Raw genomic sequence first — 128,120 nt, 5'->3', positions numbered from 1 at the left:
GCCGAGCTGCTGGACCTCATCAGCATTTGGGGAGAGGAGGCTGTCCACCCCCAGCTGCGCTCCAGCCGTAGGAATTATACCTACAGAGAGATTGCACGATGCATGACAGAAAGGAGCCATCACCAGGACACACTGCAGTGCAGGGTCAAAGTGAAGGAGCTGCGGAGCGCCTGCCACAAGGCGCGGGAGGCAAACCGCCGCTCAGATACCGTGCCCACGAGCTGCCAGTTCTACAAAGAGCTGGACGCGATACTCAGCAGCGACCCCACCTCCACCGCAAAGGCCACTATGGATACTTCGTTGGCTCCTGTGCCAGTCGAGAGTGGACCAAGCCAGGAGGAGGAAATCTTGGACGAGGCTGTGGAGGGGGACCCAGAGGCAGAGGACAACTCGGAGGTCAGAGATGCATGCAGCCAGGAGCTCTTCTCTACCCCAGAGGAGGCTAGCCAGTCACAGCTGTTGGAGCTTGGCGACGTGCAGACAGGAGAGGAGGCCCCTGGTAAGTGGATCTGATTTTGGGAATCGCTGAAGCAAGTTGTTGGAGGCAGAAGGGTTGCAGAAAGCAGGCTTGCGTCTGTACGATGTGCGTACCACCACATGCCTCGTCTGAGCAGCGGAACAGGGTGTTGATTGACTCCCTCACTTCATGGGAATCTGCCTCAGAGATTTCCACGAAACTCTCATGGAGATACTGGGCAATCCACTGCCACAGGTTCTTCGGCAGAGCTGCTTTGTTTCTTGCCCCATTAAGGGCCACTTTCCCGCGCTACTCTGCCATCCCTGGGGGAACACCACTGCTGCACACAGGTGAGCCGCATAAGGGCCAGGGCAAAAGCTGCAGTCTTGGAGAAGACCCTCCCTGGACTCCCCGCTCACCCTCAGCAGCGAGAGATCTTCCATAATGAACACAGCCTGTGGAAAGTGTGGGGACAGTAATGATTATTAAGCCTCCTCAAGAGCCACGTGCCCAGAGTACAGTACGGCCCTGGAACACTGATTTCCCGTGCCTCTGCGGTTACTCACCATGTTGGGGGTCTTGTGGCTCCTGTGTGCTTGCCTGGGATCAGCCAGTTAGTGACAGGTGTGTGAATAGTGGCTGTTTTTTAAATCACTGAATCAGTGGTCTGTGCCTTGTAAACAATACTGCTTCTGTAAAATGTTGCATTTTGGCTTCACAGATGTGACCTTGGGAGCCCAGCCTCCCTCTTTGTTACCGCCGTCTGAACGGCCACACACAATTATAAAACAGCCATGAAGAACTAAGGAGGACTTTCTGTGTGATGTCATGGTGCACTCCGCAGCCGAAAAACAAGAATGGAAGGAGTGGCAGGGCAGCGAGAAGAAGGACCGAAAGGAGAATGCGGTGCGCCAGAATTAAGCCACGGAGCGGCTCTTAAAGGTTATGGAGCGCCAAGCAGACATGCTCCAGGCACTACGAGCACTGCAAACCGAACAGCTCCATGCCCACCCTCCCCTGCAGCCACTGTCGCAAAGCGCTGTCCCGTGCGCCCCCCAGACACCGCCAACACACTCTTATCAACCTCCTGGCTCCAGTCCGTACCCGCTGCATTCCACTCCCGCCCCGTCGCAGTCCAACCCTGCAGATGCCCAGTACCCACTGCACTCAACACCCGTCCCTCTGCAGCTTAGCCCTGCTGAAGTACAGTGCTCGCTGCACTGTACTCCCAAGGAGAAGGCTGGATTATGATACCTGGACATACGCAAAATCTTTAACCACCCTGGGACCCCACCTCCTCCTGGGACCCTTCCTTCCCTCGTCCCCCACAGTGCTGATGTGTTTTTTTGTTTGTCTCTCTCCTCCAGTTGTTGTTTTTTAATTAAAGAATTGTTTTGGTTTGAAAGCCATCTTTATTCCATTCACTGAAAGCAAACAGAGGCCTGCAAAGCAATAGGCAATTTTCTTAAACCTTCATAGTGCATCGTCTGCACCAAGCACAATCTCCTCCTAGCATTACAAGCGCTGCATTCCCGAGCATAGCAACATAGATTAGTAGCTTTCAGCTTCACATTGCTGCCTCAAGGCATCTCTGAACCTTCCACAAATCTCTTTATTCTGTCATGAGTAAGTACAGGATGTTGTCAGTAGATATGGCTGCTAAATGAACTTTCAGAGGTGATTAGAAGTGACCGGAAAGTTTCAAGTGAAGCAAGTATAGACTGGCTTGAAGCTGAAGTTGAGACTATGTTGTTAATGGATGCCCAAACTCAAAATCTTTTCCACTTGAGGTCATAGCACTTGCAAGTCAATTGTGTCCTGGAATTTATCAAGACATATTCCAGCAAACAGGACCCGAGAGCTCAGCAACCTGCCCTGAGTTCTAGGATGTTGATTGTAGCTTCTTCTCCAAATAGTTCCAATTATGGTGAATAGCTAAATTGCTGAAAGGGGCTCCCCATTCCAAGTTGGAAGAACCAGAGGTGCTAGTTGCTGAGGGTGGAGCCGGGGATACCCCTTTCAGAGCGTTACGTGCCGTGTTTGCCCTGAGAGGTACAGGAGCACATCTCTTGGAAGAGTCAATTTTGAGAAGATGTTGTCTGAACTTGGGAGATAATGTTTTGCTAACTAATGCTCAGAGCTTAAACTAAACGTATCATACCGTTTTGAACACCTTTCCCAGGAAACTGGAGAAGGGCAAAAGCGGCCTCTGACACGCTAGATTTTTCACAGCTAGGAGAAGTCCGTTTGCTGCTACTGGTTTCAGAGAAGGAAGGGGAGAGGCAGGGAATCAGAGTGACCACTGGGCTGAGCTTTCTGAGCACAGGCTGGCAAGCAAGGAGCAGGGCTCTCAGAAGCAAGAGGAGTTGGGAGCGCACAGGTCTCTGGTGCTCCTTAGAGAGTGATAGAGACACAGCGGAAAAGCCCTAGAAAAAAGCCAGGGGAGGTGGAGGAGAATTAATTAACTGATTAGGAGCAGTGTTAATTGATTTGTGGGGAACAGAAGGATTCATTGACTGGGTGGGGGAAAGTACCGATTAACTTAGGAAAATTAGGTGAATAGTAGAAAAATTTATTCATGAGCACATTGGCTGAATCAGATCCAGCGCTTGATGAGATCCAGCCATGTTTATTTCCTTTTTTGTTGTTGTTCTCTTTACTATGAACTTTTAGGTGACTGGGTTTTGTTTACAGAAGTGTTTGGGGAAGCGCTTTTATGAGTGTGATGATGGTGAACAGAGCAAGGTGTCTGTGGTTTGGCCAAATGCTGAGGCGAGGAGTATCAGCAATTGCCCTATGGGATAAAAGTTCTACATATAGCACATGGCCATTGACATGGTGTGTGGTCAAACGCACACAACAACACGTCCAGCAAGAAAAAGTCGTCAAAAATGGACCTCCAAAGAGATTAGGTTAGGTTTCAGTGCTAAGATAATTTTCCTTACGAACAAGAGAAAAGGCAAGAGCTTTTAATGCATATATGATTCTAAATGAGAAAGGAAAACAGGCCTACTCATGCTACTAACCATAATTCTTCCAAAAACAAGTTGGCACCTGCGTGGTACCTGGGCTCTCTCTCCAGCTGGCTACATTGTTAAAAGGTGTTTGCAGAGATATCAGTTTGCATGATATCACAGAGAACCACAAGCAAAATAACACTTTATCACAGGACTCACTGGAATCAGTGCTTTCCAAACACGGCCACAAGGTACCAAGTGCACTATCATCAGCTGGAAGTTAATAATTAAAAACATGTGGACAACTGTCAAGCAATTTCTATGCTAACTTACATTAACCTATTCACAGAATGCACTGTACACTGAGTCATACACACACCACCGATAACACTACAAACAGTCCGCGAGTACCATAATGATAATCACATAGAGCCGTATTCTGAAATCTTTACCCAGTTTTTACTCAGACACACTTTCACTGTACTGCATGAGAGCTTGCCTGAGTAAGGACTGAGTAAAACGTGGGAAATGATTTCAAGAGCTGTCCCCCAGTGAGCATGGCTAAGGTAAGTACTGGTGTTGTTTAAGGGACAAACCGAACTCCCTGGAACCAGTTCCATCAGATACGAATTCCTGACTGCAATATACACTGCAGTGAATTGAAGATTGCACAGCTAATTCCATGTCAAGAAATCCTCAAATTCACATTTGTCCACCCGGAAGTAAAGCAGTCACACAAGAAAGTTTGGAGTGGAAGAGGAAAAAGGAGTACTTGACGGGTATGCTGTGGTTCGTAAATGTCCGTTTATCTCCGGATTCAAATGTAATTTAATGAATACATTAGTCTGGTAAGTTTCAATGTTCTCTTTAGTAGATCGTTTTTCATATCACAAAATCATCACAGCTGTGGCTGTCTGCTCAGGACAATCCCTTAACTTCATTAGCTGGAATGTTGGGGGTCAGAATTGATATGCATTGGCAAAACTGTCTGAGAGAAGCTTGCCCAATGTTGTGAGACTCACTTTCACGAAGCATAAATGCTCAGCGACCTCTCAAATATGGAGAAATAAGTTAGCTGTTAAGTCAGGCAAGTTAATCCATATTTTACTTGCCCAACGGAGTGCAACGGACTAAGTGAAGCTACAACAATCGAAACATATCTGTGAGTGGTGCCTTTTGGATTAGACATGCATCCTGCCCCAAGCAAATATTTAACCTACATCTGTAAAACCTCTGGGCAGAGCACTACAAAATCCTGGCTAAAATTTAACTCCCTCCTTTCCCCTCCACATAAGCAACCTGATGCGAAAATAAATAAATAAATCACTAATCCAGAAATGCAGATAGGAGCAGAACTAACATCTCCTATGAACCTAGACTCTCCTTGTTGAAACCCCCCCTAGCAGAAAACTCAACTGTAATGAGACTGTGTCTCTAGAGACCATTTCATTACAGCCTAGCTCATTATTACAGTTCTACTGCGGCACAGGGACCTTAACCTGTGAGAAGATTTCTGGAAGCAGCCAAGATACGATTTGCCAAATCCTATATAAATTGATTAATAAAATCATAATAAATACGCCGCATTTCCACAGTATCTTTTAGCCAAGGATATCAAAGCTCATTACAAAGATTAAGCTTCTTTTGAGGCATTTGTACATTTTAAAATGCACAAACTGAACAGATTAAACCCAGAGGCCCAAATCCTGAGATATGGCCAACTTGCATTCAGCACAGCTCAAGACTTGGAGGGGAGCGTTATAAAAGCAACCTAACCACTGTTGCATACCCGTATCCAGATGGCCAATAGATCAAAGTCCGGTGCAGTCCACAGCATTAATCAGCATAGCTTTAGGACTCCGGTAGTTTATGATGGCTGCTCATGGCTCCAAGGGAGCATTCCAGCAGATGGGGATCACTGGAATGTAGAGATGCTTGGATCAGACCCCTTTTCCATCACCATGCCCCTGCACCAACAACCAGTATCAAGGGTAGCATGGAGCTGCTATTACTGCAGCTCTACGCCACTCGAGGATTCTCCTAGACGTGAGGAACCTTCAACGGGCCAGTTAAGTTAGTTGGCTTTCGGGCCGCTTTGTACCACCAGAGTGACAATGCAGCCATAACATAACAGAGGATCTGACTCAGAGACTGCTCATTTGTAATGTACCATGTAGGAGTCTAGACCATCACAACCCCAATGCAATCAGTGGTGAATGCCTCCGTTTCCTACCATGAATCTGTCACTGTTATGCACAAAAACCACTAAGCTCCCAAAACAGTCTTAGAAAAAGCAAGCCTCTGTACTTTAATTTCTGTAAGTGATGCATTAGCCCATCCTGGGCCAATGGAGTTGCATAGGTACCCATACTGAATTCCCCCTCTATCCAATCGAGGCAATTGACACACAAAGAACCCGCAAACAAAACAAAATAACCACATACCATGGATAGTATTTAACAAACTTTTTCATTTTTGTTTAGTATGAAACAGACTTACAGCCAAGGAGAGGGGAGAGTCACACCCACACTCCACCTATAGAATATCATAGAATATTATCAGGGTTGGAAGGGACCTCAGGAGGTCATCTAGTCCAACCCCCTGCTCAAAGCAGGACCAGTCCCCAATTTTTGCACCAGATCCCTAAATGGCCCCCTCAAGGATTGAGCTCACAACCCTGGGTTTAGCAGGCCAGTGCTCAAACCACTGAGCTATTCCTCCCCCATGTCATTTTTACAGTGGTATTTGAAACAACATTTGTTATACAGAATCTAACCCCACAGATAGACAAGAACCATAGCGCAAAGCTGTTTTCATGCAAAAGCTGTACCACTCAGACCATTGTCTCTGCTTCTGTTAAGTGACCTACCTTTTACTTTTGTCATATTTTTCAAACTCCCGTTTCAAACAGGATCTCTTGAATATTACCAGTGATTAGTCTTAATGCTGCATATTTGTGACCTGTACAATGTCCATTTCCTCTCACCCCTGCTAAATAAAGTGTCAGACATGCCTGTACAGCATAGTGCCAGCTTCATGCTGTTTCTGATGGCTGCCTGGGAACCACGAAACCAGATATTGCCCCGAGGAAGAATACACAGTTCATCCAATAGGTCATTAATGTTTCATGGAATTAACCAGTGAGGGATTCTGCTTATAAAGCACTCCTAGAAAAAAGGTTAACAGTGAGAGCAAGCTATATCGGGCAAGTGTAAGCCTGTCCCATGATACCGTGGTGATATATTCTAATTCTGTCTTGAAAGGACCCTGCCCTCTGAGGGGGCAGTTTGATCACCAGGTTAATTCAATTCAAGACATTTTCACCAATAGACACCAGCCTGAGACCACTCTTTCCTGAACAGCAAATTCATGCAGTCTCCTCTCTACTAGTCATGGACAATTATCCTTAAGTCTTTCAGAGATGTGCTGGAAAGCACTTTCAGGGATGGACAGCTGCAGTTTTCAGCGTCTGACAATGTGTTCCTGACACCAACAGTGAATCAGGTCTCTCAAGTGCCTTAGCTACAGATGTGTGCTCTACTGTATATCTAGATGTACTAAAAGAGTTAATGGATGGATTTTTTGTTTTGTTTTGGAAGTGATATAAAATGATACGAGGAGGAGACTCCCCAAGGCACACTTCATTAGTACATTCAAAAGGTACTGCTAAGCTATAGGAATGTTCAAAAGATTATGTTTTGTCACAAATCTGTTTAAATACAATACTGGGTTTTTCCCTGCACCTTTTCACTCCTCATCTGTTGTAACAGACTTGCATGAAGACAGTCGTGTTCAGTTTATTTTCAAGGACTCCTCTGCTCCTGCTGCTTATTCCTCACCTGAAGTCAGAATCCCATTTGTGACACTGCAATTAGTTGATCCCCTCATCAGCTAAGATAAACAATGGTCATGATGTACGAAGAGAGGATTATGACTTCAATAGAGGAATATGCAGAAGCAATAAATTACCCTCAAAACTAAATCCTGCTTTCAGGAATATTACTATTGATTATTTTTACAACACTCAAAAGTGTGCTAGTCTTTATTGAACAAATACAAAGAGATGGTCCCTGCCCTGCAATGTTTATTATCAGATTTTAGATGTGATACAATGAGTTGGGGTGACAAACAGAGGAGGGGGGTAAGGGAGGACACAGGTTACAGCAATCAGATCATGCGGTTACTCAGTTTTAGACACTTGCACATCTTGATAGCTCCCTTAAATGTACTGAGCCAGATCTTCAGCTTGTGTAAGCTGGTGCAGCTTCATTAGCTTCAGGGAAGCCATGCTGACTTTGCACTAGCTATGGATCATCCATAAAGTTGTAGGGGGTTGGGTTTTTTGGTTTTGCTTTGGTGAATTAACTCCTAAATCTCAGTAGCAGTAAAAATGCAAGGAAAGAAAAACTGATCCTATAGGGAGTATAAATACAATTTTCTCTTGATAAAATATCATTTAACATTTTTACTAAGGTGTCAGTTGATTGTAAGTACATTCCAAAAGTTATTTCACTGCATGAAGTGATTCAGTCCTTTTAGTATCCAGAATATTAGATCCAGAAGACAAAAAGCTACTATTCCAGTCATCCTAGTTACCTATGTCAGATTACATCCAGTTAATGTCGTTTTGTTGTGTATGTCTAATCAGAAGGCAGCCCACCACCCGAAGCTGAGCATCACAAGTCTGAATCACTTGACTGCATGCAATGGAATATGGAGTCAGTAAATTACACTGCAGATGTTGAGTCATGGCTGGCAAAATATGGGAGGGGTGAGAGAACTAAAATGGGGAGAAAATTAACTTGATACCATAAAACACCCACAGTTCAATTTGGGAAATGTTACAGCCAGCAATTAAGTGATAATTTTGAGAAAGATACAGACACATCAGTGCAAAGTCGCTAGGTGGCACATGGCTCTTTCTGCTATGAGGGTATAGATTCTGATTTACGTTGGTGTACCCAAAATGAGAGTCTCTTGGGGTAAAAAAAAAACCCTGTATAATGAAACACATTCAGCTCTTTCTTGTAGGACCAGATCCTCTTTAAATCTGGGAACATGGAATTTGGTTACTATTATGAATTGTAAGCAAGAAAACATCTAAGGTTTATTTTATATGTATCCAAGAACAGAACTAACGTAGCATCATTTTAGGGTTTACACGTAATTCCTCCAGTGCATTTAAGGGAGACCGATATTTCCTAGGTTAATGAAACAGGTATAGCCATACAAAGAAAAATGCGACAGAAGGTAATGCATAAAACTGGTTCACTTACGTCACACTTTACAAGTACAAATTCAAAGTCACACAGTCAAAACACAGTAGGTGAATAATTATAGTATGCACGTGCGTAATAAGAACTAGGATATTTCCCAACAAAATTAATTAGCATTCCTGTTGAACTGCTTTGGTTGCTGGATATTGGTCTGCCTGCAGAACCCTGAGAGGTCAGTGAGTTACATTGCTATTTGCTTCAGTGGCATTAGTACCTGCTGCCACCATTAGGGGTCATGGTAGTCAACAACAAGGAACCAGAGTAGCAGCCGTGTTAGTCTGTATTCGCAAAAAGAACAGGAGGACTTGTGGCACCTTAGAGACTAACACATTTATTTGAGCGTAAGCTTTCGTGAGCTACAGCTCACTTCCTCGGACGCATTTCCACTGAATGCATCCGATGAAGTGAGCTGTAGCTCATGAAAGCTTATGCTCAAATAAGTGTGTTAGTCTCTCAGGTGCCACAAGTCCTCCTGTTCTTTTTAACAGCAAGGAAGTTTTGCTCAGAACATTTTCTACCAGTTATAACAATTTAGTGTCTCCTGATGAGAGTTTACAAGCATCAGGTAGTTACTACCCGCTGCTTGTTTCTGCTAATCAGCAGTGTAAACAAGCTGTTACAGTACAGCATCATTCTTCAGCTTTTATGTCTAAAGTTCCCAAGTCTAACCTGTTAATGAGACAGAAACACACTATACTAACACATATCATGCACTACTGCCACATAGAGGGTATGTCGCTACATCTGGCCATGCGTTTTAATGCTAGGCAATTGAAATGCCTCAAAATAATAGGTATAAAAGAAGAAACCTTGAGGATTATTTTTAAAAGGGCTCTTCTCTAGAAACTGCAAACAGGCTTATTTTGATTTACACATTTTTGGTGCAGTTTGTTAAAAATTAACTGCAGTTATTCCAATGATATTACTCCCTATGGTAAGGCTCAGATTATGACCCAACCTACATGGCTGTGCAGGGGCATAAGAGAGAGTAAACCCCACCCTTGCACAGCCTCCCCAGGATCTAGACACACAGAGATAAGCACTTTATAACAGCTACTTCCCCCGGGAGCAAGGAGGTAGGGAGTGGGCCGAGCATTGACTTCACTTCTCCAGTGTGCAGGCCAGCTGAGCAGCTGCAGGGATGCTGTTCTATCTGTTACTGGGACATGCTTCCTTTCCTGTGCCTCCTCTTGGAATGGCGCAAGCTATATGCAGCCCCCTTTCACAGGGCATACTTATACATGGACAATCTATCCTTAAGTAATTGCGCTCTGTTTACTTGAATGCTAGTTCTGATTCCCACATGAATGGAGTGCTACTCTTTACAGGTGAAAGAATAGCCACAAATCCATTGCAAATTCCCCCAAGGTTAAATTAATAAAATGTACTTAATTTTGAGTTAGTTGTTCGTGGAGTCAATTGGGACCACTGTCTCACCTTCCTTTTTCTTGTTATAATACAATGAAATATACAAACAGTTGTACCCAATTAATATGCATAAAATGTATTTTACTTTATCTTAACTACAGTTCAGTAAATGGATTTCAAGAAGGCAGACTTTAGCAAACTCAGGGAGTTGGTAGGTAAGAGCCATGGCAAGCAAGTCTAAGCAAGTCTAAGAGGAAAAAACAGTTTGAGAGAGTTGGCAGTTTTTCAGAGACATTATTAAGGGCATAAGAGTAAACTATCCCACTGCATAGGAAAGACGGGAAGTCTGGCCAGAGACCACCCTGGCTTAACCAGGAGAGCTTCAGTGAGCTGACACTAAAAAAAAAAAAAAAGAAGTCCTGCAAAAAGTGGAAACTGTCAAATTACAAAGGATGAATATAAACATAAGCATGTAGGGACATAATTAGAAAGGCCAAGGCGTGTAATGAGATTAAACTAGCTAGAGACAAAAAAGTGAACAAGAAAAAATTCTACAAATATATTAGAAGCAAGAGGAAGACCAAGGACAGGGTAGGCCCATTAATCAATTGTGGGGGGGGGGGAGGAAACAATAACAGAAAAATTAGAAATGGGGGAATGCTAAATGCCTTTTTTGTTTCCGTTTTCAGCAAGAAGGTTAGTAGCGATCGGACATCTAACATAGTGAATGCCAGTGAAAGTGAGGTAGCATCTAAGGCTAAAATAGGCAAAGAACAAGTTAAAAGTTACTTAGACAAGTTAGATGTCCTCAAGTCATCAGGGCCGGATGGTACAGTATTTCAGGAGCTGACTGAGGTGATAGCTGAGCTATTAGCGATTATCCTTGAAAACTCATGGAAGACAGGAGGACTGGAAGAGAGCAAATATAGTGCCATTCTATAAAAAGGGGAATCAGGACAACCCGGGGAATTACAGACCAGTCATCTTAACTTCTGTATCCGGAAAGATAATGGAGCAAATCAAGCAATCAATTTGCAAACACCTAGAACACAATAATTTGTCAAGAACAGATAATGTCAAACCAACCTAATAACTTTTTTTGACAGGGTAACAAGCCTTGTAGATAGGGGGGGAAGTGGTAGACGTGGTATATCTTGACTTTTGTAAGGCTTTTGATACTGTCTCTCATGACCTTCTCATAAATGGAAATACAATCTAGGCGGAGCTACTATAAAGTTGGTGCATAACTAGTTCCCAGAGAGTAGTTATCAGTGGTTCACAGTCAAGCTGGATCTAGAGGGTCCTTCAGGGATCGGTTTTGGGTCCAGTTCTGTTCAATATCTTCATCAATGATTTATAACAGGAATTCTCAGGACAAATTTTTTGGTAGCCTCAGAGTGCGGCCACCAACTCACACTCTTTCCTAAAATACTTAATTAGCTTTTAGAAAAACAAATAAATATGCACATACACACGTCCAAATCATTGTAATTTATTTATTGCTAACTAGTAAGTCTGTTGTGAAAAGTGATATTAAAATACAAATATCACTTTTCACAGCAGACTTACTCAGCCCTGCCAAGCCTGGGGACAAATTAAGCCCTGGATGAGGGAGTAGGGGAGGCAGGGGGGGCTAGAGCCTGAAGCCCCACCACCGGAGCCAAGGGCCTGCCACTGTGCAGCTGGAACCTGGGATTGGAGCCCAAAGCCCCACAGCCAGAGCCTGCCAGCCCATCACCCCAGGCCTGAAGCCCAAAGCCTGAGCCCCACTGCCCCTGGGAAGGTGGGGAACTCACCAGCTGCTGCTCCTCCAGCATTGTACCCCAGGTGTCTCCAGAGGGGGGGCAGGGCCCAGTCCCTGCTGGCAGCTCCAGCAACCAACACCAAGGTGGAGCATCCAGGAGCAACGGGGTAGGGAGGGGGCTGTGGCCGCAAGAAAAGCCCGTGGTGGCCGCATGCGGCCACAGTGGCTGCGTTTGAGAAACGCTGATTTAGATAATGCCATAGAGAGTACACTTATAAAGTTTGCAGACAATACCAAGCTGGGAGGGGTTGCAAGTGCTTTGGAAAATAGGATTAAAATTCAAAATGATCTGGACAAACTGGAGAAATGGTCTGAAGTAAATAGGATGAAATTCAATAAGGACAAATGCAAAGTACTCCACTTAGGAAGGAACAATCAGTTGCACACATTCAAAATGGGAAATGACTGCCTAGGAAGGATTACTGCAGAAGGGGATCTGGGGGTCAGAGTGGATCACAAGCTAAATATGAACCAACAGTGTAATGCTGTTGCAAACAAGCAAACATCCTTCTGGATGTATTATCAGAAGTGTCATAAGCAAGACAAGAGAAGTAATTCTTCCGCTCTACTCCACGCTGATAAGGCCTCAGTTAGAGTATTGTGTCCAGTTCTGGGTGCCACATTTCAGGAAAGATGTGGACAAATTGGAGAAGGTCCAGAGGAGAGCAACAAAAATGATTAAATGTCTAAAAAACATGACCTCTGAGGAAAGATTGAAAAAAATGGGTGTATTTAGTCTGGAGAAGAGAAGACTGAGAGGGGACATGATAACAGTTTTCAAGTATATAAAAGGTTGTTACAAGGAGGATGGAGTAAAAATGTTCTCCTTAACTCTGAGGCTAGGACAGGAAGCAATGGGCTTAAATTGCAGCAAGGGAGGTTTAGGTTGGACATTTAGGAAAAACTTCCTAATTGTTCCAGTGCTTAATTACCCTGACAAATTGCCTAGGGAGGTTGTGGAATCTCCATCATTGGAGATTTTTAAGAACAGGTTAGACAAACTCCTGTCAGGGATGGTCTGGTTATTACTTAGTCCTGACTTGAGCACAGAGCAATGGACTAGAAGACCTATTCTACTGAAGTCCCTTCCAGTCCTACGCTTTGATGATTCTATACCATTAAATACATATGTAATTTTTATTGTTTTTTTCAAATACTGTCTATGAAAAAGTAATGTACTATAAAAATTAGAGTTTTCATGTACGAATTTCACAGTCAACAGGTCACTTTGTCTCCTCAAAGTATAATCATATTGCCAATTCAAAACTAGCTAGCTTTAATTACTCCATATTTTGGGGTTAGGCCCCTCATTAAAAGCCACAGATGGGGACTTCAGGGGGAACATCTCTACAAGGATTCCCTCACAGAGATTCCCCCCAAATTGTCCCATCACAGGTTATGGTTTGACCCTACAAGGAAAAAGGGTGCAGGCCAGCCCATAAGCCTGGTGGATCCTTGGGAGATATCAGCACCATTTTCACAAGGTCTTGTGTCTCACACTTGTTCTGGGCTCCAGCAGTTCTGGCACTAATTACCCTTTCTCATAACGTCCACAAGGCTGGATCGGGGTGGGGGATGATCTGCATCCTCTCTAAACCCGACCCCCTGGCCTGCTCGGTCTCCACACCCTTTTCAAGCAAAGTTCTTAGACCACACAAAGAAAGCATGTTGTGGAGTCCCCCTTCAGTAGAAGAGGGGAGTGTGACAGGGCACCACTCACCACACTGGCACCTCCTGCTGGCCATTTTGGGGATTAGCTTCACAGGTTGTTAAAGCCTCTCCCAAGTGTGTCTCAGCCATCATCACATCTGCTCTCACATCCATGTAACTCCACGGACTGCAGCGCCCTCTTCATGACACAGCCCTCTGTCCATGTCACAGTCTGTGCTCCCTTCTTCCAGGGGCCCTGCAGACAACTGTCCAGGCACTTCCCACAGTGGGAACTGGGGGGAGAAGCCCGGGCCTGCCCACTGCTCAAGGTCCCAGCCCAGGGGTCCTCTGAACTGCAGTCACTTACTGCGTTCCTTTACCTCTACTATCACTGCATTTCCCTGGGCCACTTCACCCTACTCAGTCTCTGCAGCCCGTCTCCTTCTCCTCTCCTCAGGTTCCTGCCTGCACTGCTCTGTCCAACGTGTGACAGGTTTGCAGCCTACTGCAAACACAAGCTTCCCTCCTTGAGCTCCAGACAGCTACTGACTGTGCTCTGCCCCGCGGCTCTTCTTATATGTGCCTACTGGGCCCTGAATGGCTGATCCTCACAGCCCCTCTCCTATTGGCTGCTTCCTGCACAGCCTCCCTAGGGCTCTATTAACCCCCTTCATGCCAGGGTGGGGCGAACGCCCCATCACAGGGAGATCCACACCTGGAAGACGCTTGTGCATGAAGATTTGCAGAGGCATGTCCTCGCCCTTTGTGTGGAAGAAGGAAAAAAACAAGATAAATGGAAGCTCCACTACAGAAAATCACACAATCTAAAAACAAAAAGATATGGCTTTTGACTTGCAGGCAGGCCTAGCACTGCAAAGGTGTTATATCTTGTAGTGGTCTTTAAGGTGTAAAAAGGAAGGCCTGGTTCTCTCCACCTGTGTGACCTCTTTGGCTTCCATGGTGTTATTCCTGATTTACATTGGTGTAAGAGAGAGGAGAATCAGGCCCCATATTTAACCATTGGATTTACCATTTTCAGCCTCCATACCAGGCTTTAAAGAGAATGTAGTGATGTAACAGTGGGCAGTGAGATTTTACCAAAGGGCACTTTTACAGAGGATGCACAATGACTATTAAACAAACCCCTTAACTGATGGGTTGCTGCCTGATACCAGCGCTGCATTCCCCATTACGTGCAAGATCTTAATTTTTGTTTTAAAATAGGCACTGCCCCACTCATACATCCTTCACTTCTTGTTTCAGAGATTTTGTAGAAAAGAGAAGCATAAGAAAGGTGCATTATGTATGTGTTCCTTTAAGCAATCAGTCAAAATTTTACTGGCAAAACAGGGTGCTATTAATGAAAAATGTCTCATTTGGCTAATGCAATACTGCAGGCCCCTCCCTACAATCAGTTACTTTAGCAGAAGAATGTAGTGAACAGGTTTGGCTACAAATTCCCCTATAATGTAACTTGCATTCTTACCGTATGTAAACCCATTCGCAAGAGAGAAATCTAAACAGACAATGAAGCAGAATAATACAGTCAAGGTTTTAGTTTGCTTTTAAAATATCAGTCTTCCATTTGTGATGGTTAAGATTTTTATAATGCGACTATATATAAAACCTTGTTTTTTGTCTAAGAAAAATGAAAACAACGGCATTACAAAAATAAGTCTTTAAAATACGGATTGCTTGGCATACTCAGTGGTCCCCAAACTTTTCAGGTTGTGCCCCACCTTACCCCTGTCTGCGCCCCCCCGGGAGCCAGGGCTGGGAGCAGGGTCATGGCTCCCAGGGGGGAGGGAGGACGCAGACAGGGGTAGGGGGCTGAGGTTGGAGCTGGGAGTGGGGCCATGGCCAGGAACGGAGCTATGGCCGGGCCACGGTTGGGGGCTGAGGCTGGGCGTGGGGCCAGATGTGGGGCTGGAAGCCGGGGTCACAGCTGGGGGTGGGGCCAGAGCAGAGCTGGGGGTGGAGTGGGGCTGGGTAGTGATCCCTCCCCACCCCCGGTGGGGACTGCCTCAGGCCCCGCCTTGTCCCCTGAACGTTCCTCCGAGGAGGGCGTGCCCTACAGTTTGTGGACCTCTGCTCTAGCTCCTGAAGAGGGCACTGAGCAGCCTGGATGGTACAGGTGGCAGAACCAGGAATAAGAGGCTAGGGAACTAAAATCTCCTAGTCTAATAATTTTCTGCCTACATGCCCCCTTAAATGCCTTGCTTTTGAGGCACTCCTCCCAAACGGAAAATGTTTTGCTGCCAATTGATTAATTATCCACCTTGGACAGCGCTCTTTAGGACACCTGGAGGAAACCCCCTGGAAATTATATAGCCCTCCTCGTTTCCGTTAGCCCTAATAACAGAAACAACATTTCTGGTCTTTGTGAAGCCAGCGTAGACCCAACAGATACTATTGGGTTTCCATCACAGATAACTGATATGTTCTCAAACCTTGCTTAAGCTGATTCTGTCCTGCACAATGCCATTGTGCCCCGTGTCCATGTGTCCGTTTTTGCCGAGTGTCGTTGCTTCTCACCTGTAAGCAAGCCGAGGCCGGCTCTGATGCTGAGCTGTTCCTCCGAATAGAATTTCCGTGCCTGGTGCTAGCAGGACTGCAGAACCATCTTCCTTTGGAGCTGGGATCAGTCCCATGCTTACCACGGCCAGGAGCAATCTCTCTAGCCTGAGTCTTTTTACCTTCCTCCCTCCCTTTTATTCTTCCTTTGACCAGACTGTGCACAGAAAGCCCTACCACAGAGCATAGTGCATACATGGCAGGAAAGGACTTGCCAGGTCACTCAGAAGAGCTTTGTAGAGCAGAACTTTTCAGCCGACTGCAGCAGAGCAAGACTGGGAATTAGTAATGGTCCAAGCGGTGGCATTGATCATCACACGACCCCTGTTTGGTTGCATGTAATGCCCACCGGAGTTATGTAAGAAAGGCAGGACTCAGAGAGCAAGCTGGAGTCATGGGGCTGCTGCTTTCTTAGTAACACCAGGGATACTTTAATAGAACTCACACTGGAAAGTTTCTTGGAGGGGCTCCTGAGAGTCCGGAGATGGATACTGAGAGCTTTAGCTGCATCCCTTCCACAGAAGATGTTGAGCACACTCACCAGGGCACCGTGCTGTGTAGCATGGGCAGCACGTGGGCCCCAGCGTGGTTGATCTTCAGAGGAAACTGGAAATCTTTCCCCCCCAGATCATACATTTCTTTTGTCCACACACCAGAGCTGATGAATTAAATCCCCCAGTGAATGCTCATTTTCTTGCTTTCCCCGATGACTAAAGCACTCAGCAGACTCGCTCTCTGACAATTGCCCCTAGTAGGGCTCATGCCTTGGCGGCAGTGTTTGCAGGATCTCTTCATTCAGCAGTACGTGTCTGGGTCCCCCAATTGCAACAGCTTTCTCCTTTCCCTGGATTTAGAGACACCATTCAGAGCTGAGCCAGTCTTGAAGCATTAGTTCCACAGTGTGGGAAGTGTACTCTGCAAACAGAAATAATGTCTTCACTCCTCCCTGGAGGAGATCAGGATAGTCCTCGGGAAGAACCTCTGCTCAGTAGTGAATTAACCGCCAGGAGCTGAAGATTGCTTTGTGCCAGACTTCTCAGCTAATCTGAACAAGTAATGGCTCTGATCCATCCGTGAAAAGGGGTTGACGAAGCAACCCACCGCCTCTCATCCCCATCTGTCTGTGTATTAAGAAAATGAAAGCAGATTAAAAGTCCATCCCCATGAATGCCATTGGTGCAAGTTAAATTGCTGACCTAGTCTATTTATTAACATCTACAAACAGATTCAGCTTCCTCCCACCTTAGACAAACAAATTTATATTGGTTGGATTATTTTTATTGGAGAGGTTGCTCTTTATCTTGGTAATGACTACATGATTACTGTTATTTGAAAATCTCCATTGATAATGATTATTTCAGTAATATGTTTTCTCACCAGTTCAAAGTTTAGTGCCAGGCAGTTCCTTTCCTTTGGTAATGCACACCCATACATCACATGAACAGAGAGTCACCTGGAGACAAGTTTACGTTTACACAGGTGACTGTCCTGGGAGGTGCAACTGAGTGGAAAAATACAGTAGGAAAAATTTTCAGTTCTAGTTACACCATTGTAAATCTCGAGTAACTTGATGGACTTCAAAGAACCTGACTGTTTAAGCAGCAACACAAAGCTATCCCATCTCCTTCAAGGAAGGGAAATTGTGATGTATGCTACTCTTCCCAGTATGACTGATTACCTTTCAAATTCAAGCTGAAAGACACTTCACAGAAGCCAGTCTGTAAGTATAAAGGTGCTTAGTTTTGAAAAATAAACACCGATCAAACAAAAAGACTTTTCTGCAAGTTACTTGCCAAAATATACAGATCATATAACGTTAATTTACAAACAAACAAACAAACAAACAACCACACTGCTCTTGCCCTCCAAAAAACCCCAGAAAACCACAAAAAGATTATTAGTGTCCAGGAAAACACTTTACAAATAAGTCTATGAATGCTAAACAAAAATGACATCGTTACCATGTCAAAGTTACAACTTTAAATGCCAAAAAAATCTGGAAGTGCATAAGTTTACTAGGTGAAACACATTCCTACTTAACACATTCCTATTACATATTAACCTATGCATGTATCACCTAATAAGTAAAATTTCATGACTAGGTAAGGTTTTAAAATCCAGACCTTAGTATGTAGTGGTAGTGTAGTGGCAATGTGGGTGATTTAATGTTACTTGAGAACCTCTTCCCTTCTGGATTGCCTAACTTTAGTGTTTAAGTCCCTGAAACTTTAAAGACTTGTGCAAATGAATAACTTTATATGTGTGAATAGCCCTATTGGGTTTGTAGGATCAGGGCGTAAATTTGAAACCTTAGTATTGCTTAATGTGTATTTTTGCATTCTGTTTTCCATTTTTGTCGTTTTTTAAGGGGAGACTAACACTATGTCTGCATTACAACTTGGAATCTAGTTTGTAACCAGCTAGTGGCATGGGTAGCTCTAACTATCGTTCCATCCAATGGCACTATGCCAGCTTATACCAGCTGAGGATTTGGCTCATAGTTTGTGTCCCACACCATGTAATTAAAACTAATTTAGTAAGCATGATAGATAGCAGTTTTTCACGCTTGCATTATCCTGGTCTGTAACATTTGTCTTCCTGTAAACACTTGGTAGTGCAGTACAGACAGGACCCCTATCTTTGCCTGTGTAACTCGCTTAGATTGTCTTCATTCCTAGATATTTGTAAGGTAGGGCATCCCAGAGTGCATTGCCCCATAAGCTATTGAAGCTGCTCTGTGTGTAAATCCTCCAGGACTTCATCTCCCCAGTAGCTGTACTTACAGAAACACAGTTGGTCAATGTTGTAGATTCGGATGTGCAAACATGGTTGTGATGGTACAAATTCCATGGTGTGGAAACAAATGAACAATGTTACTTCATAAATGTGTAACCCTTCTGCCAGGCCGAGTTGATAGCAGCAAGGGCCGGGTTCATTACATAGGGGTTTCCTCTCAACAACGCAATGCAAAACCGGCTCGAGCCCCCACCCAGTGACCTGGGAAAATCTTACACACACCCCTGAGTGCCTCAAAGAGGCAATACTTCCCCTCTCGCAAGCACAGAGTCTCGGTGTAGCAGAAAATCTTTAACAACATGAGGTAAACGACATCAGCATTAAAGTGGGAAAACACCACAACTAGGGTGCATAAACCAAACCATGAGCAAAGACCCACCCCAGCAAACTGGGCCGAGCCCTTTCCCTTTGGTTCTTGAGTCCAGCAACCCAAAATCACCCAAAGTCCCAAAAGTCCAACAACCCAAAAGTCTCTGTCCCTGGTCAGTGCAGCCCCAGAGTTCACAGGTTTATCTGCAGAGTCTTTCCTCCCAGCCTGGGTGAAAATGGGGGTGTTAAGGGGCACCTTACGTGGTCCAAGACCGACTGCCCCACCTCTCCGTGGAGTTCTGTTGCAGCCTTCACCACGAGCCACTCCACCAGCCGCTCCGCTCCACCAGCCATCCCATGAGCCGCTCCAGCCGTCCCGCAAACTGCTTCGCTCCACCAGCCGCTCTGCTCCGCCAGTCGTCCCACAAACTGCTCTGCTCTGCCAGCTACTCAGCAATATATCTTCAGGCCTCCGCACTACTTCACACAGCACTCAGTGATTTCAGCTCTTAGTAATTTTAGCTCTTTAGTGAGTTCAGCTTGTAGTAGGGGAACCTCAGTGCTGGTGCCCCATTGGCCCCGAGTGAATTCAGCTCAGCAGCCTGTAACTAGACTCCTAATAGAACCAATATTAGCTCTGATATTCCACAGCGGAGAGAGGAGGAGATGCAACTGGTGTTTCAGGCCCTCAAAAGTGACCCACGCCACCAGGTACAAATTCCTGTCTCCAGCATCTCTCAATTCACTGGGCCCTGGAACCCATGTCCCCTGTCCAGCGAGTGCCACCCAGCCGACGGCGAGTCCCTCTGTCATAAAACAGTTCCACTGTCCTTGATTCACATAATCAGGGTAACAACACTTTATTCTTCCTGCCCCAATAACAGAGAAACTGGGGATCCCACAGCAGCCCAAGTGACCATTTGGGCTGCTGTGGGCTCATGCTAGGCGGGGTGCTTAAATTTAATATCAGTGAGGCTGTTCATGTACTTAAAATTAAGGCAGAGCTTAAGTACTTTGCTAGATCAGGGACAGAGTCCAGAATCAGACCATAGAACATCATTTTTCAGGATCAAAGGTAGGCCAGGGTTGCGAAGGAGACAATTGTAATCACGTTAGTCCCGCTTTCTTAAAATTACACTGCCAGATAATTGGTGCTTGGCAATTGCAGATCCTAGCTAGAACCCCAGGACGCATCCCTGTTGGGCTGCATGCCCTTACAGCACAGTGTTGCTGGTCTTGCAATAATTTTTCTTACAGTCCCACTTCATGTAGTCATGTGAATATGTGAGAGTTGTAGCTTTTATTGTTAGAAAGGTAAGTTTCTAGTCCGCGTGGCTTCAGAGAGAACCCGGAAAGAGTGAACCATGAAGGCTCAGAAACCAGAAGAAAAATGAAAAGACTCAAAATGTATTGTTTTTAGAAAACCTTGTGATGGTTAAACCAATCTTCTGATTTTGGAGGATCAGACCTGATTTTTGAACACTTGGGGCTGGCAATGCTGACCGCACTATTCCAATCCCCTTACGATCAGCCATAGTTCAGCTCTGCGGATGCTCAGCCCCATCATTTCATTATAAATAGATACAAATGAGAATTCAGGGCCAATTCTTCAGCTGAGGTTAAAGGAGCACAACACCAACTGTTTGCTGCTTAATTTCTCCTTCCCTTCTACTGGCAAAGTTTCTATAACATTCTTAGACACTGGAGAGATTTATTCCGTAACAGGACAGTTTTGTCTACATCCTCACCTAGAAGCAAAATGTTTAGGCCACAGGGGAATGGATAAAGAATGGTTAATATAATAGATTTCCACTTCTAGGCCTCCCATTGAAATCCTAGCCAGGCTGGTGGTGATCAAAATTTACCATCTGAAAATTGTTTGCTATAGGTGGTAAAATATATATAAAAAGTAGAGATGTAGCCAAAGCTCAGATGTAGATGGAGTTCATGGAGTTCCAATACATATTTGGCTCTGAATCTAAATTTCCCCAAAGTACAGGGCTGGGGATGTTCGGATTCAGTGCCCTATTTCAGCACATCACAGGAATAAGTGTGAGCTGGCAAGTCTGTATCTAGATCCAAACTTTTTAAAGAAAGGAGGAGGCAGGGTGCAGATTCTGCATTCTGTACAAACACATCCCCAATACAAAATATTTTTAGCTCACCTATCAGAGGATACATTTAAAGACTAACAAAAAGAACTAGCAAAAAGAAAAGGAGTACTTGTGGCACCTTAGAGACTAACAAATTTATTAGAGCATAAGCTTTCTTTTGCGTAGAGACTGTCAGGTTTGGCCACTGTACAGAGGACAAAGAAAATAACAGAACGCCACTAGCTGTCACCTTCAGCCCCCAACTAAAACCTCTCCAGCACATCATCAAAGATCTACAACCTATCCTGAAAAATGATCCCTCACTCTCACAGATCTTGGGAGACAGACCAGTCCTCGCTTACAGACAGCCCCCCAACCTGAAGCAAATACTCTCCAGCAACCACACACCACACAACAAAAACACTAACCCAGGAACCTATCCTTGCAACAAAGCCCAATGCCAAATCTGTCCACATATTTATTCAAGTGACACCATCATAGGACCTAATCACATTAGCCACGCCATCAGGGGCTCGTTCACCTGCACATCTACCAATGTGATATATGCCATCATGTGCCAGCAATGCCCCTCTGCCATGTACATTGGCCAAACCGGACAGTCTCTATGCAAAAGAATAAATGGACACAAATCTGACATCAGGAATCATAACATTCAAAAACCGGTAGGAGAACACTTCGACCTCTCTGCCACTCAGTAAAAGATTTAAGGGTGGCAATTTTGCAACAGAAAAGCTTCAAAAACAGACTCCAGTGAGAAATTGCTGAGCTTGAATTAACATGCAAACTAAATACCATTAACTTGGGTTTGAATAGAAACTGGGAGTGGCGGGGTCAGTACACATATTGAATCTATTTCCCCATGTTAAGTATCTTCACACCCTCTTGTCAACTGTCTAAATGACCATCTTGATTATCACTACAAAAGTTTTTTTTCTCCTGCTGATAATAGCTCATCTTAATTAATTAGCCTCTTACAGTTTGTATGGCAACTTCCACCTTCTCCGTATGTGTATATATATCTTCTTACTATATGTTCCATTCTATGCATCCAATGAAGTGGGCTGTAGCCCACGAAAGCTTATGCTCTAACAAATTTGTTAGTCTCTAAGGTGCCACAAGTCCTCCTGTTCTTTTTGCGGATACAGACTAACATGGCTGCTACTCTGAAGCCTGAAAAAAATAACTAGATATTTAGAATATGGGAGAATTCCCCCCATTGAATTATTGTGAATTGAGAAAAAAGGAATAGTGGATTTACAATATGCTGTAATTTTCAAAACCATGAAGTTCACACTTCTTCTAAAAATTCTCAAATTAAATACACACAATACAAAGAATACATGGGAAAAGTGGTCTGTAGACTGTTCACAGAATTAGTAGCATGTCCTGAGTATTAAGAACTCCAGTCTCCAGGATTAAGGTATTTAATTTCATCCCAAGGTTTATAATTAAATGCCATTTAGGCAGGCTTTCTGCATGTCATGCACTTTCTTTCTAGACCTGAGACTCTAATCCACAAGCCTGCTATTTTGCCTTTACTTTCATTGTAGTCTTACATGCAATTAAACAGAAATAGTTTTAAATTTCAAAAAAACTGTACTTTAAATATAAACAGCAAGACAAAACCTGCCCACTTTTCTAACCACAGGCTGCACCTTAATGTATATCTAACACATGGTTAAACTGTTCTTTTTGTAACTTGCCTTTTTTCTATCTGGGAAATGTTTTTCATCAGATTTTAAATAACAAATTAAACTAAAAACAATTTTAAATGAAAAAATGTTATTGAACAGAAAAACCTCTAACTGTTAACATTTTTAAAGACGTCGGTTAAAAACTATGGATCTCATGTTGTATGCTTGTTTGAATTTTACATTTTAAATTCTACAAGAAATAAACATGTGTTATTGATATTTGTGAGAGTGTATGACTTACAAGGCTTTCATGACATTGCACTGCATATTCTGATTAAAAGGTGGCATCAACCGTTAACTTATACAATAGTAAACGAATGAGTTATAATACGTATACTGTAATCATAGTACAGCTACACAAATCAGGTCCTTCAGCTTCATACGCTCAATTATCTAAGCCTGCACTATATTATTCCTCTTATAAAATGTTTGTTTGACTTGAAAGAGGGTAAAGTGGTTAATGAAACCTGATTTGGGCATTTACATTATATTGTACTGGGGGGAGGGATAGCTCAGTGGTTTGAGCATTGGCCTGCTAACTACAGGATTGTGAGTTCAATCCTTGGGGGGCGCCATTTGGGATCTGGGGTAAAAATTGGGGACTGGTCCTGCTTTGAGCAGGGGATTGGACTAGATGACCTCCTGAGGTCCTTTCCAACCCTGAGATTCTATGATTCTACATACATAGCTCAGAGCCATTGTTCTCCATTCAAAATCAGATTATCTTTTTCGCTATCCCATTTAAAAATTAAGTTTAATTCACAATTGTTATTGTTGCTATCCTTTTTTCTTGAAAAAAGAAAAGGAGTACTTGTGGCACCTTAGAGACTAACCAATTTATTTGAGCATAAGCTTTCGTGAGCTACAGCTCACTTCATCGGATGCATAAAGTGGAAAGTACAGTGAGGAGATTTTATATACACACAGACCATGAAAAAATATACATTGTAAGGAGAGTGATCACTTAAGATGAGCTATTACCAGCAGGAGAGTGGGGTGGGGGAGAGAAAACCTTTTGAAGTGATAATCAAGGTGGGCCATTTCCAGCACATTTCCAGGAGTTAACAAGAACGTCTGAGGAACAGTGGTGGGGGGGGGGGGAGGAATTGGACACAAATCAGATGTCAAGAATTATAACATTCATAAACCAGTCGGAGAACACTTCAATCTCTCTGGTCACTCGATTTCTGATCTCAAAGTGACTATCCTTCAACAAAAAAAACTTCGAAAACAGACTCCAACGAGAGACTGCTGAATTGGAATTAATTTGCAAATTGGATACAATTAACTTAGGCTTGAATAGAGACTGGGAGTGGTTGAGTCATTATACTAAGTGAAACTATTTCCCCCTGTTTATTCCTTCCCCTCCACCCCCCACTGTTCCTCAGACGTTCTTGTTAACTCCTGGAAATGATTGAGTTTTTGTAGTGACCCATCCACTCCCAGTCTTTATTCAGGCCTAATTTGATGGTGTCCAGTTTGCAAATTAATTCCAGTTCTGCGGTTTCTCATTGGAGTCTGTTTTTGAAGTCTTTTTGTTGAAGAATGGCCACTTTTAAGTCTGTTATTGAGTGACCAGGGAGACACAAAGGCACTGGGTATCATAAACACACACAACATCATAAGCAGAGACAATCATCTTTACATGTTCATTTTAACCATCAGCTTTAGCAAAAATAGAAGCAGAAACATGAAACTAGTTGCTTAGTCTCATAGAGACATTCAGACTGTACACTGGAGCTCTGCCAGAAGTGGAAATACAATGGCAGGAAAGAGATGAGAGAAATTTTGGCAGCTATCAGGCAAAATAAAAAAGTTCTCATAGCTTTTAATCTTCTTGCAATTGGTATGGCTGTCCCAAACCATTCCGCCCTGGTCATTTTTGTTTATATCCTCTTGGTATGCATTAATAATATTATTAAGCTCCTCCCCTTAATGGCAGATTGAGCACAAACTTCTTGTTCTGTATTTTCACCCTGACCCTCTGTGTCAGAGAGCTAATTTTTCTTCTCAGCTCCTGTTGGTGTGATAACATCTTTTGAAAGTTCCCATTTAAAATGCATAGAAATCAGCTCCCATGAGCTGTGAGTCAATGGGGAGCAGCCTCTCCTCCTTTCCCTTGGAAGCTTTGGGGCTGTGAGGAAACACAGGGTCAAGCCAGGGTCAGGAAAGGGGACTGAACTGTGTCTGACAGGATTTCCCCTCTTCCCTCCTCAGCGCCTTTCCTTCTGTGGGGGTAGGGGTTGGACATCTAATAGCCTGAAGGAGGGTTGACCTAAAAACTCCCCAGAGGCTGTTAGTTCTGCTAGCCACGCTCACCAGTGCCCCATGCCGGGGATTACAGAAAAAGGGGGGAGGGTTAGGAGAAGCCCGCTTGCCCTGTGAAGGCGGGAAGGGGCGAGGACTTTGTTTTGGTGCCTTATTGGCTGCCCACCTAATAACGGTCGAGGCGCGAGCTACTGGGGGACAAGCCCGCCAAAAACAGTCTGAGCACGAGCTCCCCTCAGCTGTGGAATACCGGACGGCTGCCCTGCCGAGCGTAGCCTAGCTTCTGTATAATGCAGAGCTGGCCAGGCTGAAGGCACTTAAAAAAAGGGAGCGACCGCACAGTTCCTAAAATGTGACATTCCCATTGAAACACGCCTTATGTATTCCATATGATTTTATTAATAAAATCAGTCCCCCACCAAGGAAGGTGCTTGTACAATATTGCCTCAAATTTCATCCTCAGTTTGGCAGCAGGCAGCTCGCTAACTCCCTCCATGTCAATGCTGGCTGTGTGACTTCTTCAAGTGATTTAGGACCCTTTCCCCCCCAGATTAGACATTTTGACACCATTCCAGATTACCTATCATGTTGATTTCCCCCACGTCCCTAAACAGCGTTATGGTAGGTTAGTGGCATTCTGGACTTGCACGGGTGGCTTGGCTTTGCATTCCCTGCCTTTCACCAGTTCAGCTGAGGCGATACCCCTTTCATGTCCACTTCCTTAAAGATTAAAATAATTTAGGTTTTTAAGGCATAGCAGCTCCATTGGCCAATTATTGGGAGTGGACCACATCCACCCTGATTGAATTGGCCCTGTCACCATTGGTTCTCTACTTGTAAGGTAACTCCCTTCTCTTCATGTGTCAGTATATTTATGCTTGTATCTGTAATCTTCACTCCATGCATCTGAAGAAGTGGGGTTTTTTTACCCACAAAAGCATATGCCCAAATAAATTTGTTAGTCTTTAAGGTGCCACCGGACTGCTCGTTGTTTTTACTAAGAAAGCAACACATGAAAACAGCCGTGCTGTGTTTTCCAGATGGAAGATTGAAAAAAAACATAGGAGCCTGATTAATAGGCAAGGATAGTAAAGACAAAAGGGAGAATGAATCCCTAATAACTGGCACAGGTGCTGAAATGGTAGAACGCATCTGCTGGAAACCGGAGGATCGGTTAGGGATCCTCCCCATCCACAAATGCTAGATTTCAATGCTTTTAAAGTGACATTAAAGAATAAGGAAATATAAAAAACAGGAGTGGGGATAGAATTAAACACTGGCCTGAGCCAACACGTTTACCTTGAACTCAGTGGGACTACTGAGCATGTTGACTTTCTTTTTAAAACCTATTGTTATACAGGAAATTTGAAGCGCTAAGAGGAATAAAAGCATGCAGTTAAAAACTAGAAGCAGGGAGATGCTATGGGGAAATTGAGCCAAGATTTCACTCAGGGACCTTTTCAGGCTGTTAGCCTCTGATAACAGTGAGTTCAAAAATTAACAGTGGCTGCTATTAAAAATTTGGTGACATTTGAAAGGCACTCTGAAACTTTTACAAAAATCAACCAACAACAAGTAAAAATAAGAATTCTGGGTGTATTGTCTAGCTAGTTGGCTTTGTGGTAAATTTTACCACTGAACTTCTTGATTTGCACAGAGAAGGTGAGTCTGTCCAGGTGCTCACATGGAATATGGCAAAAAGACTCATAGTTCTATGACAAATTTGTAACATTAGCTTGGGGTTGTTCACGTTGTATATTTAAGTCTGAGAAAGTTGTCCTAAATGCTTGCACATAAAATTTGTCTTGTTGACATATAGCAAATTAATAGACAAAGCTAAACTAAGCAGGAATTTTTAACACATTCTCTGTTCCTGAAATGAAGCCACACATGATGAACAATAATCTAAAAGTTTAATGAAAATGCTTTGGAATATGAAAGCCACTGCAGCAGAAGGCATATTATTCATTTAAACTACCCTTACAAACCATATCAAAATATACCCAGGAATCAAAACCACATTTTCACCTACAATTTTTGCACAGATTTTTTTACTTTTTAAATGTTTATATAGTGAAAAAATACTATACACTACCCACCAAAATGTAGGAAACTAAATAATGTGCAAATCTTCATGGGATAAGAAATATTCAGGGAAGTTTCAATACTCTTATCAAAACTCAAGCTTTTACCTTGCAGTGTTAAGAGCAGTGGTGACTTCAGCTTTACTTGTAACATATCTGAGTTCCTTAAACGTGCTGCAGTCTGTAAGAATACTTAAGAGAAATCAAGATGCTGCTAATCAGCATTGACATGTATTTCTGCCCCCAGAGAAGCCCACATAGCTTCTCCGACAATCATTCTTGGGAGGGAGAAAACTTGTATGCATGATAGTAAATTGTGAAGAAGGTGTAAGGTAAAGGTCAGTAATTTCATATCCAAACTTTCCCTGTAAAAGAAGATCTTACAAGTGATAAATGTACAGTGTACACATGCATGTAATTCTTACAGTGGTATCCTACTCATTTAGCAGCATGGCCTTGCCATACATAAGCTTGTGAGGTCTGCACTACTAATTAGCGCATGAGTATTTGTTGAATGAGTGAACTTATATTTTAATACATTTTGGGACTGCCCCATGTAGCAAACACCTTATTTCTTCTTTACGCAAAGAAGAAGAGAAATGTTTCGTGCAACCCAAATGAAATTTCTTGGTTCAGACACTAAACCAAAAGATCAATCACAGTACTTTCTATTGGCTGAGCACTGAACCAAAGAGATGACAAGCACAGTATTACAATAACAAGCATTGTGCAAAGCAGTAGCCTGCTTCCTTAGAGGCAGAGGGTCTGAGATCCAACAAAGGAATTGCAAAGATGATGTTAAAAATGTTGATAAGCCTATGAAACCAAGCTATGTTCATATGGTGACACACACACACACCCCATTGAAAGAAATTACACGCTTGTTTGCGTATCTCGGAATTTGGAACTCGGGAGAAGTCCTGTCTTTCAGGCTATCAGTTATGCTAATTTTCTTTGCTGTTCTTTAGAACCACATCGGTTTTTCCATCATTTCCGCGTCTTACACAGCATCGCCTATGACAACTTTGCAACCAATGGACAGGAATCTTGGCTTTTCTTCTGTTTGTTTTTAGTAAATTACGAGTCACATTTAGGGGCGAAAACAACTGCAACCTTCAGAAGGGGCTGCACTGATATCTGATAAAAACAGACACTAACCCTTCAGAACTGTAAAAAGCCAGTATTCGTTACTGCAGGGCTCCTTCACTGTAAGGCTGGATTTGGAGGCAAGAGGGTTGGCCGGGTATTTAGTGGGAATGTTTATAAAGGAGTTCAATAAATGTTGGACTTCCAAAGTGCAGAAGCTTTGTACAGTTCTAGGCCCTATGGCAAAGATCCTTATCAACAGCGGTCTTGTGGTCTAAGTACCCAAGAAAGACAGAGAATATCAAGTTGGCTTAGTGAGCGACGCTACTAGCCATCGCACAGAAATCGGTAGCCAGTAAAAGCTTCTATAGGATGCAGTTGTCTGGCTGAAACTCATGGCAGTGGCTTTCTAAGAAGGACAGGGGGTTGTTTGCTTTTCATTTCTTTTCTTCCTTTTCTGAAACCTCCACAGAAAGAATCTGTTCGTTGCTTTGTGGGGCAGGACTCAAGCGAATAGAGACTGAATTATCTGAAGATTTTGAGATGATATCCTCCTCATCAGTGTGGTCACTTGATTTGCAGGGTGCTTTAAATGAATGATGGCGAACTGGTAATTTCAGCAGAACTGGAGTGGATTTGGGCTCCTGGAACACAAATAAAACAAAGTAAAAGTGATGAGGCCCTAGCCCATGATTGGGATCCTTAGGCACTACCACAGTATTAGTAATATGAATTAATATGTCTGGCAGAGAGAGAGAAAGGAGAATTTCAAGCCATTTTACTGAGTCCGAACTCATTATCAAGATTTCATCTCACTATGATGTTTTTCCTTTTGGTATGGGAAGGTGAATTATATGCGCAAGAAACAGCTAGAGATCAAAGACTCACAGACTTTAAGGCCAGAAGGGACCATCGTGATCATCTAGTCTGACCTCCTGCACATTGCAAGCCACAGAACCTCACTCCTGTAATGGACCCATAACCTCTGGCTGAGTTACTGAAATCCTCAAATCAAGACTTAAAGACTTCAAGTTACAGAGAATCCACCATCTTCTCTAGTTCAGACCAGCAAGTGACCCAGGCCCCATGCTGCAGACAGAGGAAGGCGAAAAACCTCAAGGGTCTCTGTCAATCTGACCTGGGGGAAAATTCCTTCCCAACCCCAAATATGGTGACCAGTTAGACTCTGACTTTGTTGGTGAGACCCACCAGTCTGACACCTAGGAAAGAATTCACTGTAGTGACTCAGAGCTCTGCCCATCTAGTGTCCTACCTCCGGCCACTGCAGATATTTGCTACCAGCAGTCACAGATGGGCCACACGGTATTGTAGGCAATCGCATCCTACCATCCCCACCATAAAACTTATCAAGCTCAGTCGTGAAACCATTTAGGTTTTCTGTCCCCTCTTCTCACTTTGGGGGCCTTCTTCTAGAATGTCACTCCTCAGCCGGTTGGAAACCTTTGTCCAATTTCAAGCCTAAACTCGTTGATGGACAGTTTATATCCATTTCTTCATGTGCTAACATTGGCACTTAACTTTAAGAACTCCTCTCCCTATCGGGTGTTTCTCTCTCTGACAGAGTGATCATATCTCCCCTCAGCCTTTGTTTGGTTAGGCTAAACGAGCCAAGCTCCTTAAATGTCCTCTTGTAAGGTAGCTTTTCCATTCCTCTGATCATCCTAGTAGCCCTTCTCTACACCTGTTCCAGTTTGAATTCATCCTTCTTAAACATGGGAGACCAGAATTGCGCACAATACTCCAGGGAGGTCTCATCTGTGCCTTGTATAATGGTAATAACACTTTCCCTATCTTCACTGGAAATGCCTTGCCTGATGCATCCCTGGGATTGCATTAGCCTTTTTCATGGTCACATCACGTTGGTTGCTCCTAGTCATCCTATGATTGACCAATACACCCAGGTCTCTCTTCTCCTCTGATGCTTACAACTGATATGTCCCCAATTTACAGCAAAAAAAAAATCTTGTTGTTAATCCCTAAATGCATGACCTTGCACTTTGCACTATTAAATTTCATCCCATTTCTGTTACAAAATAATCTGCATGACCTTGAAAATTGGAGTATGATATTCTGGTCCTCCTCCATATTGGCAATACCTCCCAACTTCGTGTTGTCTTCAAATTATGTTAGCACATTCCCACTTTTTGTACAAGGTCATAATGAAAATATGAAATAAGATTGGTCCCAAGACTGATCCCTGAGGAACTCCACTAGTAACCTCCCTCCAGCTTGACAGTTCCCCTTTAACCAGTTCCTTACCCACCTTTCAATCCTCATATTAACCCTCATCTTCTCCAATTTAACTAATAATTTCCCCATGTGGAACTGTATCAAATGCCTTATGGAAATCCAGATAGATGAGCTCTACTTCATTTCATTTGTCTAAACAAAACAGTTCTCAAAGAAAAAGATCAGGGTGACCTGGCACCTTATGATAACCCTTGTTGTATTTTATCCCAATTACCATTTACCTGTATGTCCATAACGGCTTTTTTTTTCTTCTTCAAAATCTGTTCCAAGACCTTGCATAGAATTGAGGTCAAACTAACAGGCCTGTACTTTCCTGGATCACTTTTTTTCCTTTCTTAACAATAAGTACTATATTAGCAATTTTCCAGCCATAGGGTATGAATTCCGAATTTACAGATTAATTAAAAATCCTTGATATTGGGCTTGCAATTTTGTGTGCCCGTTCCTGTAATATTCTTGGATGGAGGTTATCTGGATCCCCCGATTTGGTCGCATTAAGCTGTTTGGCTTTGACCTTCACCTCAGATGTGGTCATTTCTACTTCCATATCCTTGTTCCCATGAGCCACCCTGCCACTACCCCTAAGCTCCTCATTATCCTTATTAAAAATTAAGGCAAAGTATTCGTTTAGGTGTTGGGCCATGCTTAGATTATCTTTCACCTCCACCCCGTCCTCAGTGCTTAGCTATATAAATAAAAACAAAACAAGGAAAGAAGTGGGACAGCTAAGAAACATTTTACTATTGGTTTTTTAAGTTCCTTTGCAAGGTCTAAATTGGCTTGGCTTTTGGCAGTTCTCACTTTTCCCCTACACTTTCTGACCTCCAAGATGTAGCTTTCCTTGCTGATCCATCCCATCTTCCATTCCTTGTAGGCTTTCTACTTTCTCTTAATAACCTGTTTGAAGAGCATCTTCATCCAGTTTGGTCTGCCTTCCCTAGGAATTTTTCCCCCTTGCTTGGGATGCAGGCTTCAGAGAGCTTCTGTAACTCTGACAAAGTAATTCCAAGCCTCCACCACATTCAGATCCTTGAGTTCTTCAGTCCAGTCCACTTCCCTAACTACTCCCCTTAATTTTTTAAAGTTTAACCTTTTGAAATCAAAGACCTTAGTTGCAGATCTATTTTTGTTTATTCTTCCATTTTTAAATGGAATTAGCTCATGATCACTCGAACCAAGACTGTCCTGTACAACCAGTTCTTCTGAGGTTTTCGCTACTTACCAATACTAAACCTAAAATGGCCTCACCTCTTGTTGGTTTGGTGACTATTTGGTGAAAAAATCTGTCAGCTATCACATCCAGGAATATCTGGGCCCTACTATTACTCGTAGCCCTTGTCCTCCAATCTATATCTGGAAAATTAAAGTCTCCTATAATCACTCAACTCCCAGTAGTATTTATTTCATTAGAAATATTTTAAAAGTCTCTATATCCCAATCAGACCCTAGGAGTCTCTAGCAGACCCCAAGCACTATCTCAGTCGCACCTCTGATCACTTTGGGGAAGAAAGCTATTTTGACCCAAACAGATTCCATTTGATCTATACCATGATTTGTAATTTCTTTACATTCTGCCTTGCCATTGATATACAATGCTACTTCAACACCTTTACTTTTATTTCTGTCCTTCCTGAACACCACATACCCTCAATACCTGTACTCCAGCCATGACTACTATTCCACCAGGTTTCCATTATCCCTAGGATATCTCTCGTCACTTCCTGCACCAGTAGTTCTAGTTCCTCCATTTTGTTACCCGGGCTTCTTGCCTTGATCTACAGGCATCTTAATTGTTTCTGCTTGGCTTTGCCCAGATTCCTCGTCTGATTAGGTACAGTCATTCTACTGGCAGTATCGCCAACCTGACTGTTGATGCCAAAATCAATGACACTTTCTCCTACCCTGTTGTTCCTTTCTCCACTGCTGTATCCTCTCTTACTTGATTTTCCTCCTGCTCAATATTAGAATGAGGCTTGGAGATTACATGAGCATCTCTCAAACATTGCCCCCAAATTCCTACTTTAAAGCTCTTTTAATCTGTTGCCAACCTCCATCCCAGATGTCTATTTCCCTCCCTACTCAGGTGGAGTTCATCCCATGAGAACAGTCCTCTGTCCATGAATGCCTCCCAGTGGTCAAACATCCCAAAGCCCTCCTTATCGCACCACTGCTTGACTCATCTGTTGATCATCGTCACCTTGTCTCACCTTCACTCTCCTCCTCTAGGGACAGGCAGAATCCCACTGAAGATAACCTGAGCCTCCATTTCTTTAAGCGTCTTCCCCAGCCTGGAATACCCTCCCCATTCATGCATTCTAATGAGACTCTAGAGGTATCATTTGTTCCCACATGAAGGACAATCAGTGGATTCTTTCCTTCTCCCATTAAGATCATCTTCAGCTTCAGATCCACATCCTGTATCTTAGCTCCCAGCAGACAGCACACCTTCCTGTTCTCTGGATCACCTTTGATGACAGGCCTGTCTGTTCTTCTTAGTAGGGAGTCTGCAGTCATGTAGACCTGCAACTTCCTGGTGTTGGTGCAATTCTCCAGCCTTCCTCTTTCACTTCTTTCTGGCTGCAAATCCTGTTGTCTTTTGTTCTCATTTGCGGTCTTCTATCAGACATCCTCTATTCTCTCGAGGCTTCGAACTCTGGCTATGTCCCATGGACTTTTCCCCTCTTCCTGTAGGACTAGCTGCTCTTCTCTTCTTCCTTGCCCTCCCACCAGGGTCGTCCCTAGCTATTCTGGGGCCCTACGCAGCCCCCCCATGAGGGGGGGAGGCCTCTGCAGGGGGGAAGCAGGCCCCAGGCCTCCGGGAGCGGGGGGGGGGGGAAGCAGGGGAAGCAGGCTTGGGGGGCAGGGGAGAACCACCCCCCAGCACTCACCGGCAGCACGGCTGGGGCCGGGTCGCTGCACTTCCCACCGCCGGTGACTGCAGGCCCGGCCCTGCTGCAGAGTCAGGGGTGTGGGGGTGTGGCTAGGGGCAGGGGCCCTGGGGAAGAGTCAGAGCAGGGCTGGAGCAGCACGCAGCTGTGCAGGGCACCAGGAAATTTGGTGCCCCAAATTTCCTGGTGCCCTACGCAGCTGCATACTTTGCGTATGGGTAAGGACGGCCCTGCCTCCCGCCCTCTGTTATGGCCCACTGCACCCCTTTATTGTCCAACTCAGCAAACCTGTTTCTCAGCTCTATTTCTCCTTTGCTAGCCCGTCTTTTCCTCTGCCTTGTTCTTATAGTCATATGCTTACACCAGCCACTTCCTCACCCACCATCTACCCTCCCAGTTCTCCAGTCCAGCTTGCATCTGCAAGTCTCGAGATTTCCCTTCAGCCTCCCCTCACCTTCCCCCCCGCCCCACCCAATCATCCATTCAAACCCCCTTCAAAACTCAGCCATAGTTTCCACCTGCATCTCCAAACCCTGGATCTTCTCTTTCATCAGATCTGGCCGGCAGCACTTTAAACAAAACACCTGTCAGGTACCCTATCCAGGCTAATGTACCTCTCGCAGGTTCCACCTCATTATAGTGCAAGTTAAGTGTGAAAGCTTTCTTTATACGGTTTAGTCATTGTACTTCAATTCTAATCTGAAATATCCCCAGGATTTATCCTAGTTTATCATGGTACTAGTTTTGAAACAATGTGTAACAGTCTAGTGGGTAAGTTGCCAGCTGGATCTCTCTCTCTAAAAGCATAGGCCTCTCCAGCTTACATCAATTAGCTGGAAGCAGCAGCAGTCTCAGAAACCTCTTTATGCGGACCAGCTACTGGAGAAGGACAAAGACCTACCTGTGTTAATGGGGGTTATGAATGGAATGCCTTAATTACAGAATTCATTCTCCATTACTATCCGGAATGTGTCGTGTATGTCAGCATCTATATTCTCTGCCGCTTTTAACTATTCTTTAATTATTGTTACAGCATTTAATTGTATGAAGCCTTCTTATTCTTTTACGAAGGACACTAGAAAGACATTGCATTGTTCTATGTGTCTTTCTAGATACATATACGGCCCTCTTTACCATAGTACCTTAACACTACTACTAAGCAAAGACTTTCAGTTAGGATACTGTCCGTATAATATAGTGGTTATAATACACAGGTATATCTAATTAATAAAATCACAGTCCTTTAGTATATTCATATTAAGGCTTTTACTTTCTTAAATTCAGCAAATCATATGCAGATAGAACCACTATTGAATCCTGGAGCATGACTTCTGCTACAGTTGTACATCTACAAAGTTGGACTGATAAGATTTCCCTGTGGATGCTGGATGTCTGACTGTGTACTTGTCTGTCACTTTAACATAATATGGATTGGCTCTATGAATGTTACACAGTAGAGTGATTGTGTGATGTGGATGTATGTCCACTGCAGACTAGAATGAGACCTAAATTTTTCACATTATTAGGATCTCCCCAAATGAAAAGCTAATGTGTTCTCCTACTACATTAGCCCACTGGATTACAATGCCTTCCTGCCAGGGTTTCCTCAATCCATCTAGGACCACTGTTCCATTTATTCCATATTGCTCTCAAACTTAGTCTGACTTCATGTGAAATGAGTTGATTATCTCAGCTGATTTCCTGACGGACACATTTCTGTCCATGATTGCCACCAGTTGGTACCCTTGTAGATAGTCCCAGCAGAAAAATGAAAAAGAATGAACGTGTAGATTGTGATTAGCCAGTGGTTCATTGTTGTTCAGCTGAAATATAGACTCTGTGCTGTTTCTTGTTAAGTCTCCATCAACAGTGTTGCAAGATGATAGTTTCATTGTGAATGAAAGAACAAAAACTCCAATCCTTTGTTCTTACCTGCATAGCTTGCATTGCTTTCAGCTCTTTCAATTTCCATCTGATATGGGCAAGCTTTCCTTTGCCTCCCATCTTTCCTGCAGCTACCAGGGCAGCTTGAAAGAGTTTAGGTGTCCCAGGTCTTGGAGGAATGATAAGCGTATCTTTTGGCATGCCTTTTTCTTCTTTGGGTTTATTGTTATTTTTCAGCATTTTCCTAGAATAAGAAAGAGACTAATTTTGTCCAGAGATATGCAATATTGGATTAATTTTCTAACACAGACAGTTCAAGTTTTGCAGCAGTTAAAGGCACTCTCAAAACATTAGACTTGGTTGCAGAGTAGAGCTGGGAAAATTATGAGAAAAAAAATCCCTGTGAATATGAAATTCAACAAAGACAAATGTGCGGTGCTACATTTAGGGAAGAAAAACCAAATGCACAAATACAGAATGGGGGGGATAAGTGGCTTGGCAGCAGCACTGCTGAGAAGGATCTGGGAGCTGTGGTGGATCACAACCTCAACATGAGTCAGCAAGGTGATGCTGTTGCAAAAAATAATTAATAATAATAAATTTTTTTTAAAAAATGCAATTTTGGGTTGCATTAACAGAGACATAGCATGCAAGTCACGGGAGGGGATAATACTGCTCTACTCAGCGCTGGTTAGGCCTCAGCTGGAGTACTGTGTCCAATTTTGGTCACCAATGTATAGAAAGGATGTAGAGAAACTAGAAAGGATCCACAGGTGAGCAACAAAGATAATGAAAGGGATGGAATGCAAGCCATATGAGCTAAGGCGGAAGGAACTGGGTGTGTTTAGTTTGAAAAAGAGGAGATTAAGGGGGGATATGACAGTGGTCTTCAAAAACTTGAAAAGCTGCCATAAAAAAAAATGGAAAAAATTGTTCTCTCGTCATAGAAGGCAGGACAAAAGACTTCAAACTGCAGCATGGCAGATTTAGTTTATATCTCAGGAAAAACTTCCTAACTGTAAGAACAGTAGGACAATGGAACAAACTGCCTAGGGAAGTCCTGGAATCTCCTCCACTGGAGGCTTTCAAAAGGAGGTTGGATAGCCATCTGTCTTGGATGGAAAAGGAGTACTTGTGGCACCTTAGAGACTAACCAATTTATTTGAGCATAAGCTTTCGTGAGCTACAGCTCACTTCATTGGATGCATACTGTGGAAAGTATAGAAGACCTTTTTATACACACAAAGCATGAAAAAATGGGTGTTTACCACTACAAAAGGTTTTCTCTCTCCCCACCCCACTCTCCTGCTGGTAATAGCTTATCTAAAGTGATCACTCTCCTTACAATGTGTATGATAATCAAGGTGGGCCATTTCCAGCACAAATCCAGGGTTTAACAAGAACGTCTGGGGGGGGGGGGTAGGAAAAAACAAGGGGAAATAGGTTACCTTGCATAATGACTTAGCCACTTAGCCTAAGGTTTGAATAGAGACTGGGAGTGGCTAAGTCATTGTGCAAGGTAACCTATTTCCCCTTGTTTTTTCCTACCCCCCCCCCCCCAGACGTTCTGGTTAAACCCTGGATTTGTGCTGGAAATGGCCCACCTTGATTATCATACACATTGTAAGGAGAGTGATCACTTTAGATAAGCTATTACCAGCAGGAGAGTGGGGTGGGGGGAGAGAAAACCTTTTGTAGTGGTAAACACCCATTTTTTCATGCTTTTTGTGTATAAAAAGATCTTCTATACTTTCCACAGTATGCATCCGATGAAGTGAGCTGTAGCTCACGAAAGCTTATGCTCAAATAAATTGGTTAGTCTCTAAGGTGCCACAAGTACTCCTTTTCTTTTTGCGAATACAGACTAACACGGCTGTTACTCTGAAACCTGTCTTGGATGGGTTAGACACAACAAATCCTGCATCCTGGCAGGGGGTGAGACTAGATGATCCTGGCGGTCCCTTCTAACCCTGTGGTTCTATGAGTCTGCTTTGGTTGTGTTTGTTCCCATGTTGCATTCACAGTTCCTGTGTACATTCGAGTGATAAAGTTTTAGTGGTACAAATGTGTGCAGAAAACAAATTTAGTCGCATGCATCATTCTCTGCAGAAGCCAATTTTAAACATGCATACACAAATTTCAGAGCCATATTATAGCTACGTTAGCATGTACATATGTCCACGTCATTTGCACTTTGCCCACCTTCCCATGTCCCTTGGTCTACTTCTAACATTCTAGCATGCCAGCTAGGTAGTAGTAGAATTCCAGACCTCTGTGCTGCTGAGTTGAATAGAATGAAAATTAATTAATGAGATTAAATTACTAGAGGGGAAAATTTAGGCTGAATATCAAGGAATAATTTTTCCTCAGGATGTGGTAGCAGCCCCATTGCTTAACACGTTTAAACTTAGACCATACAAAACACCAGTAAACAGGGAACAATTCTGCAATGTCAGAGGAATAAACTAGATGCCCTAATTAGTCTTTTCCGTTCCTGAAGTGTAAATGATATCCTGACACACCTAGGATGAAAAACAGCAATAAATTAGGAAAGGAAATTAATAGCACTCTCCTCAGATGGGAGTTTTAGTAGTCAGAATGTAATTACTTAAGACTCAATTGTGACACCATCCCCAAGGAAGGATAGTTACACTGCTGCACGAGTGGAACAGGAACCAGTCTGGGATTCTGAGAGTCCCAGGCTAGCACCCCGCTCTTGCTCCAAGAGGAGGTGGGAATAATCTGCTTCACCTCTATATCAGTTCAGTTTACTGGCCTTGACACATTGGCTCAGCTGCACTGGCTGGTGCATGAGTGGGGCGAGCCAAGGCTCTGCTCACTCCCCAGTATCATAAATGTGAAACAGGAAGTAGTCACTGTTCACCCTCTGTGTTGCTACTTGTGATTTGGGGTTTATATGTAGGGGAGCAAAGTGATTCCTAAAGTTCCTGCCTGCGAATTCAGCCAGTGTTGCAGTTTGGCCCTTAAATTAAGTTTTCTTGTAAAAAGCACCATGGAAGTTTTAAAATGACCCCAAATTATTAGTACCTCAGTTTAACATCCCATCTGCAAAACACCAATTCCAACAGCACCGCCATTAGCTCAATGCTAACTCAAAGGGAAGAGCACCATCTGCTGAAACATCAACAATTCCCACAGCACCTACGGTTTTCATCTCTCTCCAAGTCCCGATCAGGTTCAAGTCTGCTTCGTTTATGAGAACTGATGTAACTGAGGCCCAAAAAGATGTATGTATGTACAGTCTGGTGCGCTTAGCACTGAAAATTTTCCCTTAACACTTTGGGTGTAATTTCTCCAGTGTGCAGCCCCAAAGATCACCTGTTCTTTCAGACTTTGAAAATTGTACTATATCTGCATGTTTATGAGAAATGACATTTTAGCAACATCCTGTCACTCACCTCGCCTTCTTACGCAGCAGCTTCTGAGATTCTGGATAATGCACCAAAATTTCATTCAAGTCCTTCTTCTCCAAGATGAAAAGGTTAGTAAATCCATGAGCCACAACATTTGCTGTGCGACGATTTCCACCTCCCACTGCCAACAAGCTAATTAAAATACCAAGAGATGTTAAAACTATTGTATGTTGGGCCAATACAGTTTTTAATCGTTTAAAATCTGAGCTTTCACACGGTTTGATAGCAGAGTTTGTTGCAGGAGATGTGTCGCCACTGTACTTGGAGCTCAACTTTTGCCAACTGTGACATTTTACACATCTAACATTTTAAGTGTTTTGGTGATACATTGGTATGACAGGTTTCAGAGTAGCAGCCGTGTTAGTCTGTATCCGCAAAAAGAACAGGAGGACTCGTGGCACCTTAGAGACTAACAAATTTATTAGAGCATAAGCTTTCGTGGGCTACAGCCCACTTCATCGGATGCATAGAATGGAACATATAGTAAGAAGAAATATATACACATACGGAGAAGGTGGAAGTCGCCATACAAACTGTGAAAGGCTAATTAATTAAGATGAGCTATTATCAGCAGGAGAAAAAAAACTTTTGTAGTGATAATCAAGATGGCCCATTTAGACAGTTGACAAGAAGGTGTGAAGATACTTAACATGGGGAAATAGATTCAATATGTGTAATGACCCAGCCACTCCCAGTTTCTATTCAAACCCAAGTTAATGGGATCTAGTTTGCATATTAATTCAAGCTCAGCAGTTTCTCACTGGAGTCTATTTTTGAAGCTTTTCCGTTGCAAAATTGCCACCCTTATGTCTTTTACTGAGTGGCCAGAGAGGTTGAAGTGTTCTCCTACCGGTTTTTGAATGTTATGATTCCTGATGTCAGATTTGTGTCCATTTATTCTTTTGCGTAGAGACTGTTCAGTTTGGCCAATGTACATGGCAGAGGGGCATTGCTGGCACATGATGGCATATCTCACATTGGTAGATGTGCAGGTGAACGAGCCCCTGATGGCATTGCTAATGTGATTAGGTCCTATGATGGTGTCACTTGAATAAATATGTGGACAGAGTTGGCATCAGGCTTTGTTAAAAGGACAGGTTCCTGGGTTAGTGTTTTTGTTGTGTGGTTGCTGGTGAGTATTTGCTTCAGGTTGGGGGGCTGTCTGTAAGCGAGGACTGATCTGTCTCCCAAGATCTGTGAGAGTGAGGGATCATTTTTCAGGATAGGTTGTAAATCTTTGATGATGCGTTGGAGAGGTTTTAGTTGGGGGCTGAAGGTGATGGCTAGTGGTGTTCTGTTATTTTCTTTGTTGGGCCTGTCCTGTAGTAGGTAACTTCTGGGTACTCTTCTGGCTCTGTCAATCTGTTTTTTCACTTCAGCACGTTGGTAGTGTAGTTTTAAGAATGCTTGATAGAGATCGTGCAGGTGTTTGTCTCTGTCTGAGGGATTGGAGCAAATGCGGTTGTATCTTAGAGCTTGGCTGTAGACAATGGATCGTGTGGTGTGTCCTGGATGGAAGCTGGAGGCATGTAGGTAAGTATAGCAGTAAGTAGGTTTCCAGTATAGGGTGCTGTTTATGTGACCATCACTTATTAGGACAGTAGTGTCCAGGAAATGGACCGCTTGTGTGGTCTAAATGGGCCATCTTGATTGTCACTACAAAAGTTTTTTTCTCCTGCAGATAATCGCTCATCTTAACTAATTAGCCTCTCGCAGTTTGTATGGTAACTTCCACCTTCTCTGTATGTATATATATTTCTTCTTACTAGATGTTCCTATATGCTGTAGCCCACGAAAGCTTATGCTCTAATAAATTTGTTAGTCTCCAAGGTGCCACAAGTACTCCTGTTCTTTTTATGGGTATGAAAATCACTACATAAAAATGATTTTATTGTAGTTATTTTATAATATTGTTCTTTAAAACTAGTTTTATAGACAGAAAAGTACCCACTACTAGTGTGTTACAAATCACTATGGCACTCTGGGCTGCTCTGTACAAGCGTTGGATATCAACAATAGTAGTGACCGTAGTTTACATACTACCGTAGAAACCACCTTTATGTAGGATAACCAGGTCAGCATTTTAGTTCCACCCTTCTTTATTACCACTGCAGAGTATGTAGATCATGGCCAGTAGGGATGTATAGATTTTTTTAAACTATAACATTTTGTTTTCATATTTGTATCTCAAGCTCTTGTTTCTGCTTTGGGGTCGGAGGACCTGAACAGCCAGCCTAACTCATTGTTATCAAGAAGAGAACATATTTACAATGAGCTATTTTCACCATGCTTTGATTTCACCCATTCTCACTCACATGGATTCCCTACCTAAAGCCATATCAGCACAGGACAAATGGCCTAGAACAAGAAGCTTGCAATGATTTCTTTTCACTCTGCTGGTATTGGAAAGGGGTGATCCAAGGTGGAATAATCAGTTTTCTCCATTTATCTTCTACTTTTTTGAAAATCAACAATACAGTTTATTGAGTAATTTGTTTTTATGCAGGGGGCCCCTCAATATCCTTGTTGCAGGCTTGTGGTATCCCCATTTTTATCTATTTCCAATCATATTGTGGTCAGCCATCTTTTCAGCCGATAAGCACTGCAGAGGACTCTTGTCAATGCTGTTTAATCAGCCAGGATGGTTGTTGATGACCAATATATGAGTCTTTTTCCCTATTTCTCTTCCCCGAGAGAGTTGCCTTTGCAACTGTCACTAGACAACCAGGTCAGTTCATACTGTGTAGACTCACATAGAATGGAGTCTGGGAGACAATGACAGTTCGAAAGTTTAAAATTAAAAAGTGGAATTTGTGTTAACAGATCTCGGTGTTAAATTGTGACCCCTTTTAATTATAGCAGCAAATAGGTCCTAGCAATGGATCCTCCTTTCCAGATCTTATTTCCAAATTTTAGTTTTCTCCACCTCTGACTTATTTCCCCAACTTCCTTCTAATCTTAGTCTTGGTCTTTATTCTCCCAATTCCCCATCGATCCTCTCTCTGACCTTATTTCTCCAAACACAGATCCAGCTTTCAGAGTCACAAGCACAGTTTTGCCATCAGGTCCTCCAAGCACCTGCACCTGTCCAGCTTGTATAATGTACATCTCTCGGCCAATTTCCCCCTGAAACAAAGATTAGAACAACTTCTGGGGTGTGCGCTGGTTATCCTGCTGGAACCCAGAAAGAGGGGAAGAAAGCGTATGGAAAAATGTACAGAGACCCTGATCCAAGTTAAACTATTCAATTACTTCATGAATGTTGTTTTATTCTGTCTCAAATCTTTTCATAGCTTTCCACTTGCTGGTCATAAATGCAGGAGGTTCCAAAACAGGAATAGGGTTTATCTTTTTAAAAAACAAAATTCTCCTCAACGCTTTTTTCCCCCCCTAAATATTTCCTTTTGTTGTTGTTTTACCCTGCTTATTCTCAATTGTTATTGTTTAATGAGCATGCACAGCTGCTTCCCCCCCCCCCCCCGTATTTTTTTCCAATTAGTGTTAATGCTGTGCACCTTGAAATCAGCAGAGGTCACTCTTTGCACAATGTGATCAGTATCACCAACACTAAGTGACACAGAGCACATCTTTGCTTTGAATCTCCCTTGCACAACTTAATCAGTTCCTGGTGTGTTAGCCAAGCCTGGCTCTTCTCATTGTTTCAGGTAGCTTTCAGGAAGAGCAGTACGGCAGGTAAAACACAGGAGTGGCCAAAAGAGTCTATACTGTTCTGGGAACCGTTGTGGCTCCCGACATAACCTAGAATAGTGGTTCTCAGACTTTTGTACTGGTGACCCCTTTCACATAGCAAGCCTCTGAGTGTGACACCCCTAATAAATTAAAAACACTTAATATATTTAACACCATTATAAATGCTGGAGGCAAAGCGGGGTTTTGGGGTTGTGGGGGGAAGGAGGCTGACAGCTCGCAACCCCGCATGTAATAACCTTGCAACCCCCGAGGGGTCCCAACCCCCAGTTTGAGAACCCCTGACCTAGAGGCTGCCTTACGTTACAGCAGCCTTGTACAACTGCCTATGGGCTGCTCTACAGCTCAGAATAGCTGGAACACTTTGTACTCTATCCACTCTCACTCTTGTCCACAACACAACTCTTGCTCCGATCCACACGCTCAGTATATACCTACTCAAGAGGCTGCACAGGAGGGTAGTGTGAAGCCGCATAAGCCAGCCCTATGCTACTTCTGCACCAGGGGGAATTCCCCAGGAGGCCTTTCTGACCTCTTCCTGACTCTGTGTGGCTGTAGTGTCAACCACAATATGACACCAAGCTAACCAAGAGATGGTACATCTCCTTGCTAAATGCACTGGCCAACAAAATCCATGTCATTCCACCAATGAGCTTCCATTTCTGGCCTTGCCTCTTCCCCACCCGCATATAGCATCACTTTATTCCAAGTCTCTAAAGAGAATTTATGTAAAGAAAATGCTTGTTACCTTCTTACACACATAATCATTAGGTAAGTAAACAACAGATCGGAGCCTCTTCAACATGTCGAAAATCATCTGCCTGTCACAGCCCTGAACCCAAAAGAGGAAGTGGAATTACTTAATTTGTAGGAGCCTTTCAGGCGTCAGGTAATGTCCAATCGGAGAAGTAGACAGTACCTGAAAGAGCGCCACCTTGCTGACTATGTCGTAGTTGACATCAATAGCAATATCCAGCCTCATCTTGTCTGGCAGCTGCCCCATCAGCTCGGATTCGTCTGTTAAAAGGGGAAACAAAATAAAGAACTGGCTACTTACAGAAATGTACCTAGCTTCCCAATATGGAGCTCAGTAACAAGTCAGTGCAGATCGTGCTTTTCCACAACAGGATGCGTTAGCAGGAACGGCAGGTTTTTCCTACACAGGCGGTTGTGATTTGGCCAACAATCTCAATTCAGCTAACTTCATCTATAGAGGGGGGAGTTACAATCTTGGAATGCGCTGTTGTGATCATGCTAGTTCACTAACAGGCTAGGAATTGGAATCCTGGTACTAGTGTAGTGGACTGTGTAGAAGTATGGGTAAAACAAGGAAGAAATAGAGAAATCAGTGAAATGAGAAAGAAAAAAAAAATCCCACAAAATCCTTAGGCTTAGTGCCCCAATGCTGTGCTGTCCCCGGTGTTGCAAAATGACTGCAGTGACTTTCCAAAACTCAGCAGTGCCCCTTTGGGTTTAATTGGAAAAAAATCTCAGTGCAATTAACTGTGGAGGAGGGAGATTAGACAGAGTGCGGCCATCAACTCTTACTGGTGGCCGCTACGACACTTCTTCCTAAAATATTTAGCTTTAGGGAAAAAAAACAAATAAACATGCACATATACATGTCCAAAGCATAGTAATTTATTCGTGTAGGGTTTTTCCAGATTCAGTAATAAACAGAATGGACAGTTGTGTCTATTCTTTATTGGACCTAAAAAGAAATCACAAATAAGGACAAAAATAAGGTACTTCGCATGTTCTTGTCTTTTGTTTTTGTTTCTTTTGTTTTGGGGGTGTTGTTTTTTGTTTTTTTTTAAGACTTGTTAGCAAGTAAGTCTGCTTCTGTGAAGAGTGACATTTGTATGTTTGTTAATATCACGTTTCACAGGGGCAGACTTGCTACCTAGCAGGGAGGCAGTGAAAAGTGATATTAGCAAACATACAAATATCACTTTTCAAAGCAGACTTACTCAGGCCTGGCAAGCCAGGGGGCCTGGCAAGCCAGGGGACCAAGCAAGCCTTGGTCGGATGGGGAGGTGGGTAGGGAGGCAGCAGGGGCCAAGGGTGATAGGGTGGATGGGTGAGGGACTGGGGGATGGAGCCTGCCAGGCCCTGTGGCTGTGGGGTTGAGCCCGTGGTTGGAACCTGCCACCACACAGCCAGAGCCCATGTCCAGGGCTTGCCACTGCATGGCCGGAGCCTGCCTCCCCAACGCTAAAGCCAGAAGTCTGAGCTCCACCACCCCCAGGAAGGTGGGGAACTCACAACAGCTGTCTGCTCCTGCAGCATTTGTGCTTCCAGAGGGGGGCATGGCCCAACCCCTCTGGGCAGCCCCAAGGGAGGGGGTGCTTAGCTCCCCTCCCAATCACTGCCCAGGAGGCAGTGGCCACAAGAGAAGCCCTTGGTGGCCACATGCATTTGAGAAATGCTGCTCTAGACCATCTGTGCAATTGACACGGATAAGCAGTTCACAAAATGTTGTAAGCTGCCAGCTTACATTGCTGTTCATAATGTTCATAGGCCAAGGTAAAAATATCAGAGAGACATGAACTTAAAGTCTTAATGAAGACAGTAACCCTAAATACAGCTAATTCTTACCTAACATGCCTTGTGAATGCCAAGTGTATTCATACCAGGTTTTGACCCGATTCTGAACGGATTTGGGGATTTTGTAGAAATTCATGTATTTAATGGTACTGTCCATGCAACTCCGATAATAAGTTTGTCCTGCAGTAGCCGCACCAACTACATCTCTCATCTGAGTTGGAGGAGGGAAGAGAACAAAATTAAAGGAAATAACTATAAGTAATGATGAATAAACTAAGTATCCAAAAGACTATTAACAACGAGCTTCTTAGACTGAACATACACCATGTATCATGACAGTGGATTTTTAGCATCTGCGTCCTCGGACTTATAAAACTATGGGCATGCAGCAGGTCAGGAGCCTCTCTATATTAGAGAAACAAACCTTAAAATAATGTAAGAATGAACACTGATGCTACTGGAATTTTTCAATGTATGAAGATGGAAAGCCCAGGGGGTGCTTTCTGGGAAACAAACATGCTTTCAGAGAGGTGACCTTAAGAACAACAAGCACTGTGAACCTGCATCATACCGAAGGGAAGATAGGTTGATTATTCACTTACTTGGCCGATCATGACAGAGAAAGCAAAGACCCCTGTGAAGTAGTTCAGAAGCTGGAAGAGTATCTCAAACAGAGTTTGAGGGTCAGGCAGTCCTCCAATAGTAATTAGCGTCTTGACAGCCCAGTAATAGCAGCGGATATAACTATACAGGGAAAAAAAATGAACAACTTTTCAACCAGTTCCTGTCGCCGGAAAAGTTAGCACCTGCTTGATACCATTAGAACTGCCCGGGCACAGTCAGCAGGAGACCTCTTGGAAACTATAGCGAGAACAATTATGTGGTGAAAAGGGAAAAACTACGGGGGTGAAAGCCTCTCCTCTCCCTCAAATGAAAATGTGCCCGGAAAACCTACAGAGACAAAGAAGTTTAGGGGACAGCTGGAAAACATGGGGGCACTAGAGCTTCTTGGAGAAAAAGTCTCCAGAACTTTTTTTTTAATGGCAAAATATATTTTTCCCCCTAGTCTAGTTCCTCATAGTGGCGGGACCATTTTGGTGGAAACATAACATGATAATAATCATCATCATTCAGACTGAGGCAGACACATGGCATGTAAAATGTCAACCTCAATGGTTAAAGTTTACCAAAGTTATAAGCAATGGAGTTATAATGGGAAGAGTCAGGCAACTTTAATAACAGGCAGCACTACCAGCCCTGCCTATATAAATCAAATAGCGATGATATTGTACTGGAAATGTTTGGCTTTTGACGAAAAGGTGGACTCGTATGTCAAAAGTGTGGTGTTAATTCAGCCTTGGCTGCATCCTGACTGTCTCTCTATCGCTCCTATTCTGCTGCATTGGCCTATTCCAAAACAGAGGGCACGCATACTAAGTACCTGTTTCCCTCCCCGTTATAGACCCATATGGTAGAACCCAGTCCCTGGTACGATGATGCCCAGTAATACAGGCATGAGTTCACGTGTAAGCTGAAGAGTAAATAGGCTGTGGTCCTTATCACTCTGCAAAGAAAAGCAACAATGAAAGAGGAAAGATTACAAGGTACCCGATAATGAAAAACACCTTCAAATCCCCCATCATTAAAAGTGAAAAATAATTAATAGAAACACAGGGCAAGCACTGATATTTATAGTCCTATTAGAAAGAGAAAAAGGAGTGCTTCGGAACATTTGACTCTAATTATTCCAAAGGATTCCCCACCAGTCACACGGTAAAACTCTTTAAAAATGTAGGGGAAAGTAATATTTTTACCGGCTGCTTTACACGGTTTATCCCCACTACTTCTGCTCCCAGTTGCTTTGGGAGCAAAGGGATCATTTCAAATAATGTTGATAGCATTTATCACATGGAGCTGCAACTTGGAAGAGGTTAATGACTAAAGGCTATCATTAGCCTAGATCATTTTTCTACAGTCATCTTTCATATTATGGATCTGCGACATATCCTGGAAGCAGTGCCATGTGCTACAATGCAAAAGAGAAGAGTTAAAAATGACTGAAAATGAGTCTCTTGCTTCTTGGCTAGGGAGAGCTGAAAAAGTAACATGCTTTGGGATGCGGACGCCCTAAGGTGAGGTTTGATTCCGATGTTATCAACACTTTTAGTGTTGTCAGCCTCCCAGGAGACATTTCCAGTCTCAGGAGAAGTCACTGCAATTGTGGCAGTCAATAACGAGGAGGAAGAATTTTCTCTATGTAGAATGTTCCCCATATGTGATTAAATCATAATCAAAGAGGAACTATGTTTGGATGGAAATTGCTGCATCTCCACCAAATGGCACCTCTTCCCCCTCCAATAAAAGAAAAGTCCCAAAAAGATCTTCCTCCAAAAATAAAAATGTATCAGGGGTTTTTCCTCACCTGTAGACATAAGCCTTGCTCAGGATAGCTTCAAGCCGGTCATTAAACTCAAAGAAGGCCATGTACTGTTAAAGAGAATGATACAATGTGCATTAGCGTCCCATCAATCACAGCTGGTAACTAGTTTTCAATAGGGCTTGAATGAGAATCCTTTAATTCAGTGGCTCTCAACCTTTCCAGATTACTGTACCCCCGTCACGGTGCAGGACTCACCCCTGCGGCACCTCCTGCTGGTCTCTCAGGGAATTAGCTCTTCCAGCCTCCAGAGCGCCCTCTGCAGGCCGGTGTCCCGCTTGCCCCCATGTCCCTCCCAGACCCCCGTGCCCCTTTTACCCAGAGTGCTGCCCCCTAGCAGTACCCCCACAGTCTCTGGGTCTCCCCTCCCCAGGGAACCCCCACCCACTATCCCCACCTCACCTCAGTCTTTGGCTACTGCCAGTCACCATTGAGCCCCCACACACTGAGGCAGACTGCAGTGTATAAGCAGTGATGAGGTGCCAAAATCTTAACAACGGGTTCCCTCCTCGCCCCACGAGGGGGTCGTTGCCCACCCCCGCCCCCCGGGACTCCTGCCCCATCCACCCCCCTCCCCTATCCCCTGACTGCCCCCAGAACTGGGCAGGAGGGTCTCGTGGGCCACCATAGTGGGTGCCCACCCCACCCCTAAGAGACAGAGGCACCTGCCGGGGGGGCGAGGTGTGGAGACCCGGAGGTGCTTACCTGGGGCAGCTCCCAGGAAGCATCCGGCAGGTCCCTCTGGCTCCTAGGGACGGGGGAGCAGGGGGAGCGGCTGCTCCCCCCATTGATCACATCAAAAGTGGCGCCTTAGATGCTGACTCCCTGGGTGCTCCGGGGCTGGGGCACCCACGGGGAAAATTTGGTGGGTGCAGAGCACCCACCGGCAGCTCCCTGCCCCACGCCTGGCCCCAGCTCACCTCCACTCTACCTCCACCCCTGAACCCACCGCCCTGCTCTGCTTCTCCGCCCCCCCCCCCCCCCCAGCTTCCCCTGAATCAGCTGTTCGTCAGGAAGCCAGGAGGACTGAGAAGCAGACAGCGGCTTCCCGCTCAGGCCGAGGGTCGCGGAGGTGAGCTGGGGCAGGGAGCGGTTCCCCTGTGCCCCCCCCCGGGTTACCTGCTGTGGCACGGGTGGGCCCTCCCCCCCTGCCCGAGCTCCCCTCCGCGGGCCTGAGCGGGAAGCCGCCGCTTGCTTCTCAGCCTGCCCCAGCTTCCAGCGCAAACAGCTGGTTCGCGGGAAGCCTGGGGTGGGGGGCGGAGAAGCAGAGTGGGGCGGTGCGTTCAGGGGAGGAGGCGGAGCGGAGGTGAGATGAGCTGGGGCCGGGGAGCTGCCGGTGCGTGCTCTGCACCCACCAAATTTTCCCCTTGGGTGCTCCAGGGCTGGAGCACCGGTGGAGTCGGCGCCTAAGGTGCCACTTTTGGCCGGTTAAATTTAGAAGCCCTTTTAGAAGCGGTTCTCCCTCGCGGAACAGCCGGCTCTAAAAGGGCTTCTGAATGCAACAACCGGTTCTAGCGAACCGGCTCCAGCTCACCACTGTGTATAAGCCACTCATCACAGGCAAGGGGGGTTTAGACCTGCTGCCTCCGCCTACCCATGGGCTGCCCCCTGCAGCCCCAGTACCCTTTTTGGCCTTCCACTAGGCCTGCAGCCTGGGGCTTTTCCAATCTGGAGCCTCCCAGCCCCTCTGGCCTTCCCCAGCCCTGCTTCACCTTAGGTAGCCAGGTACTCGCCCCAGCAGCCAGGCCCTTCTCCCTCTAAAGGCAGAGAGAGAGTCTGTGCCTGGCCCACGGGCCTCTTATACGGGCCAGCTGAGTCCTGACTGGTGCGTGGCCACAGCTGAGCCTGCTTCCCCCCAGTCAGCCCGGGAACTGCTGGCTCCCAGCCACAGCCCTCTCCTGGGCTGTTTTAAGCCCTTTAAGGCCGGAGCAGGTGACCACCCCACTACAGCAGTCTGATCTGTCTTGCCTACCCCCAAGTTTCACCTCACTTAAAAACTACTTGCTTACAAAATATAATAATACAAAAGTGTCACAGCCCCACGAATACTGAAAAATTGCAAAGTTTCTTATTTTTACTATATAATTATAAAATAAATCAATTGGAATATAACTATTGTACTTACATTTCAGTGTGTAGTATAGAGAGCAGTATAAACAATTCACTGTCTGTATGAAATTTTAGTTTGTACTGACTTCGCTAGTCCTTTTATTGTAGCCTGTTGTAAAACTAGGCAAGTGTCTAGATGAGTTGATGTACCTCCTGGAAGACCTCTGTGTATCCCCAGGGCTACGCTTACCCCTGGTTGAGAACCACTTCTTTAACTGAGAAGAACTATGTTTCACCTCCAGGCGCCCTCCAAAAAATCTCATTTCCCTTTCAATTGTACTCCTACAGTAGTTCTGTATCAAAAACTACAGAAGGTGGGAGATGAGAGATTCCGATGCTTCTTTTAATTATCACTGATCTTTTTTATTTTATTCAGTACTTTACAATTTTAAGTATGTTTTAGGGCTGGGGTAAGGCGCTGGATTGACAGCCCTGGAGACTCAAATCTTCCATGAACCTTTCAAATCTTGGCCTTTCTCCTAATCCCAGTTCATTAGGGACCATCCTGAGACTAGTGACTCATTTCACATATGCCACAAAATAGGTGGTAATGACTTTCACTTGCTACTAACGTGGCTTAGATTTGAACTAGGGACTCCATAGCCCACTGAGCTATCTAATCTTCTAGCTGAAAGTAGCTTTCATATGTCCTCAAATTTTTGAAACATTATTGTTCTTTCCTTTAAAACCTTAATTGCTTCAAAATCTCTCACAGGAGAGTTGTTCCCTGCTTACCTCAGATCCCATTACAGCAATGTGGAAAATTTATAATCATATGATATGGAACTCACTCCTGTTGTCATTGGAATCAATGGCAAAACTTCCATTATCTTCAATAGACACAGGATCAGACCCTTAGTATGTGCTCTTACAGTCCCCTCCCCCAAATAAAAGAAATTATGATGCTCCTAATGACAACTAAAATGTATGGCAACTTTTAGTAATTCCTTCAAAAGGACAAACCTCTTCCCCTCCCTGCCCCCATGCAATTATACTGTCATCTACAATTAATCTACTTCTGCAGACAGCAAGAGTGCATCAAAAACAGTACAAGATTCTGCCACATTAACTAAAAATGCAGTCACCTCCCCCCTTGTTTTTGTACCCTCCTGACTTACCTTAAAACAGCGAGGCAACCGCAAGAGAGAATTTACGCCAACTTTGAAGTAAAAGAAATCCAGGGGAAGAAGGCAGAACACGTCCATCTAAAACTCACATGTGAGATCACAACAGAAAACACGGTGGTGAATTGAAATCATCATGGGGCTCTTTTGCTTCTATCAGTACTCAGGAAAGGGTGTTCGGGACCCAACTCTGGCTTCATTTACTAGGAAGCAACTTCCATTGAAATCAATACGGGGATCCAGGGGTGCAGCAGGGTAAGTCAATGGAAATAAAACTCATGTTCTGCACAAATTAGGCACGAACTTCCATAAATTTGTACACATAACAACCGGGGCGCTGGCAAAGCCAACATTGCAACAGGATCTCCACCACCCTTAAATGTGTGCAGCCTGCTGTCTTGCCCACCTCCAACTAGCTCTCCACTTCCTAGCCCTCTCTGAGGAGGCTACTGCTGCCTTTGGCACTGACACATCAAAGTGCGATCCCCAGTTATATATGGCTAGCCCTTGTCCAGACACACACCCAGGGTACAAGGAAAGGCTCCTAGCCTCCTTTCCATTCCTTTCATACCCAGACAGGGCCATCCTAAACCTGGCCTACATCTGTCAAGATAACTATCACACAGATTTTAAAAATTATTCCGGTCCTAATATGCAGAGGTGTGACTAATAACATGAGGATATGGATTTCAAAATATGATTGTAATGTGTCCTTTAAATAATAATACATATGTGTAAAAATCAAACACAGTGTGTCAGACCTTGAAGCGTTGGGATTTCAGGTAGTTCTGTCGCATGGCCTTTTTATCAGTCTAGATGAGAACAGGAAACAGAGGGAAACATCATCACTGGTTGGCGGTGAGGTTTACTGACCTGCACCTGATTGAAAAGGCAGAGAGGAGGCACCTACACGATGTCATCAGATACTTCCTTCCTACTATATAGAAGAGGGGCGCAGAAGAGTCCTAATTATGTGGGGAAGGGATTGCGATGGGAAATGACATCTTCCCCCCACCACACTATAGATATTGCCATGACCTGGCCACAGTGAACATGGTGGTTCTTCTGTATAAGGAAAACAGGGAGATGTGGCTTGATAAAAGGAGGGCGGGGGTGTTGAGGAACAGCCTCACTTAGCTGCACATTCTCCTTAGGACACTGAGTAAATTGTAGATCCCAAAGCCTCTTTCCATAGCTTCTCCTCTGCACAGTGAACATTTCATGATGTACTCTGTGGGTAAAAAAATTCACTCAGGGCCAACGAAGTAAATAAGGGAAGAGGTGGGAGAGCTGCCTTTTTGCTATATGTTCTTATCTCCCAACGTTTGCCAAAAAACCTTTCTATGGACTTCAAGAATTACAACAGGAGGTACCCAAAGCAAGCCAAAGTCCCGTTTGAAATTTTGCCTTGTGAGGGAACCGCTACTAGCTGCTACTTACGATTATGTCTCCTCCTTGGACAAACTGCAGGCGGACCTGAAAGACAGTGATGTCCAGAAAGTAGATGAGGTCGCAGAGATAGTCTACAAGTAGCCACCAATGGAGGTTTTCAGGCATCTGGTATGGAAAGGCCCAGCGTACTGGAATCAGCCAGCAGTTCCAATTCCAGGCCAGAACAACAAAGAACAGCCACAGCACATACATCAAATCTAAGCAGAGGGAAGCACAGGTCAAAATTAGTGAGCAGTTGACACGGAATAGCCACATATTGTCCACAGGGGTGACTGTAAGGTGAATGAATTAGGCACTAAAAATTAAAGGGAACAAAACTTACTAAATTCCAAGCACTTTATTTCAGGCTGCCTTTGCTCTGCTTTCAGATAATCCACTTTTTTTTTTCTTTTGCAACTACACTGAAATAGCTGCTGGCTTTTGGAGAGAGCTGACTCTTAGAAATGAGCCAGGTGGTTAAGAAGAGTGAGTAGCTGGCGGGGAAGGAACTGGGTTTTCAGGAGATTTTCAGAGCAGTCTGACAAGGTCTGTCAGACAAAATGGCCAAAAACCACTGGTGCACTGCTGCCCTCGCCAGCTGTGAGGCAAAAACTGAGGCTAGCTATGATACCTAAAGGCATTTATCACTTCCTTCTGCTCTTCCAAATGAAAAAAATTCAATCATAGACAGGGTCTAAATCATTCCTTTCTTCCTTCCTTGGTGTCCTTACCACTCTCCCAACTCTCCCATTTCTTTCTCCACCTCTCCTCCTTTCTTTCCATTCCATCTCTACTTTTATCTTCCCTTTCTCATAAATGGAGCAGCAGCATTATCTCAACCAATCGGATTTTTCAATTACTTACTGGTGAGAGGGTCTATGCTGCTCGGGAACCGGTACTTTCTCACATGGCTCAAACAGGGGCGGCATCTGAATTTGCAGCACAGCATCTCACAGTAATGTTCCTCCACTTCGGCTTCTGTCTCTTTGCGTTCTGGTGGTGGTACTGGTTCTGGAGAGGTTTTCTTGGAAGGAGCTATGAACATTCATAGAAATATTGAAAGCAGCCCAAACTTCTCTGACGGGCTGAAGTTCTCATGTTTGTCCCTGGTCATTAAACTTTTCTCTTATTAACATAGCCTCTTCCTGAAAGGCCAGTCTGCATTCCTAGCTAAGAGCTTTGTTAATGTTCATGACTTTTACATTCTCTTCACAGACCAGCCTCTCTCAAAGTCTAAGAAGCAGCTCAGCCTTCATGCCAGCTCACTCCTGTGTCTTTCATAATTATAATATAATATTCTGCACTTATACTGCTGTACATTTCAAAGCACTGTCAAACTATTCGTAGATTCATCCTCACAACACTCTGTTGCAGTATGGAAGTATTATTACTCCATTTTACAGATGAAACATCTGAGGAACAAAGAGATTAACCTGAATTGCCCAAGGTCACACAAGTCTATAGCAGAGTAAGGAACAGAACCCAGCTCCCCTTAATTCCAACCCTTTGCCTTAAACAGAAGACCATCCTCCCTCTCTTTTTGTTGGGTAATGATTGCTAATTATGCCACGTCATCTGGAGCATCTGTTTTGTTTGTTTGCAATGTGCATTTTTTTGCCTATGGAACGAGACTGAAATTACCAATCATTTCACTGAGGATCTTTCAATAGACTTGAACACCGCTCTAAGAGGGCTACTCATATTCATTGAACCATCATGTCCATACACGTCTACTCAACAATTCTGTCTCCTTGTATGTACCCTTTATCTATTCTTGGAAGACAGGTAAATTATTAAGTTTCCAGGCTACAAAACCAAATCATCATTTTTATTACTTGGGCTTTACCAAGCCAGTTTCTCCAGCTCAGTAACTTTTGCCTCTTGCTCAGCATTCCCTGTCTACTGAGAGGTCCCCAACCCGGCTGTAACTCACATGCCACAGGGGTCTCATCATCAGAGGTAGTATCTGGGTCAATCAGTTTCTCTTTCACTTTCTCAGTCCTGTCTTTAAAGAGCCTCACCAGCTCCTGCAGCCGGTCGTTGATTGTTGAACTGTTCTGGCTTGTTGCTGAACCTACTCGCTTTGGCAAGCTGCAGAAAAACCATTAGAGAATTTACTAATGTAAAATAAAAGAAGAGTGTCAGTTCAAAGCCCTTTTCTTCACCTGTAGGACCCTTAGTTAGGATTCAACCCTGTCAGTGTTGCTATTGCATAACCGTACACGGTCACGTGTGACCACTACAGTAAATTCAATCTCATGGATTACAGTCAGAGAATCATAGAAACGTAGAGCTGGAAGGGACCTCGAGAGGTCATTGTCTCCCCATGCTGAGGCAGGATCAAGTGTACCTTTAGACCATCTGTGACAGGTATTTGTCTAACCTCTTCTTAAAATCCTCCACTGATGGGGATTCCACAACCGAAGTAGTGGTAACCCATTCCATTACTTAACTAGAGTAACAGTTGGAAAGTTTTTCCTAAGACCTAAACTAAATCTCCCTTGCTGCAGATTAAGCTGGTTACCTCTTGTAACTACCTTCCATGGACATGGAGAACAATTGATCACCATCCTCTTTGTAACAGCCCTTAAGGTATTTGAAGACTTATCGGGTCCCCCCTCAGTCTTCTTTTCTCAAGACTAAACATGCCCACATTTTACTCTTTCCTCATAGAATACGGACCCTGGACTTCAGAAAAGCAGACTTTGACTCCCTCAGGGAACTGATGGGCATGATCCCCTGGGAGAATAACATGAGGGGGAAAGGAGTCCAGGAGAGCTGGCTGTATTTTAAAGAATCCTTATTGAGGTTACAAGGACAAACCATCCCAATGTGTTGAAAGAATAGTAAGTATGGCAGGCGACCAGCTTGGCTTCACAGTGAAATCCTAGCTGATCTTAAACACAAAAAAGAAGCTTACAAGAAGTGGAAGATTGGACAAATGACAAGGGAAGAGTACAAAAATATTGCTCGGGCATGCAGGAGTGAAATCAGGAAGGCCAAATCACACCTGGAGTTGTAGCTAGCAAGAGATATTAAGAGTAACAAGAAGGGTTTCTTCAGGTGTGTTAGCAACAAGAAGAAAGTCAAGGAAAGTGTGGGCCCCTTACTGAATGAGGGAGGCAACCTAGTGACAGAGGATGTGGAAAAAGCTAATGTACTCAATGCTTTTTTTTGCCTCTGTCTTCACGAACAAGGTCAGCTCCCAGACTGCTGCACTGGGCAGCACAGCATGGGGAGAAGGTGACCAGCCCTCTGTGGAGAAAGAAGTGGTTCGGGACTATTTAGAAAAGCTGGACATCCGAGAGTGCTAAAGGAGTTGGCGGATGTGATTGCAGAGCCATTGGCCATTATCTTTGAAAACTCATGGCAATCGGGGGAAGTCCCGGACGACTAGAAAAAGGCTAATGTAGTGCCCATCTTTAAAAAAGGGAAGAAAGAGGATCCTAGGAACTACAGGCCAGTCAGCCTCACCTCAGTTCCTGGAAAAATCATGGAGCAGGTCCTCAAGGAATCAATTCTGAAGCACTTAGAGGAGAGGAAAGTGATCAGGAACAGTCAGCATGGATTCACCAAGAGCAAGTCATGCCTGACTAATCTAATTGCCTTCTATGACGAAATAACTGGCTCTGTGGATGAGGGGAAAGCAGTGGACATGTTATTCCTTGACTTTAGCAAAGCTTTTGACACGGTCTTCCACAGTATTCTTGCCAGCAAGTTAAAGAAGTGTGGGCTGGATGAATGGACTATAAGGTGGACAGAAAGCTGGCTAGATTGTTGGGCTCAATGGGTAGTGATCAATGGCTCCATGTCTAGCTGGCAGCCGGTATCAAGCGGAGTGCCCCAAGGGTCGGTCCTGGGGCTGGTTTTGTTCAATATCTTCATTAATGATCTGGAGGGTGGCGTGGATTGCATCCTCAGCAAGTTTGCAGATGACACTAAACTGGGAGGAGAGGTAGATACACTGGAGGGTAGGGATAGGATACAGAGGGCCCTAGACAAATTAGAGGATTGGGCCAAAAGAAATCTGATGAGGTTCAACAAGGACAAGTGCAGAGTCCTGCACTTAGGACGGAAGAATCCCAAGCACCGCTACAGACTAGGGACCGAATGGCTCGGCAGCAGTTCTGCAGAAAAGGACCTAGGGGTTACAGTGGACGAGAAGCTGGATAGGAGTCATCAGTGTGCCCTTGTTGCCAAGAAGGGCAATGGCATTTTGGGCTGTATAAGGAGGGGCATTGCCAACAGATCGTTCCCCTCTATTGGACATTGGTGAGGCCTCATCTGGAGTACTGTGTCCAGTTTTGGGCCCCACACTACAAGAAGGATGTGGAAAAATTGGAAAGAGTCCAGCGGAGGGCAACAAAAATGATTAGGGGTCTGGAACACATGACTTATGAGGAGAGGCTGAGGGAACTGGGATTGTTTAGTCTGCGGAAGAGAAGAATGAGGGGGGATTTGATAGCTGTTTTCAACTACCTGAAAGAGGGTTTCAAAGAGGATGGTTCTAGACTGTTCTCAGTGGTAGCAGATGACAGAACGAGGAGTAATGGTCTCAAGTTGCAGTGGGGGAGGTTTAGGTTGGATATTAGGAAAAACTTTTTCACTAGGAGGGTGGTGAAACACTGGAATGCGTTACCTAGGGAGGTGGTGGAATCTCCTTCCTTAGAAGTTTTTAAGGTCAGGCTTGACAAAGCCCTGTCTGGGATGATTTAGTTGGAGATTGGTCCTGCTTTGAGCAGAGGGTGGGCTAGATGACCTCCTGAGGTTCCTTCCAACCCTGATAGTCTATGATTCTATGATTCTGTGATAGATCACATTTTCTAAATCTTGTAACATTTTTATTGCTCTTCTCTGAACTCTCTCCAGTTTGTCTACATCTTTCTTAAAGTGTGGCACAGGCACAAAGTTGACCACGGTACTCCAGCTGAGGCCTTACCCGCGTAAAGCACAGCGGAACAATTACCTCTTGTGTCTGACATACAACACGCCTGCTGCTCAACTTTCTTGCAACTGAATCACATTGTTGGCTCATATTCAATGTGTGACCCATTATAACCCCTGGATCTTTTTCTGCAGTACCACTGCCGAGCCCGTTATTCCCATGACAGGTAAAAGTTGATGATTCTTTTTAAAAAATCTGATTTTTTAATTTACATTAGATTTTATTTTAATAAAATAGAGGGTTTTTTAAAACAAATAAACCTACTTAAACTTAATTTTGAAATTATGACAACCTATGTTAGCCCTAAACTTACTCTAATCTATTGAAATCATTGAAAACATTTTTTTAATTACGCAGTATATGTTTACTGCCAAAGTTTTAAAGAACGTCAAACCACTGAACTGATGGAAGTCACTAGCTAAGCACCTCAAGCCTGGGTTTGTTGAAGTGCTAAACCAGCTTTTGACAGCAGTAGCCTCTTCTGCAGGGGAGAGAGAATATTTTCTTCATTTCCGTTTATTTAACTAGTCCAATTCAATGATAGTTCATTCAAAGTTAAAAACCAATAGGAAGTAGAAAAAACCAGGAAAGCTTGTTTTCCTCTTCTAATCTATGAATAAAAACTAGGTGTAAGAGGATGAGATCCACTATTTCTAAAATCTTAAAGGACACAATCAGTTCAATTCACTAACTACTGATAATACTTCCTTTGTTTAATAAATTAGTTTTAAATGCAAAACATGTTTTGATCAACTTTTTTCTTATGTATGCAGCACTGTTAAGGTAGTTTTATTTAACTAATTAAAAACACCTTTAACATGCTTGGTTTTTTGCATTTTTAATTGCATTCAAATTCCCATCCAAATAGAGCTTCACACAAATCACAAGTAAAAAATTAATCATCTAGTAAATAAGAAATGCATTATTCACCATTTTCTAACATAATAAAAAATGTAAAAAATCAGACCCTGAATAAATGTAAGTTCAGCTACCTCACTGCTTAAATAAATGTATATGGAAATAGTGTATTCTCCTGGTTTGCAAAAAGAAGCACCAAATTTAGTGAAAAGGCTGTATTTAGTTGCCAATCAACTTTCTTTTATTGTTTCCAACCGATGAGAATCCACCTTTCTTGAGGAACATAACTAAAAAGTACAAATGCAAAACATATTAAAATCTGATATTTAAATCAAGGTTTGCTGCTTGCTGATTTAAATCATATTTAAAATTTGTCAAGAACAAATCATCCCAAAACAACCTGATTTCCTTCTTTGACGGGGTTATTTATTATTTATCACTGTATTATCCCGCCTGCTATATTTTCCACTCCATGCATCTGATGAAGTGGGTTTTAGCCCACAAAAGCTTGTGCCCAAATAAATTTGTTAGTCTCTAAGGTGCCACGAGGACTCCTCATTGTTTTTGCTGATACAGACTAACACGGCTACCACTCAAACCTAGGTGCTTACAGTGTCACAAGCCCATACAGTATGTTTGCTTCAAAGGGGAGACAGTGCTAGAAAAGACTTGGTAATTACTAAGAACACATGCTACTTTCTGCCATCACTCGCCATGCTCTGTCATACCAGGAGAGGGCTTTGGTTGAGAACCACTGGATGGAGCTGTAGGGGAAGCCTGTGGACATGTAGGGGGAAGCCTGTGGACATGTAGGCTGTGAATTCCCCTTTCAGTCTCTCACAGCTGTCTTGACTAAAAAATTAGGTCAGGTTAAAGTTAGGTTGTGTTAACTAATATGATTGCAAAGTCATGTTTAACCTCAGTGTAGACAGAGACAAGTCATGTTTAGCTGCATGTCAACTGGGTGTTGTTAACGCTAGGGTTCTAATAGGGTTTATTCATGATCAGCTGACACAACAATTTCTGGTTTCAGAGTAGCAGCCGTGTTAGTCTCTATTCCCAAAAAGAAAAGGAGGACTTGTGGCACCCTAGAGACTAACAAATGTGTTTGAGCATAAGCTCACTTCATCGGATGCATGAATTTCTGTCTACATGGATTGCTAAATCATGGTTAACATTGTGTTAGTTCAAGTGACTCCTCAAGGTCATGGTCTCGCATGATCCAATTTTTTTAATAAAGACAAGCACTCAATGGGTGAGGTTCCTCTCAAGACTGTTGCATTAGTGGAACAGTGTAAAGAAGTCCGAGACTGAGTACACATGATGTAAAATGCCCTCTCATTCCAGAAAGGAGAAAGAGGATGTTTCTGAACAACTAATACAAGTCGGCAGCACTGCATTTCTATAACACTGTTCACATTAAAAAAGCAGCCATCTTCTCTGCAAGCTAAGCCAAATCTTTCAGTGATGTCTACAAATCTGGCAGCACTTGGCAATGGTATTTTTTTTTTTTAAATCTTCCTTAAATATGAACCTGTATTATAAAATAGAATAGATATTAAATGCAGCTTTTAAATGAGTCCTCAACTCTGTGATTCAAAATTAGATTATCCTTTCACTACTTATACAGTCTATGGTTTTTGATGCAAAAGTTCTAGGCCAGCAAAATCACGGAGAACATTTTTCATCGCGGTGCATGAAGAATAACAGGAACAGTTTCAACTTTGGTAACAGCATATTTCCTAACCCACTGTGCTGAAACATCTTACACCAGTGCTAGATATCCATCCATCTATCCACCTATCCATTTCTCTGTTGTATCTTAGGTATTTCTAAGGTGCCAGTCACCTTTGTATCTATGCACCAAAGGTGCCACAAGTACTCCTTTTCTTTTTGCGAATACAGACTAACACGGCTGCTACTCTGGCACCAAAATATGAAATCCTAATAACTACACTGATTCATGAATCTGGGCCTCTCATTCTAGCAGTATACCCAACTCACTCTTTTCTCTGTAGGTTGGACCGGCCAGGCGAGGCTCTGACTGGAGACTTAGCTGGGGATGGCACAATTAAATCGTCTATGCTGTCCTCCTGGGAGCGTAGCTTCCTCCTAAAGAAAAATGAGTAAATGGCATCATGAACAAAAACAATCAGAAAGAAAATGTTCTTTGCCCCTCCTCCTCTCTCTCTCTCTCACACACACACACAAAACACACACACACTCACAAGCCTCCAGGAGAGGCTTAAAAAAGTTAAACTGAATCAGAGTAATTTACAATGTAAAATAACAGAACTGCAGAGAGAGCTTTAGTATTGTTGGCTGTAACTCGGCAACTCGTGGTATAGGACGCCATCAGGTGGTCAAGGGACATCTATTTAGAACACATCACCGGACATCGGCAACACCAGGAGGGGTGAGCTGGAGTGCCATTGAGAAGCAAAGTCGGGAAAGTAACTGAAATACTTCTCTGGGGGATTGTATTTACTGAGGGACAACCAATCCTAAATTCTCAATTACTGAGGGACAATCTACACTTATTGCTATATTTGCTTTCCACAAGCTACTCTTAGTATAACCTTTTATGAGTGCTGTATCTGAATATTTGGATGCTAATATCTAAACTGTATCATTACATTTATTAACCTAAATTGGGGATATTGCAGATTCTGTACTATATTTATTGTATGACTTTTAAACCAAACTTTGTACTTTTGGATAATTTAAGTATTATACCTAGATGTATAGACACTCGTTCCTTAACCTGTGTATTTGATCATTTTAACGTTAGCTTCAATAATAATTTTTGAATCTGTTCTTGTCTCTTGTATCTCAGTGACAGAATGCTCTTAGCACTTTGGGGCCCAGATTGCTAATGGGGCACTATTTAATATAAATAATAAATAATCAAGGACCAAATGCTGCCCTCAGCTGATTTCAACAGACTTAGAGGTAAAACAAACAATATTCTGTGTTTTGCATGGGTTTTATGCAGCTGATGGTTCTTAACAAAGCTAATTCACCGAATAGAGATCTGAAACCTCACTGCACTGTACTGGACTTAAATTTTAGATACAAGACATTCCAGTGACTTGGTACCAAAACAACTCATGTGAGTCGTCGCTGGCCTCCTCATTGTATAAGGATGCCTTGCAGTCAAAAAATGAATTAACATGGGGCTTAGCAAAAGACAAATTTGCACCCATAGAAACTCCAACATATTTTCACTAATTGCGTATGTCCTTTATTATTCAAGCCCACATGTTTACAAGAATGCAAATATTATAAAACAGTACACTGGTCTGCAGAGTTGGTCAAATGTCTTTTTGAAAGTAACAGTCATTCTTTAAGGAAAAGCAAGCATCCTGCTTTGCCGAAAAAGTACAACCCCCTCTTTTCATTTCCTTAAAGACTCTTACCTGACACACTTTAAAATCAACCTTCACATCCACCAGAATATGCAATCTGTCTTTTTGTGTCATGTGAAGTTTGGGGAGAATGCCTCTAAATTTATTTTCAAATTAACACAAATGCCCTTGGGGAGATAAGAAAGAGATATCTGTCCTCTAGAAATGCTGAATGTCTGGGGACTCAGAGAAAAGGCTTTGATAGTCTGCTGTGGCTGCAACTCACCTACTTTCCTGGCAGATGTTACAACCTACCAATGTCAAGTCAAGGAGAGAGCTGGAAGATTAACTGTTAAGTAAGCTAGCAGGTTATGCACAAACTGGTAATTACTGTTTGTTTTAAACTGTGAAACACTTGTTTTAACGTCTAAAAACTGCATGAAAACGCCGAATGAATGTAACTAACTTATACAGGGGACACTCAAAATATATAGTTCCCTTATTTTAAAACAAAATACTTAACACTAAAAAAAAAAGAAAGAAAGGAGTTTAAAGTTCAGCTGATTTTAAACACTGGTGGGGGTGGGGTTCTGTGGGAACCTGGGGTATCACGACTAAATACCTTGAAGATATGCATGTGTGTGTAAGTGGGTTGAGGAAGTTAATATTTTTAACTGGCCTCACTTTCTTAATTGCCTGAGAAAGTACTGAATCTCTGTGTGGTACTCCCATTAGAACATACAAATGGCATACTGGGTCAGACCACCAATGGTCCACCTAGCCCACTTTCCTGTCTCTGACAGTGACCAGTGCCAGATGCTTCAGAGAGAATGAACAGAACAGATCGATTTCAAGTGATCCATTCTGTGTCACCCAGTCCCAGCGTCTGGCAGTTGCAGGTTTAAGGAGACCCGGAGCATGGAGCTCCATCCTGGCTAATAGCCATCGATGGACCTATCCTCCATGAACTTATCTAATTCTTTTTTGAACCCAGTTATACTTTTGGCCTTCACAACATAGAATCATAGGACTGGAAGGGACCTCGAGAGGTCATCTAGTCCAGTCCCCTGCATTCACGCCAGGACTAAGTATTATCTAGACCATCCCTGACCGGTGTTTGTCTAACCTGCTCTTAAAAATCTCCAATGATGGCGATTCCACAACCTCTCTAGGCAATTTATTCCAGTGCTTAACCATAGTATCCCATAGCAAAGAGTCCCATACGTTGGCTGTGCGCTGTGTAAAGAAGTTCTTCCTCTTGTTTGTTTTAAATCTGCTGCCTGTTAATTTCATAAGGTGACCCCTAGTTCTTGTGTTACGTGAAAGGGTAAATAACACTTCCTTATTCGCTACCTCCACACTATTCATGATTTTATAGACCGCTTCATACTCCCCCCTCCCCCCCCCCCGCAGCTGCAGTGGTCCATATCACTAATCATTTTTGTTGCCCTTCTCTGCAAGACTCTATGAGCTGATTTTGCCCTTAAATACACGATGGCTGCACTTTCAATCGAAGTCAATATGCATTATGGCTCTATAGCGAAGGTCAAACCTGGGCTAGAAAGAATAGATTCAAAGCCCATTAAAATCCACTGATTTAAATGGGCCTTGGAACAGGTCCTCTGTGGCTAAGATGGCATAGCTATTTAATAGGAGTGTGTTTCCATGAAGTAAAAGTTAAGCACGAAAGAGATTAAATAAATAATCAACAATGCAACCTCAGGCACAAATTCCAAAGTCTGTTCCATATATACGAAATTCTGCACATTTTTCCACTAAATATACTTATTAGTACCTATTTGAGCAATCTAAATAAATGTAGAATATTGTTACTGATTGACTTATAAAGTAGCTTTCACAGTGCTGTTGAACTCAAACCCAGCAGAGCTTTGCAGCCATGAATCTTAAAATAACTAAAGGAAAAGAAGCTTTTAAAACAGAGTGTGATGCACAGGCAAGAAGATACGCACAAACCACAAGGCACAAATTTGAAGGAACTGAAGTATGAAGGATTTTGAATACAAGCAATAAAAATTTAAATTGCATCTTCAAGTTCACAGGTAGCAAAAGGAATTGCCTAAATAAAGACAGGTTTCAGAGTAGCAGCCATGTTAGTCTGTATTCGCAAAAAGAAAAGGAGGACTTGTGGCACCTTAGAGACTAACCAATTTATTTGAGCATAAGCTGAAGTGAGCTGTAGCTCACGAAAGCTTATGCTTAAATAAATTGGTTAGTCTCTAAGGTGCCACAAGTCCTCCTTTTCTTTTTGCCTAATAAAGACACCACATGCGAAATGTGAAGTCTTGGGCAGGGGAAAGGGAGGAGTCGTGCATTTTGCAGCGTTCTGAAAAGACTGTCTTGGAAAACCTGACCAGCCAGGGAAACCAATAAAGAAATCGATGCAATGCTTCAATGGCAATAGAGCAAAAGCATGAACCAGAATGTCAGCAGGGTCAGAGATAATTCTCTGAATTTTGAAAAGACAAAATAATTAGCAGAACATGATCTAGTGCAAGTGTCAGGGTGAGTGGCCAAAGATCGCCTAGTTCTAGTCTGGTATGCCTAAAAGCTATCAGGTTTGTCCTTGTGGCAGATCCTTTGGCTCATATTGACTGTATACTGGAAAATGATTTTTTTTTTAAGGTTAGCTTCACTATTGTGTGTTTTATTGCACTATGCTTGGATGCTTATGATAGGTACCTTACAAATATATCATTTATATTACTGTAGCAACGAAAGCTCTAACCAAGATCAAACAGCTCTGTTGTACTAGGCACCGAATGCTACAAATGGAATGGGGGAGAGTCCCTGCCCTAAACAGCTCACAAGCGAAATAGACAAGAAAGACAAAGGAAGTACTATTAGCCCTATTTCATGGATGGGAAACTGAGGCACGGAATGATTTAATGATTTGCTCATATCTATGGCAACTGGAAACTGAACCCACTTCTACTGAGTCCCTATCCAGTGCCTTAACCAGGAGACCATCTTCCTCTATTAAGTATAAAAATTAGGGCTGTCAATTAATCGCAGTTAACTCACATGATTAACTCAAAAAAATTAATCGCAATTTAAAAAATTAATTGCAATTAATCACACTCATAACAATAGAATGCCAATTGAAATTTATTAAATATTTTGGATGTTTTTCTGTATTGATTTCGATTACAACACAGAATACAAAGTGCACAGTACTCACTTTATATTATTATTTTTTATTACAAATATTTGCACTGTAAAAATGAGAAACAAAAGAAACACTATTTTTCAATTCACCTCATACAAGTACTGTTGTGCAATCTCTTAATCGTGAAAGTGTAACTTACAAATGCAGATTTTTTTTTGGTTACATAACTGCTCTCAAAAACAAAACTGTCAAATTTAGAGTCTACAAGTCCACTCAGTCCTACTTCTTATTCTGCCAATCACTAAAACAAACAAGGTTGTTTACATTGACAGGAGACTACTTCTTATTTACAATGTTACCTGAAAGTGAGAGCAGGCATTCGCATGGCACTTTAGTAGCTGGCGTTGCAAGGTATTTACATGCCAGATATGCTAAACATTTGCATGCCCCTTCACGCTTCAGCCACCATTCCAGAGGACATGCTTCCATGCTGATGATGCTCATTAAAAAAATAATGCTTCAATTAAATTTGTGACTGTACTCCTTGGAGGGAGAATTGTACATCTCATGCTCTGTTTTACCCGCATTCTGCTATGTATTTCGTGTCCTAGCAGTCTCGGATGATGACCCAGCACATGTTGTTCGTTTTAAGAACACTTTCACAGCAGATCTGACAAAACACAAAGAAGGTACCAATGTGAGATTTCTAAAAATAGCTACAGCACTCGACTCAAGGTTTAAGAATCTGAAGTGCCTTCCAAAATCTGAGAGGGACGAGGTGTGGAGCGTGCTTTTAGAAATCTTAAAAGAGCAACACTCAGATGCGGAAACTACAGAACCCGAACCACCAAAAAAGAAAATTGACCTTCTGCTGGTGGCATCGGACTCAGATGATGAAAATGAACATGTGTCAGTCCGCTCTGCTTTGGATCGTTATCAAGCAGAACCCGTCATCGGCATGGACGCATGTCCTCTGGAATGGTGGTTGAAGCCTGAAGGGACATATGCATTTTTACTGCTTCTAGCATATAAATATCTTGTGATGCCCACTACCAAGAGTGCCATGCAAACGTCTTTTCTCACTATCAGGTGACATTGTAAACAGAAGCAGGCAGCATTAACTCCTGCAAATTGTAACCAACCTGGTTTGTCTGAATGATTGGCTGACCAAGATGTAGGACTGAGTGGACTTGTAGGCTCTAAAGTTTTACATTGTTTTATTTTTGAATGCAGTTATTTTTTGTACATAATTCTACATTTGTAAGTTCAACGTTCATGATCAAGAAATTGCACTACAGTACTTGAATGAGGTGAATTGAAAAATAATTTTTTTTGTTTTTTACAGTGCAAATATTTGTAATCACAAATAAATATAAAGTGAGCATGGTCCACTCTGTAATCTGTGTTGTAACTGAAATCAATATATTTGAAAATGTAGTAAACATCTAACAATATTTAAAATAAATGGTATTCTATTGTTGTTTAACAGCGTGATTAATCGCGATTGATTTTTTTAATCGCTTGACAGCCCTAACATAAATAAATATAAAACCTGCTACTGGGACATATGCAGGATCCTGTGACAGAGAAAGAATGAATACAGCTTTATCTGTGTGCTATTTTATACCTTCATGAGAAGCATTTTGGGTTTTTAGACAGAGCTAGAAAATTGTTCACACTTCGCCTCAAAAGTATTTTTATTAAACTGTGCCAAAGATCAGTGAGATGATTGCCTTTGAGAAGCTGCGTGAGCTGGTTATGAGACAGGCTCAAGCAGAGAGAGGGAGCATCAAAGAATAAGACTTATGATTACTCAAACAGCTCAAATACTCCATGAAGGACGAATTTCACTGATTTTTTTTAATCACTCTCAGACAAAATAAAATTTGCATTGTGCTTGCTCAGTGCATTAATGGACTGTGTTTTAGTGCATCAGCCAATTGGGAACATTGACAATGGCAAGGAAGCAAGGAAAAGAAAAATGTTTCAAGATCAGACCCCGGGGATCTAGGTTCTGCCTATCTATCTGTACATCTAGATATTTACACTGGTCTCTTCACCAAAGTATAGGAACTCTTTAGAATCCAAGTTCTGTTCCCAGTTATGCCACATCCCTTCTTTGGGACCTTGAACAAGTCATTTAACTTTGATGTGCCTCAGTTTCCCCTCACATGTAATACGGAGAACAATATTAGCATATTTCATAGGGTTGTTATGGAGTTTGATTCATTAATATCTGCAAAGTGCTTTGAAATCCTCTGTTGGAAGGTACTAAACACCTTGAAGGATCTCCCTGTTGGTGAAAACGAGTGGGGAGATTTGGGAACATTTTCATGATTGTTTGTTTGTTTTTCAACCAGTTCTACTTTAATAGCCCATTAGCCACTGGCCAGGATGCATTCATCTTCATCAAAAAATGCTCAATATGCAACGGATATGAATGTTGAATAGCAGCAGCAGTCAACTGCAGGGTCTATGCTAGAAAAGTATTTGTGGACTTTGACATTCATGACAAAATCACACCAAACAACTGACACTCGTTTCAAGTTCAAAACTTCCACTGGTTTACAGAGAATTTTAGTTTTATATGACGGTACACAACTCATTGTGGTCACAAATAAAAGGAATGGTGTGACTCACGGAAAATCTGTATCCGAGACACTTATTTTACAAATTGTGAATCATTCAGCATGATATTATAGATCTAAACCATGTATGACAAGTGTCACTGTATCAAAATGATGTCCCTCTTAGTCATCAGATGACAAAGAAATGAGACAAATGGACGAAGTTCATGGAAAAACAGGTTATTGATCAGTGTGGAAGTTACACCACTTGATTTAAAGGAAAGCAACCAAATAGTTATAAAGTAGCCAGGGACTAGTAAGCAATCTATACTGTTTGATCCAAGACCACTTATCAAGAAGAAAGACATTCTTGTCACTTCCATAAATAATTATGATGAAAAGGACAGTTACCTGTTCTGTAACTGGCGTTCTTCAAGATGTGTTGCTCAGGTGTATTCCACAGTAGGTGACTCCAAGCTATATCTGTTGGAGGTGGGTAGGAGTTTATGAGTTCCCAGGACTCAGCACCACCCTGCCCAACCCAGCGTCATTTCTAGTTTGGGAGACGATCGCATAACGCGACGTAAACATGTGGACTGAGGACCAAGTGGCAGCCCTACATATGTCTTGGATAGGGACATGGGCTACATAGGCCACCGACGAGGCCTGAGCCCTCGTAGAGTCGCCCTGACGATCGGTGGTGGGGAAACCCCTGCCAGATCGTAGCATGTGCGTACGCACAAGGTGATCCAGCGAGAAAGGCACTGGGTGGAAATGGGTTGCCCCTTCATATGCTCGGCCGAGGCAACGAACAGTTGCGAGGATTTCCGGAAGGGCTTAGTCCGATCTAGATAAAAGGCCAGCACCCTACGCACATCGAGCACATGAAGGCGGCGTTCCTCATTGGAGGAATGGGGCTTAGGACAGAGCACTGGAAGAAAAATGTCCTGCTCCATATGGAAGGCAGAGACCACCTTCGGGAGGAATGCAGGATGTGGGCGAAGCTGGACTATATCCCTGTGGAAGACCGTATATGGGAGTTCCGAGGTCAAGGCCCTGAGCTCCGAGACACGTCGGGCTGATGTGATTGCTACAAGAAATGCTACTTTCCATGAGAGGTAAAACCAGGAATACGTGGCCAGGGCTTCAAAGGGGGGCCCCGTGAAATGGGACAACACCAGGTTTAGGTCCCATTGCCATACGGGGGATCTAGCATATGGGAATGAACAGTCTAAGCCTCTCAGAAAGCGAGAGGTCATAGAGTGGGAAAAGATCGAGTGGCCTTGCACCGGTGGGAAGAGCAGGTGAGCGACCTCCGAGTGGAGCGACCACTCGTACTGGGGGGAGAAAATCCTGCTGAGGCAATCGGCTCGCACATTGCGGACACCGGGCAGGTGAAAAGCTCACAGGGAGATATCGTGGGCTATACAGAACTCCCATAAGCACAGGGCTTCCAGACAGAGGGCCGAGGAACGAGTCCCGCCTTGTCTGTTGATGTAGTACATCGCCACGGTGTTGTCCGTAAGAACCCTGACCACCTTGCTGCGAAGGTGCATGCTGAAAGCTATGCATGCCAAACGAATCGCCCTGAGTTCCTTGACATTTATGTGGAGGGACAATTCCAAGGCTGACCACCTCCCTTCAGTTTGCATGCTCCCTGTGTGAGCTCCCCAGCCCAAGCCCGATGCATCGAACACCAGGTCTAATGATGGGGTCACCTCCTGAAAGTGAACCCCTTGCAGCATATTGTTCGGGTAAGACCACCATTGCAGGGAGGTAAGTATCGGGGACGGGACAGTGAGAACCTTGTCTAGCCTGTCCCGGGCCTGATAGAACTGGGAGGCTAACCAGAGCTGGAGGGGCCTCATACGTAGCCTGGCATGGCGGACTACATAAGTGCATGCCACCATGTGTCCCAGGATCCAAAGGCACGCTCTCGCCGTTGTCACCGGGAACCCTGTGACCGAGGCAATGAGGTCTCGTAGGGCCTCAAACCCGCCCAGCGGGAGAGATGCTGAGGCCCTGGAGGAGTCCAGCAGCGCCCCGATGAACTCTATGAGCTGTACCGGAACTAACGTTGATTTGGTCTCGTTTACCACTAGGCTGAGATCCGCGCATGTGGACCTGAGCAGCTCCACATGGGCCCTTACCTGGGCCCGAGAGTTGCCCTTGAGAAGCCAATCGTCCAGGTATGGGAAGATTTGTACACCTTGTTGTCTGAGGTAGGCCGCAACCACCGCCATGCACTTTGTGAAAACCTTGGGCACTGTGGAGAGGCCAAAAGGAAGGACTGTAAACTGGTAGTGGTCTAACCCCACTAGGAAGCGGAGGAAGCGCTTGTGCCCCTCGAAAATGTGAATGTGAAAGTACGTGTCCTGAAGGTCCAGGGCTGCGTACCAGTCCCCCGGGTCCCGGGAGGGGATAACAGAGGCCAGGGACACCATGAGGAACTTGGAACGGACCAGGAAGCGGTTGAGACCCCGTAGGTCCAGGAGGGGCCTGAGACCCCCTTTTGCCTTGGGGATCAGGAAATACCGGGAGTAAAAACCCTTTCCCTGGAATTCTACCGATACTCTTTCCACCCCACCGAGGTGCATTAGCCGTTCCACCTCCTGCCCTAGGAGGTGGGCATGTTCTGGGTCCCCCAAGCCCATCGGCAAGGTGGGGTGGTTGGGCGGGGCTGAGGCGAACTGCAAAGTGTAGCCCCTGGAGATGGTGTTGAGGACCCATTGGTCCGATGTTATACGGGGCCACGTCATGCGGAAAGCAGAACACCAGCTTTATTAATGTGGGGGGGTCTCCCCGGCAACTGCCCTGGTACCCCCCGGCATAGTCAAAACCGCCTCTTTCCCTGCTTCTTGCCCTTGAAGGGCCCGGGCTGTGGGGCAGAGCGGGACTGACGCTGAGACCGACGCTTCTGGTCTCTCGGCCTCTTATACGGCGGCTCGTATCTGCTCCGCGCAGGTTGAGCCGACGTTTGCAGCTTGGCCTTGTCCTTAGCTGGAGGCATGTAGAGTCCCAAGGTTTGCAGGGTGGTATGGGAATCCTTCATCCCGTGCAGGCGGACATCCATCTGATCTGCGAACAATGCTTTTCCGTCAAACAGCAGGTCCTGCATGATGGACTGGGCCTCCGCCGACAGTCCAGACAGGAGGAGCCACGACGCTCTGCGCATGGATATGGTGGAAGCCATCGAACGGGCTGCCATATCAGCCGCATCAGCTGCTGCTTGGAGGGTTGCTTTGGCTGCCTCCACCCCTTCCTCCACCAGAGCCTTGAAGTCCTTCCTTTCCTGCTCCGGGAGGAGTGGTTCAAACTTTGGCAGAGACCCCCAAAAGTTAAAGTCATATCGGCTCAGTAGGGCCTGATGATTGGCCACCCTGAGCTGGAAACTTGACGAGGAATAAACCTTTCTACCAAAGGAGTCCAGTCTCCTGGAGTCTTTGTTTTTGGGGATGGGTGCGGGCTGGCCCTGTCGTTCCCAATGGTTTACTGATTCCATAACCAGAGAGTTAGGTGCCGGGTGGGAATAGAGGTACTCGTGGTCCTTAGCCGGCACAAAGTTCTTCCTCTCAGCCTTCTTGGAAATAGGGGCTAAGGAAGAGGGAGTTTGCCACAAGGTGTTGGAAATATTGGCTGCTCCCTGGTGGAGGGGTAGGGCCACACGGCCCGGTGCTGAAGACGACAGCACATTAAAGAGTGTGTCGGACGGGCCGTCCAGCTCCGCGGCTTACAGATGGAGGTTGGACGCCACCTGCTTTAACAGGTCTTGATGCGCCTTGAAATCCTCCTGTGGGATAACGGGTGGCGGTGCCGCTATGGCGTCATGGGGGGCGGCCCAGAGCAGTGGGCCTCTGGCGGTACTGAGGAGTCGACCCCCAGGTCGGAGTCTGGGCAAGGGGCTGCTGACTCGTGATTTGTTGACTTGTCCCTCAGCTGAGATGGAGAGGCCGATGGGGCCTGGGATGCCCCGGCCACTGAACGGGTTCCCATCTGGGTGGGCATCTGTGGCCACGGTGCCCATTGGCACCACTTCCCCTGCCACGGGGCCCCTTGCCACTGTCCAAGTTGGGGCCCTGGAGGTGCCAGCTAGTCCAGCTGAGCCCCGCGACCCAGTGATGGGCGGCTGGGTGCCGAGGCTGAGGTCACCATCGAACGCACGGTCCCATAGGAACGGCGGGAGCAATGGTGCCTGCGATGCCATCTTCCGCAGGACCGGGACTTCGACGTCGAGGACCGGTACCCGTCGGAAGTGCTGCTCCGGTACTCGCCCCGGGGCCTGGGGCTGCAATGCGTGAGATGAATCGCGAGGAGAGTCCCGTGTGCAACGTCTGGCAGATCAGGAACTCGAACGGGAGCATCAATGTCGATGGTGTCAGGACCGGCTGTGGTAGCTGTGACGCGAGGAGAAAAGTCTACGGCACCTCTCAAGGTGCCTGCGTCTGCTGCTACGCGGCATGGAGATTCCCTTAAGACTCCCTCCTGGGCGGCGAACTGGTTAGCCTGACTACGTGTCGAACGAGGCAGAGTGGGAGTCCTCGCAGTGGGAACTGCGCCGCACTGGGGCGGTCTGGTGAGCACCCAGCGGCGGCTGGCCACGGGACCGAGGGCCCGTCATCGGCGGCGCCCCGGGTACCGGCAAACTCAAAATGTCTCACGCGGCCTGGAGAGCCTCTGGCGTCGATGGCATCCTGACTGCCGGAGACACACGCACAGACAGTGCTGGGCTGCTCTGCTCATCACGAGTCAGAGGCTTCGGGCCCCGGGGGCTGCCCAACGCAAGGGACCAGCCTCTCCCTTTCCCTTCCCTCGGTGCCGCTGCGAGGCACAGCTCTTCCCCTGCTTCTTGGAGGGGGAGCGGTGCCGGCTGGAGGAGGGGACTTCACTGCACACCGAAGACACCGTGCCAGGCGCCAAATCCGCTCGGCATGCCGGAGTTGGGGCCAGCACCGATTCCATAAGGAGAGCGCGAAGCCTGATCATAGAATCATAGAATCATAGAATCTCAGGGTTGGAAGGGACCTCAGGAGGTCATCTAGTCCAACCCCCTGCTCAAAGCAGGACCAATCCCCAATTAAATCATCCCAGCCAGGGCTTTGTCAAGCCTGACCTTAAAAACTTCTAAGGAAGGAGATTCTACCACCTCCCTAGGTAACGCATTCCAGTGTTTCACCACCCTCCTAGTGAAAAAGTTTTTCCTAATAGCCAACCTAAACCTCCCCCACTGCAACTTGAGACCATTACTCCTTGTTCTGTCATCTTCTACCACTGAGAATAGTCTAGAACCATCCTCTTTGGAACCACCTCTCAGGTAGTTGAAAGCAGCTATCAAATCCCCCCTCATTCTTCTCTTCTGCAGACTAAAGAATCCCAGTTCCCTCAGCCTCTCCTCATAAGTCATGTGTTCCAGACCCCTAATCATTTTTGTTGCCCTTCGCTGGACTCTCTCCAATTTATCCACATCCTTCTTGTAGTGTGGGGCCCAAAACTGGACACAGTACTCCAGACGAGGCCTCACCAATGTCGAATAGAGGGGAACGATCACGTCCCTCAGTCTGCTCGCTATGCCCCTACTTATACATCCCAAAATGCCATTGGCCTTCTTGGCAACAAGGGCACACTGTTGACTCATATCCAGCTTCTCGTCCACTGTAACCCCTAGGTCCTTTTCCGCAGAAGTGCTGCCTAGCCATTCGGTCCCTAGTCTGTAGCGGTGCATGGGATTCTTCCGTCCTAAGTGCAGGACCCTGCCCTTATCCTTGTTGAACCTCATCAGATTTCTTTTGGCCCAATCCTCCTGATGTCCCTCTCCTTCTTAGTCCGCGGCTTGAATGACCTGCAGATCTTGCAGCGCTCACTTACGTGAGTTTCACCCAAGCCGCGAAGACACTCAGCATGCAGCTCACTCCTTGGCATGGAACGGAGACAGGAGCCGCACGACTTGAAGCCAGGGGCACGGGGCATACCCCAAGCCCACTCTAACACTAACGAGAGGTACTACTAAGAACACTGGGAAAGGCTGCAGCAGAGCTGGAGCAGAAGTTCTGACTACCTTCACTGGTGGCAAGAAGGAACTGAGGGTGGGGGAGGGCGCAGCTCCCCTCATAGCGCGATATAGAGGTGCCACTCCAGGGGTCGCAGCGGTGCTCCCCCGTACGGGTACTGCTAAGGGAAAAAACTTCCGGCACCGGTGCACGTGGTGATCATGCCCACCTACTGTGGAATACACCTGAGCAATCACTCAAAGAAGAACACATAATTCTCCAAGAGACAGCAAGCAACCCAGTGCTAAGATAAACTTCCTCAGGCCTGTAGGCAAATAACTGTTGACACATACAAGACTCCTTCCAATAGAACATCTATTACCCAGCAGAGAAACCAGCGCAGGACTCCTAGGAGACTAAATAAAGAGGCCTGAGAATCTTGAATGAGGACTCAAAAATGTTGTAGCACAACTGAAATATGGTTTTCATCTTTTATGATGCTTTCTTCCCAGGGCATGACCTGCAAATTGTTGAATGCAAAACACTTCTAATAGATTTTTCCTTCTATTAAAATGAATTAGATGTATATTTTCCCCTCCAAAAATGGGTGATATTGTGCCTATGAAAGATTCGAGAGAAGATGATTGACTGCATCTTAGAATCCTAGTATAGGCACAGGACCTCTAGTGGTCATCTTAAGAAAGTTGAACTAAAAAATCACACAAACAAGATATATCACACCCTGCGAGTATACTGTCTGCTCCTTTAATAAATACTCAAAGAGCAGGCAGCTTGAAATGCTCCAAACTGTATGCACACTGTGGATTTAAAAGTTATTTTTCTCACATCACTGACAAACACCACTGATAAGGAATGCTCATTAGCTAGGCAGTATTTATATGGGATCCACCAATCCAGGACAGTGATCTGTACTGTCTGTTCCTCCTCTGTCTACTAGATGTCAGCATCACAATGAGGTATCTAGCTATAGATGAAAGGGCTATACAGAGAAAATTTAAATGAAGGTTCTAGTGTGCACATGCTAACCAAGACTACTCCAGGACACACAAATATCTAATCTAAATACCTAAAAGCCACCTCTATAAGAACAGATGGGTTTGAGCCAAAACCCAGGATCCGATTATGCCTGAACTTTGTGGAGGTTTAGAATCTGAATGCAATTCTGAAATTTCTGCCTGGTTCCTATCTCCACAATAGTCCAAAACTAAACCACAGATCCTAAAGCCTCTGATTTGGGGGTGATTGAACACTGGGTCAAAATATTGCATCTCGATCCACTGTTAATAACAAGATGCCATATTAAGCCAGCTCAAGAATTCTTAGGAGGAAGGTTCCTTGAATCTGAAATATAAACACCAGGAATACAGTCCAGGTTTTGCAACAGATTTAAATATATGGAAGTAGCTGGACCTCTCACCTGCAGTATTAGGCCTTGTTTATACTAGTCCCTGTTGCTGACAACAAATGTTAGCAAGGGAATATTAATATTCCATGCTGACAATGGATATCAGCAAAAGGTGCAGCTAAGAGGGATCTGAATTTGGTTTAAACTGCAATTGTAGCCAACTACAAACCAGGTTCAGCACTGTTTTAGAAACTGATGGCTTCTGAAATGGTATGGGAAGTGCTTTGTCTGTGGCTACACTTGCAGTCAAATCATTTTCAGCATTAGTTCAACACCACTCACTGCTGATGTCCTTGCAACAGGTCGTTTCCCTAGCTTAGACAAGAGTTTAGAAACTTTTGAATTGCGCGTCTGCCTCTGTGGTTAATCTCAGTGTTTCCTCTGCTGTGGCACTGCGGCAAGAGGAAAAAGGAAGGAGAACTGTCTGCGTTACTGAAGGGGGTGGGCAGGGAAGAGCCTTCTCTACAGGGTTTTGTTAATGACATAGGAGCTGCACACAGAGAGCCAAAACAGACGTACTGTACAAGAAAGTGAGCAACTAAGCAAACCAAAGGCTGACATACTCGCCAGTGGGGCTGTAAAACACATGGCTTTTCTGTCTCAAAAGCCCCTCGTTTTCTTACCCCTCGTTTTCATTTTTCCAAAAGGTGGAACACCCATCTGGGTCAGTGCATTTAACTTGCCACTGACTGCAGCTTTAAAGTCCTTTTTATTAGAGCTCCCTGGAATTAAGACCAAAGGTAGAAACGATTGTCTGCCAACTCTAGAAGCAGCACTGCATAATTCTGGCGCCGGTAAAGATGAAATCCTTTCACTCACCAGTCACTCACTCAGCACAGGGGGTTCTATTAATCTGTTTTATTGGGTTTTTTAACCACGTGCTGAGCTTAAGGCTGTTCAGTGTCAGATTAATGTCACCGGCTCTCCAGCTGTGATCACATTGTTACCGGAAAACCTTTAAATAAAATCCCCCTGTGGTGAAATCCAGTGACTTTTTAACAATAGATCTTCTTAATGCTGTCAGCTATTTGCAGTTTGGCATTTCACTTGATACTTCTCAATCTATTTTATTTCCAATTCTGATAAACCTATTCTGTAAACTCAACTACCGTGATTTTTGTTCTTTTGTTGTGGGTGGTCTTGGGGGCCTGGAAAACAAAAGATCCATTAAGATAGGACAAGAATATGTTTAAAAGTGATCTGCAAAGGGAAAACGTGTTTTGTTTTTGGTTTATATTGGTCCTATATGATGCAGAAAGACGAGGAATTTCACCTCTTTAAAGAAAAAAGAAGTTTTTTTCTGCTGCTTTTTAGATTAGAAATATGAGGGCTGGTTTTGATGGAGCATCCTTTGGGAGACTGGAAATCTGGGGTTGGGGTAGTTACCTTCCAGCAGACTGAGATCTGGGCTGCAGTTCTCCCAGCCCTCAGGAAAGGAGGTAGGGGGTGTTGAGTCATAGACTGTCTCAACGAAGGGCTGAGAAAGTTGCATCTTAACTCTCAGCCTCTTGTGAAGTTCCGTCCCACTCCGATCCTCCAGCAAACAAGGAAGTGAAGACTGCTGCAACAATCCATTTGTTTCCCAATGCGCAGGCAAATATCCCTATTTGTATGCCCCAGTGGAGCTACGCCAGTTTTCACCTACTGAGGATCTGCGCCTGATGTATCTGGAGCCCTCGGATCTATTCATTGTGAACAATTTATTAGGGCTTGTCTTCACATACAGTGCTCCAGCGGGGCGGCTGAGCCGCTGTAATGTATAGTGAAGGGACTACTCCGCCGCTGGGAGAGCTTCTCCTGCTGGTGTAGTTACTCCACCTCCCTGAGAGGTGGCAGCTCTGTCGAAGGGGAGACGCTCTCCTGTTGACATAGCACTGTCTGCATGGGGGGTAGGTCAGTATAACTACACCGCTCAGGGGTGTAGATCTTTCACACCCCGAGGGACGTAGTTATACCGAAATGGGTCTGAAGTGTAGACCTGGACTCAGATTTCATACTTCTTTTTGTTCACGGATCATCCAACAACAGATCTGGCATTTTATAAATGCAGGCATCATTAGTAATTTTGGAACAAATAGTCTTGACGGACATCTGGGGTTCAAGCTGTGTGACTGGTCAACTCAATTTCTGTTCCCTGATGAGAGGCCAGCAAACAATAGCATCCTAGTTTTTCCTGACAGTGGTGGTGAGGCTCACAGCCCCCCTCCCTGCCGGCAATCTTCTGACATCATGCCAGCAGGAGCCTTCATGACCATACACATGCCCCTGTGTCATGTGTAGAGGAGGTTCCACAAGGGAGTTGTACCTGGTGCTATTCCACCCTCCTCAAGATCTGTCCATGGCGTCAGCATGTTGCTGTAGGTCCTGAGGCTGGAACGTGTTCAAAAGAAGTCCAGGCAAAGGATTTCTCTCTGTTCTGCTTCTCGCTATTACTCATGTTGATGTTGTAGTTATTTAGGGCTTGTCTACAAGGGGAACTTTTACTGGCATAGCTATACTGGTATCATTATACTGGTATAACTCCGCAGGTGGACACACTTCCTCTGGAATGAGAGTGCCTTTTTCTGGTTTGGCCTAAACCACTTCCAAAGTGACATAAATTTCCCCATGTAGACAAGCCCTTAGTTAGTTTCTGTGATTCTAAAACACACCCGTTGTCTCTCCCTATCTCTGAACACTCTCATTTCAAACACATCCAGGGAGAGGCTGGGTGAGTCCTCGCCGTCCAAACATGCTCAATCACTCAACAATACATTTGTTTCCCAGCGCGCAGGCAAATATCCCTATTTGTATGCCCCACGCGCATTTGTGCAGAGGGAACCCAGACACGATGTTCATAGAAAAGCAGACAAAAAGATTTGGAACGGGTCAGACTGAATCACGTCAGACACTGACAAGTTCGCAAATCATTTTTTCCACTCTTTGCCCAGCTCCAGTCTCGAATAAAAAAACAAGATTATGCAGGGCCTTGAAGAGCAGCCAGGAGAACAGGGAAGGGTTCCTCATGCCCCAGGACCACCGGCAGTACTGCTGACCTCAAATCCTTCTTCCGTCCACATTCCCCCCCTTCCCTGTGGCCCTTTGGAGGACAGCCCCAGCCCTTCCCACACTAGCAAGTTGACAGGAGGGACCCCCTCCTGCACATCTCCTCGTCACTACAGGAGGCCCTGATCCTGAGGACCTACAGAGATTCTCAGGACTGGAGCTCCCATTTTGCAGACCATATGAGACCAGAAGCATCAGGACACAAGATGGTGGGTGATGACAGTGGTTAGCAGGAGGCTCGGTGACCAGCAGACTAAAGGGGCATTTCCCCCAGACCTCCTAAGGTCTACTGGTTTGGTTGTCCCGACTTGTGGACCTGCTACAGTTTGCAGGAACAGAAAACATTGCAACCATTTTAAAAAAAAAATCTAAGGAAATTCATCCCCAAAAATCCTTGTTCTGGTGAAGTTAAAGCTTCAGGCACACAGCACAGGTTTGAGTACTCAAAATGCAGAATTAAGTTTGCACTTTTCAAACTAGGCACCAAAACTACCCTAACTTTCCCAGTCGCCCATCATCTCTTTTTTGGCACGTAGTTTCACAGTGGTGCACCACTGAACATTGGTTTTCTAATCTGTTTCCCACCACCTTCCTCTCTGATGCTAAGTGACCTACTTTGTCACTGACTGACCTTTGCTCTCCTCAGGTAAGCGCTCTAATTTCACAGTCTAGATCATATGACGTTTGTATATGGAGACCCCCCGCCCGCTCCGTGTCAAACAGTAGCTGGAAAATAGACCGCTACCCTGAAACCTCCTTAACAAAGATTTTTGTCTTGGTGTCTGTAGCCGCCTGCAATCTCCCAAGCGTGGAACAACAGGTGCCACATTTGTGGGCAGACTTGAAGAGAATGGCTTCAAGACAACCCTAGGTAACTGTTAAAGGTCTGCTTGTCAGGGTATGATGTTCCCTAGAGCTAAAGCCGGGCAGAACCCAAAGCATTTGAGGCATTTTCCAGAACCATACCTCTTCGGAGCCACAGGCACGCCTGGTACCGTGAGAGTGTGGGAATTATTCCGGGAGGGCGGGGGCAGACGGAGGTCGTGTTTTTGCACCCCTGCAGAGCTGCTTTTGGCGTCGACATCCTTGATGTTTACAGTGGGATATCTACTGGATGATGGCTCTTGGAGAGAAAAAACACAAAAGGAATCAGAAAAGGAAAAGGGCTACATTAAGGGGCAAAAATCTCTCTGGAATCACTTGGGACCAGTGTTTTTGCTCAAAGTCAAAATTAGTCAACCCGTTGCCACTGAAGTCAATCTAAGCTGTCTCCGGGCCTTATATATTTCTGTATATCGAAAGCACATGTTGTACCATTCAGCTTGGAAAGAAACTGACAAAATCACAAAATTCAAAGTTAAAGTCCATCCGGAAAGGGGGGGAAACCAAGCCAGATGCTCAGTTGGTATAAATCAGCATATCTTAATTGACTTCAATCACCTACATCAGCTGAAGATCTGGCTCATTAAGCACCACAACATGAGATGATCGAGATGCTTCTCTTGTGCTCTCATAGCTTGAGACTGCTGTTGTCTTTTAAATATCCTGAACAGATTGCAGTTGTATGGGGGAAAATATGGTGAAGTGACTCATATTATCAACATCAAAAGCTGCCAGCTAGCTATCCCTAAGTAAAATCCCTCAACTCCTACATACACACATCCATAAAGTTTCCTAAGGGGTATTACATCAGAATTACGTTGTTAGAGATCTAATCCGTGCTGTTGATTTCAAATTGCGTGACTGCCTGCTTTTACACAAAATAAGACATTATTTAAATAATAACTTGAAGGTTCTCGCATCAATCCAGCAGGAATCTCAAAACAACCAGCCACACACGTTACAGTTAGGAGCACATCCTGCCCCCAGTCCCACTCTGCATGCCAGGCCTTCACCTGCCAAGACCGCCGTGGCTCTTCTCAGCACTGGGGACTCGGAAGCAGGATGGGACCTGAGTTCATCAGCAGGATGGGAGAGCTTGCGGCTCCCTCGAGAGCTCCTGGAAGTGGGACAGACCCAAGGCTCATCAGTCATGCTAAGACCCTTTTTCTTGTTTGGGGAGTGGCTAGTGGCCATTTGTATGTATCTCAGAGGGGACAACCCTCTCCTCCTCTGGATATCTAAAATCACAGCCAGCAAGTCCTTGCCAATTTTATTTACAAACGGTGAAAATTCAGCCTCATGTGTAGAGGGCCATGCACCACTTATGCTCAGTGTGTGGCTTTCTGCCCAAGGATGATTGTCACCCAAAAAGCACCGGAGAGAGAGTCACATACACAAACAAACCCATTCAAACCTTTACATTGTTTACCAGAGAAGATATTCAGCTAGAAGAGACAAGGCAAGCAAAACACAAGAAATGTCACACAACACACACTACTGAGCCTTAAAAGGCCGTTAAGAGGCCGGTTCTGCCACCCGTACTCATGCAGAGAGGTGAGTGTCAATGTCGTTCTATCACATCTGCCGAAAGTAGATCCATTCGTTTCTGTGGGGCTATTTGTGAAGGATGCTAGTGTTTGACATCAGAATGGCAGAACCTGGCGCTTTCACTGTGAAACAGACCCACAAAAGCAAGGGTAACGCTTATGGACTAAACTGCTTATCGCAAGACTCCCCCTTCCCATTCCTTTGTTGTCGCTGAGCGTGTATGTGGGTGTGTTAGCGACAGAAAGTGTATGCGTATTGGAGATTTAATCCTTTAACTGTGGATTTGCTTTTGAGCAGTGAGAAGGGGAGTGGTGGGTTTTTTGTTGTGAGGGGTTTTTGTTGTTGTTGTTTTGGTGGGGTTTTTTTGCAACGCAAACATTTTTTAACGTTCCTTGTTGGGCGAACTTGACAATACAGCAGTTATAATTCAGTGACATTAACACAAAATTATTCCATTATAAAAATAACATGTGTCACTATGTTGCAATATGGAACGTGGGTTTTTTAAAAACAAGAGCACCCGAAAGGACACACACAGATGAAAGCCCATGCCCAAAGCCGTGCAAGCACATCAGAAAAGCCATCCTCTATACTACCTAAAGGATGAGCAGGGGACCATTCCTCATTCAAAAAACTGGGGTTCACCACACCAGACTTTTGCTTTTTGGAGATGAGGACTGGGATGTGGGAGGCGGTGGAGAATCGGTAGCTGGGAACATTGGGTAGCTGCTCTACGGTGCCTTGGAAGGAAGGGGAGGAGCTCCTGCGGTCAAGCGGCTGGTCATGCACCAGGTGATCTAACTCAACGTCTCTGGTTTGCTTGGACATGATGCTAGGAGCCTAGGCGCTTCAAGCAAAGGACAGGGCGTCTGAAGCTGCAACAAGAAACACAGAATCAGGTGAGACAGTGTTGTGTTATTTCCAGATGAGCGGTTTCTTTACAAGAGAAATACAGCGTTGGGGATGATTTTTGTTTTAGTGCTCACAAGGGCGAAAACTAACAGCACTGGTTAGAGTCAGGAACGGAGCTGGCAAGTGCCATACAGGCTTCCCTTACACACGTAACACCGGCGGGCGGGGTCGAACCTGGGACCTCTGGAGCTAAATGCATGAGCCTCGACGGCATGAGCTAAAAGCCATTTGCCTCTTAGCTAAGGCTATACAGCAGACTCCTTCATCTCTCTCTCTCTAACTGGTCTCAGCGCTGCTAGAGGGACAGAACACCACACCCAGGAGGTGTGTGGGTTACACACAACTTTACTAACGGGCCTCCGTCCTGATTTTCAGCGCCCGGTGTTATTTCGCTACTGAGTCTCATCTAAACAGAGACTGACAGTCATGACAAAATTGCAACGGCAAATGTCCACTGAGGAACTAGACTGTCACCATCAAATACATCTCCTGTCTGAGCCAAGCAATGGTCTCGAGACGGGAAAGGGCAATTAACCCTTTCCACTGCTTCACTTCCTCTCCCTGCTCAAAGCCCACTGTTTTCACTTTAAGGCCTTTCCAGATCTAACGTCTCTCATTCATCAATTGCCCAGATTACAAAACAAGCAGTCTCCAAAGCACAAGTCCTAGTGGAATATGAATTGGGCCAGTCTGAAGGGCAGACATTCATGATCCCTATTCCCATGCAGCTGAAATGAATCTGTATTACAGATAAGTAGGGACCCAAAGATTAAAAGAAGCATTAAGGATCAAATGTTCCAAAACGTCTATACATTCTAAGTGTCTCTATTTTTGGAAGCCCACCTCAAGACTCCCAGGGGCCTGCTGCTACCATTGGCTGCAGCAGCAGAAGGGGGTACTCAGCACTTTGAAAACCACACCCTAGATGCTTCAAAGCGGACACCCAAAAACTGAGGCACCTGGAATTAATGAACACTTTTGAAAACTTTGTTTGGAACATACACTCTTTTCTCTCTCCATGCTCTTGTTGGGCTGGCAGGAAAATGCTGGAGAGAGAGGGCTCCAACCCTGGTCTTGGACACAAAGCATTTTCTGTGAGGTTGGGCTGTGACTCGCATCATTCTATTTGTCTTCTGCTGGAATCCAGTGTTGTGAACCGGAGTACCATCACAGCCCAGACCAGAACGCTGATCTCACTGTTCTGTTCTGTGGTCTTTTCATACAATGTGCAGTGGCCATCTACAATCATCTGCCAACACAATGCTCTTCTGCTCTCCTACCAGGCAAGAGTGTCGGGGAATAATGGGCAATGATGAAACCAGGCACCAGGCTCTAAGAATTATCCACATGGTATTTCATTTTAAAAGGAACTGTAAATCACTACAAATATAGAGCCATATTCCCCACTGCACTGAGTTTCCACAGGACTGGAGGCATCACAGAACTGGTTACAGATCACTGATTCTCTGACCAGCCTCAGGGCAGGATAGAGCAGCGTGGGGGCTGCTTTAATCCGCATCCTCTGGCAACAGTGCTCAGAGGACTGTCTGCCAGGAGCGTAAGAGCACAGTACACATTAGTCATGCCTGTTTCCTGTCTCAGCCTGTCCCTGATACAACCCCTGTGCCAGGGTCTCTGCAGGCGCTATTCCAGCTCCGCGCCCAGTGGAGATGTCCCTGTGCTGTTGGAATCCCAAGCAGGGGAGACAAGGCCAAATTCCCTCCCATATGTGCTGCCAGAGCAATGCAAAGGGGACTAAGTGGAGCAGAGAATCTAGCCCATAATTCACGTCCTGGCTAATTGCTACCGGTTTGAATTCAGATTGCTGTTGCTTTTGTGTTGAAGGAGGGTTTAGGAGAATTATTTTGAGACTATCCTTGGGGGAAATTGCACTTAAATGCAGATGCCTATGAAGCTTTTAATGCAAGGCTTCTGTGAACTTACGCAGTACATCGGAGCTTATGAACTTCAGTCAGAGAAAAGACACGCCCCTGCTGAACGGCAGTGTTGCTGCTGAATTGTAATGTTCTATCCAATGCAGTTGCAAGAACACACACTCGGCAGTTTAAAAAAAAAACTCTCAAAAAAGTAATAGGGCAATGGATCAAATCCTCCCTCAGGTAACGCCACTGAACTCAGCGGGGTGATGCCAGGAATTACCTTGGCCCACTGAGCCTTACAAATCAAGTCCCACTCTAATTTTTGTTACCAAAACATTACCTCCTAAGATGTTCAATTAAAATGCATTTTATGTAGCCAGTTATTTTCCAGATAAAAAACAAGGTAGCTGAGAAAAAGCCTTTTTACTTCTCCTTGTCTCCTTCAGCTGAAGGAGAAATTCTTATTTCACAGCAAGGCCTACTTAATCAGCAAGATTAAGTGCTGCATAACTACCGGCCTCTCATATCTGGGCATAACTGACAACAACATCGCTGCTGTTTTGATCTTATAGGATACTTTCAGCTAGTAAAAGACCGCAGAAAGCAGGCCCCTCGCACAGAAGAATCACTTGTTTGTTTCTATCGAATAAGAATTCAAAAGAGTGAGTACGTATGTGGGGTTTTTTCTCATCAGACATTTCATTGCCACTTTCTGGTTATAATAATTCCATGCCATTCTGCATTATACACGGTACCTTCAGCTTCCGTTCTGGCAGCTCCAGCTTTCTCCTCTTCCACCTTCACAAAACAAACAGACAGCGCTAAAGGCAAACATCCCATTCCATTACAAAAAGCGAAACAGAAAAACAATCCTTTCTATGCAAGGGTTGGATTTCAATGCAGTTTTAGCAGCAAACTGAAAGTTCATATTTCTAGACTATGTTAACAAGTTCCCCTGTATCTGGCGGGGGGCGGGGGGGGGAGACAGAGGTGGTCTGTAGATCAGCATATCAGCTGTAAGCTCCTTTTATCCGGTTCCCTCATTTTAGAGCAAAGACTCTTCTTGGAGGTTGTGGCTATTATATTTTACTTTTCAATTTTTTTTTAAAATACTGTATGCTATACTATATACTACTGTATACTATAAATACTGTAGGGAAAGACTAATACAATACGATGAGCATAAAGTATACAGGTTTCAGAGTAGCAGCCGTGTTAGTCTGTATTCGCAAAAAGAAAAGGAGGACTTGTGGCACCATAGAGACTAACCAATTTATTTCAGCATGAGCTTTCGTGAGCTACAGCTCACTTCATCGATGAAGCTCACGAAAGCTCATGCTCAAATAAAGTATACACTGGCAGTTCTACAGCATCCAGAACACAGCACTGTGCATAAAACGCTATCCTTTAATGATGCTACAGGGGCTGGACCTAGAGGTGCTTGGGGTGTGGCCGCACCCCTGGCTTGAAGTAGTTTCAATCGCATGCAGGGTTTAGAGTTTAGTTCAGTGGCTCTCAGCACCCCCACTATACAAATTGTTCCAGCACCCCTGAATGATGATCTTTTTTTTTTGAGTGGGGCAAGGTGGAGAGCCTCCAGTGTTTTATAAGGAGAAACATTCTGACTATTTATCTGAATTCAGCACCCAGACAGTGTCTCTCTCCCAGATCTGTAGTTTTCAAACTTTTTATTTTCACTGTGTCTAGCTGCCATACTGTTAGCATCCATTAATAAAGTAACTAAATATGTCACAATCCTGAATCCCCAGCTTTACGTTGGTATTTCGTGTACTCACTGTCCTCTGGGTCTTCTGCGTCCAACTTTCTAACTTTACTGCTGAGCTGCTCTATCCAAAGCAATTGAAACTCACTCGACTTCTAGGGCTTTCTAGATTTTCTTTCCCACAGCAAGTTCAAGATTGTAGGGGAGTGGGTCAGCGCTATCACTGTTCCTTGCTCTGTGAACGTGTATTTGTATTTCTTCTATTGTTCCAAAACCAAACCCTAAATATGTACCCGGAGGCAAATCCTGCCGACGAAGGTCCTGAACACAGCGGAATTGGTATGGGCTCCGCTCCACAGAAAAGGGGCAGCAGGACCTTGCAAGAGCTTTACACCCTTTGCGCATCTCAGGGCACAACTCCATAGGGAAAGCTACCTGTCCCTGGACAAAGAGGGAGTGGTTGTGGCAGGGATTGGAGCAAGGAGGGAGGAGGAGCAGAGCCAGTGGCTCTAACAGACAATTTCTGCAACAGTGGCTCAACTGCTTCAGCTACTTATCCCGCAGCCTGCAGAAAAGAACTGCCAGAGTCTGCCCCTGAGCAGAAACCAAAGCATTATGTCTCCACAGGCATCATCCTTAAACCTGCATGTACTTGCCGTGTTTCTGGAGAGGGTGGTTAGCAACCTGAACTGCAAGAATTAGAAGCATTCTTGTACCTGTAGCAAAGGGCCTTTGGGAGCAGCCCCCTGGTCTTCTTCTAGCTGCTCAAAACCCGGGCCAGCGGCTGCCCAGGCACACTCATCCAGCTCGCCACTGTAAGCAACACAAGGAAAGTGAGGCAGGGGTCTACAGAATGCAGATGAAAAGCAGCGAAATAAGAACAGGATTTCTTCCAGTCATTTCCGAGCCTGGGCACATGACGGACAAGAGACATCAGGGGAGTGGAAATGTCTCTAAGGAAAAGAAAAGTACTTGTGGCACCTTAGAGACTAACCAATTTATTTGATAGATTTCCACTCCATACGGCTAAATGCAGTGCCTTGCATAATGACAGGTTTCAGAGTAACAGCCGTGTTAGTCTGTATTCACAAAAAGAAAAGGTGTAGAGACTAACGTGCCACAAGTCCTCCTTTTCTTTTTGCGAATACAGACTAACACGGCTGTTACTCTGAAACCTGTCTAATGAAAAGGTCTCTTGAGTGTCAGGTTGCAAGACCATTGCTTCATAGGCTATCTACTAAAGCCCATTTGCAGATTAATGAGAACACACAACTATACCAGAGACGTAGGCAGGGGGCTGAAGGGAGAGAGTCTTAACAACTGTTGTTACTAGAAGAGACCATGGTCCATTTAGCCATTTGCAAAGCCAGCTCTAAAGAAAATAGATATTGATTACTCCAAATTTTTGACAAAAGCACCTTTTTCATGGCACTAACTAGAAATAGACAAATATCAACGAAACGTGATGTAGGTGATGAAAGTTTTAACGAGTGTGTGAGAAGAGACTTTCTTATAATGTTGGAAACAATATTAAGCGGGAGGCCAAGTGAAAATAACATAAAACATACAACTCATTTGTAGGAAAATAAACTCATCTTGCTGTGCTCAATACATTTCTAATTTAAATGAGAGCCATCAAAAAACAGCAGAGAGCCTGACTTTCCAACAGGAGCCCCTGTATACTCCATCGAAACCCCTCATTTCCACATCTACATTATCAATGTAACACATAATGCTCATTTACGGTTCCCAGATTGCCAACTTTAGTGTCCAAATACTGATTCTGTCCATCCTACTCCGCCATCCGTATTTAACAAATCGGGCCCACGAGATCAGTGCTATCAGTTTAATGTGACTAATTAAGTTTAATTGAAAAAAAATCATCAGCTTGGTGATCAACTTCTCTTAATGCTTCAATAGCTCTAATCAAAAATCACCCCCAAATCAATGTGTTGGTTGCGGTGGTCGTGGCTTTTTGTTTCGTTTGTTTGTTTTTTGTTTTGGGGGTGGGGCGGTTTGGTGATGGAAAATGGGGATAATTAAGAAATTAAATAAGAGAATAGCTACCTATGTGACAATTGCAATGCCCACATTATCCCATATTAGGTAGGCCCTTCACTATGAGGCTGTATAATAAAAAGAGTGACTCTTTCATCTGCATCTAGCTGTTGCTTCACAGAATTTTTGGTTTCATTTTGATTTAATAAAAACTGTTCAAAATCCCATCTCAAATCTTTGGATCTTATCCCAGCAGCACACTCAGCCTTTCTCTTTTCCAGTAAAAACCCAAATACACTGAAAGTAGAACAATTGCAATCAAAACTGAAATATACATTTTGCTAATAGCCAGTAATAAAGGATTTCACTTGCATCAAAGCTTTGGTCAATACATTACAGAGCAGCCGTTTCTGAAAACCAGGTTTTGATAAAATAATAAGCAAACACTGTAATGTTTAAACATTGAACAACGGTGCATTTTCAGTTTCCAGGTGAAAATGGAGGCGTTCCAGTTTTTTAACTAAAAGGCAGAGTATAGTATCGCAGGAGTGGTAGTATACTAGATAATAAAACTCCAAATGTTTGCACCATGTGAAACCAGAACAAACCACTCAGCTAAGCAAAGAAGCTTTCTAATGGATCCTTAGCCCAATGTAACCATCTATAAAGGTTGCGGACACGTCAACCATTTCCTACAACAGAAAAATGATTTAAAAATTCACCTACTTGTATTAAATTGCATTTGTGGATCTAACACATAATCCCATCTTTAAATCCAGCTCCATAATATTCATAATAATCCTGAATGCATTTTATTAACATATATGTTTTTAAATGATCTGGAACTACTTCGAGACCAAGATTTTTGATTCTGTCTTTCGCTTTTGATGTCTGCAGATTAGCGGCAAATCCTATTTCCTGTAAATCGGCTCGAGTTGCTGTGCAGAGAGTGCCGCAGAACCCCTGTGGGAGGGGGCAACAGTTTAGGGACCAAAGGGCTGCAATTGCTAGGAGAAGCTGAGCAGTTGCTAAGGAGGAGAACATGTCGCTAGGAGACACTTGCTGGTTACTAGGTACCACACGTCATCAGCAAGCCCTTGAATAAGCCAAGTTAGCTAAAGCATCCTTTCCAGGCTGCACGTTAGCAATGATCTCTGAAAACAGTTCTGTCTCCTACACAGAGACATAGAAATATAAGACTGGAAGAGCCCTCGAGAGATCAGCCAGTCCAATCCCCGGCACTCATCGCAGGCATAAGCATTATCTAGTCCATCCCTGACAGGTGTTTGTCCAGGAAGGCTGTGGAATCTCCATCACTGTAGGTTTTTAAGAACAGGTTAGACAATTTGTTCCAGTGCTTAACCACCCTGACGGTTCGGAAGATACGTGCATATCTTGCAAACAGCATATCAATTGCCATCAGAAAGGACACTAGAAGATGTGGAACATTTGACCAGAACTCCCATCACATTCAAATTCAGCCTAAGGTGTGGTCTGCTTTGCAAACCTGCAGTGGTTCGTGTGAATTCTGTTTGTGGCTCTAAACTTTGTGACACATCCAGATATATAAAATGTTTCTCTCTCTCTGCAAATATTTGTAGGCAGCTGCTTGTCGGTGCTTTTCAAGTTCAAAGTGGGCTCCGCGGGAAAAGTCACCTGCAGCACATCATGTCGATATTTTCCTACATGGCCTCTCGCCTCCTCTGGCTCTAGCAAAACAGTTAACCCATGCAAAGAGCATGAACCCACCCAAACTGAATCTTGCCTGTGGGTCTGCAGTGAGATTCATCTTAGGAAAAAATCAAGTTTGAACCCAAACCTTTTAAACTCCATGGCCTGCAAATGCACACGAATGGATTCTGATATAAAATCATAAATCCATGTTGAGCCAAACTGGAAAGAATTCACACAACTCTGAATAGCACTTACCCTGCAATCTTTGTTTCTTCCTCCTCATTACCTTTCTGGGAACATGATAAGTGCAACCTTGGAAAAGGAAAGGTTTCTTGTATTAAATATTCATTGTCTTGCACATATTTTGAGCCTTAGGTGGGAATTTGAAATCTTTAGACTATAAATATATAGCCACTTCTACCTACAAAACTCTTCAGTAATCTTCAGGTCCCCTTGGGGCAGGGGCGAGGGAATGTACCTGCTCAATACCACAAAAGAAATATCTGGAGGAGAGGGATTTGGGGAGATTGGCCACGCCTTGTTTCACAGGCCTTCATCATTTGTGGGTTCTTAGTGGGGTGGGGGAGTGAATACAGAATATCTACAGAGTAATGGAGTAAAAATGTTATAAAACAGAGAAATTCAGTCTTGGACACTAAAAATTCTACTTGCTCCGCAGGAAGAGTGTCTTTTTATAAGACAGGTTTCAAGTACTCCTTTTCTTTTTATAAGACCCCATTGTTAGTGGAATTCACCCTCCAGGGCAGGAAATCCACTGCTGGCCATGTGGAATGTTAGGTTTCCAAGACTGTACAGTAGAAAAAAACCGTGTAACATATTTTCGTAACAAATCCATAAATACATTTTCAGCCTGGTGGAAGGACGCATCACTAAGCAGCAAAAAGTGAATGAATGGAACTCTGGGGCTCACTTTACGTTATTTATTGCAAGGCAAGCTAATCAGTGAGAAGCAATGGGATCCCCAGCTCCAGAACTGCAGAGCAGCAAAATCGATCAAGGACTGTGCCCAGCCGGTTAAATTCACACATAGAATTCAGGGTCTCATCTCTGAGCTAGCAGTAAAGACAATGTTTAAACATGGTTCTAGGACCATAGGAATTGTTATACCAGATCAGTTTCTCCACCGCTGTCTCTCTCCCCTCTATGGTCTTATTTACACTACAGTGCAGACTGTGTTAACCAGGACTCATTACGGGGGTTTTACACCTTCCTCTCAAGCACCTGTTACTGGCTACTGTCAGCAAGACAGTGGACTCGGTGGCTCATCGGTCAGAGTTCGTTCAGGGCGGGGATGCATTCAGTGCACTGTTAAAGGGGATCTCAGCTCCCATTCTGGCATGCACTCTCCCAGAGGAGTGCGGACTGAGTTAGCCAGCAGGCCTCTGAAGAGATACAGAGACTCCCATCCCCCAAAAAGCAAGCTGCTGAACGACCTCGCTGAATCATGTTTTAGCCACTTGTTTGAAGGCAATGTAGAAAAGTTAACCCCTCTTCTGTATGTGTGTGTGGCTATGCTGACATCTGTTGGCCAGCCAGGCTCATAGCTCAGTGCTTTGAGCATTGGCCTGCTAAGCCCAGGGTTGTGAGTTCAATCCTTGAGGGGGCCATTTAGGGTTCTGGGGCAAAATTGGGGATTGGTCCTGCTTTGAACAGGGGGTTGGACTAGATGACCTCCTGAGGTCCCTTCCAACTCTGATATTCTATAAATCCCAACTTCTCTTCCCTGTGGATAGCCTAGTGTGGTACTTGTTGATATCCCAAGAAATATATTCCAGGCCCAGCTTCTTATTCAAAGTGACCAATTTTCTATGGCTATGCAGGGCCATGTATCACATGTGCTGCTCCTTCTTTTCCTAGCTTCATCCAGATTTCCTTCTCCAGGCCCCCGACATTACTATGTTAGCTTGATGTACAGAATGAGATTAAACTAGCAGGATTCCACCAACAGCCTCTGATTTTGCTTTTCCTTCATGAAACCTCCCTTGCCCCATAGGATAAGAAAAAAGCTACCCTTTCTCCCTCTTCCTCCATTAGAGGATGCAGAGCCTGCCTGATTCCATGAAGCTGCAGCATTAAATCACACTACGTAGAAGGATGGATTTCCTTTGATTCTTGTGCAATACGGGCTATAATTTGAAATAATTACAGATGTATTTATTCTTGGAAATTCCTTTTCCATGTACTGAATCTCTAGCCACATGGGGCCACTTCCCACTGGGATTTTCTACTCTTGCAATGATGTTTTCCTGAAAACCTGAAATTCAGCATTTGCAAATACTTACAATTTTCTCACCACCTGCAAATGCTGTTATTGAACTCAGAGATGCTTTCACAGTACACTGCAGCCTCTATGGAAGCGTTTTAGGCTGGCCTATGCTATTGACTATCTTTCGGATGCCCACCACACTGAAGACGGTAGGTGATTGAATTCTAACAATCCAGTCTTTCCAGCAGAGGTTTCAAATCTGTAAGCTGGCGTCTCCCACAAGACTGAGGAAAAGATCAGGCACATAAATCTTTAGTTACACTATAGCATAAGGGTCTGATGCTGCTCCCACTGAAATCAATGACAAAACTGCCAATGACTTCAATGATACAAGATCAGACCCCACACGACAGGTTTTTTTGGAAGAGATTAGATGAATTATATGGAGAAGGGGCCAAGAATTCCCAGTTTTAACAGTAATTATTGTTTTAAACAAGCCTTTTGGAAGGGATCTAAACCCTCAAGCTTCAGGGCATAAGCCAACCTCTAACTATTAGAGGTTAGGAAGAAACTTTCCCCGGGGTAGGTTATCTCATAACTGCCTACTACAGGGTTTGTTGCACCTTCTTCTGAAGCAGCTACTATTGGACCCTGTCAGAGGCAGGATGCCAGACTAGCTGAACCACTGGTCTGATCCCATCTGGCATTTCCTATGATACAAATCGCAGTGAAATCCAAAGGAAAGTCAATTGCTTGTTTTAGTAACTTTTGGAGGTTTGCAGTGCTTATCACTTCTGTAGTCTTGTGTAAATTACCATCTGCCAACTAACTCACCCAACATATTGTATGGCTACAATGAAAGAACAGACACATATGGATGATATTCAACCTTCATAACACTCAACAGTGGAGTACTTCGTTCTTTATGATACAACAGCCTCTTCCAATATCAACCTTCTCTTCCTACCTCTTTTCTTCTTCCTGAATTTCCTCTCTCCGGGAGTGGCTGGGAGGAGCATACACTGTAAATTCGGCCTCGTTGTCCCAGTGCATCACTTCTTCTCTGGCTTCGTTATCCCAGTTAGTATCTACCTCTTCCATCACAAGATCCACCTGCCCCTCAGGGAGGACACAGACTGAAATGGGAATGGTGGAGGAAGTGGTAAAGTGAAGGTAGCCGGTTTTATAAGCATCTATCCACACCATATCTTTACATGTAGAATGTAGAACTGTATAAATATCAGTAAACAGAGAAGTATTCAAATATGCCAGAACTCAGGAAATGTAGCTCAGGATTTGAATCATTTTCAGTCCTACTGGAGCTGTGATAGACATTAGTTTTGCACAGTTTTCCCTAAGGAAGACGTTCAGGGGTTCCATAACGGGTGTGGATAGGCCAAAATAAGAATCAGTCCTGCCTATGAAAAATGGCTTTCTCTGTACTCATACGCCAGCTATTGGGTCAGATCTTCAACGGGTGTAAATTGGTACAGATCTGTTGACTTTGTTGGAGCGAGACTGATTTGCGCCGGTTGAGGATCTGGCCCATTTATCTCTGGGCCATGATCTGATCGTTCTTGCAAAAATATGCAATGGTGGGGAAAGACCCATAGATTCATAGATTCATAGATATTTAGGTCAGAAGGGACCATTATGATCATCTAGTCTGACCTCCTGCACAACGCAGGCCACAGATTTTCACCCACCACTCCTGCGAAAAACCCAGAGAGCTCTTGGTCACTTGCACTCTACTACAAACAGCAGCCAGAATCCCCTCCTCATACATGCTGGGTGAAATTCACCCCAGTGGAGGGACATGGCCCCCTTCCCTTCCACTCTGGTTTACAGGCTGGGGCTGGGGCTTGTGGGATCACACCCTGCGCTCCTAGAACACTTGCCTGGTTCAAGTACCTCCAGACTCCAGTACATCCTAGTCCAGTACCTCCAGACTCCTTCTGCTTGCCTGCGTTCTCAGCAAGCAGAATGCCTCCAGGAAGTGTTTCTGGGCCAGTGCACCTCCACGTGTAACCCTTCTGCTGCAGTGCCTGCTGAAGTCACAGTTATCCCCAAGTTTGAATTAACCCTGCCCTATGGCATTATACACTGCACATAGGAACTATCCTCCACATCCTAGTCATTTGCCAGCACTGCAGGGAAATAATACTAGACAATCTAATGGTCCCTTCTGGCCATACGTTCTATCAATCTATATGTCATGTCATGCCATGCATCCAGAAAGGCCAGCAGGCCAACTTCCTGAGAAAAGCTCAGAGTACACATCTGATCCAAAGCCCAGTGCAGTCAATGAGATTCTTTCCATTATCTTCAGCAAGCATTGGGTCAGGCCCCGCTGTCCATTCATATCTTAGATGCATGCGAGAAAATGAAGAAGAGGAGATAACGCTACCCAGACCATTTAGTACACAGGCAGGTAATTATGGGGTCTCACTAACAACTCGATTCAACAACTCTTGGCCACAAAACACATGGAGCCTATGATGAGTTTAATAAGAAAGTATGCATCAAATTAAAAAATACAGAAAGATAGAAAAAGGACAGTTATGATCCATTTTTATTCCATCACATGTGCACTCAGTAATACACTACAGGACATCATGCTAACACCACACATTTCACTTTGTCTTTATCTAATTTTTTTACAGAAATACAATTACGAAAACACAAAGAAGAAGAAAGACACTTTTCTACTCATCTCGGCTCTTGTTTTTAGAGTATATGAAAACAGGGCAACACAGAGCACTCAGCTACCAGATGGGCACATTATAAAAACACAGCTAGGATATGTTATTTGGGTTGTGTGGACAGTAACTCCTCATTCAGGCTGCCTATCTTGTAAAGGAAACTAGTGGGGAACAACAGGTTGGCATGAAAAGGAGGCATCCGATGGTTTTTGACAGGCCAGCCCAGAGCCAGTTGTGGGGGCATACTGGAGATTTTCATACAATGGCCCCTCTTGGAATAATTTCATTGCTAGAGAGTCACCCTGACATTTTTCAACACACTAGATCTGAAAAGTGACATTGTGTAGGGAAAAGTCAGCTATTACTCAGGCTGAATTAAGTTCACCCTTGTGAAGAGGGCCAGCACCAGGCCTAAGACAAAAGAATCCCATGCACGGCTACAGGCTGGGGACCAACTGGCTAAGCAGCAGTTCTCTAGAAAAGGACCTGGGGATTACAGTGGAAGAGAAGCTGGATATGAGTCAGCAGTGTGCCCTCATTGCCAAGAAGGCTAACGGCATATTGGGCTGCATTAGTAGGAGCGTTGCCAGTAGATCGAGGGAAGTGATTATTCCCCTCTATTCAGCACTGGGGAGGCCACATCTGGAGTATTGCATCTAGTTTTGGGCCCCCCACTAGAGAAAGGATGTGGACAAATTGGAGAGAGACCCGTGGAGGGCAACAAAAATTATTAGGGGGTGGGGCACATGACTTAAGAGGAGAGGCTGAGGGAACTGGGCTTGTTTAGTCTGCAGAAGAGAAGAGTGAGGGGGAATTTGATAGAAGCCTTCAACCACCTGAAGGGGGGCTCCAAAGAGGATGGAGCTCAGCTGTTCTCAGTGGTGGCAAATGACAGAACAAGGAGCAAGGGTCTCCAGTTACAGTGCGGGAGGTCTAGGTTGGATATTAGGAAACACTATTTCACTAAGAGGGTGGTGAAGCCCTGGAATGCATTACCTAGGGAGGTGGTGGAATCTCCATCCTTCGAGGTTTTTAAGGCCTGGCTTGACAAAGCCCTGGCTGGGATGATTTAGTTGGGGTTGGTCCTGCTTTGAACAGGGGGTTGGACTAGATGACCTCCTGAGGTTTCTTCCAACCCCAATCTTCTATGATTCTATGTGCCATGAATTTTACCTGATAACATTTGCTATTCTGGGTCAGACCCCACCACCCCCACATGCTAAAAGCAGAACAGCCCTGTAGTGGAAGAGAGAGAATACAAGTCTCCAGTGAGAAGTTAAAAGCAATTATTGAATCAAGCTAAGTCTTTGTAAAAGAGAACTCAATTCAAAGAAGTGAGCAAGTTGCAGCTGGCGTTCTCAGGGTGAAATATTTGGTATGTCGTGGCTTTTAAAAACATTTTATGGTTTCAGAAGTGACGGGAAGAGGGAAAAATAAGAAGCTCTCTTTTTGGAAGGGTGCATGAGGGATTTATTTCAATGCTCACATGCAGTATTTGTACAGCCTCACGGCCATTACTCCCAGCCACGTTCTGAAGCGCCCACAGCTCCACCTCTGAGTTTCACAGATACCAAGTGAAAGCAGTAAAAGAATGAGTATTGGAGGTGATCAAAGTCAGATTGTCTCTAGGAGCAGAAAAGGAAAGGAAGAACCTCCTCTCCCCTTCATCAAAGAGGCAGTCAGTCACATGTCTAAATCCTGTGATGGAGGCGGTTCTCCAAGGTCTTCATTTTCCATTTGTTTCAGAGGCCCTAAGCCCCTTCCCCCCCTGAAACAAAAGGAGAAGAAGGATTACATTAATAAAGGTGCTGGCTGTTTGGATTGGGAGCAGATCAGTCATTCTATCCAGTCACTGACTGCATTTGTCGCATAAAACGATTTAAAATGCCACAACACACCAAATCAGAGATTTCACTTAAACCAGTTGTAGTAAGAAGAGGGCCTGAAACATAAGGCCTTATATTAGATGCCTGGTATGAGGCCTGAGGACTGGGCTAAGGTATTTAAAACCTTGCTGATATGAAGCAAAGTTAAGTTGTGAGGAAGAGGCAGGCCCTGCTCACAGAATTCGGCAAGCATAGGGTTGATATTGCAAAAACATATGTTCCTAAGAGGTGCTAGGCACAAAACACTCATGCAAGCACATTCCAGAAAGGTGGTACCAGAACACCCCGATAAACACATTCCCCAAAGATAACAGGAACATGCTGACCCATCTTAAGGATAAGGTCAGGATGACAGCATGATGAATAGAGGTGTTTTGATTGCACCTACAGGTACAAGGCAATGGGTGGTGCCCTAATACGTTAGAGGTTGGCACCCTAATATGTCAAGGATGATACATAACTTTTGTATTGCTGTAAAAAGATGCACCTCAGAGGAAGTGTCTTTGTCTGGCCTAGGGGATAGTGGAAAGTCCCGCCACTAACTGACCCTGTCCATTGTCACGGGCATACATGTGTTAGTGTACCTGTAACCACTGAGCCAGGGCATTAGCACCGTGCTTCATCAGCAATGAACCTGACCAAGTGTCTTCGCTACGAACCAAGTCTGTGAATGTATTGGGTGGTTCGCTTAAGGTCTGCTGTGGCAGCTGTCTGCGCAGAGCTGGGACAGCACACAGGAGAACACCCAGGAGAACACGCACACAGCCAAACATCTGACAACACCAGTCATGCATGGAGGGTGAAATTCTACCCTATGCACACAGCTAGCACAGGGCTGCTACTCCACTTAAATCCCACTTAAAATAGTGCTTCAGAGGGACTTAAGTGGAGTATCAGCCTTGTGAAATTCGCCCTGAAAGTAAGTGTGACAGGTTCGGTCACAGAGACCCCCTTGGGACTGTCACCTGATGTGCTGAGATTACCTCTGAGCCTGTTTTCTCTGCCAGTTTGGGACTTCAGATCCCTGTCTTGTTGAGCCTGACATGCTAGCCAGCTGCAACACAGACCCAGGGTCTGAACTAAGCCCCCAAAGCTGCAGACTTAACTGAAAACAGCTCAGCAAGTACTCCTGTCTCCAGCATCCAGACACCCAGCTCCCAGTGGGATCCAAACGCCAAACAAATCTGTTTTACTCTGTATAAAGCTTATACAGGGTAAACTCATAAATTGTCTGCCCTCTATAACACTGATAGAGAGATATGCACAGCTGTTTGCTCCCCCAAGTATTAATCACTTACTCTGGGTCAAATAATAAACAAAAGTGATTTTATTAAGTATAAAAAGTAGGATTTAAGTGGTTCCAAGTAATAACAGATGGAACAAAGTAAGTTACCAAGCAAAATAAAACAAAACACGCCAGTCTAAGCCTAATACATTAAGAAACTGAATACAGGTAAATCTCACCCTTAGAGATATTCCAATAAGCTTCTTTCACAGACTAGACTCCTTCCTAGTCTGGGCCCAATCCTTTCCCCTGGTACAATCCTTGTTAGTTCCCAGATCAGGTGGTAACTAGGGGATTTCTCATGACTGGCAGCCCCCTTTGTTCTGTTCCACCCCCTTTTATAGCTTTGGCACAAGGCGGGAATCCTTTGTCTCTCTCTGGGTTCCCTTCTAAATGGAAAAGCACCAGGTTTAAGATGGATTCCAGTATCATGTGACATGTTCACATGTCCTGTGAGACTTCATTACCCACTCGCTGACACACATGTATACCGAAAGGCTTACAAATAAACAGAGCCATCTACAGTCAATTGTTCGAGTCAATGGGAGCCATCAAGATACTAAACCACCATTAATGGCCCACACTTTGCATAATTACAATAGGACCTCAGAGTTATGCTTCATATTCCTAGTTTCAGATACAAGAATGATACATTCATACAAATAGGATGAACACACTCAGTAGATTATAAGCTTTGTGATTGTCAAGGCTGAATCCCCACTCTGGCACCTCAAGTGCAGGAAGTGGGGGCCCGCAAGGATTTTAAAAATTAATACTGGCCACTCTAGGCTTGTATTAAGGTCCCAAGGTTACAGCTTCTTTCTGACCTTGGCTTGGTAAACAGTGCCACCACCCAAATGCAAAAAAAACCCTTGGAACCCAGGAAGGAGCACTTGGCTATTCCTCCCTGTGGGGTATCCTCAAGCCCTTTCACCTCCTGGTCAGTTGTGCAGTGCATCTTTGAAACCTGCCCATCCAACTCCCCAAAGAGACGGAGAAGAATTCTCAAGTAATTCAAGCAGATGACATCATTCAACCTTGAATGCTTTTATTTTAATGATTTTATGTCCTGTTTCAGGAAAGCCTAGAATAGAGATTTCTATAAAAGCCCACAAAGAAAAACACTCTCAGGAGTCCCGCAAAATCCTCTGACGTTTAAGTGAAGTGGAGATGATGATAGCTATATATTCCACCTAACAAATACATCCTGCTACTACTTGCATACCCTGTTTCACTTGCTGAATATAAGAGCCACAAAAGTCATACATTCCAACACTAAATTGGGCAGAAAAATCCAGATTTCGTGGAGGGGAGGGGAGGGGACCCAACTCCTGCCTTATTACTCCAAATTCCCAATTTGGGGAAACATCCCAACACATTGCATGGAAGCGAGTTTAAAAAAACCAAAACAACCAAACTGTCAATGATGACAACTAATCAACTATGACAACAGTGTCGCATTTTCCTGTATGCCGGCCTTCAGTTTTGCCATGTAACATATAGCTGACATTATCACACAACATCATAGCATGGTTTCATAATGCAGGATGAGCTGTACTTAGCCAAGGTAGATATCATCTCATTTTTTAACTGCAAAGTTGTGCTGTGCTATTCAATGGTGGGAGAGGGTTGTAGCTGGGGCAAAGTGCCTTGCCTGTCTGTCTCACCAGGGGCCCAGATGTGTCACCTGTTGCAAGAGTTACTTTTGCCATACCCGTGCAGAGGGATTTTCCTTCTAGACCTCTCAAGCCCCAAGGACATGCCGTAGAGCATCAGGTCTAGGCTCACATGTTAACGTAAAGAGGAAGCTTTGGAGGGGTTTAGAATGTATATTTGTTCCAAATTTCAACCACCTCCAAAGGTTGGCAAAATGTCCTCTGGCATTGCCCAAGGGTGCACCTCAAAGTGTCTCATATAAATTCTGCTTAAAGATCATCTGACAGTGACAGACTCACTCCCCAGTTTGGGATGTTCTTCATATTTGGAGAATTTACCCCCAGACTAGGACTGTCTTTCACACCGAGATCCAGACCAAAGAAAAGGCTCTGAGAATCAAACAAGCATCCCAAATCTACTCTGCACAGATTGAAATTTACCACGAATGTACTGCAGGTCAAAACCATCTCAAAAATGCAACATTGACATTTTAACAATATTGTTCCCACAGCTTCTCTAAATACTTTCAGAACCTCTGCAGCGTGGAACCCACCCCAGACCTACCCGGGGATGTCTCTATACCGAAGCTGCAGCCCCTCTTTCTGAATCAGGTTTTATCAATAAAGGCCAATAATACTTGTCAACTGAAACTGTGTAACAAGAGGAATTGGTTACTTACTCTCTTCCACTGGGCACAAGGTTCCAACTTCTGCAGCCTATGAAGAAAAAAGGAAACAGTAAAATATTAATTATTGTTAACTATTTTTGACTATAGCCTCTCTCTTGCTTTCTCTCTCGGTGTTAACACTCTTCCCCTCTGGCAATTCAGTAGATGGCACCCTTCTCTTTTGAGTCAAACCCAAACCAGTACCCCGACAAGTGATGCTGTGCTGTTAAAAACCTTTTGCATGAAATATAAAAAAAAGGTCCTATCTGTGGCTGTTAAAAATACCATTGCACTTTTTGTAAGACTGTCAGGGTCAACCCCAGCGTCCTGGCCAAATGTGTCCATTCTACCTATCTAAATTCCCCAGGCAATTTCCATTAGATACAGTATTTTTCTCTCTCCTCGTTAAACTTCTCTATACCACCAGCTGTGTGCTGTTAAACAGCTGTTGTCTCACCCCAAAGGTGACTGCATTTCAATGTCGGGCAAAGTGAGTTATTCCGATACTTGACAAGAGAGGGCCAAATTCTTCTCTCAGTGAGGTTGCTGTGGAGCAACTGAAAGTCCTTGGCCCACAGTTTGTACATTTTATTATTACGGCTTGCTCACTGCTTGGTCTGGGCAAGATTGCTAAGTATTGGCACAGATAGCTTAACCATGCAGGTTTTGCTGCAGTCCCCAGGGCTAGTCCCTTAACAGGTCTTCCTCCTCTAAGGCAGAGGACAGCCAGCATTGCCAGATTTAGATCAACGACTACAGCACCGTTCTTAAAAATCAGCCCAATTTATCAAGGCAAACAATGCTGCATGGGGATCTCTTTTAAGGCACTAAGGGCTAAGCAAAAAACGTGGGATGGCTCTTCCTCAGCTGACTGAGAGGTCTGGCTGGGGAGGGTAAGGGGGTCAGAGCAATGACAGAAGCATGAAATCTTTCGTCCGCTCTGCTCAGATCCAGGCACAGAACATCAGGTGGCAGCCTCTAGCTTTCTTGGACCAAAATGGAAAACAAATATTAGGCCAAATGCTGCTCACGGTTACACCAGCGTGTACTATGGTTCCACGTGCCCTCTGCACTGGCATCAGAGCTGCTGGGATGTCCAGGAGAGTACAGGCTGAACCAGCAGGAGCTGTGTTCCCTGGAGCTCTGGGAGATATTGTCCCTCTAAACTCACACAATGGTGAGCATAACGCAGCTCGAAGGGTATCCTGGAGGATTTGGGTTTTGTGCAACTTTGTTGTACAATGTATTTAAATATTAACAAAAATAGCATGAAGCCCTGCACGGCACATCTGAGCTGGAGAGCAGGGGGTGCTACAGGAAACCTGGGAAATACCTGTGGGGAACCTCCCAGAACAGACTGAACATGTGGCCCTTTCACAGCAAGTCAGTAGAACAGAGGAGAGCCCTGCTGAACATGTCGGAGCTCGGAAAGAGGACGTGGGGTGGGGATTACTAGATGTCGCAAAGTACGGATGACCAGCCCATGGCTTATATCTAACGGAATCCAATCAATCGGAGTAGGAAAAATGGGTTGGGTTTGTTTTTTTTAACCCCATCACTGCCACTGGAACATCCATGGGCTACTTGGCTTGCTTGGAGGAAGAACTTCCAGGGCTGGCCTGGTTGGTTCTTTGGTTCTGAAGTAATGAAAGGAGGAACTTCATTTTCAGTCCCTGTAAGTTCTTCCTTACTTTATATTTGAGCTTCATTGATTTCAGTGGGAGCAGGATCAGACCTTTCAAGTGCTGGTGATATGGGAACATGAGAGGAGCTGTCAGACCAGCTCAGAGCATTGGTCTAGCTAATTCAGCAACTTTCCTTCCGCAGAGACCAACACTGAGGTTTTAGAGGAAGGAAGGGAAAACCGAGCTATCATACACAGTTTGGAAACACTGCGCATGGGGGTGTGGGAATATTTCCTCCTGATCCCTGCAGGTGACCATGGTGTGAAATGTCACACTGCACATCAGAATGTTGCTAATGGTGATAGAATTAGCCTAACTTCTACGACATCCTACCACAGTATTTGACCTCCATGGGTATTGATGCGACTTTGTGCAGAAGAGACCCCCACCTGGCCAGCCCAATGTTAACGCATCATCATGGGAGAGCCCCACCGATCCCCAATCATTAGTTTAGTCTCTTTATCATCCCCACCGTAACCACATACCTGAGCATCTTGCTTCACTCTGGCCAGAGGCTGTGGAATCACCTTCTCCATTCCCTGAACAAACCACTTGAACACCCTGCCAGTCAGAAACTCCTGTTAAACTCCTGTTACAGCCCTTGCTTTCTTCATCGGGGGGGTTTGCATGCAGCTTGAGCCAGGGCAGACTTAGCACCACAAAGGGCCCGCAATGCAAGAAGCGAATTTACCCTATATCTGTGTCCACCCTCTGCGTATTGCTCTGCACCAATTAATTCAATCAACCAACCAGTGATAAGGTGCCAGAGGTGGCTAGACGCACTCGGCATGTTCTTGGGTTCCCGCCATTAGAATGAAAGTTCCACCAGGCAAACACGGGGGGATGCACACGGGGCAGCAATGGAAAGGGCCAGTGGATCAAAGTGTTCGGGAACCCAAATACCTAAGACACCAAGGACCATCCCAAGGGGACAGTGGAACATTTCAGAAGGATTCAGGCTGCACTACCTGCCACTGTCACCCCCCAGCGTCTGAGGAAAGAGAGATGAGCCGAGTCCCACCAGGCTGTCTGTAGATGCCTGCTGTGAGGTTCCCGATACGCTGTGACTTGCTTGAGAGCTTCCCTTTAGTGCTGTCCTGGTCTTACTCACTTTCCTTTCTGCTTGGGATTGTTCACAGCGAGAGAGAAGCGACATCGTGAGTTTCATTGTAAACAGTGAAGGCCTTTAAGGCTTAAGCCATGTAGGTGAAATCCACCCTTGTGCAGAAGGCCAGACCCAATGAACATCACTGGAGCCACGTCCGTCTACCGCAGCTCAGCACCCAGCCCAAGGTCAGAACGAGGTCCATTTGGAGGGCATCAGTGGGATTTAGATATTGCACCCACAGCGTGTGCCAGCCCCGCGGCACAGGGGAGAGCTTCATGCTGTAGGACTTTTAAGAGCTGCCACCTGCTCGTTGATTTGTATTGTAGTGGCACCTGGGGCCCAAATCACGGATCAGGGCCCTGCTGTGCTAGCCACTGGACAAACCCAGGACTTAAAGGCAGTCGCTGTGCTGAGGCGCTTACAATCTGACAACCAAAACACAGTATCAGCACCGCTCTCCGTCACGTAGCTGCCTCATCCCAAATGATCACCAGCATTTTGAACTCTAAACCCTGTTAAAACCATCAGCAGCAGGAGAAGAACGGACGGAGGGGAAGCTTCATTCTGTATTTTCAGTCATTGGTCTCTGAAACTAACCAGCACCACATGGTTTGGTTTGTGCTCAAAAATGAATACAGCACAGAGTCTAAATGGCATCGACATTTTAAAGCGCACAAGGGGATGTTTCAGAAGGTGAAATGAAAACTGAGGTTCTGTGGAGCACTAAGGGATAAGACTCGCCCCTTTAATCTAGTTTTATAAACATTTATAGCAAAGAATGCCCCAGATACCTTCGCTCTGCTGCCAACGTATCAGTACAGGATTTCTTCGAGAACTAGGAAGATTACTAACTCCGTGTGCCAGTACAAATTTCCCATGAGTGCTCAGATGCGTACTGGCCTAGGATTGCCATATGCACCCGGTTTTGACAGCACCAGTCCCTAGACAGCACAAGTACAAGTAATCTACTTCCTTTCACTGCCTGCAACTCCAAGGCTATGAAAGCAGGATACCGAGGGAAACCAGTGCAGTAAGATCTTGGAAAGAGACTTGGCTATAGCAGACTATGAAGTTTCCATTCCTGAAACTTCTACAGTCGGGCACCCCATTCACCCCAGCAAAAATCACTCACCTTCTCTTACGGTTGCCTCTTCAGATTTTCCCTCCTTTACATCCTGTCATACAAACACATATGGAATAGACTGACATGCCGACGTCTGAATTAAAGTGACAATGCAGCTAATCGCAACACCTCTGCCTCCCATCTGCGTTCGTTTTCGCATGCCTTGGCCTGACAGCAGAGATGCCCGGCAGAAAAACAGTAACCAGCATTTATAAAATGAACAGAAATGAAGGAGTGATTTCCTTGGCTCCTGCTACTTCCCAGGCAAATGTACAACTCTGGCTTATCTGACAGCTCAGTTCTACTTTGCCATGTTACCCCTCCCAGTATCAATACCCCTCTGGGGGAAATAAAAGTTGGCAAAACGTATCTCCACTATCTTTTTTTGTTAATTCATTTTAAATTTTAAAAAGCAGCCCCTGAAGACTGTAACACCCTGCAGATCCCAAGGAGCAATCAAAACGAAACTTTCTGCGTACTTGAGAGCTAAGCTTAGACTTCATGGTCCTGTCTACACTAGGGGAATTGGTGGTAGCACCAGTAGGAATATTTCAGTCAAGATTCATAGGGCCGATTCTGATCTCACACAGGGTTTATACCCATGTAATTCATTTCATGTAATGATTTCAGTGGAGCGATTCAGGTTTTACACCCATGTAATGATTTCAGGGGAGTGATTCCTACATACACTCATGTAACTGAAAGCAGAATCAGGCTGTCACCTACTGGGGTATAAAATAAAACGTTGTTTGTTTTCTTTTCTAGATGCTCTCAATAGAAGATCATCAGGTTTCCCTCCCGAGGGGTTTGTGTCTAGATAGAGCGAGCACAGGGAAATCAGGAGCACGCTTTTCCCTTTGATCTTTCACTGACCTGACCTACAGGGCAGTGCTTCTTGCTCACTTTTAAGTTAACATACCCTGCTTGGGCTAAAGATGCTTCCGCAAGAGAATCCTGCCTGTCAATAGAAATCTGTTTATTTTTGATCCTCAAGCTTGTGTGTATGCTGAAAATAATTTTTTCTCCTCTCCTGTCAGGTCAATGTTTGGTCCTGGATCGGCTGGGCAGGCATAAAAACAAGCAGGAAAATACCCCCAGGTGGATCAGATAAAGTATCAAAGAAAAATGGGTTCATTTTCTTCACAAGAGATCTCTTCTTGAGGTACAACTCCATTCAGAATTAGCCCAGATGATTTCCACTGCTTGGGTATTTAAGAATATCATTACAGGCATTATTACTGGAAAGTCAGAACTATAACTGTCACTGACCTTAACTGACCGCAGATTACCCAAGAACAAAGTGGTTTGCAGGACAGTGTGTCCCTGTACAAACCACACGGTATCACCACACTTAAGTCTTCTGCTGCCTTTAGCTTGCTGGGGATTGTTTAACTCCGAATGTCCCAACCTTCATCAGTATGGTCAGATGCTAGGTACTCGTTTAATGCAGAGTTTTACTGTTTAATTTGTAAAACTGGAAAACAAGTAGGTTGTGGAGGAAAATTTCCATATGGAATGGTCTTCACTAGAAAATTAAGTCATGTCAAACCATGCCCTTGAGGAGTTGTGCTAACAAGCAGAATGTTAAACACCGTTAAGTAGTCCAGGTTACAGGAATCACGATACTTAACATTGTGAGTAACACCTGCTAGAACCGAGGGCTAACCACAACCAGCTGACACAATGTTAAACACAACTTGTCTCCGTCTGCACGGACTCACAATTGTTTTACTATCGTGTTAGTTAACATGCTTCTTCAAGCTCATGTTCTTATATGACCTAATTTTCTAGTGAGGACCAGCCCATAAACAGCCGTAACAACGTTTACAGTGTCTGAGCCGTTAAAAAGTCAACGTATGTGTATTAAGCCCCATAGATGCCTCATGGAAACCAGTATGTATGAGACAATCCTGCTGTTGCGTCTTGTGTTTACTGTATTTACCTTCTCATTTTTCATTTCTAGAGACGGGTGGAATGGAATCTTTATTTTAAGAGCTCATCCTTCACCCGACGTACAGGGCACTCCAGGCAAGGCAAATAATATGCTGGCTCCAGCAATTCTGAAAATTAGCAAAATGGAGCCTGGAGTGACACGGGGAGTTGCTAATGGAGATTTTCACCCCTAGTTCACGAGTTCACATATGGACCAAATCAATAGTAACTGGAAGCCAGGATCACCTGAGAGCTGTCTGGAGGCTCATACGAAATGGGCTGGGGGGCTCCGTCTAGTGCTAGGGGAAAAGTGTCCATATCACAGGTGGTACTAACTGGCCCCTTTATTGTCCGCAGCATTGTTATCGCCTTGATGGTGACTATGACTGGAGGGGTGTTAATGGGCCACTTCACCGTGAGTGGTCCCTTGAAATGTGTTCATAGAATCATAGAATATCAGGTTTGGAAGGGAGCTCAGGAGGTCATCTAGTCCAACCCCCTGCTCAAAGCAGGACCAATCCCCAACTAAATCATCCCAGCCAGGGCTATGTCAAGACTGACCTTAAAAACCTCTAAGGAGATTCCACCACCTCCCTAGGTAACGCATTCCAGTGCTTCACCATCCTCCTAGTGAAAAAGTTTTTCCTAATATCCAACCTAAACCTCCCCCACTGCAACTTGAGACCATTACTCCTCGTTCTATCATCTGCCACCACTGAGAACAGTCTAGATCCATCCTCTTTGGAACCCCCTTTCAGGTAGTTGAAAGCAGCTATCAAATCCCCCCTCATTCTTCTCTTCCGCAGACTAAACATCCCCAGTTCCCTCAGCCTCTCCTCATAAGTCATGTGTTCCAGCCCCCTAATCATTTTTGTTGCCCTCCGCTGGTCTCTTTCCAATTTTTCCACATCCTTCTTGTCGTGTTAACTCCTTGTGCTAAACAATCTGTTCCACCTTGTATTTAGCTGTGAAGCTCTGAGTACGTTCCCCAGATCTGAAGAAGGGCTCTGTGTAAGCTCGAAAGCCGAATTTGGTCCAATAAAAGATATTCCCTCTTCCACCTTGTCTCTCCAATGCCCCCTTTTTCTGACAGTTTCAACAGAAAGATTGCAGACTGAATGAGCTCCGAAGACTGAATTGCCCTCTCTCCCCTAGAAGCAGTCCCTTGGCTTCAGGATTGGAGACGTGCATATCTGCTACTTATGTTGCACTGTTCTGGAGACAAGCAGAGGACTCCAGGCTCCAGTGCTGTTAAATGGAGATTTTGCACAGAAGGCCAGAAGGGGCCACTAAGATCCTCTTGTCCGAGCTCCTGCAGAATAGAGACCAGAAAATTCCATCCAGCCATTCCAGCACTACAGGGAATTGCACTGCCTTATTGCTGAGTGAACCCTGTTGAGCCCAATGACTTGTAGCCACGCTGCAGCATCTTTCAGAATAAGATCCAGTCTGGATTTAAGGGCTCCAAGCGATGGTGCATTGTGCCACATACCATGTCTAGCAGTCCCAATGGTTAATTACCCCCTCTGTTAAAAAGTTGTATCACTCATAGAATCATAGAATAATAGACAGATTAGCAAAGCTTTTGACACGGTCTCCCACAGTATTCTTGCCAGCAAGTTAAAGAAGTGTGGGCTGGATGAATGGACTATAAGGTGGACAGAAAGCTGGCTAGAGTGTCGGGCTCAACGGGTAGTGATCAATGCCTCCATGTCTAGTTGGCAGCCGGTATCAAGCGGAGTGCCTCAAGGGTCGGTCCTGGAGCCGGTTTTGCTCAATATCTTCATAAATGATCTGGAGGATGGTGTGGATTGCACCCTCAGCAAGTTTGCAGATGACACTAAACTGGGAGGAGAGGTAGATACGCTGGAGGGTAGGGATAGGATACAGAGGGCTCTAGACAAATTGGAGGATTGGGCCGAAAGAAATCTGATGAGGTTCAACAAGGACAAGTGCAGAGTCCTGCACTTAGGACAGAAGAATCCAATGCACCGCTACAGACTAGGGACCGAATGGCTCGGCAGCAGTTCTGCAGAAAAGGACCTAGGGGTTACAGTGGATATGAGTCAACAGTGTGCCCTTGTTGCCAAGAAGGCCAATGGCATTTTGGGATGCATAAGTAGGAGCATTGCCAGCAGATCGAGGGACGTGATCGTTCCCCTCTATTCGACATTGGTGAGGCCTCATCTGGAGTACTGTGTCCAGTTTTGGGCCCCACACTACAAGAAGGATGTGGAAAAATTGGAAAGCGTCCAGCAGAGGGCAACAAAAATGATTAGGGGTCTGGAACACATGACTTATGAGGAGAGGCTGAGGGAACTGGGATTCTTTAGTCTGCGGAAGAGAAGAATGAGGGGGGATTTGATAGCTGTTTTCAACTACCTGGAAGAGGGTTCCAAAGAGGATGGATCTAGACTGTTCTCAGTGGTAGCAGATGACAGAACAAGGAGTAATGGTCTCAAGTTGCAGTGGGGGAGGTTTAGGTTGGATATTAGGAAAAAAATTTTCACTAGGAGGATGGTGAAGCACTGGAACGCGTTACCTAGGGAGGTGGTGGAATCTCTTTCCTTTGAGGTTTTTAAGATCAGGCTTGACAAAGCCCTGGCTGGGATGATTTAGCTGGGATTGGTCCTGCTTTAAGCAGGGGGTTGGACTAGATGACCTCCTGAGCTCCCTTCCAACCCTGATATTCTATGATTCTATGATGCTATGATTTCCAGTTTGAATTTTTCTAACTTCATTTCCAGCCAGTGGATCTGGCTATTCTTTTGCCTACTAATTCAAAGGTCCCCCTAATATCAGATGCCTTTTCCCCATGTAGCTACTTACAAACCGAAATCGAGACGCTTCTTAACCTTCTTTTTGAAAACTAACTAGCTTGAACTCCATAAGTGTCCACTTGCAAGGCATGTTTCCCAGACCTCACTTTTCAGTAGCATGAAACTAAGGTAACGATTTAGAAAAAGATGGGTCAATAAGTAACAACCCCTCTAGAAAGCCGCTTTCCCCAAATTGCAAAATCATGGTATTAAGAAAGAGTCACCGTGGGAAAACTGAGGGTGGAGTGTGCTTGAGATCGAGAGGATACCATCACTCCTGAGGGTCAGAGGACTTGTGTATGTGTCTGTGTGTGCATGGGCTACCACGCACGGAATACAGCATCTCTTGATGACACAGTTGTCTGGCAGAGCGATACAGGGAGCTGTCCCATGCTACAAGTTGAGCAGTTCCTGTTATCCCAATGTCTTAAAACAACAAAGAAGGAGTGGGGGTCTCAAAAAAATTATTTTAAGTAACTTTACAAATTCTGGAGACCGTACAAAGAAGTTACTAAACTGATCAAAATATCAACATTAACGGCCTAGCAGATAGAGCACACGACTGGGAAGCAGGAGCCTGCATGCTATTTCTGGCTCTGCCACTGGCCTGCTGGGTGACCTTGGTCAACTCACTTCATCTATCCGTGCTTCAGTTTCCCCATACGCAAAACGGGGGTAATGATACTGACCTTCTTTGTAAAGTGCTTTGAGATCTTCTGATGTGACGTGCTAGGTATTATTGTCATCATTATCAGGGGTCTTTCTATGACAACATAGGCTGATGCTTGAGCCTATACAGCAGAGGACCCCAAACTGTGGGGCATGTTCCCCCACCCAAGCCGCAGCCCTGCTCCTGGCCCAGCTCCGAGGGAGGCAGGGGGGCACGAACAGGGGTAAGGGGGGGGCGCGACCCTCAAAAGTTTGGGGACCACTGCTATACGGTCTGGAGAACAGGAGGCTATATGGATCATATTGTCTTATTATAGTGCATAAGTACCCGAAAAGGATCACACAGGCTGGAATAAAGATCTATTTGAACTAAGTAGTTACAGGAGAAATCGACAACGCTGGCATTCTTTTCTTCTGAGGTTGATCAGTGTTTGGAATTCTCCATAGGTGCTGGTAGATTCCACCTTGTGGGGATTCCAGAAAAAATAACAACAGCAGCCAGATGAGTGCATGGAGCAGATGCTTAACACGGATTTCTGCTCCCCTGGGGAGTTTTGCCTGCATCAAATCTGGCACAGGGAAGCAAGTTTGCCCACGGCCATATGGCCAGGGCCTTCCTTGCTTGTCACTGAGCATAGAATGTCCATTAAGATCAGGTGGGCAAACGCCTGTAATTACAAGGGGCCTCAGACGATGGTAGTCCCTAGTCCTTCCATCTTCCTCCTCTGTGTTTCAGTAATCTCAGACAAGGAGAGGGCTAGTGACCATCCTGCAGGGACCTGTGGGGAAGAAGGGGTGAGGGGAGCCACTGCGTGTGTGTATGTGTGTGTGTACACCTGTAAGCCTATGGAAAAGTGGGGCTCGTCATTACACATTGGGATGTGTGCGCTCATGACGTGTATTGGTGTTTCTCTTGTGCTGCCGTGACTACGTCTCTTCTTTGTCTTTGCTGCACTCACCTCAAGCTTGTTCATGTTTTCCGGCTGCGGGATCATTTTCCCAAATCCCTGCACCAGCCAGCTAATCACCCTGCTGCCAGTCCTGCAGAGAGAGATCACCCACAGTTAGGACAGTTCTCCTTCTACCCTCACTAGAGCTGGAGCAGATCCATTCCCCTCTCCTCTCCTGCTCTCTCCTCCGGGCCCTGGAAGATTGCTCTCGACCGCGAAGGGCCAAGCAGCCTCGGCTGCTGTGGAAAGCCCAAACAATCAGGTTTTTTGCAGAGGCTGGGGAAAGGACAGAATCTCTCCCCTCTCCCCTCTCAAACCCAGAGTTGGGGCACAGAAGAGAGACCCGAAGCATCTCCGCAAGGCACTCTCCTCCCGGTGGTACTGCCATCTGCCAACCTCTATATCCCTTCTCTGTGGGTGTTTTGGCCAGCAGATCTCCATAGTTCACAGGACCAATGGTCATACCAATGGTCAGCCATGGTTCACCCCCAAATCACCCCCTTTTCCTGCACGGCTACATGGATTCAGAGAGTTTAAGGCGAGAAGGGTCCATTAGATCATTCTGCACATCAGAGGCGAGAGAATTTCACCCCATTAACAGAGGCAGTCACTGTGCAGCAATTCTTTGCAGCAGGCAGAGAGAACCCCAGAGCCACCCTTGGCACGATTAGATCATCTGGTCAGACCTCCCCACACCAGAACTCAGCTGTTCCATTGCTTTCCAGGCCACGTATCCCCAAGCAAAGGGCCCTAAATCCCTATCAGTGTTATACACGTATAGAGACTAGCTGGGGATCAATATAACAACAGAGCCTTAAGTGCAGGTTTATACATAGAGTAAGAGTGAAATTGGCATGACAGACAGAAGGGTGAATGAGGCTCAGATGAATTACCTGAGACAGGGTAGAGCTCAGGGGGGAAGAAAGCAGAATTCTCACACTAGTCTACCAACAAATCCCAACCAGAGCCATCAGAAATACTAGTGCCAGGCAAGCCGACTTTGTAAAATAAGCCCCATCAAAAGACCTCATGCAAAATCAAAACGTCCAAGCCTTTCCCTGGAATTCGCACACGTGCACTCAGCTTCATCGTCGTCTACATCTCTGTGCTTCCCAAATTTGAGTTAGACTAGAAGGGGAAGTACCAAAACACTATGCAAAAACCTGTTCTCATAAAATTTCCAATCCAGTTCTGCAGAGCCAAGTGTGCGGGAGTTTGGTTGCGATTTAGAAAAGCGTCTTTAAGCGTGGACATCCAGTGTAGCCTGACTGATTATTGCAATTATAAAATTGCTTACTGGGGTGCAACATGCACTCGTCACAAACAGCAGGTTCTTTATTCAGGTGGCTACTTAGCGTTAATTAAAAAGATGAAACTGGTGAAGCACCCAGCAACGCGATGAGATTTAGCTAATATAGACAATTATTGAAATCACAGAAAAATTTATATACATAAGTATATGAATCAGATAACTACAGTGAAGTGTTTCCTACATTGTTCATACATACAGGCTTGCATTATGCATACTTACAACCTTTGGAGACATTAGAAACAAAGCTAGGAGGACCAGTCAGTGGAGCACATCAGAGTGTTGGTACTGATTTAGTTTACACCTTCTCGAGACTCCAATGCACCCAGAATTTAGGGAACTAAGTCACGTCTTTTATACCCATTCTTTATGTAACCATTGAGAAACAGAACCCTTTTTGATGCTCTTCTGTGACTATAATAAAGTTAACACCTGCCTATTATCCATATGTGATAATCTGGGTGTCCATAATTATACTTCCGATCACTGACCTAAGCAATGTGAGTCAATCCATTTCTTAATAGACCATCTGCATCACTGTGGTTTAACTGCCTAGTTACTACGGTACAAGACATTGCAGAAAATCCCCCAAACTTCCTCTTACTTGGGCAACTTGCGGTGTACCTGTGCTTCTGTGGTCACTTGTTTGTTACATCTAATAAGAAGGTATCATTCATGATCTAGGGTTCAGTCCTCAGACCTGCATTAATTTCACTTAAAATTCAGCCTGTGGCTGACTAAAATCAAGCTTTTTACACTGGGTCTTTTTATTCTAGCAAAGCCTAGGAACCCAGTTACGTGTGCTCTCCTGCTTGCAGTTACCGCTTCAATACTGCTTCCATTATTATTTCTATGAGCAGACATAGTAGACAGATTATATTTTACCCAACCCTATAAACCCTCCAAAATTAGATCAGGGTCCACACCAGGGAATCAGACAGTTCTACCCCCAGCCCTGCTACTGACACATCATGAACAAAGGTTGTGTGATCTTGAGCAAATCACTAAACTTCTCTGCGCTGCCAAATTAAACTCACCGGGAGCAGGAAGGATCAGAAGTGCGATGGGCTGCCATCTGCTAAGTAGCCTGAGGGACTTGGGTGCCCTCCTGTTGAATGGGGCTTAAGTGCCTCGCTGCCTTAGGTGTCTCTGGGGACATCTGAGCCATACTTTTTAATGAAAATATATGGGCCGTGTGGGGCACCCGTCTCTCCCTCTCTGCTAATCAAACTAAAGAGAAATACTGGGCATTGCTTTTGCCTCCTCCAGGATGAGACTGTTATTGGTTCTCCAATGGCACCCTGCCTGTCCCGGGCTCTGTACTTTACTTGTACCTCATTGCATTCACTGAGCAAAATGCAGAGCTACATCAATCCTGCAGCCCAGGACCAGCAGTGTAAGAAAAGAATGACACTGTCCGCGGTGAAGTATATCAGACAGAAGGCCACGGCGAGTCACAGGATCCGGAGGCAAGACACCACGACAAGATTTTAAGGACAAATGGATTTTTAAACAAATCTGCATCACCACTCTGGAGACAGACTCCCTGTGGCAACCATGATCCCAGCATTGCCCTACAGAGATTCCCCTGTTATGGGATGTGAAGAGAAATCCAGTCTCCGTATTCGTTCAATCCTGGGCACTCAAGCCAATATGGAAGGCCCACCTTCCCTTAGAGCAAGAGGTAAAGACACGGGCAGTTTTCAGTTCAATGAATAAAAAGGGTAGATTTTTTTCCACACACCGTCTCCATTAACCTTCAGAGCAACGCGCTATCCCAATCTCCCCAGCAGCACAGCAGTCATGAGCATTTTAAACCCAGTCTGGCTGCTAGTCAAGAGGGAAGGGGGCAAACCCGCTTGGGGTGGCTATCAGATTAGAGTTTCAATGGATAACCTCATGTGCTTGAAATAAAAGAGGAAAGTGACTAAATGGACAGGTGCTACCATGCTACACAGCTTTCGGGAGGCTTAAGGGAACTTACCCTTTTTCTGAGGCATTATTATCTGAGCTGGAATGCAACTCGCTATGATCCTGAAGCTCATCCTCATCTGGAGCGAGGGTTGTTATCTCTTGAGGGGGAAAGTAATAAAAAGACAGCATCAGGACAGTTAACCAGCTCTGCTGAAACAAACAATGGGGACGATGCAAAAGACAAGATTGCAAAGGGCCCTGATAGGTTTTAGCCACAGCTGATTAACCCACAACCCCCCCATCAGTCACTGGGTTTTCTCTGCAGGTGGTGTTGGGGACCTGTGATGTACAGGAGATCAGACCCTTCTGACCCAAAACTCTGCAGAAAAGGACCTAGGGGTTACGGTGGATGAGAAGCTGGATATGAGTCAACAGTGTGCCCTTGTTGCCAAGAAGGCCAATGGCATTTTGGGATGCATAAGTAGGAGCATTGCCAGCAGATCGAGGGACGTGATTGTTCCCTTCTATTCGACATTGGTGAGGCCTCATCTGGAGTACTGTGTCCAGTTTTGGGCCCCACACTACAAGAAGGATGTGGAAAAATTGGAAAGTGTCCAGCAGAGGGCAACAAAAATGATTAGGGGACTGGAACACATGACTTATGAGGAGAGGCTGAGGGAACTGGGATTGTTTAGTCTGCGGAAGAGAAGAATGAGGGGGGATTTGATAGCTGCTTTCAACTACCTGAAAGGGGGTTCCAAAGAGGATGGATCTAGACTGTTCTCAGTGGTAGCAGATGACAGGACAAGGAGTAAAGGTCTCAAGTTGCAGTGGGGGAGATTTAGGTTGGATATTAGGAAAAACTTTTTCACTAGGAGGGTGGTGAAACACTGGAATGCGTTACCTAGGGAGGTGGTGGGATCTCCTTTCTTAGAAGTTTTTAAGGTCAGGCTTGGCAAAGCCCTGGCTGGGATGATTTAATTGGGGATCGGTCCTGCTTTGAGCAGGGGGTGGGACTAGATGACCTCCTGAGGTCCCTTCCAACCCTGATATTCTATGGTTCTATGATTCTATGAACCCAGCATTGCTCAGAGCTCAGACCTGGCACCACTCCCAATGGGCTGGTTTAATGAACAATACAAGCTGACTGGGGAGAATGGAGACTTTAAAGGACTGTGCAGCCTGGATCTTCCCAGCGGCTAGTATTTATTATTTGTATTACTGTAGCATCTAGGAGTCCTTGTCAGAGATCAGGACCGCATGGTGCGAGGCACTGTACAAACAGAACAGAAAGACAGTCCCTGCCCCCAAATTGTCACTTCAGGTCTGCTCCCAGTTGCCGCAAGACTGGTTTTACAATCTGTGTGAACAGGAACCAAGACGGGGCATCAAGCACCGAGAGGCCTCCCAGAAGAATGGGGAATCCTCTCCCAGTCCCATAGCTTATCGGGAGAGACTGGGCAGCGGTTTTACTTTCCCAGCCAGGCTTGCTGCTGAAGAGATCAGGCTGTGAGTTACTGGTGCTTATGACCATCCCTGCAGCTCTCATTACTGTAGAGCTCAGGATCAGGCATATTTCCAGGGAGCTGAGCACTGTCCGTTACAGTCTCTCTCTCACACACACACACAGGCACCCTGACAGCTTGGGATCATCTCTCGGTGCTGCTTGGAGTCCCAGTTCCAGAGGAGTCACACATGGGGTGGGCAAGACAATGACCATAGATATACTGGAGCACGCTGAGGATACAGTATAATCCGTCCAAGCCCCTAAAGAGCAGCAGGTGACATGCTCCCTCCCGAGCGTGGCCAGCCTGCAGGATGGGTGAGTTGCTGCAGTTCATTGTGAGCCTATGACGACAGAAGAGGATATTTCACTGTTTTTGCAGCTGCATCCACCTTTACGCAGAGTGGCCAAGTGTCTAAAGCAGCGGACTAAGACTCGGGAGATGTTAGTTCTATCCTGGCTCTGACACTAGCTCAAAGGGGGACCTCGGGCCAGTCACCTCCCTGCTCTGTGTCTCAGTTTCCCCATCTGTAAAACACGGATAATGCTCTTGAGCTCCTTTGTACAGTTCTTTGGGCTCTGCTGATGAAAAGTGCGATGTAAAAGCTAAGATATTCTATCATTATTAAAAATGTTACCTAGTAGGTCGTCATCTTCCTTTATGCTCTGGACTTCAGTCTGAAGGGAACACACAAAACCATGATTAAAGCCGCTGGCTAACACACCGCTCACAATAGGGGAACTATGGCATGAAACTCAAATGCCGTTACTCAGTGTTCCCGTTGATCTGGTTCTGGTCCGTACCTGATCAGGGTAGTCCAAACTGTTCTCGAAGCTCTTTCCAACGGTCTGCAGCATCCCTGGATTGTGGGCTGGCTGAGGGACTACCTTCCCCAGCTCCTGAGACAGCCATGAAAGTACACCCCTCCCAGCACTGCAAGAGAATGGACAGGCTAGGGTCTGCCAAGCTAATCAAACTGCAGGAGACGGTTTATCTCATACGCTTTCCCTTGTGGAGATTCCCCCACAGTGACCCAACAAAGAAGTCACTCCCTCCTCCATGGAGCAGATCACAGGATCCTCTAGAAACCTTAAAAAGAAAAGGAGTACTTGTGGCACCTTAGAGACTAACCAGTTTATTTGAGCATGAGCTTTCGTGAGCTACAGCTCACTTCATCGGATGCATAGCATATCGTGGAAACTGCAGAAGACATTATATACACACAGAGACCATGAAACAAAACTTCCTCCCACCTCACTCCCCCGCTGGCAACAGCTTATCTAAAGTAATCCTCAAGTAGAGCCATTTCCAGCACAAATCCAGGTTTTCTCACCCTTCCCCCCCCCCGCCCCCACACACATACAAATTCACTCTCCTGCTGGCAACAGCCCATCCCCCTTTGAAACCCCTCTTTATAATGCGCATGATAATCAAGGTGGGTCACCTCCAGCACTAATCCAGGTTTTCTCACCCCCCCCCCCACACCCCCCCCTTTTTTCCAAAAACCACACACACAAACTCATTCTCCTGCTGGCAACAGCTCATCTTACAATGTGCACATTGTTGCCAGCGGGGGAGTGAGGTGGGAGGAAGTTTTGCTTCATGGTCTCTGTGTGTATATAATGTCTTCTGCAGTTTCCACGATATGCTATGCATCCGATGAAGTGAGCTGTAGCTCACGAAAGCTCATGCTCAAATAAACTGGTTAGTCTCTAAGGTGCCACAAGCACTCCTTTTCTTTTTACGAATACAGACTAACACGGCTGTTACTCTGAAACCTTTAGATAAGCTGTTGCCAGCGGGGGAGTGAGGTGGGAGGAAGTTTTGTTTCATGGTCTCTGTGTGTATATAATGTCTTCTGCAGTTTCCACGATATGCTATGCATCCGATGAAGTGAGCTGTAGCTCACGAAAGCTCATGCTCAAATAAACTGGTTAGTCTCTAAGGTGCCACAAGTACTCCTTTTCTTTTTACGAATACAGACTAACACGGCTGTTACTCTGAAACCTGTCTAGAAACCTTGTGGACCCTGTGGAAGCTGTAGGCGATTAGGGCCAGTCACTGAGAGTTCTTCTCCAGCAATGTGTCCCCATCGGTCCCTCTCCAACTCCCAGCCAGCCCAAAAGAGCCATGCAACCAGAGACTCCCCCAAGGCCCAGAGACCCTAGCCTTAAAAGGGAGATCCCCAGGGCAGAGGGGACTCTGGGCAAAAGATAATGCAACCTCAGGCTGTGTCACCTTTCCTTAGTAAGTTCCACAGAGCTGGAGAGATGATAATGCTCCATTGGCCCTCCCCTTGGCCTGCCCATTCCTCTTGAGCGTGCCCTTTCTCCACTCCTTGCCCATAAGAGGACCTCCATGGAGGGGACTGTGTGAGACCAGGGAGATGCCATGGAGGCAACCAAGCTCCTTTTGGTATGTAATTGGGGAGATCAGGGTGCAGAGGGTTCCTTCTCCACACAGACCCCCGCCCCCCAGAGCCGGATGTCTAGCAGCTACCTAAAGCCCTGCTTCTTATCTGAAGTCAGAATTCATATTTGTTAAAAGTCCTCTCTCAGCTGGTATTTCCAACCCTAACTCCTCACTGCCACGAGTATGAGAGAGAAAGAGAAAGTGAGAGAAAAAGAGGAAGACACCTTTCAGCTGAAGACACTGATGATGGGCCTGGCTCCTGGGCTGTGATGAATGTCACTTTCTTCCCTGCCCCTAAATGAAAGCAAAAAATAAAGAAATAAAAAAACACTTGGTAGAAGGCCCACTGGTGGCCTAAATAGCTATATCTTGTTAGCACAAGCCCGACCGTTTGCTTTCAAGAAATGCATTTTTAAATACCCTTTCGAATCACCATCTCTTTGGGTTTTCGCGGTGTGCAGAGATGCCAGATTCTGTCAGGTAACACCAGTGGTGATGTGCAGCCCGGTCTCATGCACCCTGGCAAAGCTCTGCGCATGCAGATCTGTGCTGACGTCGGCCCAGGCTCCCACAGGACCAGGCCTCTGCCTGGTGATGTTGCGACAGCACTGCGAGTGCCGGGGGGGAGCAAGCACGCTGTCGTACACCTCTGCATCTGAGGCACCCTGGGCCAGGAGAATCCCTTCAACCTTTACGGAATTCATATACGTGAGTGAAAGTTGCGGGTCAAGGCGGTGACCGGCTACCAGAGACACCGCCCGGAGGGTGTGGTGTGGACTAGAGGCGTGGGCTGAAAGGCTGAGTGTATCTGGGCAGTGGTGAGCAATGTACGTGTAAGAGTGACTTCTGGCTGAGAAATCCTAGTACAACTATAGTGGCATGACATGGAGGAAGCTCTGTTTTAGAGCTGGTGCCTCCCGGGCAAGTCTCAGGTGAGCTGCCGTAAAGGGAGCAAACACTGAGTCCTGCCGTGGGACCATGATGGCTGCTTAGTAGACTCTGCTACGTGGTAAAACCCTCTCCGAATGTCTGGCTTCCAGCAGGGGGGAGAGATGAGTAGCCAGTAGCTGACCCCGGAGCCCTTCCCAAGCTGGCTGAGTGGCCATGCTCTGGATACCTACCATAAGCTCTTGCTATTTTCACTTATGAAGTTTAGATTTTGCAGGAACGTTGTTTTCAGGAACTCACCCTCTATCTGACCGCAGTTGGAAGATTTTCCTGGACATGTGGAGTTTCCTTTTGGCAGCTTTTAGGGATTAAAACATTAAAGGAAAGATTTCAGGTGAAAAGTTATGTCACAACATCCATCCCTGGATATTAGGAAAAACTTTTTCACTAAGAGGGTGGTGAAACACTGGAATGCGTTACCTAGGGAGGTGGTAGAATCTCCTTCCTTAGAGGTTTTTTTAAGGTCAGGCTTGACAAAGCCCTGGCTGGGATGATTTAACTGGGAATTGGTCCTGCTTCGAGCAGGGGGTTGGACTAGATGACCTTCTGGGGTCCCTTCCAACCCTGATATTCTATGATTCTATGATTCTATGATTCCTAAATCGACCTGAGCTTATCAAACCGCAATTAACATCTAAATGACTTCATCCTCTATGCTCCTTTTCTACAGTTCCCACCGTCTGGACAATGAATATAGACTGGTCCCATTTCACCTTTGTTTACAGATGGATCCATATATTGCATTTGGAACCACTTCGGCATGTAAGTTAATGGGCGCGAGTGTCTGCCCATGCAGTTCCAGCCGGAGAATCAGGACCTTTGTTTCTAGTCCGTTTCACTGCCCGATTCTCATGAACTGACACAAAGGTGCAGCAGTTTCAAACAGTGCCTGGGAAACTGCTCATGAAAGCAAGAGAATGAAAGCTCGAGCTAGAGCTGTGTATCCTGCAGCTGGCATGCGCTGTGCAAGCCTCACTCACCCTGTTGGCCAAGAGACGTCTTTTCTCACCTGCCTTCCCCTGCCTCGGCCAGTCTCCAGGACGAGTCTCATCGACAGCGTCCGTTTGGTTGCGGATTGGGGTTGTTGTAGTCTGACAAGTAACCCGCCCTCTCTCTAACAAGCGAGCGGATGTGTAGCGGGATGCGCACACATCGCACTCTTGGTGCCCCTTGTACACCCAGCCTAGCAGCGGCCAGCCCCTGAGCTCCCCCATCTCCCCTGGCTGCTCCCGGCTCACCTGCTCTGCCCCTCCAGGCCTGGGTGCGACAGTTATCACCCTGGGTTCTGCATTTTTGTCTCCGTTCTCCACTAGGGGTGGCTGGTGAGGGGCCCCAGGAGGGTGAGGCACCACTCTCTCGATCCAGCCAAGCATCCTGTCGCCTGCAGAGAAGAAATTTGTATCTTTACTTCTTTCTAGAACGACCCATTGGTGAAGACATGAAACTGCCAGGAGAGCTAGTGGGAGACACAGCACGGGTTGAAATGTCAGCAGGAGGCAGATAACAGCCAGCTCTGCATCTCCTTAATGTCAGCTCCGTCCCCAAGCTGTCTGACTGCGTCTCTAAAACCTGCACCTGGAGAAGAGCAGCTGGATGAAGCTGAAGACTGAAGCGATGCTAGTGGGAAGGGAGAAGTGACTCGATGAGCTCTCGTCCTCCATAATAATCCCTTCCAGAAAAGGCATTTCCCCTCCGATTGTGAAATCAGCTCACAGCCTTGGGGTCCCACTAGGCCCTGCACTGTCCTTGGACACGCAAGTAGCTACAGCAGCAAGAAATGCTCACTACCAGCTGTGATGTCCAAGTGAATGCACCTCATCCTATCAAATGCAGCCCCGGCCTCATCTAAGCTAGTCTATTGCAATTCCTTCTATCCAGGAAGGAAGCCCATGCCCCGAGGAAGCCCCAGCTTGGTTCAGAACACAGCAACCCACCCGCGTAGCAACACAGGTCACTGGAAACACAACACCCTCTTATGCCACCCTCTGTACCGGCTCCCCATTGAACACAGAAACCAATTCAAGGCAGCTGTCCCGATTTCCAGAGCCCTGCATGGTATTGGTCCTGGTCACCTGTGAGATCCACAATCCTTCTGCAACTGTGACCTCCCCTGATAGCTGCATTTCACTGGAACAATGAAACTGTCTAGCAAGGGGTGTAATCTCATGAACAAAGGAGACAGAACCTTCCCAGGAACTAGAGCAAGAATGGAGCATATGCTGCCGGAGGATATAAGACAAGAATTATCCTCACCACATTCAGAGCTAAATGCAAAAACTTCATCCAGGCTTTCCCACAGTCTCACAGAATACCCTCAGTCTCACAGATTCGTTAATAAAAAACACCCAACCCCTCTAAGCCTGCTTCTGGCTGGCAGGGAAGGAAGAGAAAGAGCAGGTCATCTTTTAATTTAAAAGAGGTGTTCGAGTGCTCTGGTATGAACGTAATATAAATGACCATGTCCAATGCTTCCCTTTAGCTACTCCCTTTAGCACTCTACAGCTGCGTCCTGCTTATCTGAAAACAGTCCAGTGATGATTAACCAGTTCTCATCCCAGATCCGGCCTTGTCTTACTTCCACATTAACTATTACACCAAATACCTGGTTACTATTCGCCTTTTTATGGACTGAAGCCCAATAGCTATTAAGCATGTTTTCCCTCAATTCTTGCCTTGTTCTAAGACCCTCGCCCACCTTCTCTTCAGGATTTGGGGGTCTATATGCCTGCACAGAGTCCCCATGAATCGTTGTCTGTACTTTGCTTCCTTTATCTTAAGCAGAAGACTTTCAAGATTTGTATCTCCTAGCGCCATATGTGTCCGAACTGCACAGTATAAACATGTCCTCTATGCATCATCCCCTCCCCATATGGATCTGATAAGGAAAAAAGGGCCATTTTTACACAGCCAGTCTTCTGACCACAGCCTCCTCTGTAACTCTGCCCCCCTTACCTATTGTGTTTGTCAAACCATTCCTGTGACTTTCAGCCATTTTAACATAGATGAAGCTCATAGATTCATAGATATTTAGGTCAGAAGGGACCATTATGATCACCTAGTCTGACCTCCTGCACAACGCAGGCCACAGAATCTCACCCACCCACTCCTATGAAAAACCTCTCACCTATGTCTGAGCTATTGAAGTCCTCAAATCATGGTTTACAGACTTCAAGGTGCAGAGAATCCTCCAGCAAATGACCCGTGCCCCATGCTGCAGAGGAAGGGGAAAAACCCCCAGGGCCTCTTCCAATCTGCCCTGGAGGAAAATTCCTTCCTGACCCCAAATATGGCGATCAGCTAAACCCTGAGCATGTGAGCAAGATTCACGAGCCAGACACCCAGGAAAGAATTCTCTGTAGTAACTCTGATCCCACCCCATTTAACATCCCAACACAGGCCATTGGGCCTATTTACCCTTAATAGTTAAAGATCAATTAATTGCCAAAATCATGTTATCCCATTATACCATCTCCTCCATAAATTTATCGAGCTTAATCTTGAAGCCAGATAGGTCTTTTGCCCCCACTGCTTCCCTTGGAAGGCTGTTTCAGAACTTCATTCCTCTGATGGTTAGAAACCTTCTTCTAATTTCAAGTCTAAACTTCCTGATGGCCAGTTTATATCCATTTGTTCTTGTGTCAACACTGGTACTGAGCATAACCACACGCCCATGCAAGACCCGTGGAGTGAACAGGAAGGGATAGAAGTCCGATTGCATGAACCACAGCTGTGATTCAGTTAATAGACTGTCTGAAGCGGTAGAGTTAACACAAAAGAGTTATGCAGGTATAACTCATTCTAGAATAGAGTTAGGTTGCTTCTAATGAGGATTAATTAAAGCAAGATAATACGCCAGGTACATTGAAAAAAGAAATTGTGTGTATGGATGCAAGGCAATTTATGGAGGAAAAACTAAAGTTATACCAAAAAACTTTCTAGTGTAGACAAGGCCTGACCAATGAGTCCTCACAGAACTCCTGTGATGAAGGTAACTGCTACAATCTCCATTTTATGGATGGGGAAAGCGAGGCAGAGAGATGAAGTGTAACTGCACCTTAAGACTGCCACTCATATCTGCACTGTGTTAGAGCTTGCATCTCATATATGTAAGTGTGACATTACATTCTTCATAGGAATATTGGTATGACATAAATATGGCATAACTAAAATAGGCTTTATGCAAGATGGGTCATGTGAGGTATCATTGGAAAGGTTATGATTTACTGGATATGATTATCCTATTTGTATGCATGTATCATTTCTGTATCTGAAGTTAGAAATATTGACTATTTCTATTGACTATTGACTACATTCCTTGAGTAGGAAATAATTACAACTGTGTTTTCACCTGAGGAACGCCCACCAGACAGTATGCAAACAGCCGGGACGGGCCATTAGGAAGACCAATAGGACTTTGGGGATACTAATCTCCCTCCTTCCTGAGAAGCTTCCTGGGATGCTACTTTGACACTGCAAGGCCATGTGATCAAGTCACCTGGTACGGGATTCCATCTTGATCTGGTATTTTTCCACTGGAAGGAAACAAAAGATTCCCGCCATCTGTAAATCCTATTTAAGGCTGGGGAGTGAGTTAATCTGGGTTCTTCTCCACTGACTCCCCGCCCAAGAAGGAAGACTGCTGAAAACATCTGAAGAAACAAAGGAACTAAGCTGGGAGGAAGCAGAGGCTGAGCCCAGGCGAGAAAGGTCAGCCTGTAGAAGGAATCCCTGGAGATTTAAGCTGCAAACAGTGCAGTTTATCTTCAAGAAACTGCAATCTGCTTGAAACATTTATGGTGAGAAATCATTATTTGTAGCCAATATTCCTTAGTGTATGAAGCTTAGTTTGCGTGTTTTGTTTTATTTGCTCAGTAATCTGCTTTGTTCTATTTGCTATTCCTTACAATCACTTAAAATGTACCGTTTGTAGTTAACAAACCTGTTTTTTGTTTATTCCAAAACCCAGTTTGTGCAATTCATAACTGGGGGGGGGGGGGCGGGGGTTGGGCATATCTTCCTCCACACTGAGGAGGGAACGAATTTCATGAGCTTACAGTATATAAATCTCTATACAGCCCAAGACAATATAATTTTGGGTTTACGCTCCGGAGGGTGTGTGCACCAAAGTGCTGGGCAATTCCCTGAGCTGAGTCCTCCCCAAGAGAGCTGATTGCACACTCAGTGTGATTCTACAGATGGGTGTGTCCCTACCTGTGTGTGTGCTGGAAGGGGCCTTGAGAGCCTGCCACAGCAGCACGGAGTAAGGGGAACCCAGGCTGGTGGGACAGGCAGGCTCAGTGGGACCCCAGAAGAGGGGGTCCAACCCATCACAGTAAGATCAACCACTAAGGCTGAATCAGAGCCTAAAAGAGGAAGCAAATGAACCGCAACTCCAAGACACTGCCCGATCAACTACAGAGTTGAAAGAGAAATAGGAATATTCTGCACTAACACCACTGTTATGCGAGGTTGTCAAAGCACTTTACAAAAATCAGTTACAACTCTCCTCACTTGGTGAAGTAGGTTAGTAGCATTGTTTCTATTTTACAGAGGGGAGAACTTGCCCACGGTCACCCACTGGAAACAGAAACTGGAAGTCTTAATGCCCAGCCCCTGCTCTAACCACTAGACAGCACTGTAGACCTAAATCCGTCTACAGGACAAACTGGTTCTAAAAGTTAAGCAATGCATGGATTTGAGTTTCTCTGGCTGCTCCAAAACTTAAAAAACAATGTAGCTATTGTATAGCTTTCAAAGAAATATTTTAGGTTTGGGCTGATAAAGTGTAAGCCAAGTTTCAGCAGCACACAAAGTAAACCAGGACGTAAGACATGAAATGTCGGTTTAAAAATACAATAGCATGTCTTCTAATGGAAACGCTAATGGAAAAGTGACTAGATCCTTGTGGCATGAATATGCTCCCGGGGCGCTAAATTTGAATTGATGCAAACAGTCAGAACCAGAGGAACTTGCTTTGCTACAGCTGTGGCCTGACTGCAGACAGATGTGATCGTCTCAGATAAGTGGGTCCCTTTGCAGCTGTGTTCTTTGCCCATACACACATGCTCGGCACCCAGATACCTGTGCTCAGACAGCTGAGCCCTACTTCCACACACATGTACCCTGCACTGATTCATGTATACCCAACTACCGTGCAGCTGTACCTTTTGCTCGTTCATACATCCCCTCCTCCCCAATCCCTGTGCCCATGCAGCTATCCCACGTTCCCAAATGCCTGCAAGTCAATTCCTGTGTCCTGCAGTTCTGGAGCATCACAAAAAGGCGGAATCTGGGAGCAAATTCTATTCCTGCTCCAAATGGCAGCTCTCTCTGTCGCATTTTACCTGCTTGCAAAAGAATTAGTTCAGGTCGTCTGTGTTGATTTACAGGCATCTCAGGAAACCATGGCACTCGCTCTTCAAAGCATCTACTTCTTCTTAGGCCGCAGGTGGCATCCATGAAGGTAAGAGATAGCAAGTACTTCTTGGGCTATTTGGAGCTCCTTAATCCACACATACCCAGCAGGAAGCAAGAGACAGTTTATCCCATGCACAGCCAAAGCCCTCTGTCTGCAACATGTTCTAAACTCATCCTGCTCCCTGGAAACAACTCAGGGGTTGGAAGCTCACCCTACCCCTTCACTTAAAACAACAGCTTTTGTGTGCTCAGAAATCTTTGGATCCCTACTCAACAGACACCCATATTGAGGCACCTGATGAGCACTGACCTGATTGCCACAGGTATAAATGCATGTGGGGTGCAAAAAAGCACATTCGATTGCACACCGAATTTGTGCGTGCGACTCTTGCCTCCCACCAAAAGTGCATGCACAGATTTGGCATTTTTTCATTATAAATGACACTTTGCTATTATTGGTTACGTGGTAGCCACGTGTTCAGTGCTGCACAAAATACAGAACATGTCTCTGCCCAAAGAGCTTTGAATCTAAAAGAGTTTAGACAAAGACAGACCCAGAGAACAGCAATCACTTCATGGGATGGTTTCTTCTGGAGAAACCGTTGGGTGAGCAGGATAGTAGAGAGAACACACAACAGGGTTGTGTGACCTAGTGGTTTTAGCACCAGGAGTTTAGGGTCATCACATCCCTCACAAGTGGCAAAGTCAAGAGAAAGTTATGCAACTCCCTCCAAAATGAGTGTGGATAAAATCTTCCAGGGCTAGAAGTGAATGCTGGTTCCCACAGGAAGCTTGAAATCTCTCTTCCCATCAAGGTCATGAGATGGTAGAACGTAACTGCCTCATCCCTGGTGCAGGAATGAATATTGCGCCGAGCAGTTGATTTTTCAGGGGGTGGAAGATCTGTGTGTAGGGCAGGATTTGCACAACAGGAAGAAAGATGGAAACATTTCCCCGTCAAGTCGCTTTAACAAAATATGGCAGCTCCTTGAAGCTGCTCTTTGGAATGTCAAAGTTAGACCCGTCAGAGACAGATTGGTGGGCAGAGTGCTGGTGAGATGGTCAAATGTGCAGGATAAACTGCAGATAAATTATCATTGTTTTGCAATTTATCATATATATATTATTATTGTTAGTTATTATTAGTTATTATCACTGATGCCAAGCCCCAGAGCGTGCTAGGTGCTGTCTGGATATACAGAAGCACTCCCTGCTATGCAGAACAGCAGCGTTGAGAAGACAATGGTACAATGCAGAGGTGGGTTAAACATTCGTGGGTCTCATAAGAAGTTGGTTTTCAGGAGAAATAGGAATCACAAGAGGCCGATGATTTGCCCGTGCAAGTAACCATTGGCGAGGCAATTGTACGAATTGCATGGGCAAATGAGGTGCACAATCATGCACACATTTTTGCACACTCAGTTGCACACACATGCATTGTTAAAAATAAGAGAGATGGTGTCTGCTCGCCTCTCTCTCCACGCACACACAGACACAGTAGCTGAGTATCTCCATTCCATACCACTGACCAGGTTTTGTACACAATTCACGCCCGGCGAGCTCATCTTGGGACACTGCACATGGTCCTATTGGTTGAGCTGAGAATGCCAGTGGAGGGACATTGGGAGCGTTCCACAAGAATCGCAGCAACAAATGAGCACCTCTCTTTCACTGTACCTGCTCAGACTCCAGCCACCTGCTAGCCCTCTCTCTGGTTTCTAACCTATTGCCTTCCTTCCTTTGACTACAACAGGGCCCTGGAACAGGCAGGAAGCACAGAAATTATTAGCAACTTGAAATAATCCAAGAGCAATTTTAAAGTTCCCTAGAGTGGAACTGAATTTGTGTCACTCAGTTAGTTACTGGTTAAGCACAAGTGACCAAGCTTCACTCTCTGCTACGTGCATCACCTACCTGCTGTTAGGTTCCAGAGTAGCAGCCGTGTTAGTCTGTATTCGCAGAAAGAAAAGGAGGACTTGTGGCACCTTAGAGACTAACAAATTTATTTGAGCATAAGCTTTTGTGGGCTACAGCTCACTTCATCGGATGTTCTCATAGTCACCTAACGACACGTCTGCCCCACTATCCCACACCCGCTCCCTGTATCCTTCCATTGTCCCTTGCACCTTGGCCTCATTACAGATCAAACACCTCCAGGACCTGTACAAAACTGCCATGATGCACAGTCTATCATCTTCCTCACATCTTTAGCTGCAGATCAGAGCTCTCCTTCCTCCTCTACATCCCTGCCGTTATTCTGCCTTCAGTCACTGCTCGCTCCTCTCTCTCATTAGTGATCTGAACTCTCCACCCTTACTCACCTTTTTATGATACTCCTCACTGTGTCTAGTGAAAGAACCCAATTCCTTTCTTAGCAGAGACAGGGCCAGGGCTACAAAATTCAAATTAGGATCCACACTTTCCGAAAGTTTGGGGGTGTTTGGATTCAAGATGTTGGTTTGGGTCCCTCTACTTCCTCCCCTCCATTAGCTAAATTGAACAGGGAGGGGGCTGGCGTGCAATCTCTGAGAGTTTGGGAGGCCACAGAAGTTTCAGCTACCCCATCCTTCTCAGACCCCATCTCCATATCCCTGTCCCCCTGACACCCTTTGCGGGTTCTCCTAGTGGACCAGTAGGTGGCTTCTGCCTTTCACCCCCTGGTTCTTCCTGATACCCAACGGCGAAGTGCCAACCAGGATCCCAGCAGCTGCGGATTTAGGCGCAAAGGCTCTCTAAATCATTCCCAATATGGGGCTGCTCACCTGGGCTACTGTCCAAAACACTCAGCTGGTCACATTTCGAAATTTAAACAGACAGGCCGTCACCCCTACTGCCTGGTCCCTCTCCACGCAAATAAATCCCCAGCAATCCCCCTCCTGCTTTCCCTTCACCCACAACCTCAAAGACAGAATTTCAACATCAAAACCAAAGCCAGAGGGTTGGATTCAGCCTGTGGCTTTGGCCTTACAGCCAGCTCCACAGGCTACAAACCCCCAGAGCTGTTGTCCTGTCACTTCTACTACACATCAGCCTCTCTGTCCATTTCATCTTCTTCCACGCTCACTCCAGCCTCCCGGTAACAGGACTTACCACAAGGTGTAGTCTGGAGGAATGCAGAGGTCCTGATTTCCCCTGGGTCATAGGAATTCTCTCCCCGAAAATGCTTGAGAGGAAATGAATCTAAGGAAAGGAGTTTGTTTCCTTCTCTGTTTACCTTGTCATCTATTGTAGCAGCTAGTGAGAGAGCCTATTACTGTTACTCCGAGTCACTGTAATCCTGGCAGGGGATTAGCAAAGCACACCGTATGAAAACGGGGATTAATGGGGTAGAGTTGTATTACAACCCAGAGGCACAAGACATAACTCAGACACACCAAAGTGCGTGACTATTCCGGACCGCGGAGGGTGTGTAATGATGCCCTACATAGCTGACCAAGAGTACAGTGTGATCTCTATTCACACCACTTTCCGCAAGACATGGATCTCTGCTTCTTGGCATGGCAGTCTCTGGGCACTTGGGAATCTGCAGATTCCTCTTAGTACTTGCCGCAGCTGGAGACATTAACGCGATAAAGCACCAAATAGACCCCAAAATTCAGGGATCTAGGGCTGCCCCAAAACTCAGGTACAGAAAACTACGGAGCTGTCCCAAATGATAGCGACTGCAGGTTTATCATAATACTGTAGTACAGGGATATGTCCTGAAACTGATGCAAGACTGCATCCCAGCACGGAGGTGCTGGACTATAAGGCTGTCTTCTCAACCAGGAGTCTGAAGGTGGGGGGACTGTAAATATATGGGGCACAGGAAAGAAGATCTGTCTAAAAGCCGAAGGGTAGGATGATGCTAGGCTCTGCCCTAGCTCAAGATTCAAGAACACAGAGGGCTGCCCCTCCTCCCAAGGCTCCATCCCCACTGTCACATGGGGGGCGGGGGGAGCAAGTCTGATGGTCGGCAGAGGATGTCATTGAGCTAATCCTGCCTTTGCTGAGGATGCCAACTGCAGGCTGATCCATTTACTGCTGACCCTATGAGGCTAACCGGATTTCCAGGTGTCCCTAATCCCTCCCTCGCTGTTTTTACGTGCTTCTTCTGGAGAGCAGGGGGCACTGAGTGAGGGCGCAGAATCCTCCCGTCCATGGCTGGATTGCCCAGACAGACAATCCATGCCAAGCACAGCCCACTTCCTGCACTCCTCTTGCTGTCAGCAGGAAGTGAGTGGGTGCATTCCGGGTAAGCCTGTATCGTCACTGACTGGCAGAGTGAAAGGCAGGTGGATTGTGGGAGCTGTAAATGCAACAGGCAGTGGAAGTGGGATGCTCAGCCTACCTTGGATTAAATTTTCCCACGATGCAGTAGAATCCAGGCCACTTTCCAAGAGTGCAGCTGTAACCCCTGTGGCTTGTGCTGCAATATTTGACATTAAAGTCTAAAGAAAGGCAGAGAAACAGGTGGGGAGGAGACATGGACTTTTGTTTGAATCCTCTGCTCAGCAGCTGAGCTAGAAAGGCCTAGAATCACCCACAAGAAGGGTCTGGGAGTTACTAGGTATCCTTGGTAGCTGTTTCTGAAGCTGTATAGAAAGTTTCCATTAAGGGCAAGCAGGCTTGCAGGCCATACACATATTAACAATCTGACAGTTGAGCCGCTCAGTGGGGGAAAAGTTATAAGTACAGGCAATAAAGACAGTCCTGTGGATTCAGTGGCTGATCAATGCAG

The 128,120-nt window shown here is 45.0% G+C and overlaps 1 protein-coding gene across 1 annotated transcript; it reads right to left on the bottom strand.

Annotated features, from left to right (window-relative positions):
* Positions 1-27,163: 27,163 nt before the first annotated feature.
* Positions 27,164-123,467, bottom strand: CNGB1 (cyclic nucleotide gated channel subunit beta 1). The gene is made up of 33 exons (XM_043526465.1): positions 123,328-123,467; positions 118,222-118,364; positions 117,224-117,281; positions 116,260-116,329; positions 114,427-114,556; positions 114,261-114,300; positions 112,189-112,276; positions 108,905-108,986; positions 102,535-102,577; positions 101,263-101,416; positions 100,780-100,855; positions 98,622-98,658; positions 91,381-91,549; positions 88,442-88,498; positions 85,231-85,327; positions 80,596-80,839; positions 78,536-78,692; positions 60,078-60,185; positions 54,204-54,361; positions 53,135-53,305; positions 52,280-52,488; positions 51,601-51,651; positions 50,834-50,920; positions 47,592-47,656; positions 46,611-46,733; positions 45,772-45,913; positions 45,221-45,380; positions 43,542-43,639; positions 43,371-43,454; positions 41,922-42,040; positions 38,900-39,046; positions 35,529-35,724; positions 27,164-29,081 (listed from the first exon to the last, which is right to left on the bottom strand). Exons 1-33 carry the CDS (start codon positions 123,440-123,442, stop codon positions 28,875-28,877), a joined length of 3,885 nt encoding a protein of 1,294 aa, XP_043382400.1. The 5' UTR covers positions 123,443-123,467; the 3' UTR covers positions 27,164-28,874.
* Between the last annotated feature and the right edge of the window lie 4,653 nt (positions 123,468-128,120).

The sequence above is a fragment of the Chelonia mydas genome, chromosome 12 (genome assembly GCF_015237465.2).
Source record: "Chelonia mydas isolate rCheMyd1 chromosome 12, rCheMyd1.pri.v2, whole genome shotgun sequence".
Taxonomy (NCBI): Eukaryota; Metazoa; Chordata; order Testudines; family Cheloniidae; genus Chelonia; species Chelonia mydas.
The sequence above is the reverse complement of the archived record's forward strand: the minus strand, read 5'-3'. Positions and strand labels throughout refer to the sequence as shown.

Bases quoted from the DNA above. Each gene is read 5' to 3' on its own strand.
- CNGB1 (XM_043526465.1), bottom strand. From the start codon at position 123,442: ATGGATGCCACCTGCGGCCTAAGAAGAAGTAGATGCTTTGAAGAGCGA. The intron at 117,282-118,221 runs GTGAGCCGGGAG...AATCCCTAAAAG, and splicing joins GGCCTGGAGGGGCAGAGCAG to CTGCCAAAAGGAAACTCCAC. The intron at 102,578-108,904 runs GTGAGTGCAGCA...TTTGTATGACAG, and splicing joins AAAACATGAACAAGCTTGAG to GATGTAAAGGAGGGAAAATC.